The sequence below is a fragment of the Paramormyrops kingsleyae genome, chromosome 23 (genome assembly GCF_048594095.1).
Source record: "Paramormyrops kingsleyae isolate MSU_618 chromosome 23, PKINGS_0.4, whole genome shotgun sequence".
In the NCBI taxonomy this organism is placed as follows: Eukaryota; Metazoa; Chordata; class Actinopteri; order Osteoglossiformes; family Mormyridae; genus Paramormyrops; species Paramormyrops kingsleyae.
Genome location: NC_132819.1, coordinates 2,720,665 through 2,842,560, shown reverse-complemented (window position 1 = coordinate 2,842,560; position 121,896 = coordinate 2,720,665). Strand labels below are relative to the sequence as shown.

Below are 121,896 nucleotides of genomic sequence, written 5' to 3'. Positions count from 1 at the left end.
GGATATCGAAACCCTGGTCAAGGATTGCACTGCCTGTCTTCTCAGTGGGAAGACCCGGACTCCAGCCTCGCCCCCGCCCATGCAGCCCCTGGACTGGCCGTCTAGACCCTGGGAGCACCTCCAACTCGACATCTGCGGCGAGCTGCATGGGGTACCACACCACCAGCGGTTTCTTGTCGTGGTCTACGACCTCCACTCTAAGTGGCCGGAGGTGACACCTGTGGGCTCTGTCACAGCCAAGGTGTTAATTGATATTTTAGACTCCCTGTTCTCACGATGGGGGCTGCCTGCGAAAATCACTACCGATAATGGGCCTCAAATGGTCTCGCACGAATTGTCCTCCTACCTGGGGGGGAAAGGGATCCGCCATATCCGCACAGCTTTTTACAACCCAGCTGCCAATGGGGGGGTCGAACGACTGAACCAGTTTCTAAAGAATGGAATCAGGGCACACCTCGCTCAAGGGTGCACATTCAATACCAGCCTCCTCCAGACGCTGCTACACTATCGTGCCACTCCACACACCACCACCGGAGTCTCCCCAGCATCCCTGATGTTGGGACGGGAGCTTCAGCTACCTTTGGATAGGCTTCGCCCTGCCCTGGCTCATGCTCCAGCTCACCCAGTTCACGCCACAGTCACTGCGCGCCAGAGCCAGATGAAGGACCGGTTCGACCGAACACGACGAGCTAGGCCCCCTGCTGTTGCCGCTTATGACTGGGTCAGGGTCCGACGGCCTCACCGTGACAATAAACTACAGTCGTTCTGGTCAGATCCTGTCCAGGTCAGCCGACAGCTCGGTCCAGCCACGTTCAAGCTCATGGATGGCACGCGCTGGCACGCTAGCCGCCTGCACAAGGTACGGGCCCCCCCTGGGCCAGGGCTGTGTGCAGCCCAACCGGCCTCACGGGCTGACACCTCAGCCTCCCCAGCTCCTCGGCAGCTTGACACCCCGGTCCCTCCGGTCCAGTTGGGAAACAGGGAGCCAGACCTGGAGGCTAGCCCTGCATCTGTGCCCCGCCCAGTCCGTTCCCATCGCCGACCTGTACGCCTACATGACTTTGTGACTGAGTATCACACTTAGGCTTGTGTGTGGGGGGGGGGAAATGTTATGTCGGGCATTGCTACGACAATGCCGTGTTCAGATCCTTTTTTATGTTTTACGGAAGTGACGGAAAAGTTCGTGGTTTTTTGGAGATTAAACAGATTCACTCCGACAACCGTCTCGTCTAGTTTTGTCCGCTGCCAGAACATAACAAGATATACAAAAACTTGGGCAATACACTCATTTTTATGGTATTAATTCTTCCACCCAATGAAAGATGGAGGTGGTCCCAACGTTCAAGATCTTGTTTTAGATTGGATAAGGGAGGTGGATAATTGGCTCCGAACAAGTCTTTATGATCATGCGTAACCCAAATCCCAAGGTATTTAAATTTTTTAGGGCTAATTTTAAAGGGAGTTGCGTTTAAAGACGACAGACTGATTCCATCACCAACAGGCATTAGTTTACTTTTCTGAACATTAACTTTATAGCCAGATATTTTGCCAAACTCTTTAAGTAAAGTCACTAACGTAGGTAAGTTTGTCAGAGGTTGTGACAAGTATAATAACATGTCGTCTGCATAAAGCGAAACCTTATGTTCCAATCCTGCCCTTTGAATACCCTGGATATCAGCTCTTTGTCTCAAAGTTAAAGCAAGTGGTTCCATTGCGATTGCAAATAGAAGTGGAGACAGAGGACATCCTTGCCTCGTGCCGCGTTGAAGCTCAAAATAAGCAGATATGTTGTTATTAGTACGCACAGCGGCTAATGGAGACGTGTATCAAAGTTTTATCCATGAAACAAGCCTACGACCAAATCCAAACCTTTCCAGAGTATTAAAAAGATAACCCCATTCCACACGGTCAAATGCCTTTTCCGCATCCAACGAGAGAACTACCTCCGGTGTGCCAGATGGAGAGGGGCCATAAAGAATATTCAAAAGTCGTCTGATGTTAAAAAAACAATAACGATTCTTAATAAACCCCGTTTGGTCAGGTGAAATGATGGAGGGCAACACCCCCTCTAAACGTCGCGCAAGGACCTTAGCAAGCACTTTGGCGTCGGTATTAAGAAGGGAGATCGGACGGAATGAGCTACACTCTAGAGGATTCTTGTCTTTTTTAAGGATTAATGAGATAACTGCCTGACGCATGGTTGGTGGTAGGGATTTTACTGAAAGTGACTCTTCAAAAACTGATAACAGCAAAGGAGAAAGCTGCGCTGAAAATTAAAAAAAAAAATCTGTTGGGAAACCATCCGGTCCCGGTGATTTGCCAGTCTGCATAGATCAAATTGCTGAGGCTATCTCCTCCACCGTGAGATTTTCTTCCAAATCAGCAACCGTCACTGGATCTATAGAAGGGATATGTATATTATTGAAAAAGTCCTCCAGGGAAAGAGGATCGACACATGAATCGGAGGTATATAGTGACTGATAATAATTTTGGAAACGTATTAATTTTAAGGTTATCAGTATTTTTTAAGCCTTGCTCATTGTTAATTACAGGGTTGGACTGACTGGCAGTCCTTTGTCTTAGCTGATGAGCAAGTGTTCGCCCAGCCTTGTCCCCATGCTCATAGGACACATGTCTTAATTTAGAAATAAGATATTCAGCCTGCTTTGTTGACAGGAGATCAAACTCAGTCTGCAAAAATATACGCTTTTTCATTATGTCTGCAGAGGGTCTATAACTATATAATCTATCTAGCTCCAGTATCTCATCAGCCAGTTCTTTAAGGCGTGCAGCATCACTTTTATTCTTCCTTGCGCAATATGAAATTATCTGGCCTCGTAAATATGCCTTAAGTGACTCCCATATAGTCGAAGAGGACATCCCTGGTGTCTGGTTAATCTCAAGGAATAATGTAATCTCAGAGGAAATGAATTTAGTAAAAGCTTCCTCTGACAGAAGCAAGGAGTTTAACCTCCAGGGACGGTAGCTGGATTGTGTATTGGGGATACGCATTTTCATAATTAGGGGACCATGGTCAGATATAACTATAGCTCCATAATGACATTTAGTAATAAAAGAAAGAAGTCTCTTGTCAAGGAAAAAAGCATCTATACGGGAAAAGGTCTTATGAACAGAGGAAAAGAAGGAATATTCTCTGGAAGTAGGGTTACGAAACCGCCAAACGTCAGCTATACAGTACCATATGATTTGAGAAAAAGTTTAATTGAACGTGCTGATTTAGAAAGGGGAGCTTTTTTGGACAGGCTACGATCTAAAACGGGGGAGAGTACACAGTTTGTGTCGCCACCAAGAATAACGTGGTGTGATGATATATCTGGTAACCGAGAGAAAATATTTGAAAAGAATGCAGGGTTATCCCAGTTTGGAGCATAAATATTAGCTAGGATAACTGGGAGGGAATAAAGCTGACCCACCACAATAACATATCGCCCCAAGGAATCAGTCTCTACACTAGTCATAGTGAATGGCGTATTTTTTTTGATGAGTATGGCCACACCTCTAGCTTTTGAATGGAAATTGGAATGATATATCTGTTCCGCCCAAATCCCTCTGAGCCGGAAATGATCCGTTGTACGTAAGTGAGTCTCCTGGAGGAATGCGATGTCCGCATCAAGTTGTTTTAAATGCGCAAATACCTTTCTACGTTTCACTGGATGGTTAAGTGACTTAACATTCCAGCTCACAAAATTAACTGAACAGCCATCCAGCCCTTTAGAAGTTCGGATAGCTGTCATCTGAAGGGGAAATATTTACATATATGAAATCCATAAAAGCAACCTGAAAGTGAGTGAAAATTGATATGGACATCTGACAGAATAAGTCTGGTAGAAAAAACCCCCTGGATAGAACCCCTCCCCCCTCCCCCCCTATCACCTACAAGAACATGGTGAACAAAATACCCTGCAAAAACAAATCCACACATTAAGTGTTTGTGTTGGGAGCTCTACAGAGCCAACAGCTCACGCTCCCGCCGAACCCACCATACTAAAGTTACTCAAATAGTGCATTATGATATGTCGTAAAATATGCGGAATAAAATAGTAATAACAGTAAGAATAATAATGGTAATAACAATAAGAAAAACAGTTAAAGTAAGCCCATTGACACCGGCAAAGGCAATAAGATTAGACGCTTCTCTTAAACTGCAACTAAGCAGCACAAGCTCACAATTAAGGAAGAGCCATAATATTAATTAAAAGATATAATAAAATAATAATAGCAACAACAATAATACTAAAATAAAAAAAATAAATAAAATAATAAAAAAAAGAAAAAAGGGACAGGAAAGGAAACCTTAACGGTATATCAGTGATGTTTTCATCAGCAGCGAGACTATTAAGTAAATATTGTCATATCCGTATTATACGTGGAAAGTCTCCAGCTCATGACTGAATAGTACCTTGTACGCCCTCTGGGAGGAGCCAAGAACAACGCGAACAGAAGGGCACTGCTCCACTGAGGCGTGGTCTAGGCTGGAAAACGGTGTAGACGGATAGAAGTTAGGTGTTTTCATAGATTTCAAGCCTCTGTGGGGATAATGGTCTTCCTGATATACCTCATAGCTTCTTCTGCATCTGTGAACACCTTTTCTCTCCCGTCGTGTGAAACACGTAAACGGGCTGGGTATAGGATGCCATACCGGACGCCCTGACGATTACGCAGTAATTTCCGAGCCTCGGTAAACGCAGCCCTGGCCTTGGCAACACTCGCAGTATAATCTGGAAAGATGGCGACTGATTCTCCGTTAAACCTTAGCGGAATCCGAGCGCGTGCACGGCTCAACACCTCGATACAGTCATGGTGATAGTGAAGTTTAGCCAGGATGACACGCGGTTTTCCATCCGATCTTCTTGGAGCCTGAATTCTATGCGAGTGGTCCACAAGCACATCCTTCTCAAGTTGTAATGTTTCTTTCAGCAGCCTCGAAACAAACACAGTAGAGATTGATCCCTCTGTCTCAGCTACCCCCACTATCCTGATATTACACCTTCTCATCCTTCCCTCCATGTCCTCACATTTTCCTCTTAGCTCAGCTACCTCCGTTTTCAAACAAGTGACCACAGATTTTAAGGTTGTCACCTCGTCTGACCACGTTGATAGGCCGCCTTCCACCTCCTGTATCACGGTCTTCATTTGCTCTATTTCAGAGTGAAACACCGCTGCATTATTTATAATTTCCCTTTTAACGGATTGTATCTCGTTTTTAAGGGCGCTGAAATCATCGGCAAGCGCATTCTTTAGTTCAGCCTTAATTACTGCCGAGATATCTTCTTTTAATGAGCGAAGAATCTCGGATTTCAAGGCCTCAGCATCCATTTTCTCCGGACTGTTCAGAGGGGGTGGCGTTGCTCGGGACCGGGTAACGGTGGTGCACGAAGACGAGGCGACGTTGGGCCTAGTGCTGGATGATGCGTCGCAATAATATTTGCGTAGTTTTTCCGCCATCGACCCGCATGTTAATTTTCCCCTTATTTCAAAATAAAAAACATGTAACACTCTATATAGTGTTTCCGTAAAATAAAAATAAAAAAAATAAATAAATAAATAACCCAGTTGGGGTTAAGCGGTTATGGTGATGGATGGAACTGCTCCTCACTGCTGTGGTGAAATACGTGATGCTGCAGCATAGTCTGCAAGTGGTCCCAAATGGCACTGCCTGTCATTCATAGACTTCAGGTGGCTCTTCTCTTTGCATATGAAGCCAAAGGAAGCACAGGAGAGGCTTATTCACTGACAGTAAAAGCATCTGGTGAAACATGGCTGTGACATCACCACTACTGCCAACGCAGTGTTCTCTGAACTGCAAAAGGACTCCTAGTAGGGAAGGACCCAGCTTAGGACCAGGCAACAGGAGGGAAATCCTTTCTCCAAAGTAATGCAGCTGCATACCTCAGTATAGTGACTGTACATGTTTTTAACCCCTATGTGACTACCGATGTTATCTGGGTCTTCCTGGGATGTTTCTGCTTCCTGGGCACTGGGAGATCAGGGATGAGTTAGACGTTTGGACTGGTAGACCCCAGTTCCAGGCCCATCTCCGTCCAGACCCCCCCAGTCTATTTTAATCTCAACGTGAATAGAGGATATCTTTTTTGTTCCTTCTGCTGGCAGTCTGGAAACACTCTGGAGGGATGCACCAACTTGTGGTGCTGGAACTGCCTGGAGCTGGGGCATATGGCCAGGGACTTTAAGGGACCCCACCGCTGTGCTCACTGCAATGGCGAGGACCATCTAATGCCCCCAGAACCTTCCAATAAAGGCTTTTCTACTAAGTACTAAATAAATTTCAGTAAGTGTGTTCAATACTTATTCCCTGTGTCATTTCAGTTTATTGCACATACACCAGGGTTGTTGCCATTCCGGAATGCATTGATCAATTCTAGTCCAAATCAGGAAATGGAACTGGAGCTGGGATTGGAAAAAAAAATTACAGGGAACAGAATTGGAGTTGAATTTGAATTTCAGAGAGATTTAAGTTCCAACTCCAGTTCCATTTCCTCATTTGGACTGGAATTGATCAATGCATTCCGGAATGGCCCCAACCCTGACATACACTATATTGCCAAAAGTATTGGGACACCCCAATATTGGCAACTATCTGCAGAGTAAATAGCTACAGACTTCCAGACTTCATGTGGTTTTCAGATTAACTCAAGAACAGTACATAGAGAACTTCACACGGACGACTTGACTGTGTGTCTGCCAGGGGGGTCACCAACCGGGATCCCAAGGAGTTCTGCCGTGTGGTGGGTGAGGCAACGTGCTACATCAGCGCATGCTCCCCAACCTGACCTGACCTGTCCTCTGCTTTGTTTTTTGTGTGTGTTTTATTTGACTTTTCCTGTTTCAAACTAATTGCATGCACTAATTTTACAGAGCACTGTATTTTGGTTGATCACGTATAGCACCTTTTAAACTTTGCTACCATAGTGAACAGTTTTTGTACAGACTGAAATTTTCTACATTAACATTTACTAAAAAACACACTCAATATTCTTTAACAAATTTAGTTCACCATTTGAGTACCTTTATTAGCAAGGAAATATATCGTTGATTCATCAAGCAGTTGTAACAGCAGAGAAAATTCGAGGCATCCTTTCTACAAGGGACATTAATCACTGCTCTGTTTCATGGGATCTTGTGCATTTAAAGCTAAAGGATAGCCTAGAATTTGACTTTGCCATCACCACACAACCAGGTAATAGGATGTCAGACATGCACTGTTACATTCTTTTTCCATGTTATTAAGGAAACTTGTTTTATTTGACATATTTTCATTCACTCTGTTCACTCAACTTTCCAGTGCTTAACAAAAATAAAAAATCTAGTTTATGAAATAAAAGGAAAAGAGGTAAAACCTGTGGTGTGCAAACAGTTTTGATTGGTAGTGTATTTATTAGCAACATTTGTGTGTATTTGTGTGGTTTACATTGTGTGATTGACCAGGTTATTCCTGAAGTTGCTGATTTTACATGTTTTAGACATGTAGGTGTGCCACTGTTTTAGCACATACCTTGTGTAGAGGAAGGTCTGCAGACATGTTCCTCTTTTAAAAGTTTTACTTTTAAATGGCTTGCATGTAACTTCTAATGGCCATAATTATTTTAAATGGTTGCCCATTTCTTAGTTTTATGAATTCTCTGACATTTTATTGTGGTGATTTTATGGATTATTGTGTGTTTAACCCTGAGAGGAGAACAAAGGCCAGCGGTGGAAAGATTGTGTCTAAAAAGACAGGCAAAATGGTCCAAAAGAAGGCACAGGCAATAAACCCACATGTTTCCATTCTGATAAAAAACCTCACTGATTTTGAGTGGCACTTCCTTAGTTGGTTACTTTTATTTTATATGCTATGGTATACAGTTATGTTACTTTTATGTTATATGCTATGGTATACAGTTATGTTACTTTTATATTATGTTTTGAATTTGTGTTACCTTTACCTCTATGTTAGGTTATGTTACCTTTATGTTTGTTATGCCTATTCTGTAAGTACTTAGAGAGCAATGATACTACACACACTTACATCTGCAAAGAAGCGAAAAAGTCCACACACGCTGCCCATTTACTTTCGTTTTAACTGTACAGCATGTGTAATGTGCGCCCTGGTAACATACAGTAATTATTGCATAGACCGACTTACGACCACATCAATTACGACCGGACTGTCGGAACTAATTGTTGTTGAAGTGACCTGTACTGGGATAGCAAACCTGATTCTGAGAAATGTTTTTCTGCCCTCTAATTGTTTCATTTCTCTCTCTCCTCTCTCTTTCTCTTTCACTCTTTCTCATGTAGTGAGCAGTTGGCCAGGGCAGATGAATATCAATCACCAGGACATTGTTTGTGTTTTACAACAGGTTTTTGCAATAATTTCATTTTAATGCAGCTCAGAATTATTTTAACTTTATACTGAAATTGTTTGTTTCTATTTCTTTTTACTTTCAGTTAAAGAGACTTTTTGTTTCTTTTATGCATTTGCTGACTTTTAATAAATGTTCTGTTCCATAAAAATGTCATTTGCATGATTGTCTTTTGTGTTAGGTGTTTTAGTGGTTATGCGTTTTTAGGACAGCAAAGGTGATCGTATTTACATCTCAATTCTGGATCTTAAACTTCATAGACTCATTGTTATTTAAAACGTATGCTGCAATTAGTTGGTAAAAATGTTAATACTATTTTTTTGCCTGTTTAAAAACAGTTATCAGTGTGTACACTATTCTGGAAAGTCTACTACAGGATTAAATAGTACCATTCATTCTACTGTTAAGTACTGTAAAAAAAAAATCACAGTAATTAACTGTTAGAAAAATACAGCAATAATACTGTAAAAATACAGTAAACTACTGGCGACTACAGCTGCCAGTACTTTACTGTAATTTTACAGGGATTTTTTTTTACAGTGTAGATTACTAATTAGAGGACTGATTGGCTGAAGAGTCCTCACACCTGAATTTGAACATCTGACCTAAAGGTAGACCCAAAAACCTGCATACACGCTGGCCCTTTGCAGATAATGCCATGCCTTTCTCATGACCAGAGTTTGCTGTCTGTATACAAATTCCAAGATAGTGGCATCGGTGTTTTCGCGTTTGTTTGTGTAGTTTTTTGTGTTTGTGGAAGTGTTTTTACATTTGTTGGGATACTTGAAATTGATAAATTTAAATTCCGGGACCCAGAACTGTGTCAGCAACAGTAATCAGCAACATATTATAACAACAAATGAGCAGGTTTGACTACAACAATATCATGAGATCGGCTGGTCTGTTATACCTGTTCGTTTATGTGCTGAGCTCTCCTGACGTGGATGGTCTGGGATCTGGTGAAAAATCGGACGCATTTTTCCGGACTGTTTTTCCAAGGACTGTTCTCCCAAGTTCTGGCACTATGCTGCTTCCCAATGCTGATGGCATTATGTCGGTCCACTTGGCTTCATTGGATTCTCCTGGCTGTTCTACCGAGGCTTTGCATGGGCAACTGCTCCGTTGGACAGAGATACGGTCCGTTTTCGCCTCTGGGCGTGAGTGGGGGGGCTGCACTACCCGTTCGACAAAGTCAGCAGGCCTATGGATTATTTTACTCCTGTTCCTATCAGGTAATATGCATCCCAACCCAGGACCGGAGCTGGTTGAGCTTACGAACCCTGACGTCTTAAAAAACAGCGGTGGCTTGCGTTTTGTTCATGTCAATGTACGCAACCTGGTGTGGAAGTAAAATTGGACATTAATAGGCCCGGAAGGGGAGGCATATTGGGTCTGTTATGTCTTAGGCCTTAGGCCAGAAGAGATTGTTTGAATACTGTGTGACGTCGCTTTGTGATAGCTGCCTGCAGGTGGCTCCGCAGAAGCTCGGACCTTGGAGGGGCAGACACTGGAGCAAAGGGGGGGAGAAACCACTTGCAGTAAGAGACTCGAAGCCGCCCCAACTGGTGCACAAAGAGTTATAGCTTATTAAAGTAGTTGTAGTAGTCAATATAATATGTTACGCAATTGATTGCATCATGTTAATCATACTTATGTTAATCATACTAATCATATGTTAACCATGTATTTTCAGTGATTCAGAGACAATACGTCAATGTGTTAATCATTAATCAAACATTAACAGTGATTCAATGTCATATAATTAATATCTATATACATATCTCATGTAGAGTCTAGAAGCCGAGGCTGTCTCCAGTAAGTTGCGTACAATGGGTGGATTTTACCTTACTACCAAAGTGAACCAATGGAGCAGGAGAATTGTGTTTGTTATACATTTCAGCTTAGTTTGTTGATGTTTCATAACCAATCAGGATTTAGTAGTCCTAGAAGCTATGGTTTATCTACTGGTTGCTTTGTGTGCCAGGGGTGACTTGGTACCAAGTGCCAGAGTGTGATGGGAGCGCTTTGCTGAACTTGCTGGAATAAAAGAGATTTTGTTTACTCAGCAAACTAAGAGGTCCAGACTTTTATTCTAAGTCCTTGATTTATAATTTTTCTACGACACTGGTTAACAAAATTGACGCTATTCGTTTGTGGGCGAAACTGACAGAAAGTGATGTAATTGTTCTGTCTGAGACGCGGCTTAAACCATCAATTATGAATAACATGATTCATATCCATGGATATAATCTTTTTAGGTCTGATCGTGTGAATAAAGGAGGGGGAGTAGCTATATATACCAAAGTATCTTTGGACTGTTGTTGCGTTGAAATAATAACAAAGCCGAAGTTTTTTTTAGCTGTGCGCCATTAAATTAAACCTCCCCAATGGTTCAGACCTCACTGTGGTAGGATGTTACCGTCCACCTTCGGCTGTAGCTGGAGCAACTGCTGTACTGTCTGATTTTCTGCAGAAATTGCCCAACGAGTATATTGTTCTAGGAGACCTGAACTGGGAATGGCTATCAACTTCGGCGTTAAGAGACTTATGCGATGCGTTACACCTAACGCAACTAATACAGTTACCTACACGCCTTAAACTGAAGAGAATGGATAAATCTACATTAATAGATGTCATTCTTACTAATGCGCCGCATAAGTATTCTGCTGTTGGAGTTTTTTGTAACAATGTCAGTGATCATTCTGTGGTTGCCTGTGTTAGAAATTGTAAATTGATTAAAACCAAGCCACGGTTTATTTTTAAACGAAATTATAAACGTTTTATTGAACAGGCTTTTCTTCATGAAATCTACCAAAGTGATTTAAACAGAGTATCTTGTATGGATGATGTTGAGTTGGCCTGGAATTATTTAAAAAATACTTTTCTATCTATAATTGACAAACATGCACCTCTTCGAAGATACAGAGTGAGGGGTAGGGATAACTCATGGTTTAATGACACTATTGCATCTGCCATTAGAGATCGAAATGAATCTTGGATCAAAGCTAAACGATATAATAATGATAAATATTGGCTAAATTATAGGGTATTAAGAAACAAATGTACTAGACTAATAAAAAATACAAAAAGTGAGCACTACTTGAATTTGATAAATGAAACCTTAAACAACCCCAAAACATTTTGGAAACTACTTAAATCTTCCTCGGGTGATGTATCACCTTTCACCCTTCCTGAAGTTATAAAAACGAACCAAGGTGAAGTAAGGGGTAAACAAAATTTAGTAGATGCATTCAATAAGCACTTTATTAATGCAGGAATGACTGCCCAGTCTGTTCTTTCATCCATCTCTGTGGATAGTAAAACCCCCTGTCGCGATTCGGCGTGCAGCGAGCGGGGAAGCAGGCAAGCGGAGCCGTTCTCACGGGTAAACAGGGGTTTAATATCAAAGACACGAACACGCAGGAACATCCACGGACATTACAATGACAGATCTGGGGAAGACTGACTCAGACGAGGACTAAATACAAAAGACAAGCTAGACATAACAGGACTCAGGTGATCACAATCAGGGCTGAACACGAGGTAACGAGGTGGGTGTGGCACACATCAGGAGCGGACGGAGCGGATCATGACAGAACCCCCCCCCCAAAGGCGCGCACACCGGGCGCGCCCGAGAGGAGGCGACGGACGGGACGAGACCGGGGAACAGGACCTGGAAGACAAAAGCAAAAACATCAACGAGACACCGGAAACAGGACAGAGACACAGAACAGGAACAAGGACCAACAGAAAGACAGGACCTGACAAAGAACAGGAAACGCAGACAGGCAGACAGAGAAAGGAGACACAGAGGGGACAGAAAACGGAGGAACAACAGGACGAGGAGTGAACACAGGAGACACCGAGGGACGAGGAGCAAAGACAGGAGGGAAAAAGGGACCAGAAGGGAACGAAGGAGACACAGAGGGACGAGGAACAGAAACAGGCGGGACGGAGGGAAAGGGAGGAGGAACCAGGGGAGCCCGAAGGAACCCAGGCGGGCGACGGGCAGTGGCCGGAGGGGCCGCAGGCGAGAGGGAGGAGGGAGCAGGAGGGGACCACCCAGGGGCCAAGGGAACGGGACGAGGGAGTGACGGAGGGGACACGGAGGGAGCAGGAGGGAACACCAGTGAAGGCAGGCAGGAGGGGGAAGCCGCGGCAGGCGGAGGCGCAGCTGAAGGCGCCGTCCGACGCCAAGCCGGAGCAGGGGGGCCCGGAGGCGGCCGACACGGAGCCGGAGGCGGGACCGAGGAACCAGGGGGGGATCCGGAGGCGACCGCCGACCCCGAGCCGGAGGACCCGCAGGCAGCCACCGAGCCACAGCCAGGGGCCGTACGGGCGAGCCAGGGGGCAGGGCGGGCGGGACCCTGGCCCGACGCCTGTGTCCCCGTCTCTTACGGGAAACTGACAGGCGGGGTCCTGGGGGATGTCGGCCTCGCTGAGGCAAGGGTGAGGGAGTCATGAGGGAGGTTGGTGCTGGGCAGACAGAAGTCAGGGCCTCTAAAGAGGCAACAGGCGGGGCAGCCGGAGCCTCAGTCAGGACGGGTGAGCCAGGCTGGACGGGCAGAACGGGAGAGACAGGCAGATCCAGAGGGGGCGCTTCGGGCAGAGCGGCTTCCTCCGCTGCAGGCGGAGGCGAAGCCAGGCCCTCGGGCAGAGCTGCAGCGGGCACCCTCAGTTCCTGGCCAGTAGGGGGCGCCCCGGCGGGCGCCGCCATCACGCGGCCAGCAAGGGGCGCATCCGCGGCCACCTCGGGCAGTGCCGCAGGCAAAGTGGTGGCAGCTGCAGGAAGCGGTGCAGCTGGAGCTGCGGGCAGGACGGGAACAAGCGGGTCAGGAGCAGGCGGGTCCGGAGCAGGCTGGACCGACGAGCAGGGCTGGACGGGCAGAGCGGCGGCCTCAGGCGGGGCCGCGGGCAGAGCGGCGGCCTCAGGCAGGGCCGCGGGCAGGACAGGAACTGCGGCCTCAGGTGGGGCCGCGCGCAGGACAGGAACGGCGGCCTCAGGCGGGGCCGCGGGCCTGTGGCCAGCAGGGGGCGCCTCGGCGGGCACCTCAGGCAGAGCGGAGGCAGCTGCAGGCATACGGTCAGCAGGTACCTTGGGCGTGCGGCCAGCAGGGGGCACCTTGGTGGGCACCGCCTTCCCGTGGCCAGCAGGGGGTGCCGCAGTAGGCAGGGCAGGCGGGTCAGACAGAACAGGCGGGTCAGGCGGTGCCGCTGGCAAAGCGGCGGCAGCTGCAGCAAGCGGTGCCGCGGGTAGAGCGGAGGCAGCAGCAGCAGGCGGTGCCGCGGGCAGAGCGGCGGCAGCAGCAGCAGGCGGTGCCGCGGGCAGAGCGGCGGCAGCAGCAGCAGGCGGTGCTGCTGGCAGGTCCGGAGCAGGCAGGTCCGGAATAGGCGCCAGGATCGGCGCCGGGCGTGCAGGCGCTGCCCCTTTAAGGGCCTTGGGGATCCGGGGAATAGCATCCCAGACGGCCCTGATCCCCTCATATTCCAGGTAGCCACCCTGGAATATAGAGGCTGCTGGTGACGGCAGCTGCGCAGCTGCAGTGATCCCCGCTGATTTCTGTGTCGGGAGGGGCTCGTCCCGATAATCAGCAGGGAGAGAGGCAAATCGGAGAGAGCAAGCCCCCAGGGAAACGGTCGGGGTCTCCTCTAGTCCTCTCCCCTTGCGCCTCTTCTTTTTCTTCCGGCTTTGGTGGGGTGGTTGCGACGGGGTTGCCAGAGAGAGGGCGAGCGGCTGGAGCCGCTTCTCCGTCACCCCGTCGACGAGCTGCCGGAGGTTTTCGCGCACTTCCGCCATGGTGTGCGCGTTCCCGGACGGCGACATCTCACTTAAGAGGGTCCCGCTCTGGCTGGCTAAGTCCCGCAGCTCGGGGTCCTCTTGGACCTCCGGCAGGTTCAGCCAGTAAAGTACCTCCTGGAGCAGATCGTGGTGTTGGTCCTCGATCCGCGGAGGCACGTTGTCGAGATCTGTCATTCTGTCGCGATTCGGCGTGCAGCGAGCGGCGAAGCAGGCAAGCGGAGCCATTCTCACGGGTAAACAGGGGTTTAATATCAAAGACACGAACACGCAGGAACATCCACGGACATTACAATGACAGATCTGGGGAAGACTGACTCAGACGAGGACTAAATACAAAAGACAAGCTAGACATAACAGGACTCAGGTGATCACAATCAGGGCTGAACACGAGGTAACGAGGTGGGCGTGGCACACATCAGGAGCGGACGGAGCGGATCATGACACCCCCACAGATTCTAATATAAGTTTGAATAAATTCAATTTTTCTCATATACCTGCATCTGAAGTACAAAAGGCACTATTAAACCTAAAATGTAAAAAGTCTGCTGGTCCAGATCAGAATGAGCCATATTTTCTTAAAATTGCTGCAAAATTGATAGCTGGACCTGTCTCTTCCATTTTTAATATTAGTTTAAGCAGTGGCTACATCAGGGCCGCTGCTGGCCAAATGGGTGCCCTAAGCAGAAATTTACCTTTGTGCCCCCTCCCCCAAATATTACGGAAGTAAAAATAAAATAATAAAAAAAACACCTACTATAGGGGCCAAAATACAACTTTATTCAAATAAAAGTATATACATAAATAAATTGTATCATTTATAAATTACAATTGTAGCTCTACAGCAAAAAATACAAACTAAAATTACACTTTGAATAAAACATTTATAATAAATAAAATAAACAATAATAAACTGAAATAAAATCAACACTGTCATCTGCTGGAGCTTTCCAAAGTTCAAAATTTACAAAGGCACACTTCTGCTTTTTCTTGAGGCAAAGTCGTAAATGAGCTCTTCATATGATAAAGCCTTTGCTAATTCAGAGTTGATGCTGACAATTGCCAGACCACTCATGCGCTCTTGTGCCATAGATGAGCGCAAGTACGTTTTTGTCACGATCTGCTCCGAACGATCCTCATGTGTGCCACGCCCCCTCATTACCTCATGTTACTTCCTGATTGTTCCCACCTATGTCTAGTTAATTCCAACCTGTCCTGTGTATTTAGTCCGAGTCTCAGTCAGTCTTCCCCAGATCAGTCATTGTGGTGTCATGTTCGATGTTTGTTGCCAGTCTGCCCCAGAATAAACTCCCTTTGTCCGTATCCCCGGCTCCACTCGACTTCCTGCTCGTCCGCCTACTGCGCAACGTCACAGTTTTGATGAGCTTCATTTTAGAAAAACTTTGCTCAGCAGAGGCAACAGTTACAGGGAGCGTCACTGCTATGCGCAGAGCAATCCAGAGATTTGGGTACAACTTGTATATTTTTGTTTATTTGTATATGTACCTGTATATTATTAATATTAATTTATTATTATAATATATAAAAACGATTTTTTTGAGCAGCTGGGATGGTGCCCCCCTGGGAGTTGGTGCCCTACGCAGACGTATAGGGAGCGGCAGTACTGGGCTACATTCCCAAGTCATGGAAATCTGCACTTGTCTTCCCACTATTAAAAAGTGGTGACCCTTCAGCCCTGGACAATTATCGTTCTATATCCAGATTATCTGTTATGGCTAATACTGTAAATGAGCAACTAAAACATTTTTTAACAAATAATAGTGTTTTAAGTCCCATGCAGTCTGGTTTCAGACAAGGGCATAGTACAATTACGGCTGTAACCTCTGTTACAACTGATATTATTATTGCATTAGATAATAAAAAGTCTTGTGCTGCATTGTTTATTGATTTATCTAAAGTGTTTGACACCGTTGACCATCATCTTCTTCTGCAAAGATTGAAAAGCATAGGTTTCAGCCGTACTGTATTTGTCACGTTGGAGCCGGTAGGTGAGCCAGAAAGCAGGCGAGTAGATGGCAGTAGGGACAAACGGGGTTTATTCACGGGTCAGGAGGCACATGAGGCAAACGATCACGAGACATTACATAATGAATGATCTGGGAGACAGTGGGAGACGCGGACTAATATACACCGGACAAAGCAAAAGGAACAGGCAACAGGTGAGTACAATCAGGAGTTAACACGAGGTAACGAGGTGGGCGTGGCACACACGAGGATCGTACGGAGCTGGGCGTGACAGTATTAAATTGGTTTTCTAATTATTTCTAATTTTCTATTAGTGGTAGAACTCAGTGTGTGGCTGTAGACAACTTTATCTCTCCCTTATTAGAAGTAATAATGGGTGTCCCGCAGGGATCAGTTTTGGGCCCCATTTTATTTTCTATTTATATAAATAATTTAGGTTTGGATTTAAGTCCATCAAAAGTTCATTTTTATGCTGACGATACAATACTGTACACCTCTGCATCATCTTTGCTAGAGGCAGTGAGTTACCTACAGTCTGCTTTCAATCAGGTACAAAAATCCCTTGTAGGATTAAACGCCCACCTCACTACCTCCTGTTTTTGCCCTGATTGTTCTCACCTGTGGCTCATTCTCCGTGGCATGTCTTGTGTATTTAGTCTTCGCCAGACTCACCATTGATGCTGTCTATCGTGCTTCCCCGGTCCCGTTACCCCAATAAATCCCCTTCGTTCCTGAAGTCCTGGCTCCGATCGTCTGCTTACCTGCACCACTCGCCCACGATCGCGACAAGAAATGGTATCCTCCTACAAATATCTAGGTATTTGGTTGGATGATAAATTATCCTTTGGGGTTCATATCGAGAGCCTTTTAAAAAAACTTTTTTAAACCCAAATTACGTTTTTATTTCAGACTGAGGAAGTGCTTTCCATACTTAGCAAGAAAGAGATTGGTAGAGAGCACATTTTTATCAGTATTAGACTATGGTGACATAATTTATATGCACTCCTCTTACTCTTTACTGAAAAAGTTAAATGTTTTATATCATTCAGCATTGCGTTTCATTACAGGTGCAACTGCTAGGACTCACCCCTGCATCCTGTATGAAATGGTACAATGGATTTCTCTTTCCCTTAGAAGGAAATCTCATTTATTGATCTTTATTGTAAAAGGATTAATGGGTAAATTACCGCAATACATTTCAAATCTGCTTACGTATCATACTAGTGTCTATAGTACAAGGTCATCAAATAAGATATTATTAGTCACTCCTTCAATAAGGACAGAACTTGGTAAAACATCTTTCTCCTATTATGCACCACATGTCTGGAACGAACTTCAAAATATCTTAAATTTAGAGTCACTTCCATCTCTCAATGTTTTTAAAAACCTTTTAAAATCAACCCTTACAGATGTGTCAATGTTTTTAATTTGGTGCCTTTATGTTTATTTTTCTGTTTCACTAAGTGTGATGTTATTCATTTTTAGTAGTGATGGCAAAACAAAGCTTTCCAAAGCACTGAAGCTTCCTTTTCAAGTGTGTCGAAAAATGGTTCAGTACTCGAAGCCTTCCGAAATGGTGACCATTAGTGACACCAAGTGGTCAAATAAGGAAATGACACTTAATTTTGAGTGAGTGCAGTGAATCTGAATATTTATAAATTGGCAAAAATTCAAACGGTCTGTAGTGCGTTATGAACATTAATGACCTGGTGAAATTGAATGTGACTTCTTGTGGACTGGGAAACCATTGACTTAACTGGGAAGGGGTGCTTCTGTAACGGAAGAGGGGCCATTAGTCTAAAGATTTTTATTCAGGAACAGTATTTGTTCAACATTGCGGGGGGCTAAGTTGGTTACGTTTTTTATTCACCACTTCTCCTGCTTTGGAGAATATGGAACGGAGGACGCTGTAGTGCATAAAAACTGTACTGCAAGTTCGTATAAGTGTGGATACACAGCCTGCTACATATCCCAGAACCTCAAAGGGTCTTCAGTACGTGGTATATTGGGGTCACTGAGGTTCGCGTCTTATTTTCACTTTTCTGAAGCAGTCACGTGGTTGAGCCCAGAACGAAGCTTCGGATCACCATGGTCACGTGTTTAGGGTAGAACGGAAGAAGCATCGAAGCTCTGCTTCAGAACGCACTGTATCGTTTTTTTTGACACATGCCTCGGAGCTTCGGTGTCAAGCTTAACATCACTAATTTTTAGCCTGTGTTTTTGTTATGATTTTTGTGAGGCTTTTTAAAAAATTTTTTTTATTGTATGTGGTTGTATGTTCATTGTCTTAGTATTTTTGAGAGACTTGTGTTTTGTAGTTATATGTTTCATTGCCTTTAGTGAATTTGGTAGTATGTATATTGTGTGCTTGTAACTAGCCGCCATTCTTGGCCAGGACTCCCTGGAAGAAGAGTTATTGTAACTCAATGGGACCTTCCTAGTTAAATAAAGGTTAAATAAAATAAAATAAGATTAGTGTCACGCCCAGCTCCGTACGATCCTCGTGTGTACCACGCCCACCTCGTTACCTCATGTTAATCCCTGATTGTCATCACCTGTTTCTTGTTCCTTTTGACTTGTCCTGTGTATTTAGTCCGCGTCTGAGTTAGTCTTCCCAGATCTGTCATTGTATTGTCATGTCTGCTGTTTGATGTCTGCCCGTATCCCGTAATAAATCCCATTTTGTGCGTATTACCGGCCACAACCCTGCCTGGAAGCTATAAGGAGGTTTCGCCTCCTGCAGGAACTGTACTGGCGGGTGATTGGGGAACCCGCTGTGAGAGACTCCCCAGAGGCAGCTCCGCTCCGGGAGCAACTCCGGAGGGAGTTTGCCACCGTCACCCCTGACTCCCCGCTCCAGCAGCTAGCCCAGGTGGAGGAGACCCTGAGGCAGCTGCTCTGTTTGCAGCCTGCTGCCGCCGCTCTGCCCGCCGCTCTGCCCACGGCCCCGCCTGAGGCCGCCGCACTGCCCGCGGCCCCGCCTGAGGCCGCCGCACTGCCCGCGGCCCCGCCTGAGGCCGCCGCTCTGACCGCGGCCCCGCCTGAGGCCGCCGCTCTGCCCGTCCAGCCCGGCTCACCCGTCCCTCCGGCTGCACCACCTGCCAGCTCGCCCGTCCTGTCTGTCTCTCCGGCTGCACCGCCTGCGGCCATGCCTGCGGCTCCGGCTGCACCGCCTGCGCGCCCGCGGCGCCGGCTGCACTGCCTGCGGCCACGCTCGCTGCCTCACGGGAGGCCCTGACTCCAGTCCCCCCAGCTCAGGTCCTAGTCCCTGAGGAGGTCCCGGACAGCCTGACTGCCGCTCCCACCTCCATAGAGGAGGAGCTCGAATGGGACCCCTCAGGGAACTTCCTTATGACTTATCCTCCCTCGCCTCAACGAGGGCGACCCCAACTAGGACCCCACCTATCTGTGTCCCACAAGGGGAGGGGACATAGACGTCGGGCCGGGGTCCCGCCCGCCCTGCCCCCTGGCTCACCCTCGCTCGCTTTGGCTGGGGCTCGGGGCGCGCCTGCGGTTCCTCCTGCTCCGGGCTGGCAGTCGCCTGCAGGTCCCCCTTTGCGGCCTCATCCCCCGTCCTCCTGCTCCCTCCTCCCAGTCGCCTGCGGTCCCTCCGGCCGCTGCCCTCCCCTGTCTGCTCCTTGTCCCTTCGTCCCTCCTCTTCCTGCTCCTCCTGTTGTGCCTCCGTTCACTCCTGGCCCTTTTGTTCCGCCTTTCTCCCCTTCTCTTGTGTCTCCTTTCCTGGTCTGTCTGTCGGCGTTTCCCGTTCTTTGTCGGGTCTTGTCTTACTTCCTGTCCCTGTGTCTGTTCTCTGTGTCCGTTTTGTCCCAGTTGCCTCGTTGATGGTCTCCTTTTTTGTCTTCCAGGTCCTGTTCCCCGGTCTCGTCTCGTCCGTCGCCTCCCCTGGGGCGCGTGCCTTTGCGGGGGGGGGGATCTGTCACGCCCAGCTCCTTACGATCCTTGTGTGTGCCACGCCCACCTCATTACCTCATGTTAATCCCTGATTGTCATCAACTGTTTCCTGTTCCTTTTGACTTGTCCTGTGTATTTAGTCCGCGTCTGAGTTAGTCTTCCCAGATCTGTCATTGTATTGTCATGTCTGCTGTTCGATGTCTGCCCGTATCCCGTAATAAACCCCGTTTAGCCGGCTGAGAGGTGCTGTACGATCTGTCTTAAGTCGTCTTTTTGTACCATGTGACATGGTGACGCGACAACGTTTTGCAGCGCCGGACAAAAAAAATGTAACCATATCATGAAAAACGAGGTTTAAAATTTTCTACATGAAGTGCAGGGAGACTATCAATTAATGGGTATGATTTAGTGTTGTTTTGTGCTATAGTATAGGCTGAAACCTGCAGTTATCATTAAAAACAAAATGCGGTAATCGTAAGACAAACTTTAATTTGTGTACGCCAATGAATATTAACAGGAATATTAAATCTGTATTTGCATAATTTCAAACTTATGCTGGACTTTTATTTTTAATTGATTGCTTTTTTTTTCCCCCACAGTGGTGAAATTGCACCATTTGTATTTTGTAATTGCATTTGTTGTTTCGCTCAGAAACAAGGGCGTTGTATTTCAAATAAAGTTTAGGAACCACTGGATTAAGAGAATGATTTAATAGGGCAAATCCTTGTTTTATGTAACAACAATTACAAAGAAGTTCGATACTTAATGAAATTTGCCATATAAGGTCAGGACACCCTTGCAGTGAAGGCATTGCCATTTTAAAAGATGAGCAGTGAATTTCATCCTTTTTCCATTTACTTTCCTTGAACAGAACAATAAATTTGTTGAATAATCAATACCAATATAGCCTAAGTGAACAATGTATTTTATTATGCATTATTATGCTTGAATGGATAATCAGACTCTGTGGAAAAAAAAGTGAAAACTGATGTGCAGAGCGGTGTGCCTTCAGCGCAGTCTGTTGGTGAATTCTGCTGATGACCTACATGCCAATGCTCCCGTGTTAATCACTGTGACTGACTGTCTCTGTCCTACAGCAGTGCTGTAACTCAGAGCAGACAAATGAGGCGGCAGGCAGAGCACCGTGGCCATTCCGACTTCCTTCACTGGATATACCATGAACATGTATCATGGCTTGCTGGGTGAACGAGGGGTGAATGCTCCGGAAGCCTCTAACATGGTCTTCCTGCGGGCTGTCTCCTTGGCAACATTATGGTTAAGACGCCGCAGACGTTCCTGGAATTAAACGTAAGAACATAAGAAATTTACAAATGAGAGGAGGTCATTCGGCCCATCAAGCTCGTTTGGGGAGAACTTAACTAATAGCTCAGAGTTGTTAAAATCTTATCTAGCTCTGATTTAAAGGAACCCAGGGTTTTATCTTGCGCTACACTAGTAGGAAGACTATTCCATATTCTAACTACACGCTGTGTAAAGAAGTGCTTCCTCAAATTCGTTTTAAAAAGTTCTCCCACTAATTTCCACTTATGGCCACGAGTTCTAGTATTTAAACTTATATTGAAATAGCCACTTGGCTGAACAGCATCCAGACCTGTTAGAATCTTATATACCTGGATCATGTTCCCCCTTAGTCTCCTTTGCTCAAGGCTAAACAGATTTAGCTCAGCTAACCTCTCCTCATAAGACATTCCTCTAAGACCAGGAATCATTCTCGTAGCCCTCCGTTGCACCTTTTCTAAGGCAGCAATGTCCTTCTTAAGGTATGGTGACCAAACCTGCACACAATATTCTAGGTGGGGTCTTACCAAGGAATTATATAAATGTAACATCACCTCCCTTGATTTAAACTCCACACACCTAGAGATATAACCCAACATTCTATTGGCCTTTTTTATTGCTTCCCCACACTGGCGAGAGTGGGACATGGAAGCATCAACATACACACCGAGATCTTTCTTGTAATCAGATACCTTTATTTCAGTGGAACCCATAAAATATCTGTACTTTATATTTCTGCTCCCTGCATGGATTACCTTACATTTATCTGTGTTAAATTTCATCTGCCAAGTATCAGCCCAGTTGCTAAAAGAAGATCACATCGTAGGCCTTTTTGTGATCAATTTGGTAGGAATTGGGTAGGAAAGAGAGAGAAACTATCTGTACAAGGCAGCCATTCTTCTGGGATTTTGGGAAGACCATCCAGTTCACACTGACGGTTTGTTAAGCAGAGCCCGTTGGCTTCACAGTATGATGAACTGATGTTCTGGGCAGTGCAGTGTTCAGTATATGGACATCAGACACAGAGGTCAAAGGATTAACTACTCAGGAGAGTCAGTATTGCTGTGCCCCAAATTTCTTATAAAAATGTATATGACATAACACAATAATAATACCAGATTGCTTTTGCAAATAAAATAGATTCCCCTTTTCACTGGTTATGGGGCACTCTCAAGATTAATGACAATGTGACATTAGATTTACATGTATGAAGGTCATACACTTCTACTTGCCACAGCTAGTTACAAACTTTGATCATAGTTAGCAAATGGCAACCAAAGCACACTATAAGACAAACATCAGCATAAACAATACAATATTAGAATTGCTTAGATTGAAATTAACAACATTTTAGCAACATTTTAACATGATCTGTGTAAGCACAATTTCCAAACTTAGTATCATATCCAGAAACAGGTCCAGAGTACTTACCTGAGCATTCTGTAGTATGTTATTCACCAGAACCACCCTGCGTCGAGCGTTTAGCAGTTTCTTCACATACGGGTCCAGGTCCAGCGCCACCTTCTGGTGCTCATTAATTCTGCAGAGTTCTGAGAAATAGGGAGATTAGATTGGGAGTAAAAACACCGGTGAGAAAGAATATGCCATCTATAATCAAATCAAGTAATTGGATTTTAACATGTGAACTACACATATAACAAGAGCTTTTACATCTGAGATGTTAAAGTGCCTTCACAGGTGGATATTCTGAGCTGGACAGTGGTTATTTATGCATATTTGCAAAAACAAAGGAAGCCACTTAAATGAGGGATTTGTAGTTATGTTTTGACATCATTACAACTACTATAGAAATTCAGATAAACATTCTTTATATTTTTAAGAAGGCATCATAATACTCATTTAGGCTCAGTTTATGTTTAAATGTTAAAATGCGTCTTGGGTGATCGTATCATAAGTGGACCGCTAACGCATAGAGACACATCGCGGTTTACACCTGCGTTTACTATGCACCTCCAAGGTGTCCAGCGGACTACTTGGGTTCAGATCCTATTACTGCCTACGTTACTTTTCTCTCGTTGCTGCCTCTAGAAATGAAATGGCCCCATGCTCAGTTATTACACAAGTCTCTGTTGCCTGACAAGCCGCAGGCTCGCTAAGAAAACAAAAATGTCTCAAGAAAGAAAATACATGTACAGCTATTCCAATTACTGAGATTGGCTGTACAAAGTCATATGCGACTTGCTCAGGAGTGCAGGTCATTATTTAGAGCATTGGCAACTGTCACCAAACCAACCACCACGTCCTGCATTGATGATATATTTTCCTGTGGCATCATTGTTGGGGACACATTAGCATTTACACTACAAAAGATATGTGGTGAAATGCGTCCTAGACCCCCACGGCAAGTGGTACGAATGATTGGATTACAGTGCATCTTGGTGGTCATTTACACTTGCATTTAGTGCTGTCCTCTTGTGATCCGATCGCCCAAGATGCATTTTAATACCAAATGTAAACAGGGCCTTCGATTACCATATTTGTATAATCTTTTTTTATTCAACGAAATGACTAATATGATGTAATTAACTAAAGAGTTAAGTGAAGCAAAACTCATCTAAGGAATAGCACAGCCTGGGCCATTAACTGACTAGTGACTGGCTGTGTTGACAGAAGCCGCACCAGTGGCCAGGTTGTCGATGTGTTCCCGCAGCTCCACTTGGCTCTCTCTGAAATGAAAAGAAGGGGACAACATATAAGAAAGATCATCTAGGACAGGGGTGTCAAACTCCAGTCCTGGAGGGCTGGAGCCCTGCACATTTTTGGGTTTCCCCTAATTTAACACTCCTGATTCAAGTCCTTGTACCTCCTCGCGCTAATTATCACACAGCTCTTGAGCTGAATCATTTGTGGTAGAACAGGGAAAGAACTAAGCTACACAGCACTCCAGCCCTCCAGAACTGGATTTTGACAGCCTTTATCTATGACATGGTCTTACCTATCAATCAATAAGACCTCCATACACATCCAGATTGGACAAAAGTGTTTGCCAGATGAATAAATGGAAATGACATTGAATATGATATTGTTGTCAAAGTAGTGCTGGGCGATATCATATTGATATTGCATCGCGCATGTGCAATAATCACCAGGGCTTCAGATGACAGGCGCAACATTTGCCATGCGCCAGCTTTTCGATGCTATACGGACATTTAATTACGCCCACAATTTAAGCAGTTTAGTAGTATGGCTAAAATATTAATCATTATTGAGGCTTTGTATGACGTCCAAAAGTTATTATTAGTATAAATACTGCATATCCTTATGTTTAATAAATGTGTCAGACTTTGAACTGCAAAAAGTACCACCACACTGCCGACGTCTTTTTACGTTGTTTATCCACAAGATCTCCTCTTTTAAAAGATGTCGTGGCTGCTCTTCTTCACCTTGACTTCAGTGCATATTGCACTGAGGTATACCAAAACGTAGTATACCAAAACAGTATTACGTGGTATGCTCCGCTAATCGAATTTAAGAAACATAAAGTTTATACAGATTACTAACTTTTCTGTATCAAAAAACGCATCTCATTAATATTTAAGCCATACTAATAATCCTCTTACCAAATTATGGGCGTAAATTAATGTCCGTATAGCACCGAAAAGCTGGCGTCCGGCCAAATGCTTCGTCTGTCATCTGAAGCCCTGGTGATTATTGCGCTTGCGCGATATAATATCGCCCAGCCCTAAATCCAAAGTGACATATAAGTGAGGATCGGAGAGCAGGGTCAGACAGCACCCCTGGATAAACTGAAGTTAAATGCCTTGTTCAAAGGCCCAATGGCGACATCACTCTACAAACCACAGAATTTGAACCAGCAACCTTCTATTACAGGCACAAAGTGAATAACCACACACTGCCCCGTTTCTTATTCAGAGCAACTTACATCAATACTTTCAGCAATAGACTAGCATGTCTTTAATAACAAAAAGCCTGACAAATACCTATAATCATAAATAAGCTCAAACACAGCACTACGGATAGATCTTGAGGACTACAGAGGAACCAACCCAATTCTAAAAGGTCTTTCAAACTGAGCTGGCTTGTGGCTGACCCTAAATAACCCACAGTCACGTGAGTCTGTCTGGAGGCTTCCAATAGGCGTGGCTGAATTGACAGCCCATCATCATCTAACGAAAGACTTCATAATAATATACTCAAAATCGATCATATTATTTCCCCACACTTAATATTTAGTGATCCACAAAACGAGGTGTCGTTCTTACTGTGGTATTTCGCAATTCACTACCAGAGGCATACAAGTTCTTCTGTCATGACGATGCAAAACCACATTAATACAGCAACCCAACCAGGAGCTCACATTATTATCAAGAATGCACACTACAAAACATTACAGCTGCAGTTCCCCAGGGACGAATCACGAAGTCAAGGGGTTCAGGTTTAGATAATCTTCATTCAGTTTGGCGAATGAAGCTGGTTAATGTAGATGTCGCTAATGCATTAAAGCCGACCTGGTGGGGCGGAGCAGAGGAGTCACAACACCGAGGACGCGGAACTACAGCCTTAGCCTCAACCTGCCCAGCATTCAACCTGCTGGTTGCAGTTGAAACTCACCTCACCGAGTGCACGTGCAGGTCGAGCTGCTGCACGGCAGGTTTCAAGAGCTCGAACAATCCCTCGCCAATAGCATCCTTCTCCGACGGTGTCTCCACTACCGATACGGCCAGCGCCGCCATGCTGCTCGCGAGTCGTCCTCCTGAGATGCTAGACACGTGGTACGTGACGTCACCCACAGGCCTGGGCGGCTCCATTTTCCTCCTTTTCTTACCTCCGCCATTTCAATTCGGCACTCGAAGACTACATAGGTCAGGTGAAAGCGCAACTTATTTAACGAAACAACGGGCCACAACCACCCAGTTAAAAAAATCTGTATTTTTAAAAAAGCTTGAAGAACGAAAAAGAGGGGAGGCTGTCTTGCTAGTTGATTTAGGTGAGTAGTCTGGACGCCGTGCTTCTCAGCACAAAGCGGCGAGCTGCTAGCTAATGAGGAAGCCATATCCATAAAGCTAAATACAGTATCACATTATACAGCGGCTTGTGCCATTTACCGTTAAGCATCGTCAGTATTTGGTTATCTTGGGGACTAACTACTTCCTCACTGGCTAAATATAAATGGCACATTTTATAGTGTAGTGTGCTCATTAAGATGAATGAATTGCACGTTAACTGAAACGGGTATTTGAGCTCCAGAGTTTAAAGTAATGGCGTATGCACAACTGTTGCACCATTGTTTGTGATTTTCTTGTCAGATTAACGTCTCCTCAGTCAGTTACGTTTGTGAGTTTGTTTTATGCGCGAATAATCTTTCCTTCGCTTGTCTTCTGCCCCCACCCTTCTCCTCTTGGGTTTGTTCGTATCAGGAGTGGCCCGGCACAGCGACGATGAGTAACCCATCCTCTCAAAAAGTCGTGCTGAAAAGCACCACCAAGGTGTCCCTGAACGAGCGGTGAGAGGCGCCCCACACTGACCGAATAGCGAAGGAGGGGACGTACAGTGACGTAGCGCGAGAACCGGAAGCGGAAATGGCGCAAGGGGAGCTGATCACACACCGGGATATTGACTGCCCCACATGTAGAAAGGGGCAGAGGTGCTGGTTCAGAGGAACCAAGAAAGAGTGCTCACGCTATAGTGGGTAAAAGAGGAAGGAAAAATATATTATAATCCCCCTTTGTGAGCCTTTTAACAATTGGGCTTAAGGAGAGTGTTGCTGATATGTGGTATGGTGACAGTTTTTACCTAAGCCTGCCTCTGCTCTGTCCATGTTGTTCAGAGCACAGAAAACGCTTGGGGGATTAGGGGGCAAAAATGCTACCCATTTTCCACCTGAGTACATTAAAAAGCTGCCTCTCCAGCCCTCTATATTCTCTCTCTCTAGTCACATAAACAGTGTGAACATGATGTCATTCTCTTTCTTCCCACTATCATGTCCTGTTTGTGTTTCTCAACATAAAACCCGGGTGCCCAGTCCAAGCCCAGACGTGAGCCAATCCAGCCCACCGTCTCGCTGCTCAGGCCTCCTTGTTCTGTCACAGTCTCTGCGCGCCCTGTCCTGTTCCTCCAATTTCTGTGCAGCATGTCACGGTCTGGGCTGTAAGAGGCTGGCTGCCCGGGCGTACCCACTGCCCCTAGCCTCTGATGCCCCCATATACATTTGGGAAGAGATGCCCAAGCCTGTGGGGAGGCTCGAGGCTTGTAAGAGGCATTTGTTCAGACTCTTGTGGAGCATTATATGTTGTCTTTGCATTTTGCTTGTCTTTCTGGTTTTGTTTCATTTTATGGTGTACATCTTTCTTCTGTTCTCTTCTCCCCCTGCCCCTCTTCCTAACACCAAACTGTCTTTTTGTCTCTTAAAATGCTGAGCATGGCCACCAAGATCTGGTGGCACTTTGAGAGAGAAAAAACCCATCAAAAAAGTGGGCATTCGCATTTTTCTGGGTGGCTGTAGATACGGCCATGGTGTGTTAAATTATTTGCTTTGGAACCTCCTGTCCCCCTTTCCCTCCCTCCCTCCCTCTCTGCACTGCCCCTACCCCATCTTTGTTCCCCAAGCTTCACTAACATGCTGAAGAACAAGCAGCCCACCCCGGTGAGTGTCCGGGCCACCATGCAGCAGCAGCACATGGCCAGCGCCCGCAACCGCCGTCTGGCTCAACAGATGGAGAATCGGCCTTCTGTACAGGCGGCACTGCAGCAGAAGCAGGTGAGGAGTCTGCAGAGTTTGGGTAGAACAGGCAAGAAAGTGTTTGTTCCTGTCCTGCCACAATCCTAATGGGTAAGATGCTGCCTCTCATGAACCCAAATATTCTTAGTGGTGTTACAGCAGCTTTGAACAGTAAAAGTGGTATTTATATTACTGTCTGAGGGAGATGCTAATCTATAGTTCACCACAAACATTCAAAGCAGTGCAGTATATTGGGTGATACTCAAGCAATTTCAATACTTCAAATAAGCAATTTGAAGGTCATTGCAACAGTTTGATTGTCCAGCAGTTCCTAAGGCCACATTTCTTGTAAACGGACAGTTTTTATGTCCCTCTTTCCTCTCAGGCTCTTCAGCACTAGCCTGCTCCCTTTTAGGTGTGATTATTGATCCATTTGAACGAATTTGTTGTAATCCTGCTTGGTGTTGGTCATCCCCGCTGTAGGAGACTCGTGTCCCCAAGGTGCTCCACCGAGCACCACAGCAGATCCTTGCTCCCTGGGCCCATTAAACTGTATAAGTCCTCCACATCTGCACTGAGGGCACTATGGTCTTTCTGCTTTCTGGACACTTTTGGATTCTGATTTTAATAATGCTTGTTAATGGTTCATTCTTTTGCATTTGTTATTCTGCATTGTTGCACATTTGTATGGTACCCTGTTTATACCTAGGGTTGCAAAGGGCTGGAAAATTTCTGGAAATTTTCCTGAAACTTTCCGTTCCATGGGAAGTTAAGCTGGGGAATTTTGGAAATATTCCTCATTAGAAACTTTCCATGGGAATTAACGGGAAAGTATGGGAATTAACAAGAATATTCCTAGAATTTTGCAACCCTATTTATACCTTTTACACACACACTCTCTACATACCTCGGCTTTAATATTTTTTTCCCCATTATACTTGCATTGCATTCCTTAATTTGTATGGTATTTTAAGATCTTGTTTGGTTTTGCACAGTGAGAGCTATGCCTTGGTACAGTCGTTTCCCTCGGGATGAATAAAGTTTTATCTTTCCTTTTAATGAACCTCTGGCCTACCGGAGCACTGTACCAGAGCCATGATCTCATGAATGCACACTACCGCTTCATCTCGCAGAGCCTGAAACAGCGGCTGGGGAAAAGCAACATCCAGGCCCGGCTGGGAAGGCCCATAGGACCCTTGATGAGGGGTGGACCTGGTGCCAGGGGTTTCTCCATGGGGGGTCTGCGGGGAGTACCTCGAGGAGCCCTTAGGGGCCGCGGTGGCCGTGGGGGTGCCATGAGGGGGGCTCTGTCCCTCAGAGGTGAGTTTGGGCTCTAAGAAGTGAAATATGAGGCATCTGCACTAGAGTTGGATATAATATTTTGACTGATATCAGCTTTGGTACCCCGATATTGAGACTAAATCCATTAGCATGAAACATTGTCATTAAAAACCATATTGGCTGCAGATTATATAATATTGTTCGCTGCTAGATGCCTTATCGTTCGCTGTGCAGAATATTGAAGGGGACCCCTGTTAATTGTGCATCCCCTTCTTACTAATGGTGATAACTTTAGAACCATTCTCCGTATGTAAACTATTCAGCATTATATTGGTGCTGCTTCAGTGTGTGCCTGAAAATACTGTGTGCATGGACTGATACCAGTATCATGGACTGATACCGGTATGTACTGAAAAATTTGATATAGCAATGTATTGTGACATACAAAGCGCATCATATAGGCTTAATCCATATAGCAGCGATGGGCAGAAAGACAGTCCCTCCAGAACTTATCACAGAAATTATGGCAAAATCAAGCAAGCTTTGCAGTATTTGCAAGAGCTTGCAGTCTTTCAAATTTACCACAGCTTTTCTGCAAGAAATGGCCAAATTAACAGACAACTTGCATTTGGATGATGAAACCTCCTGTAATGCCATAGCAGTGTGCATTTGTGTTTTTAGCTAGGCTCCGCTACAGGGAAGATGAGCACAGCAAGCACATTTCATTTACCAAAAAGTTGAAACATCATACACAGCACAAATGAACATAGTGTACATAACTCAATCATTGGGCACTTTGGAAATAAAACAATACATTTTTCTGTCAACATATTTGACTGCGCCAGAGATTGGAATAACCCTCAGCCTCATTCCATGGATGTTAACCAGCCATTAATGATGCAGACAGAGCTGTGCCTCTGGGAAAAATAAACTTACCAGACGAGAAGGCCAGACATGTCATGGTTCACGCAAAATAACACATGAACCTGTACCGTAAACAACCTAATAGATCACTGGTGATTTTAATTTGCTGCTGATGTTGAATTGAGAGCTTATTGAACTCCTTGGACTCTTGAAAATACAGTACCTGCATGCATACATTCACCTACACAGCTTTCTCTCTTCTTTATCCTCTTTACTCTACTCGCTCTCTTCTCTCCTTGCTCTCCACTCTTCACCAAGACAGCAAATTTTGACAGCAAATTTTTATTTAGTTTTAGTCCTAGTCTTTTGACTAAAATGTAATTTAGTTTATCATTGTCATCTAAATTATTTTACTTTTAGTCTAATTTTAGTTGACTAAATATCATAAGATTAGTCGACTAAAACTACAGTTGATTTAATCAACTAAAATTAAAAGTGCGAAGTGTAATGTTTAAAGTTTCCCTTCGATTTCTGAAAGTCATTATGTTCACCAAGATGAAATGAAACCAATGTTAAGGAATGGTCTTAAGGTCTGACTGTGCAGTACACAAAGACACAGATTTCACTCTTATTTGAAACACATATGTTTATTTATAACTGGGTACTGTAAAATCAGTAGTGTCATTAGTGCAAAAATAAAATCACTTCAAAGAAAAAGTACATAGGCCATAATGCCATCAGGCCTGCTCTCTCTGAATATTAAAAGTATTACAATAATAATTTGTCGATGTAGTTTATTGGTGATTTCATGTTAGAGTATGGAATAGTCTTCCTGCTAGTGTAGCGGAAGCTAAAACCATGGGTTTAAATCAGAGCTAGATAAGATTTTAACAACTCTGAGCTATTAGTTAAGTTCTCCCCAAACGAGCTTGATGGGCCGAATGGCCTCCTCTCGTTTGTAAATTTCTTATGTTCTTATGTAGTTGAAGTTTCCGCTTTTTAATAACTGTATAAAGTAATGTAATGTGTTATATAAATCAACTCGGGTGAAACAAAAAATGTACTTTATGAATTTCAAGAATCTGGCATAACACGCTTTCAGACTCATGCAGGAAATCTTAAGGTAAATCTATATTATGCCATTATAGACCTAAAATTAGCTACGCCAAAAATGTATTTACACGGTTAAATACAAAAGAAGACTATTTACAACGTAAGAACTGTTACATATGTGTGCAGACATCTAGAATTAAAAATCTCACTCCAGCCAGCTGGCCGAAGTTGGCAACCCCGCGTTTGATTTGAAATGAAAAGTAAAATGCACTGTTTTCGCCTGAAACGGCTTGTCATTTCGTTTGCGTTTTTACTCCAACAAATATAAAACGAATATGAGAAAAACACGTCACGTTTTATATCTTTTAAAAATAATGACTGCCCATATCCTACTCTAATAGCGATTAAAGTTCGTATGTATTTATATTAAAACGAGACTTTAATTTTATTACTGATGTTGGATTATCGAAACCAATACTTAAATCCATGAACACTAAAATATGACAAACACCACTGCATTAGAGTTTTATGTCTTAAGCACTTTATTTAAACTTGCACAGTTTTCACATTTTATTTTTTCATATTTTGAAATGCAGCCCTACTTTTATTTAGCAAATGAGAACATACATACTGGCAGTCATACATATATGTTCAGTTCTATGTTACTTGACAAATATCAAAATTGTGCTGAATTTGATTTGACAGTTATGTATTGATTACATTCAATGTTACAACTAATGCGCTACTTAAATATATATCACACTAAATAGTTAGACATAAAGACTGTTGGGTAGAACAGGCAAGAAAGTGTTTGTTCCTGTCCTTCTTGAATTTTTGCTTCAAGAAATTTTCTCTAACTGGACCTCTTTAAATTTTAGTTGAATGCCCCTGCCGTATGCAAACTACATTACTTCTGATTGGATCTTATCTCTGGCAAACATTTTCGTCTCATTTTTTTTCGTTGACGAAAGTGTCAATACACTTAGTCATAGTCTTAGGTCTTGCAAAATAATTTTTATTTAGTTATCGTCTCGTTTTAGTCTAAAAATAAAGGTCGTTGACGATAGCTATGACAAATTTTTCGTCAACAAAATGAACACTGCTCTTCACACACTCCCCAGTACAGTACTGTATGTAGATACAATATTACAGCTCATAATACAGCAATGATAAGAGTATTTCAGATGTTTTAGTGCATTTGAAAGCATTTAAGTGTTTTTATGACAAACATTTGACTGACGCTAAATGAGAACCGTAGGTACTTGTTCCAGATACATGTTGTATCCTAAGGTTACTGGCAATAACCTGCCCCTATGGTAAACTGAACAAGACTAATCTGTACCTAGGAATTGTCCCCCGCACCCTGCGAACCAATGACTTAACACTGCATTTTATATCAATGACCCAGATAACTGGTTTTTCACAGGAAATGGTGAATATTGGCAGGACACGACACTAATGAGTCTGTTGCTAGCTGTCATTCACCAGTCCTTCCCCTTCTGCAGGTATGGGCCAACTACGTGGACGAGGTGGCCCTAATCGCTTGGGCCTTCGTCGGGGCATGCGCCAGAGAGGGGGCCTGGGTGTCCGCGGAGGGCCTCTGACTGGGACCGGACGAGGAGGCCAGGGCTTGAGGGGTGAGTAATTATTCCCCCCTCAATTTCCTGAGAGCCCCTGAACCAGGCGTGTGCCGCCTACTTGTGAGTGACTGCTGTTGTGATTAGTAGTCTCTTCCTCCCCTTAGGCAGAGGAGGACTCGGTCTCCGAGGCCGTGGTGGCTTTGGAGGCAGGGGACGTGGCCGGGGACGCGGCAGAGGAATGGGCCGGCCACCCGTCACTCGAGAGCAGCTTGACAATCAGCTGGATGCTTATATGTCAAAGACCAAAGGTCACCTGGATGCCGAGCTGGATGCCTACATGGCTCAAGCGGATCCCGACAGCATGGAATAGACTGTGCTGTTAGTTACATATGCAGCTACCCCGCCAGGACACTGGAAGCGATGAGCCCATGGCTGGTATCACTACATACCCTGCTCTACTGACAGACCCACGAGTCCACCCTTTTCGTGTATGCGAAACTTTGACAGCACAGCACACATTTGCCCTGTGCATATACCAATAACCAGTTTGTGTGGCTGCTTAGCATCCACACATCACTGCGTTCCCACATTCACTCAGTACAGTCAACCCTCAAATCACTGTAGGACAGGCCTGGATGTTACACAGCTATACAATTTGTTGACCTGATATGTATTTTTGCAAAAATCCTACATTTATGGCCTTCGTTTTGCCTTGTACATGGGGTGGAGAAATTTGATAAGCAATAGCCTTGTAAAAATTAAACTGCCAGGAAGGTTAAATGTTACATGCAGTCGTCCAAAGAGAAGGGTTTGACTGAGCTTCTTGGAGCAGGGCTTTTGTCCTGTATTTGATGTGCTTAGTTGCACTAAATCTAGTGCTCATTGGCTAACATTTTAAATGACTTGACCATAGTTTTTAGATTTTGACAGATTTATAGCCCAGTACTATACTTATGGTTTTGCAACCAATGTACAAGTCATCTACCCCTGACTTAACCATCTTTCAGTGACTGGTGAATATATACATATAAAAAGAATTTTGCTGTTACTGTTTTCCTCCAAAAAATTGTTTGCTTTGAAGTGTTTGTTTTAACATTGTATGGTTGTTCAAGACAAGTCAGCCCCTGGTATCTGGTGTTTAAAGTGCTTTTTGAGTCTCTCTCCCTCATTTGAGGTTCTTTATTTCAGAGGTACTGGAAGTACTAATCGTGGTGGGGTCTCTTGAGTGCACCAAAGTTGATGCCTTTTGCAGTCTCAACAGTTCGATTTGTATTGTGAAATTTATTTTGGAATGTTACCAATAAGGTTTTTTTTTTTAAACATCACTTGTACAATCTGGGTAGTGTAAAAGCTCAATGGATGTTTGTGTAAATATGGCTTGATATAAAGTGTTTATTTGAACTGAAACAGGTGCGAAAAACTCTTCTGTATTTACAATGATTATCAACCACCTTTAAAAGGAGACAATGTGAGCACAGCTTATCCTGGGGCTGCACATTATTAGAAAAAATGTCACATTGTGATATTTGAAATTTTGGTGATAAATATTCAGATATTTTTAAAACAAGAATTGAATGTATCCAAAATGGACTATAGCCAAACAGAACTTATCATCTGCAGACCTGTGAAATCCAGGATACTTTAGTTAAGATTTTCCCATGTTCAAACAGAGCAATATTCCCTTTCCTTGGCATGGGGTTCAGTTACCTTTGCAACATTGAAATCATGGCATTGTCACAAACTTTTTATTTAGAAAAAGTGTTAACACTGGCATGAGCGGGTAACAACACAAATTTACAGTACAAAGTAATACCACCAACATAGCCCCCACCATTACCACCAGAATGATCATTATTATAAAGGGGACAACAGGGCTTGTCACAGATGTCTCATAACATTTGACCATGCCTCAGTAATTTCACTCTTTGCTCCCTGTAGTTTTGCACATTATCTATGGGAGTCTTAATTGGACTTAATTATTTGTAACCGACAGAAGACAATCCACAAATATGTACCATGATCCACAAATATTTAACTATCTATAAATATTTTTTTTTGTGTTGTGTAAAAATGTATACAAATGTAACATATTTTGCACATTTGTGGATCGCGTTACATTCGTAATGCAGAATTTGCAGAGTTCTGATTCAGGTGAAGGAAAGTCAGGGACCATCAAGCTATTTACAGGATTATCTTACAGGTTTCCTCCCTGGAGTTATGCCATATAATATATGCGAAAGTGTGGAGGCGAGCTTTGGTACTCAGTATGTTACAGAATGATCCACTCAGCAAGGGCTGTCAGTCATATTCCTGTTTAAGTGCAGTGCCGATGTGCAGGGAGTGTCTTATGAGCTGGTTGTGGAGTCACTCTGCTCAGTTTCTGAAAAGCAAAGGTGCTGTCACTGCACTGGGCTACCAACTTAGATGGAAAAATATGTCATATCAAAACTAAAACAACCAGTAATTTATTACAGCTATGGTTGTATGTATTTTTCAGCTGATAAAAACACCATAATCATATCTGCTATAATTAGTATTGCGCCTCATTTTCCTGTTTTAAACAAAAACCACATGGAAGATGTCAGGTTCATCGAGGTCTTTAGCTACAGATGAGTCACTCACTCTGGGCTGCAGTGTATCTTATAGGATCAGAGGTTTGACATGGATCCGGTGAACCTGAAATGCAATTATACCAAGTGTTTGGTATAAAGGACATTTAAAATGGCTTTATCCAGCTACATGTTTAAACACTTCAATCAGATCCTCCTGACCTCACCATAAATAACAGGTTTTTGGACTCATTCATGGCCAGAGTTCTGTAGGATTTATATCTCTCCCACTGCCGCATCATCAGGGACGCCAGCCAACCAGCTTACACCTTCTTTACACTCCTACCCTCTGGAAAAAGGTACCTGTGCATCACCACCTGCACCCCCCACCTTAGGATTTCTGAGAAATGATGTATTCCCCAAATACATGTTCAAATAAAACTTAAAAAAAACTTTTAGAACTTCCGGACAAACCCAGGGTATTCTTTTTAAAAACTTCACACAGTATCTGTTATTGCCTTTGAGGATAACTAGTGTCTGTTAGTGTATGATCAGAAAAACACTAAATGAGATCATTCACTACAATTAATTTACATCAATACACTAAACAAGTAAAAAAACCAGCACAGATAAATCCCAGATTTAACCAAAACCCACTCACTGGTCTGTCTTCTCCAACAGAGGAAGACGGCTACAACCAGGACAATCACAGCAAGGACAGTCACAACCAGGACAGTGATGAGGATAACATCTGGATGATCTTCTGGTTCTGCTGACACACATCAGAGTCACATGTTATATGAAAACAGCTGTATCTCCATGGTAACATGCCTGTATTTCTTCTACCAAACACTTTTGGCAAGTCATAGACCAGAAGATGTGGAAGTTGCTCTTTTAAACAGACATACCCAATCCAAAGTCTTCCTTTCTGTCCAGGTGTGTGACAGTACAGGTGTACTGGTGCTTCTCCCTCAACTGCTGCTCACTGACACTGAGGCTCTTCCTCATCTGGAATGTTCCGTCTCCATTAGGCAGCACCTCCCCTCCTGCCAGATTCTGCTCTGGGACAGGCTGGCCGTCTCTCAGCAGGGTCATGTTGATGTGCCGGGGAAAGAAGCCAGTGGCCAAGCAGCACACCTGTGCTCCCCCAGTGCCTGGGTCTCTCTTCTGGGTCACCCTGACCCTGGGTCGCTCTGTGGAGTACATGAGCATTTCCATTGTACCGGTGATACTTAATAACTGTCCACTTTGCAGTGAAAGCATTAAGATACATAACTAAAACAGTATTCTGCAAAATTATGGAGAATTTCAGCAACTTTGTGTGAAACACATCAATAGCATACACTTTCAGTAACTGCTTGTCCAATTAGGTTATCTAGAGCCAATTGTAAAAATAAAATAAAACATAAAAAGTGAAATGTAGGTCACTCTCTCTCTGCCAATTTTCAGCTGGATGAAGTGTCATTATTACAGAGTGAGGATATCACAAAGCCATACACAGAGCTACCAGAATGAAGTCTGCAAATAAAGATGTGAGGAGACAGGTCTGCCCCATGAAGCACCCCCTAATGCTCTCATCATCCAGACACATCAGAATAAACACTTTGTTTTGGCATCTGACAGTTATTAAAAAGATATCTGTGGTCTGTACCTCTTCTCATTAACACATTCTTGTCCTGTTGGAGGTATTGCCTTAACACCTTAAGACAAAGAGGCTGGTATACATTTATGAAAATCATTGTGTTTTGTTGCATTTGTTTTTCATTCCAGATCAACTCTGGCACAAGTGGTTTGTATTTTTGCCCAAGGATGTCATAGGTCCTCGTCTCCTCGCCCTCATAAGCATCTTGGAGGAAGTACCGGCTCAGGATGTCACCTTCTAATTCACATACAGCAAATTTCTGATAAACACGAATCCCTGTGACATACGAAACATCAAAAAAAGAACAATTTACTAGTTAGTTGTTACACAGTTGGCAGCTGTCACAAAATCTGATTGAAGAGCATGTAATGCAAATGCCATTTATAGATTTAATGTTCAAATTTGAGTAATTTTTTGTGCATTTAGTGATAAGAAATACATGTGCTAGAGACACTTTTTATAGATTCATCTTTTTCCTTTCTGCAGATGTATTTCACTGTTGCAGATAAAATATGTGATTTAAACAGAGAGCGGTTACTTTACATAGAAAGCCCAGATCAGAGGCAAGAAACTCCAGTTTTCTGGAGCTAGGAAGTCCACTAGTTTCCTCTCCTGAATGAATCTGAACCATAGTTGTCAAGTCTCCCGTTTTGGCCGGGAAACTACTGTATTTTACCCCTCTTTCCCACCGTCCTCCCGTATTAGTATTTCCCCGTAAATCTCCCGTATTATAATATCATTTAAAAAAATTCCTCTGTCTCTCCAAACTGAACTGTCAGTAGCCTCGCGAGAACTGCCACCTGCAGTAGTCTGCAGGTCATTTACAACATTAACCAGGTCATAAATGCGGAGGTTAAAATGGCAATGTTGTGTGCCAAAAACAACGTTACTTTCACCTTCTGTGACGACTTCAACAAGGATACAAAGTCTGCAACAAATCTGTATAATAAGTCATTAGTGAATGCCAGAGAGCCACATGAGTGAACATGAGAAATTAAAAGAAAATGTGTAATGAAAATAAAATGTATATGACAAGTGGTTATTTTAGATTTCTTGTACACCTGTCTTAAAATGTAAGGGATACTGGAGCTTGGTGGGGGTGGTGGGGTGGTGGGGTGGCTCACGGTGGGTGCCGGAAAATTTCCCTTATTTTCAAAACCAAAACTTGACAGGTATGATCCGAACAATAAAAATAAATTGGACATTAACAGATGTTGCTCAGTGGGTAGCACATTGACTTCACACCTTTGCAGACTGTGCGTTTGTGTAGGTTTTTTCCAATGTGTCTGTACTGCCCATTGTGTGTCCTGCAATGGACTGTCATCCTATCTAGGCTCCCCTGACACCCTGAAGTTTCTGAGATAAGCTCCAGGCTTATCACAACACTGTATTGGATGTAATCATATGGAAAATGGTGTCATGTCATGCATCTCTCAAATTATTACAAATGTATCGGTTAGTGTGATGCAGTGTGTCAGTTGTGATCTGTGTAATCTGATAAAACACTTTCTTTCCATTGCACTGCAACCCAGAATGTCATGATGGCTCAGTGGAGAGAACTGTCACTTCACACCTCCAAATCTGTGGGTTTGAATCCTACTGTCTCTGTGAGTGTCTGGGGGTTGCATGTTCTCCTTGTGTTTTGTGGGCTAACTGACAGTGCCAGTGTATGTATGGGCCCTGTGATAGACTGCCTTCCCATCCAGGATGTGCCCCAGTGATATGCACTGTGCCTGGCCTCCCCATGATTCTGGCCAGGATGAGTAGTTTGAAGAGGAATAAAGGGAACAAAAACAGTGGACATACCGTTAGTATGATTAAAGTGCTTCATCATAAGATCAGTAGCAATTTTCATACTTCTGTGTGTCTCTTCCACCACAAAATATTTCCCCTCAGTATCCTCAACAGAGATGTTTGGCCTCCAGTATCTCTGTGAGACAATCTTTTTAACATTGCTGTCGTAGTACTCAACTGGGACATTGTTGATTGTCAATACCAGTGTAAACTCAGGGAATGGTGTCTCTCCATAGATGAATGTCGCCAAGAGTGACAGTGAATGGGATTCTGTACAAATAACAAGGAAAGACTGTTTACTGATATTGGCCAGTACTATGGAATATTAATTAGCACTATATGACTTTGAGAGAACATAATCATTATGATATTATCAAAAAGCATGCCAAATACTCATGATGTAATCCTTACAATGTAATCATCACAATGTAATCAACTGAGTATGTAACTGCACTTTGTTAGTCTCAAACTATCTGTTAGCTATTTTATGTTAGCCCATGTTGAATAAATATCCACCTTAATTATCACTGCAGCTTATCACAATGTGGAAGGACAAATGCATTATCAACCCTGTAGCCAAGCAATGTGTAACAAGCGGAAGCCTCCAAGATTTGCTACTGAAGGGAAGGGATTCACCTGAGTTCAACAAAAGCTCAGGGCTAAGTATTTAAAAAAAACTGAGTAGAGATGGTCATGCCACAATTCAGCCGAGGGACCAAACAGTAAAAGAAATGATTGACAAACTTATCATCTAGGGGTGTGAATCAAGGGAGAAAACAACGATGGTGAATGGTTGAAAAATGATGATGTTTAAGTGACGACATATTGTTAAACGATAACAAAAACTAAAAATAGTGTAAAACAGTATTGGACACACTTGCAAGTGTCCAGCCTTGGTTGTAAACTTATTGTTGCAATAAAGACTGAATCTGGATTTACACAAGCGGCTTCTGACTCCTGAGTTGGTGGGGAAGGAAAAACCACAACAGTACAAATTCCCACAATTGGCCAAGCACTACATTACATAAACAAGCTTTGGTCACTCACCTATTTAAGTAATACTGTACATTAAATCTCTATAACCCTCTGTGTGATTGCCATGGTCTCTGAGTGTGGTGTATCTCTTATGATATATATTTTGTATTCCCCACTAACAGCATGTCTGCTCAGTGTACTAGGGATGTGCAGAGCCCAATATCTGTATTTGTGTCTGTATTTGTTAAGGCAGCAAAATTATTTGCATTTGTATTTTTATTCAAATTAAGTTGGAAATACGTGTGACAATAGAATTTCTGATTTTATTACAATTTTAGGATATTAAAGTGTTAATATAAGTGTCCTTCAATAAACTATTGTAGGGTCTATGAAAATCATAAACCAATATTACAGTTAAGTGTTCATGATTATTATAATAAACATATATATCATATAAACATCATTGAAAATAAAGTAATTTTAAACATAACATTCAGTTCCCAATCCACACTCAAATCAAAGAAATACCTAAGTGAATATTGTGATCCCCATCACCCCCTGCTCTAATTGGAGGGCACTGAACAGACACAATATAAGCAAACAAAACAGCCATTACAGATAAAAACTGTTCTCTCTCAAGTACTCTATGGTAAAAACAAAACCTTAATTAGCCTCCGACTGATAGATCTGGCGGAACACAAGCTTTATTCTATACTAGTCGTGTTACGTTCTGTCCAATAGGATGTTAGGTAATTTGGAGGCTATGCAAACATCATATACAATGTATAAATACCTATGTAGTATACCACATCTACTCTGTACCTGTACTCCCTTAAAAAGCTAAGATACTTTATACTTGAGAGAGAATACACATTAAATTAATAACTAAAATAATGATTAAAATTACAGTAAAATAAATGTGTAAAATACATGTTTATTATCATTATCAAGTATTATCAAGATAGTCTATGTATTGTAACACTATATTGCTGGCAGAGCATGCAGCCGTTTTAACCATATGGGACCTCAGACGTATATGTGTTCAAACATGCGGAAGGACATTAAGCGACACAAAAATGTATATCGTTTTCAATACTATTATTAACTGAAAGACACAGCCTTGTTACTGAAGTGGAATATTATGTAATTTAAAAATTGTCTATAAAATACAGCCTAAACAAAAAGTTCATTATTTTCCCACTTTTGCGTAGCAGTGTACTAAATTTTGCCTACATTTTGATCATAAGAACATAAGAAATTTACAAACGAGAGGAGGCCATTCGGCCCATTAAGCTCGTTTGGGGAGAACTTAACTAATAGCTCAGAGTTGTTAAAATCTTATCTAGCTCTGATTTAAACTAAATCTAGGAAACAGAGAATTAACTCATTGATGGACTTTGGCTTTGACCATGATCAAGTTTACACCTTTCTTTTTTAGGCATGCTAACTCCTTTTTTCTATATATATAACGTTAGCATTCCAGGGGGGATGGCAGCTAGTTGACCTTGGACCCCCAGAGGTTTCCTCCATTCTGTATGTCTATCTGTCTGTGTTTCTTTCTTTCTTTCTTTTTCTTTCTTTCTTTCTTTCTTTCTTTCTTGTCTTACAGCGCCTTGGGGTGACTGTTGTGAAAGGTGCTATATCACAACACAATAATTTACACTGTTCTCCAGGTTACATTCCAACCAAAACAAGTTCCTTGTCCTGTCATGGCGCGGCATGCTGCGTGTGGGAAAACAAGGTGATGATCCTCTTGCCGCTCAGAGACTAATGAGGGTTTATTGAAATAAAGAACACTAGGGAAATGCACAAAGGAACAGGACCATGATGGGTCAGAATACAAAAAGGGAAAATTACTGAACAACAAACAAACAAACAAACAAAGAAAGGCAGGGTCGGACAGGCACCAACCCTCACATGTTCATGCTGACTCTGAATATCATGATTATACAGTAAATAAGGAAGTGTTCCTTAACAAAAAGCTACTACATGCATGAAGTGTGGCTCCTGTGTGATGTTTTAATGTCAAACAGCCCCAGAGCTGAGTCCTACCTGAAAAGGTGCGGTGAGGAGAGCTCAGGACCAGCAACGCCACAGCAGGGAAAACCATGAAGCCTGATGTTTCTTTCAGGGGGAACCTCATTTTCAACATGTTTCTGAGCTTCAGTTATCATCACAATTCCAGAAAATTAGGAAAACTAATTGGAAAGTTGATACTGAAATGCAGTGAAAAAAAGAAAACAAACATGAAACATGGTATTGTTTCCTTGTTTGAGGTAGTTCACGGTGCATACTTTAGTGCCCACATATTTTGGACTCTACAACACTTCAGAGCAAAGCTCTTTCAGGACTCTAGAGGTGACTTCCATGGTATTGTTTCCTTGTTTGAGGTAGTTCACGGTGCATAATTTAGTGCCCACATATTCTGGACTCTACAACACATTCACTTTCAGGACCAGGGGCATTTCTAGGATTTTCATTTAAGGGGGGCTCAGCCCCCATAGATGTTTAACACATATTTGGCTTGTTCAGAATCAGTACTCAAATGATTTGTGCATTTCTAGTACAAACCTTTTTCTATGTTCAAAAAAATCAGAAAAATGTAACCACAAAACAGCATATAACTTTAAACTTACATTGATTAGCAATTTAAACAATGGAATAAACTATGTGGGTGCTGTTATTAACTTTCAAAAGTAAAATAAAAATAAAAAAAAGTGCTCATGGGGATAATAGTGCAATTTTGGCTGTTTTGGGCCTGTGTCCTTTTCACCCAAGTCAAACTGATCTAAAGATGCAGCTGCTGTCTGTGCTTTATTGGAGTACATTTCTTTTTCTGCATATATGTCCTTCTCTCTCTCCTGACTTATGTCTTCCTCTTCTTCAAGCTCTCTCTGTCCCTGTACTGTGACAATCATGTAAAAATATATATGGTAACTTCATTTGTATTTTTTACCTGACCAGACACTGTATCCAAACCAACTCTGTTCACATTCTCACCTGGATCATGATCTTGCCCTTTCTCTACTGTGCCTTCTTCAATCTGCACTGCCTCAATTTCACTCTTTTTTGCATCAACCTTTCTGAGAAACCAAAGCATGAATTCTACATCATGTGACTGTGAACGACAATTAATAATTTGTTGTTTAGTGCCAATAATGTCAAATATTTATGTTTATTCTTTGACAACACTGCTGCTTTTGGTGCAATGACTTCAATCAATGTTGGGAACACAGTATTAATGTGCATACGAGAGGCTGCCCATGTTCTATTCTTATACTGACTGCTGCTCATTTGGTGACCTACTCCCATGTGACTTGAAAAACCTTCGTATATCCATCTACAGTTAAATATAAATATTAAAACTCTGATCATCATGTTATCTAGTTTCATTTAGTGTTTTAGCTTCATAAGACAGTAGGTTCTACATTCAACCCCTTAAAATTTTATATCTACTAGGCTATTTATTCTAATTCATTAATATAGACAAACATTGTTTTAATGTAATTAAACAAAACATCTTTTTTTATATAATTCTTTTTTTGTTTCTATTCATTAAAATGGTAACTTTTTCTAAATCAAAGTAACAAAAAAACCCTACTCTAAGGCTAATAAATGTTTTTCACGATCTGGGACATTATTTAATACAATACAATATTTATTACAAAAAAAGCAGGATTTTTCTATCTCTGTAAATCACACTGCTATGCAGTTAAAACGAGTGCATTGAATGCTGTCTGTCACTGTTTTTAATCATTTATGTGCATAACTCTATGGCAGTTAATGCCATGCACTGTGTAATGTTTTATATAGACAGTTAGGTTTTCCAATTAAAACAGCAACAGCATCATTGTTTTATAAAGTAGACTATAGGTTAATAGGGTATGTAATAAGGGCTTCATTTTCGCTAGAGGAAACAGCTGGTGTGATGACGTAACACAGCGAAAATTTTGACATTTTTGTAAACTGTATTTATGAAAAAGGACTGCACTGATTAACAATTTATCGAAAAACACACACCTTGGCTTAATCCTCGCTCTGTGATGCCGCAGTCTGTGATGCTTCAGTTGAAGACCGCGCTGAAAGACGGGGCGGAGCCGAAGTCTGCCGCCGTTTAAATATGAAATTTAAAGGGGACGTGGGCGATCACCAATTTGTGTAAAGTTTATGGAGAATTTTTAGGGGGGCTGAGTACAAATGTTAGGGGGGCTAAAGCCCCCCTAAAAATGGCCTAGCGACGCCCATGTTCAGGGACAGGTGACTTTCATGCGGGTTCACTGGCCTGAAGCCTCAATTTAACAAAATGCACTTAACTTACCATAAAACCCTCCCAAATCTACATCTTAATTACACAACCAATTAACTTTGAATTATCAAAACTGGTTGATACTTTATTCAGGGACAACATATACACACCACTGCCTAACGGAGTTTTTGCTTGTCTTTTTATAGTTTGCATCTTTAACTCAACGAATATTCTGGGTTTTTTTTTTTTGCAAAGAAAATGAAAGCACTAGTATTACTGTAAAGGGGAAAGTCCATCCTTACAATCACAGTGAAATACTGCACCATTAACTTTAGACCAGGTTTTTTTGGGGGGCCCTTATTATTATTATTGCTGTTGTTTATTATTATTATTATTGTTTATTATTATTAGTGAAAAGAACTATACATCTTTTTACAGGATACGTGTATATCGTATTATAAACATGAGCCATGTACGTGTTTAGGTCTCAAATACATATTTCATTGCCTATCTTCACAATCACGTCAGTTTCTAGATCATGTTGCGAATGGTGACACAGATGAAAATATAGCTTAATGCCGAAGCCGACAGCTTAAGATCGGTCTTCAAGCTTCATTTCCTCGTGTCACTACCTCCCCCGACCTGGTTGTCTATGCACCGTCATTCTCGCGTTCAGATGTAACCCACCTTGAAACCGGTGCTGATTCGGGGCCGGCGGGCTTTCTTCGCTTTCCTTGCCATGGGGACTTCGGTTCCCAGTGCGCGGATCACCGTTGATAACTCGCAAGTCGCAGGTGCAACTGCAGGTAGGCTATGTCGTAAAGCAGACATTCTGGTTTCGCCTGCATTGTTGAGCGGGAAGGGGAGGCTCTGCTTTATAACAGAGCAGCAAGACAACATCTTGTAAACTTATAAGCTTTTGTAATTCATATGGTGTTTTGGTTTGTGTTTTTTCTCCTAAAATATGCTGTTTTAAGTGGGTTTGATAATTTTCAATTATTTCCTATACATGTCACCAGTGTATTTGTTTTTATTTTAATTTGATATTTTTCTAGTGTGCCTTTTATTCAATGTGACAATTCATGTTAAAATTGTACTTAAATGTTCTTGAAGGTATTATCGCCACAGCTCTGAGGCTCTGCAGTGGCTATTTTATTAATCAATCGCTGTGCTGACAAGATTTCGCGGACTTCTCGGTTCTCCGAAACTGTTCGGATTGGTTTTCACAGCAATCGATCCGTAATATTAAACTAAAAAAAATGATTAGACTTGTTAGTGTTACTCAAATCAATTTTGTTGATATGATGTAAATTAATTTTTTATGCATTATTCTTTGAATGGAAATTGACCACGTCTGTATAAATGTGCACATCCTACGTTTGCAACGCAATTTCAATGGCAATAGAGCCACAAACAAGATTGTAAAAAAGGAATTTCTCATGATGTGAACTGCAGACTTTATAGTATGGAGGGAAATCCCGGACATTTTTCAAAAGGAATTGCAAATTGCATTTGCAATTGCTTTTTCCATATGTGGACGCATAAAGTGTGACACAATTCAAATGCAATTGCAAATTTTGCATTACCGTTTGCTTTTTCGCTTTCGCGAACGAACACTGCCACATTTCAAATGAAAAAGCAAAGTCCATTTGCAATTGCATTTTAGTCCTATGGTGATTCTTATTAGTGTATAACTGTAAAAGAATCTTGTAGGATGGCTTTCACTGGGATAGGCTAGTATGAGCAGGTTTTGAGACATTTTTCTTGCAGGTAGGAACAAGCTGGGAGGGAAGGAAATCAGTCCTGTTTTTCCTTTCTAAAGAACTGTGGCCTGTACTACGAAGCGGGGTTACTGGCTTATCGGGGTAACTTGTCGGATTTAAGGTAGTCTGGGCAAAATGTAAGTGAACGAATATGAAGTCCATTTAAACGTGGTACCTTAAATCCGACAAGTTACCCCGATAAGCCAGTAACCCCACTTCGTAGTACAGGCCACCGGTAACCAAAATAACATCAACAAATTCAGTCCTATAAGTTGAATTCAATTGAAAGGTATAGGTTAATAGCAACCAAAAATATGTATTACAATTAAGCAGATTGAACATGGGTGCTATTGAATTAAAATTAATAACATTCTAGTAAAATTAGTTTATATGACATAAAATTTCTGAGCTGGAAGTACCTAAATTTTTAAGTTAAACAAACTATTTATATCTTTCTTTAGATAAATTAATTTCATGCACCCACTTGCCTAAAATTAATTAAATCTAAGTAACCTTTTTTTCAGTATGCTTGGAGCGGGTTTATTCGAAGCAAACATGATTAGATCACAGATCCTCTCAGGAAACCCATCCAAACAAAGCCAGTGCCATTTTTATGAGAACAACTGATAGCAATTGGTGCAATCATAATAAGAAGAGCACGTTTTTTTTTTGCTTTTTTTTTAAATAGAACTTCATTGCATAATATTACAGTACAAATACAAACAATTTAATACCAAGGACACATACACTATATTGCCAAAAGTATTGGGACACCCCTCCAAATCATTGAATGTTCCAATCACTTCCATAGCCACAGGTGTATAAAATCAAGCACCTAGGCATGCAGACCGCTTCTACAAACATTTGAGAAAGAATGGGTAGCTCTATGGAGCTCAGTGAATTCAAGCATGGTACCGTGATTGGATGCCAAATGTGCAATAAGTCCATTCGTGAAAATTCCTCGCTACTAAATATGCCACAGTCGATTGTTAGTGCTATTATAACAAAGTGGCTGCAACTGGGAACAACAGCAACTCAGCCACGAAGTGGTAGGCCACGTAAAATCTCAGTATATGATTTTATTTGATCCAAATCATTTCAGTTACACATTTTAGCTTACTTGTTAAACACATGGAGCTGTTTACAAGTCTATGCAGAGTATTATGGGATTTGCAAATGAACACCTACAAAATATGCAATTATCATTATTTATGCCGACGATACAATTCTTTACTCTATAGGTCCTTCCCCTGCTATAGTCGTCCAACAACTTCAATTTAGTTTTAGTAGATTGCAACAGACTCTTTCCAATTTGCATCTCCAAATAAATACTTCCAAAACTAAAGTCATGTGGTTTGGAAAAAAAGGTCATGTTCCATCAAATTCTCCAAGCATTTGCTCCCTTAATGGGACACCTTTGGATCAGATTACCGAATATGAATACCTGGGAATTTGGCTAGACAATACTCTGTCTTTTTCAAAACACATAGATGACTTGAAGTCTAAGATCAAATCAAAACTTGGGTTTCTTTATAGAATGCGCTCTAAGTTTATGTCATCTGCAAAAAAAACACTGGTACAAATGACTATCTCCCCATTTTTGATTATGGTGATGTTATTTATAGATCAGCATCTAAAGGCCTGCTTCAAAAGCTTGATGTTCTCTACCACTCTGCTATCCGGTTCATAACTAATGCTCCCTTCAAAACTCATCACTGTACTTTGTATTCTTCTCTCAATTGGTTATCATTGTATACCCATCGTAAAATCCACTGGCTTATGGTCATTTACAAAACTCTCCTTAGTTTGTCCCCCCCTTACTTACAAGAATTGTTACACCCTACTTCTACTGGGTATAATACTTGTTCTGCTAATCTGATTTTGTTGACAGTCCCTAAGGCTACTACTGCTTTCGGTCTATCGTCTTTTCGGAATGCTGCTGCTAGAGACTGGAATGATCTGCAGAAAACTCTAAAACTGAACACTTTCATTCCAAAGCCTGCTTTTCAATCCCGGATTTCAGCTCACTTTAATGACGTGTGCTGTTGCTACTTAGATTAGGTTAACTGTGCTTATTCATTGCTGCTCCATTGTTTATTTCACGTTTTATGCTACGTTTCGTAATTGTGTAACTCAGTTACTGTTTCTTTTTAATTTTTGTAATTTCGTTTACTGGGCACTTGCTCCGTTGCTGGGCACTTACGAGCTTTCCGAGACAGAGCGCGCGCGCCGCTTGTTCGTGCTGCCCGGGCTGGGTGATTCACGGCCCTCGGAGCTGATGGATCACATGCTAGCTCTCCTAGGTGACCATCAGCCCTGCTTTATTTTTAGGGAGCTTTTCCTGCAACAGCTGCCAGAAGTGCGGGGGTGTTAGCTAACCTCCCGCTTAAAGACTGGGCAATAAAAAAAATAAAAAATAAAAAGACTGTAGGGAGCTTGCTAGGGAGGCTGACAAAGTGCACACCGCCTGGCTGGCAGCTTGCTCAGCCGTGTGTGTTCGGAGCTCGAATAGCTCCCCGCTGCTTGCCGATGCTACTGTTTCTGCCACGCAGCAGAGTGGTATACCAGGCCTCTGCTTCTACCGTGCACGGTTTGGTGACAAAGCAAAAAAGTGCACCCCCCCTTGCCGTTTTAATGGGACGGAAAACGCATCGGCTGCGGCTTGTTAGCGGCAGCGAGCGTCGGCCGTTTTGGCAGCCTGCTCTTCATCACGGATGGTGTCTGGCCGCTGTTTCCTCTGTGACACGGGCGCGCAGGTCAGTGTTTTGCCTGTGTCGGTGGCGGATACGTGCTCCGGGACAAAGGGCCAGACGTTGGAGGCCGCTAATGGCAGCAGTATTCTGACTTATGGCACTCGTGTCGAGGCATCTGTTTTGGTGGCCAGCGATTCCGGTGGCGTTTTGTGGTGGCGAAGGTGTCCACCCCCCTGTTGGGTGTCGATTTTTTTATGTGCTAACAACCTGCTGGTGGACATAAAACACCAGCGCCTGGTTGATGCCAGGACTTTCCATTCGGTGCTGTGCTCATCCATGCCTGAGCCCGACGCCTCGATGCGGGTAAATTGGCCATCACTAGGGCAGAGTTTGCTGCATTGGAGAGCCTCGGTATTGTTTGCCATTCCGGCAGTGCCTGGGCCTCCCCTCTGCATATGGTACCCAAGCGAGGTGGGGGTTGGTGCCCGTGTGGCGATTACCGCCAGCTTAATGACGCCACAACCCCGGATCGCTACCTGATCCCACACATCCAGGAATTTTCTTCCTGGTTGGTGGGGGCATCCATTTTTTCAAAGGTTGACTGGTGCATGGTCCCAGTACATCCAGGGGACATTGCAAAGACTGTGGTCATCACCCCGTTTGGGCTTTTCGAGTTTCTTTGGATGCCTTTGGGCTTAAAAACGCTGCCCAGTCTTTCCAGCGGCTCATGGTCAGTGTCCTGAAGGACCTTCCGTTCCTGTTTGTGTATCTGGATGACATTTTGGTAGCCAGTAACTCCAGGGCTGACCACATAGCTCACCTTTGGACCCTTTTTGAGCATCTGAGCAGTCATGGGTTAATTATCAACCCACAAAAGTGCCAGTTTGGTTTGTCCTCCATTGATTTCCTCAGCCACCGCATCACGGGCGATGGGGCAGTTCCTCTGCCTGCCAAAATGGAGGCCATCTCTGCGTTTCCGCAGCCTGCTACAGCCAGGGCCCTGCAGGAGTTCCTGTGCATGGTTACTTTCTACCATCGCTTTATCCCATGGGCCGCCCAGCTGATGTGGCCACTGTATGAGACTCTCAGGGGTAGGATGGTCAAGCAGGTTCTTGAGTGGACAGCTGAGCAGACCCAGGCTTTTGTAGCTACCAATTCTGCTCTGGCAAACGTGACCATGCTGGCCCACCCATTGTCTGGTGCTCCGGTCGCGCTCACCACTGACGCCTCGGACTACGCTGTGGGGGCCATGCATGAGCAGTTCGTGGATGGTGCCTGGCAGCCGCTGGCCTTTTTCAGCCGACAGGCCGCATGAGCGGAAGTACAGCACCTTTGACCATGAACTTCTTGACCTGTACTTGGCTGTGCGTCACTTCTGGTTCCTCATAGAGATCACCACTGACATCCGGCATGTGGCAGGGAAGCATAACCAAGTTGTGGACTGTCTCTCCCGCTCAGTGGCAGGTGCTGTGCACTTGGGAGTGGATTATGCTCTATTGGCAGCGGATCAGCGGGTCGATCCGGAGGTGCAGGCTTATAGGACCGCAGTGACCAGTCTGCAGCTGGCTGATGTTCCCTTCCTTGACTGTGGCACCACCCTCCTGTGTGATATCTCAAACAGTCTGGCTAGGCCTATTGTGCCGGCCGGTTGGCATTGTCACATCTTCGAGGTGGTGCACGGGCTTTCACACCCAGGCAGACGAGCGTCTCAGTGTCTGATGGCCGCCAAGTTTGTCTGACATGGGCTGCGGAAGGATGTCCATAGTTGGGCTGCCTCCTGTGTTCCATGTCAGCGTGCTAAGGTGCACCAACATACTAAGGCACCGCTGGCGCCTTTTGTGGTGCCTGAGCGCCGTTTTGACCACGTTCATGTGGACCTGGTCGGGCCTCTTCCCCATTCCTTGGGTTTTACTCACTTGCTAACGGTGGTGGACAGGTCTACTCGGAGGCCAGAGGCCATACCTTTGTCATTCACTACCACGGCAGACGTGGCCAGGGCTTTCATCGGTGGTTGGGTGTCCCGTTTAGGGGTTCCATCTGATGTGTCTTCGGACCGTGGAGCCCAGTTCACCTCTGAGCTCTGGGCTGCAGTGCCCAGGTTTTGGGGGTTTCCCTCCATCGTACCACAGCCTACCATCCGCAGGCCAACGGGCTGTGTGAGCGTTTTCACCGCCAAGCAAGTTCTTCAGTGAACTGCTGAGCAGACCCAGGCTTTTGTAGCTACCAAGTCTGCTCTGGCAAATGCGACCATGCTGGCCCACCCATTGTCTGGTGCTCCGGTCGCGCTCACCACTGACGCCTCGGACTACGCTGTGGGGGCCGTGGATGGTGTCTGGCAGCTGTAATGAGAAAAGGCAAAACATCTCCTCTGCCTTAAAACAAATGTCCCCACAATTACTATTGCCAACATTATGTAGGAATTATTAGCTCAGGTAAATTTTTATATCTCCACCAATATGTTTTGAAATTTATTAAAGTTTAATTAATTAGTATTTAATGACGATTATTGCCTAATTGTTATGCTGAATGGTTGGTTCCTCCATACTCAGTTGCGGTATCCCCGTGAGTCTGTTAATGTGAGACTTACGTGGGATTCACTAATTACCAGTATCGCTTAGTAACCTGGCTTAGAAGTCTCGTCCAGCAAGCTGCATCACCGGGTAATGTAAACGATCGGTAGCGAAGCTCCCCTCACGGCCGTTGAGAGAGAGTCTCGCGATATTTCAGGTGAGTTTGAGGTTTCAGAGCATAGTAGCCAGAACGCAGAGGCAGGGACTATTGTGAGCACTCAATGAACGGAAGCTGAAGTTGTGTAAAAGACTTGCATTTATTCTCACATTACTAACATAAGACAGACATTACACTTAACACAAACAACAAAACCGAAATAACGGAATAGGAGCGGACAGAATGTAATTATGGAAATGCAATGACCGGATTTAAATGAGTAACCTTAAAAGGCAAATACTGTTCTGCAAAGCAAGCACAGTTTGTGGAAACACGACCCTAAAGTCATTTAGCAGGTTAACAGAACCGCTTAGGTTGTTAGAATGAAAGGAAATTGGTTTACTTGGTTGCAGTGTGGGGGGGGAGTACTTGGTTGCAGAGTCTGATGAGCTGGTGGGATGATGGCACTCAGGAAGGCGCGGCGTTTGGAGTGGTTGTTGGAGTGGAGTCCTTTTGATTCCCTTTTCTTGTGAAGCTTTGTCTTGGTTGCAGTTCTCTGTTGGGTGGCAGGCCTTCACCGGCAGGCTTCAGGAGGGCTTCTTGCGGACTTCTCTTCTCCTGGGCTGATGTTCTCCACCTCTCTCTTCGAGCTGATGTGCTTTCTGCTCCTCCCGAGGCTTTGTTCTGAGCTGCCAGGTTTTATGGTCTAAAGTTCATGAATAGGGATGACCAGGAATTCGACCCCTGAACCAATGGCTGACCATCCATTTGGCGGGCTTTCGGAGGGGTGTCTGTGGCAGTCCTTTTGGGATTTATGACCAGACTGATTCCCCTTTACTGATGATTTTCATTAAGCTGGTATAACTTTTGATCCATACATTTTCATGGTAACCACTAACCAGATTTGGAATCAGGAGTGATTTTCCATCAGTTTGACAGCAAACATGCCATACTGTACCAGCCTAGTGGTTCAGACCTCATACCATCTGTATCAATTAATGACAATTACAATTACTTATATTATGTATGTTACTGACTCTCATCTGTATACGATACAGGTGTTTTGGGTTGTACCTCAACAGATGTTACACTTTGTACAGACATTACATCATATATTCACATTAAAAACAGCGCATCTTATCCTTAGATAGGCGTGGCCGTTAGTTTGTGGTAATACCAATTTAAATTGCACATCTGGGAACAAAGAGCTTGCTAACGGACCACAAAGATCAGATGAAGGCCAGAGAGGAATATGAAAGGGGGGGGGGGAGTTGTTAAACAAAGAAAGAAGAATCTCAGAAAGTTAGGACAGACTGAGATACCTGGTTACACTATTTAATTTTCAAATTTCTTCTGGTATAACCATTAGAACATATATGTAGTGGTAGCTACACATATTTATTTATTCAAATTTATAAAAGTATTTAAGTGTGAGGGGTAAAATAGGTGATACTCCGTGAACATGGTTATAAGGGTGACACACAAAACACTAAAATTGTTTAAGGACACATACAAACATAACCTGTATATTGAGACTAGCAATCATAAGCAAAGAAATATACAGGGTATACAAAAGCCGACTTAGAAGAAACTTTCTTTAGGGTGTTGGACTGTTGGGTGAGTGGTATGTAAGGCAGGATGTATGGAGAGGGGGTTGCGTGCCAAGTCGAGGGACCCCTGTCCTTGAGGTCCACTCTGCTGTCTGTAGGTCCCTAAATCTTTGGGCCATAAAAGTTGAAATGCTGGCCTCCCTTGTTATCTGTGTGTGTGTGTTTAAGTGTGTGGGGTCACCAACCCCCCTTTGGTGCTTAGGCCAGCGAGTACCTATCGTACCAGGGTAGACCTTGTCTCAGGCCACCTGGAGTTTAAGCTCTGTCATATGTGCATGTGTGATCCTACATTAGATACAGCCACAATTGCCAAAGTAAAGTGACTAAGTAAACATTACTACTGCAGATAAAATAACTGCACAACAAGGACACTCAGATAAACAATGCCCACGTCCACCTTTTTTTTTTTTTCCCCTTTAACTTCAACATACAAAACACAAACCAAATATGAACCTAAGACTAGTAGTAGAATATCCCATAATGACACCCATGGAGATTATTCTGCCCCAAGAATTTGGGTGCGGTTTACTATAAAGTTAAGTCCATGCGTTTGGGAGGCTGACACTCCCTGTCTGGGTATCGGCGCCCACTGGGGAGGTCAGCCATACCATCACTAGGGTGTGACAGTACAACCGCTGGGGACAGAGGTGCAGGCCCTACTACTTCTGGTGGAGAGTCAGGAATAGGCACCTCAGGAATAGAGGCAGCCTCCAGGGGTGAGCTTAGGCCAGTGGTGCAATCTCCTGCTGAATCTCCAGCACACGCACCCAGAAACAACGCAGGTTTTCTTGCCACCACAGACTGCAGAAGCTGGTCAACATGCCATATGCGGCCTTCAATAGTCTGGACAGTATGAAACAGGGCCTGTCTGTGCCACAACAGTCCCCTGAACCCATTGTGGTCCCGTACTATAATTCCTCGCCAACACGTGGTCGCCAGGAGAGAAGGTTCTGTCCTTGTCTTGTCGCCCCCTTTGCTGAATTTGCTTTTCCTGCTGACGTTGAACAGTGTCCTTCACCACTGCTGGTTTCAGTAGGTCGAAATTGGTCCTCAGATCCTTTTTGAACATCAGGTAACTGGTGAGACCCTTGTGGTGGCATGGGGAGTATTACGGTAGGTTAACAAAAATTGGTGCAAGCGCTGATGAAATGTTCCATTACCCCGAGAGGCCTTCAGCGCATGTTTTAGGGTTTGAACAAACTTTTCAGCCAACCCATTAGTGGCTGTAGAAAAGCGGACACTAGCTGGGGACCATTGTCAGACACCAAATGTGGGGGCGAACCAAAGCAGCTGAACATTTTTCCTATTTTTTAAAATGGTTTTGGCATTAGGGGTGGACTTCATGATTGCCACTTCGGTCAATTTACTGTGGGCATCTATCACTGCTAGTAGCATACGCCCTTCTACTGGTCCCGCAAAATCTATGTAAACTTGCTGCCAATGATCTTCTGGAAACTCCCAGGGATGCAGGGGAACTAACTGTGGGGCGTTCCAAACCTTCTGGCATGCGTGGCAGGTCTTGGCCACGTTCTCAATCTCCCGATCTACTCCTGGCCACCAGAAGTAGCTCCTTGCTAATTCTTTCATGTGAACAATTCCGCTGTGACTTGTATGGGCTTGTTGCAAAACAGTCTTGTGTAATTCGTGAACCACCTTTAAGAGCTTTACACAAAAATTCCTATGTACCCATACTGTCTCTGCATGTACAATTCGCAAATAAATCTCTTGAATCTTGAACTTTATTAAGGTTGTACTTGGCCCGGAGACATTTTCATCTGCTGATTTTTTTTATTCAGGTTAATATTTACATTTACATTTACTGCATTTGGCACGACTTGTAATACGTGCTTAGAAGTCGCATCAGTGAATACATTCTGATACTGGTTCAATACAACCTGGCTAAGAATACTATCACTCTAAAACACTCTGTTTTAATTTACCGGTCTAATAAGCTTAAGGTATTGTCATTGTCTCTCTTCTTTTATTATTATTATTATTATTATTATTATTATTTATTTATTTTTTTTTCATCTTTTTTTTGTCCCTTGTTTTTCCCCTGTTGATTGCTGTTGTCACTTTGGGATGTTGCTTTGGGACCTGCACTGTTTTAGTTCACTTAAGTCTCCTTCCACGTTTTTTCACTTCTTTTTCTCTGCATCACATTTCTGTTACCTTTCTATTTTCTCCAAAGTTGCCATTTGTTCAATGCACAGTATAAATAATGACACAAAGCATACTCAGCGCCAACACAAGCATACAGCACAGATATATACATGTCCATTTCAGACACATACAAATAAGACAGATCAGGTCATACATGTTGCATGCACGCAGACACACACTCACACACACATGCACACCTTTAGCAAACATCAAACATCTTAACAGTTAATATAAATATGTCCACACTGAGATTTGGCACATGGAATGTAGATATTAAAGGAATTCAAACAGAAAAAATAGACCATAAGATAAGCCTTTATGCAGATGACGTATTACTATTCTTTGGAACTCACCAACCGCTCTTCTTAAGATAATATCACTTATAGATAAGTTTTCATCTATATCAGACTACTCCGTCAACTGGAGCAAATCAACAGTTTTGCCTTTGAATTGTAATTTCCAAAACACAACTGCTACTCCTTTACAGTCAAGTAACCTTAGATACTTAGGCATAAATTTTTCCACCAGGCTCTCAGACTTGGTACAGATGATTCACATTCGAGTATTAAAAAAGGTAGAAGATGATCTCATGCGATGGTAGTCTCTACATATATCACTCATGGGTAGAATTGCCACCATTAAAATGATGGTCCTGCCTAAAATCAATTACTTGTTCTCACTGATCCCTAATAAACCCTCTATTGCTTGGTTTAAATCACTAGATTCAAGCATCTCGTCATTTTTATAGAAGAACAAACCATCGTGAATAAGCTTAAAAACCCTACAAAAAGCTAAAGATAATGGTGGTCTAGAACTACCAAATTTCTATCACTACTTCTTAGCCAACAGATTGCAGTATGTATCAAAATCGATTAAATGAAGCCCAGTAGACAGTCCATGGCTGGACTTAGAACAAGCAATCTGTGGAGAAGTAAAAATTTCTGATCTACCCTTTATAAGTCCTAACATTAAGCGTTATAACTGGTGGTCTCACTCGTCTTGCGCTGCTGCCACCCCTCAATTTTACTCACACCATATACATTGAGGGTCTTGATGGGGGGGGGGGGTGATATGGAGGAGAGCTGTTCACAAGCAGCGCTCCTCCACGCTTCCCCTTCAATTTTAAATTCATTTTAGTTTCTCAACAGTCATACTCACCCCCTACACCACATACAGTCACATTCATCATCACACGCATCCAACACTCTACCTCACACAGAGGTGCAGGGGGAGGAGAGTGGATGGGTCTTCCTACACCCCTGCTCCCTGGCAGAGTTGTGGGGCGGGGGGGGGGGGCGCTTGGGTGGTCACTCGGCTGGCGCTGCCCTGGGGTCACTGCTGGCGCTGGGAGTCGCGTCCATTCTCCCGCATGTCGGAGGGCAGTCCAGAGTGGATGGGCTTACGTCTTTTTGTCTCTGTATGCGGGTGTCTATGTATGTTATGGGGATGTGTGTATGGTCTATGTGCATGGCTGAGAGGTGTATCTGCGGGGTGTCTGTGTGGCTGGTGGGGGCCTGGGTCCGGGGCTTGCTGCTCCGTCCTAGGCGCGGTTGGCCTCCTGGGCATGGTTGCTGGCCCCTTTCCTTGGGGTGGTGGCTCGGGCCTCTCCAGCGTGGGCGGGGCTCTCTACCGGGGGCTGGTCGGCCCCCGGCCACCTGGGGTCGGCTGCTTGTTGCCTCTGGTTCTCTGGGGCTCATGCACTTTTGGCTGCGGGGGCTGTGTCTGGGATCTCCCTCCTCCCCCAGGTGGAGTGGGGGTGTGGCTGTCATTGAGTTGTGGGGCCCCGGCTTTTCCGTGCTCTTCGGGGGCTGCGGACGTCATGGGTCTCCTGGGCCTGTCTCTGCTGACCTCTGGCTCTTGTGGGGTGTGGTTGTGGCCTCCCACCCTCGCTATTTAGTACGTTCCATGTTGAAAACGCACGCACACAACACACGCACACAACACACGCACACAACGCACGCACACAAGCCTGCACATCTCGCCTACACAATTGAGCACACATGTACATACACTTGCACGCACCCCTCCAAGCACACACAACAATTTTGTATGTTTGTATAGCTGTGTTACTTTCTTCATTCTTTATTTTTGTTTGTGTTTATGTATTTCTACATTTCTGCACTTCTTTCAGATGCTGGTGATCTTTTGCCTTTTTTTCTTCCCTCTCCTTTACAGATGCAGAAATTGGAGATTGTGTTTTGTGATTCTACTTTACTCATACCGTTCTCTCACTTACTCCTTCTTTTTTTGTTCTTTTCTTTTATTTCTTTTTCTTCCCCCTCCTAATCTGTCCCTCCTCTTTGTCCAGCTCAGCCACTGCAATATTTTACATGTGCTAAACATGAAATAAATAAATAAAATAAAAAGAAATCGATCAACATGAGGGGCCCATACAGAGTTTATAGAGCCCCTCATGGTAAAGCTAACATGTTTGGCACAGCAGTGCATTCAGACCATGATTCGGCTTGCTAAAGCTGCTGGACAGGACAAAAGGAAAATAAATAAATAAATAAATAAATCACTCTGTTTGCACATAACCATTTTTTAATAATATTTTTATTATAATAATGAGTATAATCCTGGAAGTGCTTATCCAAATACTTCCAAAAGATGTAGGTTTTTAGTCATCGTTTGAAGGCACCCAGTGACTCAACTGGTCGGACATCTAGGGGAAGTTCATTCCACTACATAGGTGCCAAAGCAGAGAAGAATCTAGGTGCATGTCTTCCTTGTGCCTTGAGAGAGCGTGGTGCAGTGTGGGGTCAGATAAGTTCTTTTAGGTAGGAGGGTGCTGCTCTATTTTTGACTTTGTAGGCGAGCATCAGTGTTATGAATCTGATGTGAGCAGCTACAGGAAGCCAGTGGAGGGAGTGTAACAATGGAGTGGTGTGGGAGAACCTGCGAAGGTTGAAAATGAATCGGGCAGCTGCATTCTGGATCAGTTGCAGAGGATGAATGGTGCTCAGAGGCAGCCTCAAATTTAATTTTTATCTCTTCAAAAAAATCACCGAGGTCTGGACCTCGGTGACCTCATATCTGGCTACGCCCTGATTGGAAGTGCTGACCAGACGAAGACGAATCCACTCAAGATGAACTCACACAGACGTGCAGGCACAGGACAGCACATACATCCAGATGGAAACTGTATCCCAAGGTGATCGAGTTGTAATCCAGTTGAGTGTGAGAGGCATACAAACAAACAGACAGATGATTGCGATCTTCCTGGCGTATTTCACATTATTTTTAAAGGGCCCACTTTAAGGTGCTTGTTGCATATTGTGCTGCCAGATCTGGGATGGGCAGGGACTTTTGTTTTGAAATGAAAAGTGATGTTTATTTTGAAGAGGAAATGGATAGAGTTCTCCCAAAAGCCACTGGGAGACAAAGGGTGAGAGGGCCTTGGTTCCTGGAATTGTTGAAAGCAGGGACTGGGACAAACTTAACTTACTGACCACCTGCGGCAAAGCTACTGGTGGGCAAATGTTTTCTGTTTAGATTTTTCCATGTTTGTTGGCACTGTTTGTATTGTATGTTTGTTGGCAGAAATGACAATATTGTTTAGCTAAGCTGTTGTAGCTTATTTTTTGTTAGTTTTTCATGGTATGCAGTATGCTTGTATGTGTCACGTCACGGTACGAAGGCGAGCAGGGAAGCAGGGAAAAGGAATCAGGAAGTAAAAATAATGGGGTTTTAATCGGGGAAACAGGACCGGGGGAAGCACACAGACGAACGTCAATAACAAATCTGGCGTACACTCACGGAGACACAGAATAAATGCACAAGACTAGGCAAACGGAAGAGGCGACAGGTGAGAACAATCAGAGATTGACACGAGGTAATGAGGGGGCGTGGCACACACTAGGATCGGACGGAGCTGGGTGTGACAGTATGTTTGTAGATCATGCAATATCTATGAATGTTTAGTCTTGATGTGTGCTCATGTTTAATGCTTCGCCTGCAGTGTTGTGTTGTTGAAGATTGGTTCATGTTTAGAAAACTCGTAGAGAACAATTACTGTATTTTGTGTTTTCTTTCCTGTTATGTTTGAAGGTTTTCAACATAACTAATTAACTCATCTATTGAATGAATGTGATCTCCTAGCTATATAAATAAAAGATTTAAGGGGTTAAGGAAAACCGTTTGAGTTGAGCCTTGTAACCCTGAAGTTAGCCAATGCCTTTTTCAAGTTTGGGCAGAAGTTAAGTTAATACTCTAAATAACTTGACACATATCGATTCAGATATGTTTTGTAATATTTTGAGACTTTTGGCCAAGACAAAGGCAAGACATATACATAATGGGCTCAAGACTGAGATGAGGCTGAGATCAGGTCGAGCAGTCTTGAGACTAAGACTGGATCTTGAGAATTATGCATCTGTTGTTGTTATTATTATTATTATTTAGTATTTGAAATAACAGAAATGAATTGCCCGTCCATTTTGCCAAGCAGTGCCACATCGAAGTTATATGGTCAGATGATGAAAGAGAAAATGTAACCTAGACCTAGATGTAGTAATTTGTTGGAATACTGTATATCTGTATTTTACACATGGGTCAGATCTGTTCTGCGATACTTGGACCATGTTGGTTTATTAATATCTGAGCCACTTATGGCTTATGTCCATTTTGTCAGTGCCAGCAGAAAGACATCAGTGCTACATGTTTGCCGAAACAGGCACATGTTTGCCGATCCCGCTATCACAACTCAGAGAAGTAATGTGGTTTTTTAAGTGTGCAGGTGACTAATGTGAGGTATAAGTAATGCAACACTTACTTGTATATCCATGCACATAGGACTGGACGATATGGCAAAAATTTATATCACGATATATTTCTTAATTTTGGTCGATACGATATAATTCCGATATCGATATGGACAATATTAAAAAGCCTCAGGAAAAAACTGCCGAGGACACGCACAATGGTTGTCTGCAAACTGAATTTGCAAAGTCTATAATACCTCCAGGCTCCTCCTATTAAAATTATATAATTTTTTTTTTAAATAAAAACAGTACAAAAAAAAAAGGTTCACTTTTTATTTGTATTTAGCCTTTACAAACAAGAAATGTGAAATAAACTATCAAATAAATAAAACTCTCAGACTCAGCTTATTAACAATAATATATTTCCATTTAAACTAGAACAGGCTGATTATTCATATACAGTCGAACCCGGTTATGTCGCCGGCCTAGGGGGTTGCCAAAAAGCGTTGAGATAACCGATGATCGAGATAACCGAAAACCAATATGGCAGCAATATATTAGCATGTGCTTGAAATGTATTTATGTGCGTTAATAACTGAGAATGTACATGCACGAGTTTTTGGCATTGCCGCGATTTGTTTGACGCGATCGGCATGCTATAAATATGTACATACATCGGGGCCGGTTCTAGACATGCATATATGAGGGGGCAGACAGAAATGTGAAGGGGGCACATGGTGGCGACAAAGGCGGGAAAGGGGTGGGGTGGTGCTCTGGATAACTGTTTTTGTCATGTAATTGGATTGCACTTTGTCAGGCCTCTGCCCTAAGACCTGTCCAACTTGGGTGTCCCACCTGAAGGCTAAGCTTCTGCTGGTGTAGCTCTTAGGGTCACTGAGGCACGCAAAGCCCCTGACCACAGTAAGGTGGCAATCCCTCAGGGGGAAAACTGAAAAGTAAAACAAAAAATAAAATAAAATATTCCTCATCAGATTAAAAACAAGACATTTACCTTAATTGGATGGCCTATATCAAACATATTTGAACCCAACAAAACACTTTTCACTATTGCCAATATTACCAAAACTAAAAAGGGTAGGCTAAGTTATGAAAAAGAAAAAATCAATTCACCGAGTCTTGAAATATAAAACTGAAAAATAGGATCGGTCAGGGTTCATTTCACTACATGTTGTACTTGTTATAACTATGTATGTGACGAATAAAGAATCTTGAAATCACAACGAACAAGTCGCTCAATGAGAATGAATGACGTAACCGAGCTGCTTCTAGCGCCAAGGTGGTTCAAATGGTACGATCCACACTAGGGGTGTCTAAAATCGTTTTATATAAAATTTTCCTACAAGGTGAGGTTATCTTTCTTTAAAAAAAAAAAAAAAACAAAAACAACAAGAAAAATGTTAATACCCCCCCACAAACTGCTATTTTTGTCTATTTGGGGGGGGGTCTTGATCGGGGGGTACTGGGGGGTACAGTACCCCCCGATCAAGACCCCCCCAAATAGACAAAAATAATTCGAACCATGATCTCACTAGTCACTATGATTTTGACGAGAGAGATTGCTGTTTCCTCTAAACCTTCCGCAATCACGCAGCTCATTTCGCTTTGCCCTGCCTACTGAGAAACTGGCTCATTTGCATACTAACAGTGATTGGATGTTTAGCTGGGGGGAGGGTGAGTGGGGGATCTGCCGAGTGCTGCGTTAGCCCGCGCACAAACAGAACGCGGAGGGAAAGAGCGAAAAAGAAGTGAAACTTATCATCTCGTTTGTGCCTTTTTCAGTGGATTTTTCAGCTACTGTAGTAAATCTTGTCCATATTCAGTTTGTGGGTAATTATTATTTTCTTCCTCAACTTCTAAAAGTTTGATTTAAGGGGGCAGGACGTTTGCTTAAGGGGGCGTTGCCCCAGCGTAGAGCCGGCCCCGACATACATGTTGGCTAACAAAAGGCATACCACCAACTAACAGCAGAGATTTACCAGTATACAATAAAAACCACCGTCGTTTCTTGATACAAACCTTTAATTATATTCTCCAACATTGAAAACACAAAGATCGCTCACAAAATCACAAAAAACCTGCGGGGTGTACTGTAGTTCGTTTTTACAAAAAGCTAACCAGTGTCAAAATTAAATTCAGGAGTCATTTCGCTCTGACACAGCTCTGAAAAGTATCATACACGTGGTTACTATGGTTTCTTTACAAAGTCTAAAATGCTTTGTTTCTTTTGCTTTTAACAGTCTGCTTGAAAACAAATGCTTCAATATTATTTATGCTGTCTAAAAAAGTTTTACCTGGATCACGTTTCACAGCTGCGTTGTTCAGCAAATTACCATGCGAATGCGATTTGAATACGCGCTGTTTAGCACTTGTGATACATTTTTAAAAGCCGGTGAATATATATAATATTCAAATGTATATCGAAATATCGGAAATGTGTTTAAAAATCGTATCACCGTTATCGAAAAAAATTCTATCGCGATATATATTGATATCGAATTATTGTCCAGCCTTACATGCACACTCTCATAAGTAACAGAAGGGAAGATTTTCACTGCCAATAAGCAAGTTAATGTACTAAATGAACTAAACTATACACACAGCCTCCCAAGTGGCAACTGTCTGCCTCCTCACTCTGCCGTCTTCCTGGTGTACGTCTTACCGATGCATGTTAAATGCCCTCATATGTGTCAATGTCAGTTGGATATTCCTCTGCAAGTATATCCTAAATTTCATTTGTTACAATATGTGAACTGTAATATTGACTTGTACAACGTTGTCTGGAAGCTCCTATAATAAACATCTTATAACTGCTTTAAGATAACATTTGTAAATGTAAAAATTGAACATTTGTGTGAACCTTCAACTGAGCTGACAATGCCAGAAATGGAAGTAGAAGCTACAAGAGACAAAATGAATATAAATATGATCCATTCATACATTTCGCAAATCCAGCTAAGACAGCGAATGTGACTCGGGCCCCAATATGCCGACTAAAAGTGGAACAAAGGCAAAAAAATCTAGAACTTAGCAAAGTTCAAAATAATAATAAATTATAAAATTATATAAATTATAAATAATCCAGGTTTTGACAACCAAAATAAGTGAAATCCATGATAGTGTAAATGATCTAAAAAAAAAAAAGGTAAGTATGAGTATCAAGGGCCTGGAAAAGTCAGTTTATCACTGCTTTTTAGATAAAGGGCGTAACTTTGGCTGGAACATTGGGGGGGTCGAGGTCTCCACCCATTACAGGGGAAACATGATTATTGGGGGGTTATATTGGCTGGATCTGATTATTGGGGGGGTCATGACCCCCCTAACCCCCCTGGAAATTACGCCCATGTTTTAGAGGTTACTGATTTAAAGAAGGAACATAAGAAAATTACAAATGAGAGGAGGCCATTTAGCCCCCAAAGCTCATTTGGGGAGAACTTAACTAATAGCTCAGAGTTCTTAAAATCTTATCTGTCTCTTATTTAAAGGAACCAAGGGTTTAAGCTTGCACTACACTAACAGGAAGATTATTCCATACTCCATCTACAAGCTGTGTAAAGTAGTGCTTTCTCAAATCCATGTTTAAATGTTCTACTGCTAATTTCCACCTATGGCCACGAATTCTAGTATTTAAACTAATATTGAAGTAGCCATTTGGCTGAACAGCATCCAGACCTGTTAGAATCTTGTATACCTGGATCATGTCCCCCCTTAGTCTCCTTTGCTCGAAGCTGCACAGATTCAGCTCAGCTAACCTCTCCTCATAAGACATTCCTCTAAGACCAGTGGCCTGTACTACAAAGCGGGGTTACTGGCTTATCGGGGTAACTTGTTGGATTTAAGGTAGTCTGGGCAAAATGTAAGTGAGCGAATATGAAGTCCATTTAAACTGTGGTACCTTAAATCTGACAAGTTACCCCGATAAGCCAGTAACCCCGCTTCGTAGTACAGGCCACAGGAATCATTCTTGTAGCCCTACATTGCACCCTTTCCAAAGCAGCAATGTCCTTTTTAAGGTATGGTGACCAAATCTGCACACAATATTCTAGGTGGGGTCGCACTAAGGAATTGTATAATCTTAGCATCACCTCCCTTGACTTAAACTCCACACACCTAGAGATGTAACTCAACATCCTATTAGCATTTTTAATTGCTTCCTACATTGGCAAGAGTGGGATATGGAAGCTTCAACATACACACCGAGGTCTTTCTCATAATCAGCTACCTTTATTTTAGTGGAACCCATAAAATATCTGTACTGATATTTCTGCTCCCTGCATGGATTACCTTAAATTTATCTACATTAAATTCCACCTGCCAGGTATCAGGCCAGTCGATAATCAAATCAAGATCCCATTGTACTCTCTGTGCTGGTAGTTCAGTGTCTGCTACACCACCCACCTTGGTGTTGTTTGAAAGTTTACTGTATGTATTTGTGTCAATATCATTAATGTAAATTAGGAATAATAGTGGTCCTAAAATTGAACCCTGTGGTACCCCACTGTGACATTGTGCCTCTAATAACTACCCGCTGCTTCCTGTCTATTGGCGGTCCGATCCTCGGCTGCAGAAGCTAGCTCTTGGGACATGGAATGTCACCTCTCTGATGGGGAAGGAGCCTGAGCTGGTGCGCGAGGTTGAGAAATTCCGGCTAGACATAGTCGGGCTCACCTCGACGCACGGCTTGGGCTCTAGAACCATTCTCTTTGAAGGTGGTTGGATCCTATTCCACTCTGGAGTTGCCTGCGGGGAGAGGCACCGAGCGGGGGTGGGCATACTTATTGCCCCCTGGCTGGGCGCCTGCACATTGGGGTTTACCGCGGTGGACAAGAGGGTAGCCTCCCTTCGCCTTCGGGTGGGGGGACGGGTTCTGACTGTTGTTTGCGCATATGCGCCTAGCGGCAGTTCAGAGTACCCACCCTTTTTAGAGTCTCTGGAAGGGGTGTTGGAGAGCATTCCTTCTGGGGACTCTCTTGTTCTGCTGGGGGACTTCAATGCTCACGTGGGCAATGACAGTGAGACCTGGAGTGGCGTGATTGGGAGGAACGGCCCCCCCGATCTGAACCCGAGTGGTGTTCTGTTGTTGGACTTCTGTGCTCGCCACGGATTGTCCATAATGAACACCATGTTCAGGCATAAGGGTGTTCATATGTGCACTTGGCACCAGGACACCCTAGGCCGCAGTTCGATGATCGACTTTGTAGTCGTGTCGTCGGACTTGCGGCCGCATGTCTTGGACACTCGGGTGAAGAGAGGGGCGGAGCTGTCAACTGATCACTACCTGGTGGTGGGTTGGCTCCGCTGGTGGGGGAGGAAGCCGGCCAGGCCTGGCAGGCCCAAGCGTATAGTGAGGGTCTGCTGGGAACGTCTGGCTGAATCCCCTGTCAGGAGGAGTTTCAACTCCTACCTCCGGCAGAACTTTTCCCATGTCCCGGGGGAGGCGGGGGACATTGAGTCCGAATGGGCCATGTTCCGCGCCTCCATTGTGGAGGCGGCTGACCGGAGCTGTGGCCGTAAGGTAGTAGGTGCCTGTCGCGGCGGCAATCCGCGAACCCACTGGTGGACACCAGTGGTGAGAGATGCCGTCAAGCTGAAGAAGGAGTCCTATCGGGCCTATTTAGCCTGTGGGACTCCAGAGGCAGCTGACGGGTACCGGCAGGCCAAGCGGGATGCGGCTTCGGCGGTCGCTGAGGCAAAAACTCGGGTTTGGGAGGAGTTTGGCGAGGCCATGGAAAACGACTTCCGGACGGCTTCGAGGCGATTCTGGTTCACCATCCGGCGGCTCCGGGTGGGAAAGCGGTGCAACATCAACACTGTTTATGGTGGGGATGGGGTGCTGTTGACCTCAACCCGGGACGTTTTGGGTCGGTGGAGGGAGTACTTCGAAGACCTCCTCAATCCCCCCAACACGCCTTCCGATGTGGAAGCAGAGTATGGGGACTTGGGTGTGGACTCCCCTATCTCGGGGGCGGAGGTCGCTGAGGTGGTTAAAAAGCTCCTCAGTGGTCGAGCCCCAGGGGTGGATGAGATCCGCCCAGAGTTCCTGAAGGCTCTGGATGCTGTGGGGCTGTCTTGGTTAACTCTCTGGGGTCGAGTATGTCGTCGGCGACATCGCGTACTTTTCGCGTCTATTTCAGTTTATATCTCGCTGAAATCTTAATGTAGAATCATGAAAAAAACGCTGGATAAATCCGTAATCTGTCTCTTTTCAAAACGTCCATTGTCGGAAGTATTAAAGTTTTTTTAATTAGGTTAAATCGGCAAAAAAGTAAACCTTGTCATCTTACTTTGTTTTACCTGCATCGGGGGCGTGTATACCGCTCTCACCTGAAGATCGCTATTCACATTCTAAATAGCCGCATTAGTGCGTATTCAAATCGCATTCGCATGGTAATTTGATTAACAGCGCAACGGTGAAACGCGATCCAGATACATCCCCTTCAGCGGCATAAAAGGGGGTTGGGGACGTGGCCAGGTGACAATGGCTCATTCATACACATGAAAGTTGCTACATATTCAATGAAAGGAGCCAGAAATAGTTACATGAGTTAGGTTTTTCTTATTTATTTATTTATTTATCCAAATGAATGTTGCAACTACACCATTTAGTCATCTTCATGTAGCCAAGACTTTGGTGATCAGATATCTGAGATCAAAACAAACTGCCAGCATTGCTTACTATGTACTTTTATAATGTTTCTGCAAATGTTCCAAACTGCATTTTGCAATGTCTATATTTTGATGTCAAATTTCAAACTTAACAAAAATCTGACATATTTACAATATATATTAAAATAAAGATGAGTGTGATGGCAAAACAAATATATAAGAAATAATTTATTTGTCATGAATTAAGTTTATGATATTTGAAGAAATGTGTGATCATGCCCCAGTCAGTGAAAGTGTGTTTCCTACCCCTAGGCTCCAGAGGGTTAAGGGCTGTTCGGTCCCTGTATGACCGGTGCCAGAGTCTGGTCCGCATGAGCGGCAATAAGTCGGACTTGTTTCCGGTGAGGGTTGGACTCCGTCAGGGCTGTCCTTTGTCACCGATTCTGTTCATAACTTTTATGGACAGAATTTCTAGGCGCAGCCAGGGCGTTGAGGGTGTCCAGTTTGGTGACCTCAGGATTAGGTCTCTGCTTTTTGCAGATGATGTGGTCCTGTTGGCTTCATCGGACCGTGACTTTCGGCTCTCGCTGGGACAGTTCGCAGCCGAGTGTGAAGCGGCTGGGATGAGAATCAGAACCTCCAAATCCGAGACCATGGTCCTCAGCCGGAAAAGGGTAGAATGCTCTCTCCGGGTCGGGGATGGGATCCTTCCGCAAGTGGAGGAGTTTAAGTATCTCGGGGTCTTGTTCACGAGTGGGGGGACAATGGAGCGGGAGGTCGACAGGCGGATCGGATAAATCTTGGCAAGCTTAATAGTCTCCTGATAATCTTCCAAATCCACGACGGATTAATCGCCTCCGCCCCCGGAGTTTTTCCCCGCTAAACGTAAGTATATAACTATGGCTCCTGTCGTTTGCTCCGAGTGCAGTATGTTTAGTTATTCTTCTCCCATCATTAGCGGTACGTTTGTCTGCGATAAGTGTAAGCTAGTTGCCAGGCTGACGGAGAAGATCGCAGACTTAGAGGGACGCATCCGGACGTTACGGGAGATTCAGGAGAGTGAGAGTTTTATTGACGCAGTGTTAGCGGCTCCGGATATGTCCGCTATAGTGAGCCAGTCTCCCCCCGCTCCGGCAGCAGGGCCTTCGCAGCAAGGCGAGTGGGTGACGACCCGGCGGCATAGCCGTAAGTCCAAACAGGACTCACACCGGCACCATTCACCCATTCGCGTTTCCAACAGGTTCTCCCCACTCAGTGAAACACCCACTGAGCCGCCTGTTGAAAGCGCTCTGGTAATCGGCGATTCTATGCTAAGAAACGTGAGAGTAGCGACTCCAGCGGCCGTAGTTAATTGTCTCCCTGGTGCCAGAGCGACCGACATCTTATCAAACTTAAAAGTGCTGGCTAAGAGTAAACGTAAGTATTCGCATATTGTTATCCACGTCGGCACAAATGATGTCCGATTGAGGCAATCGGAGATCACTAAAGCAAATTTCATAGCGGTGTGCAGCCTTGCGAGGAAGATGTCCGCGTCAGTAACATGCTCTGGCCCTATCCCTGCTAGACGTGGCGACGAAATGTACAGCAGATTATCACGCTGCATCGCTGGCTGTCGGAATGGTGCCTGATAAATGGTGTGGGTTATATAGACCATTGGCGGACATTCTGGGGTAGGCCTTGGCTTTTGTAGAGGGACGGTATTCACCCCACGTGGGCTGGTGCCGATCTCCTGTCAAAAAGCATAGCTCACAGTCTTAGGGCAGATTGCTGACTAACCAGCAGAGGTGTAAAGAGTACCTGAAAACCATACTTGAGTAAGAGTACAGATACCTTACTGTATAAATTACTCCATTACAAGTTACAAGTCACCAATTCCAATAAGACTTGAGTAAAAGTCGTAAAGTATCCAATTTTAAAAGAACTTAAGTATTTTACTCGTACTGAATGTAGGCTCAAAGAACACCAAGAAATGTGGAAAACAAGGAACTATTTATTTATGAGGCTTTATTTCCTAATATAGACATTAAATTGAACACCTCAATGTTTCAAAATGGCAGAAGAAGAAAATAGAACAAAAAGTCAGTCTCAGTCAAACTCAAATGTTCAAAAAAAAGGTAAAACAATAAAAAAAACTAATAAAAAAACAAATTCAGAGCTGACTATAATGGTGTTTTAAGGGCAATTCTTAAGGGCAATTCTTAAGGGCATTTCAAGCAAAAATGGAGCACTCATAGTAATAAAATAATGACTTGAATTACACCATGATAATTATCAATATCGTTTGATATGATCATGATAAAAATATTTTTGCTATATCGCACAGCCTTAATGGATGCTACCACAGTGGCTTTGCTAACTAGCTAATAACTAGTAACCCATAGGAAGCAAGCTGAACAGTCGTTTGAGCAGACAGTAATATCTGATGACGCACAAAGTCTTTAAGTGTCAAGTCTTGTTAACTACATGGAAGCTATATTATCAGCAAGAAGGTCTTTACCTAGTTACCATAGTTTTGGTAGTGAGTCGGCTAGATAGTCAGCTAACTGATGGAAACGTTTAACCAGCAGCAAAACAACCACAAACAACCATGTGGGTCCCACAGTAAAATCTTTGTGCAGTAATTGACAGTCAATAGTGTGTCTAGCAGAAACATTAACAAACAAAATAATAAATAATAGATAGCACTGTTATTACACTGGGACACTAAAGATTTTTAACTTAATGACATAACAGGTACTACAACGATTCCGTTCTGCGAGTTCGCTTTGGCTTCCGCTTTAAGACGTGTTGGACAAGGGCGTGGCTTTCGCGGTACGAATGGGCCGGGTTGGATGTGGGCGGGTTTGGATGTCCAACCCCGCCCTCCTGCAGGCTGCAGCCAGACATACTTGAAGAAATTAGCCGTGGTAGATAAAGATCCTGATTTGTCGCACGCAATCACAATGTAGCGAGTAACGGTAAGCGTCCGTTCAAATGTAGTGGAGTAAAGAGTACATATATTCAGTCACAAATGTAGTGGAGTAGAGAGTAAAAGTTGCTTATATTTTTGATACTCAGTACAAGTACAAAGTAGCCAAAAAAATACTTAAGTACAGTAACGAAGTCCATTTACTCAAGTACTTTACACCACTGCTAACCAGAGCCAAGCCAAGGCGGCAGGCAAAACGGCTTAACCGACCGCCTGCTAGTCGCTTAGAGTCGTCACCCAGGCTTCATATTATTGAGACTGTGTCTGTTCCCCGTGGTTTTAATCGTGGGGGGTCATTCCATCGTAGTTCGTGTCTTGCAAACCTTAGAGAAATTAGACCTATTTCAACTCTGGATAGTAGGTGTAATGCAAACCTAAAACTTGGACTCCTGAACATTAGATCGCTGGCTCCTAAGACATTGCTCGTAAATGAAATCATTACTGATTCTAATCTTAGTGCCCTATGTCTTACTGAGACTTGGCTAAAACCGAATGAGTTCTTGGCACTAAATGAATCCACTCCAGTTGAGTATAGCTATAAGCATACTCCTCGACCCGATCGCAAAGGTGGAGGAGTTGCTGCAATATTTAAGACCGACCTAGGAGTGCGTGAAAATACTGGTTATAGCTTTAGTACGTTTGAATTTATTATTCTAAATCTTGCAAGCACATCTAAGTGTAGTTCTACACCTCCAATCACCATTGCCATTGTGTATAGACCGCCAGGCCCCTATAGCAATTTCCTTAAGGATTTTGCAGATTTCTTAACAAGCTTGGTGGTTACTACCGACAAGGCCTTGATTGTTGGTGATTTTAATATTCATATGGAAAATGAAAGTGATCCAGTAACAAAAGCATTTACTGCCATTCTTGACTCTGTCAGTGTACATCAGAATGTAACTGGGCCAACTCATGCCTGTAACCACACCCTAGACCTGATTCTTAGTCATGGTGTCCTGGTAGAACACATATCAATTATCCCTCAGAATCCTCTACTTTCAGATCATTACCTTTTAACATTTCAAATACAACATAACTCCCCTAAGGCCCCAGACCAGAGGTACGATACTAGACGTTCCCTAACCTCATTATCCGCTGCAACTTTTCTGGAACAGCTCCCACAGTCCTTTAACCTAACCTCTGAAGTGTCATGTGTAAATGAACTTGAACAGGTAACCGTGAACATGGTAGAATCATTTCGTACCACTCTTGATCATGTAGCACCACTCAAGAAAATAAAACATAGAGATAAGAAACCTGCCCCCTGGTACTCTAACCGTACACGTGAACTTAAACAAGCTTCACGAAAGCTAGAACGCAAATGGCGGTCAACAAAATTAGAAGTTTTTAGATTTGCCTGGAAAGAGAGCCTGTCTAAGTATAGACATGCACTAATGACTGCTAGGTCTATGTATCTCTCTAAACTAATAGAAAATAACAAAACCAATCCTAAATTCCTATTTGAAACTGTATCTAGGTTAACAAAGAATCGTTCAATGTTAAACTCACAAGTCCCAGAAGCTCTTGGTAGTGATGCCTTTATTGCGTTTTTTAATAATAAAATAACCACGATTAGACATACCATCACGAGCACGCCCACGGTTGCACACAACCACCAATCCTCTGCTAGTGCTAGTGTTATTAGTACTAATGATAACATCTTTGAATGTTTCACTCCTGTAGTGCAGACAGAACTCCTTCAGTTAATTTCCTCTTGCAAACCCACTACTAGCCTTGTTGACCCAATACCCACCAATCTACTTAAGGAAATTGCACCACTGATTAGCAATACATTGTTAAACTTGTTAAACTCATCTCTTAGTCTTGGATATGTTCCTAAATCTTTTAAAATGGCTGTTATTAGACCTATCTTAAAGAAACCAAATCTTGAACCTAGTGACTTAGGAAACTATAGACCCATCTCAAATCTTCCCTTCATTTCTAAAATTCTTGAGAAAGTTGTTGCTCACCAGTTGTCCTCCTTTCTTCAAGATAATAATGCTAACGAGCTATATCAGTCTGGTTTCAGACCCAATCATAGCACAGAAACGGCCTTAGTCAAAGTGATAAACGACTTGCTTATGGCTTCCGACCGTGGCTGTATATCGCTATTATTCTTACTGGATCTAACTGCAGCATTCGATACTGTAGACCATAATATTCTTTTGGACCGGTTGGAAACATTGATTGGCATTAAAGGGACAGCACTACTGTGGTTTCGTTCGTATTTAACTGATCGTTACCAGTTTGTCCATGTAAACAATGAGTCATCCATAGCCACTAAAGTAAGATATGGTGTCCCGCAGGGATCAGTGCTGGGCCCCCTACTGTTCAATCTATATATGCTACCGCTTGGTAACATAATTAGAAATTACAGTGTTAATTTTCATTGTTATGCTGATGATACACAATTGTATATATCTGTTAAACCTAGTGACGCATCCCAGCTCTCTTCTTTAGCCGACTGTCTGCTAGACATCCGTTGTTGGATGGCAAGGAATTTCCTCATGTTAAATACTGAAAAAACTGAGGTTCTTTTAATCAGTCCTAAGGAGGCCCGCAATAAGTTTGTAAACCCCAACCCTAGCGGCCTCCCAACTCAATTTAAAAGTGGTCAGAAATCTTGGTGTCCTGGTAGACTCCGACCTCTGCTTCAGTGCCCACATAAATAGCATTACCAGTACGGCATTTTATCATCTACGGAACATAGCCAAGCTTCGGAAGTTGCTGTCCTTTCAAGATGCAGAAAAACTAATACATGCCTTTATAACTTCTAGATTGGACTACTGCAATGCCCTCCTTTCGGGTTGTCCATCTGGATCCCTACATAAACTTCAGTTAGTACAAAATGCAGCTGCCAGAGTTCTAACAAAAACTAAAAAATTTGATCACATTAGCCCTGTCCTGTCTTCCCTGCACTGGCTGCCGGTAAAGTTTAGGATTGACTACAAATTATTACTATTGACTTAAAAAACTCTGAATGGCCTTGCACCACAATATCTCAATGATCTTCTGGTCCCTTACAACCCTTCTCGCCTGCTTCGTTCACAAGGAGCAGGATATCTATTAGTTCCTAAAGTAGACAGGGCTACGGCAGGCTGCAGAGCATTCTCTCACATCCGGCGGATGTGCGGGATTCAGGCACACTCTCGCTTTTCAAGTCTAGATTAAAAACGCACTTGTATAGCTTAGCGTATAGGAAACCTAGTTCTGGTTCCAGCTAGTCCCTCACTCCCAGTCAGACTAACAGTATGAGGTGATGAGCTGGGTGGGGATCGGTGTCATTGGCTTTGGATAAACTGAGGCGTCAGTGCTGTCACTCTAGCTTTACACTAGAGTGCTGATGTTCAGGGAGTCCCCATGCCTGTGTTCCCGCCTGTCTCTCCCTCTTTCTCATGCTGCTATACTCAGATCTGCCGGAGCCTAGACGAATATTGCACTCGCTCATTTTGCTTGCACTGCCTCTGGTTTCCTCAACTCTGGCTAATACACAATTATTCTTACTTCCTCCCTCACCCCTTCTGGGGTGTGCTCCATGGAGCACAATGTCGTTGAAGAGTTTATGCCTCTGCGGCCTGCAAGACAACTACCTCCACCTCCGGCAACTACCCTCCAACCTGCCTGCCCTTGGCTCAACACGATGCCTCGCCATCCATCCTGCGGCTGTGTGTCTATTAATCCTGCCATCGTGCATCAAGCACCACGTGCCTGCACCGGTCGGCCGCTGCATTGAGACATATATTTCAACCCCTGTATTAGCTTAGTCATTTCATCTTGTCTGTATTAGCTTAGTCATTTCATCTTGTTTGTTTGACTCATCTGCCGGCCCCTGGAGGATGGGCTCCCCCTTTGGGTCTGGTTCCTCCCAAGGTTTCTTCCTCTTAGGGAGTTTTTCTTTGCCACCGTTGCCTTTGGCTTACTCAATGGGGGGTCCTTACGAGGCAGAAATGTAAAGCGCATTGAGACAATGTAATGTTGTGATAATGCGCTATATAAATAAAATTGAATTGAATTTAATTGAATGCGGGCGCTGCATCGGTCTGTCATGGTGAAGAAGGAGCTGAGCCAAAAGGCGAAGCTCTTGATTTACCAGTCGATCTACGTTCCTACCCTCAGCTATGGTCACAAGCTATGGGTAGTGACCGAAAGAACGAGATCGCGAGTGCAAGCGGCCGAAATGAGTTTCCTCCGCAGGGTGGCTGGGCTCTCCCTTAGAGATAGGGTGAGGAGCTCGGTCATTCGGGAGGGACTCAGAGTAGAGCCGCTGCTCCTCCGCATTGAGAGGAGTCAGATGAGGTGGCTCGGGCATCTGATTAGGATGCCTCCTGGACGCCTCCCTGGTGAGGTATTCCGGGCATGTCCCACTGGGAGGAGGCCCCGGGGAAGACCCAGGACACGCTGGAGGGACTATGTCTCTCGGCTGGCCTGGGAACGCCTCGGGATTCCCCCAGAGGAGCTGGATGAAGTGGCCGGGGAGAGGGAAGTCTGGGTTTCCCTGCTGAGACTGCTGCCCCCGCGACCCGACCTCGGATAAGCGGGAGAAAATGGATGGATGGATGGATGCTTCCTGTCTGTTAACCAGTTTTCGATCCAAGCTGCCACAGTTCCTAAAGTCCCTGCAGCTTTGAGCTTTAGCAAGAGCCATTTGTGGGGGACAACATCAAAGGCCTTCTGGAAATCTAAGTAGATCACATTGTAGGCCTTTTTGTGATCAATTTCACTTGTTGCTTCCTCAAAGAACTCAAATAGAGATCCGGGTGGATTTGGTGTGTGGACGTGGCATGATGCAGGCAGATAGGAAGGTGGACGACCCACTTGCGGTTCACCAGACAAAATGGGGTTTATTTACACAGAAAGACAATAGAAATAACTACAAAAACAAAAACAGACCATGAGGGGTCAAAACTGAAAAGGGATAACTAAGGCTGAACAACAAAAGGATTAGGGTTACCAGGAGCAGGTTGACAGGTAGGTAAAGAACTAAACACAAACTACATATATCATCTTCTAGTAACATACAGACTTTACTGACATCCAACAATCACAATGAACCACTGGGGAACTGAACAGAAGCAGGGATTTATAAATACAGAGGGGTAGCACAAGGGAGCAGCGTGTGGCTCAGTGGACTAAGCCGTGTGCCTGTAATCACAAGCTCGCCGGTTCAAGGAGAAGGGTCCAGCTGCAGACGCCTGTAGAGTGGAGCTCCACCGGAAATACATCATCTCCACAGGAAATACGTGATTTTAAGGGGCGTAAAGTGGAGCTCCACAGGAAACACGTGACCAAACTGTGTGTTACAGCGGAATCTCAGTTGTAAAATTCTCAAAAAGTATGTTTTTTTGTTCATTTATACGCTAGAGAAATTATATATATATATATATATATATATATATATATATATATATATATATATATATATATACACATATATATATATATATCTGGTCTGATCTAGTTGGTCATATTGGTCATAAGATGAGCAGTTATAAACATACCATACATACGCAATTGCTATTATGTTACTTTCCATACACATTACTAATATATATATTGGTCTTTCCTTAACTGTTATAAACATATACTATATACGATTGCTGGAACAGCGCAAATGCGTACGTATTTTATGTGCATTTGCGCTGATATGACAAGAAATTATTGTGCATTTTAACCTGTATATGCTAATTCGTACTTCATTTGCGGTATATAGGTTGAAATGCACGGTATTTTCTTGTCATATCAGCGCAAATGCACATAAAATACGTACGCATTTACACTGTCACAGCAATCGATTGCCGCACGTACTGTATCGCTTTTAAAGGTGAATGCGTACTTGCGTACCAGTTATATGCAGCCCTGTATGTGTTGTATAAATGATGATCAACATGTAACAATTATATTCAATCAACTGCTAAATTTATTTAGACAGCAACAACAAACAGAATGAAAAAAAATAAAAAATCAATCAAGACACTTAGGTGCCAGTAATTTAATCTTTCTCATAACAGACAGCATTAACCCGGAGGCCCCGCTGGTCAACACAGGCATGTAAAAATAATTCCATGTCACGTGTTTCCTGTGGAGCTCCACTTTACGTCCCTTAAAATCACGTATTTCCTGTGGAGGTGACGTATTTCCGGTGGAGCTCCACTCTACAGGCGTCTGCAGCTGGACACTCTTGGGTTCAAGCCCAGCACGTCTGCGGGTCCTTGAGCAAGACCCTCAATCCCCAGCTCCCTGGGCGCCGCTACGGGTGGCTGCCCTTCACGGACAGCTTGCTCTACAAAGAGCAAGTTGAGGGAGGCGTAAAAACAATTTCCCCACGGGGATCAATAAAGTATCAATTATTATTATTATTGGTAACAAAACTAGCAAAGGGCAGGTGAGATTAATCAACAAGGGTTGGGAAAGCAGATCACAGGTGAAACCAATAATTAACTCAAGGACTGGGAGGGGAAAACTAAGACAATGACAGAAACAAGGAAACAGAATCCACACGAGGGGAATAACAGACAGGTAGAAACACAAGCATGGGCACAAAGAATGAAACCAAATACAAATCACAGGAACTAGAAAAACTCATACAAATTCAAAGATGGATTCAAACATACAACAGAGGAGTTAACAGCCAACAAGGAACAGGGGAAAACACAAAGACTGACAACATGAGGGACGGGATAACCAGCAACGCCTGCTGGCCAAACAGGGAAGGGACACAGAATGGAACAACAGGAGCCAACCCTGACTCCTAAATCCATGTTGGCTATCCCTCAGAATGTTATTTGAATCCAGGTAATCTACCATTTTCACTTGGATTATAGCTTCCATTACTTTTCCAGTTATGCAAGTTAAATTGATTGGCCTATAGTTTACAGGATTATTTCTATCCCCTTTCCTGAATATGGGCTTTATATTAGCATGCTTCCAATCAGAAGGTACCACACCAGCAGATAAGGATTTCTGAAATAGTGAAGTTAAAGGTTAGCTAATAATACCCCTCAAATCTTTTAAAACTATAGGTAAAATGCCATCAGGGCCCTGCAATTTATTTATTTTGTGCTGCATTTGTACTAAATGGTGGTAGGTTACTTGTGTCCTCTACTGTGAACACCCGTTTAAAATAATCATTAAACTCATTTACTATATCAGTTTCATTTTCAAGTACAAGTCCCCTACTATCCTGCAAATGAGTGATTTCAGCTTTTAGAGCTCTTTTGGAGTTAAAATATTGTAAGAAACTTTTAATGTCAGCCTTAGTCCCCAATGCAATCTTCCTTTCTACATTCCTCTTAGCAAGTCTAATGTTATTTTTTAACTCAATCTGTAGACTTAGAAACTCCTGCTTTACAGTGGTACCTCAGTACTCGAACTCATTAGAACTCCAATTTCTTAAAAGTCGAACCAACCAGTTCGAAAAAAAAAGACCTAAAACTCGATCTGAATCTCAGAACCTGAACCATGAATGCCGACCGGGGTAATGAGTCACGCGGCATGTCTCTCCGCGGAAACAAAGGGTAACGCTTCAGTCTCAGCCTCGCATTCGCTGTGATAGCATCGTGCATGTTTACACTAGCTGAATACATATATTTAGACAGTAAAAATACATTTAGACAATGATAGACAGTAACAGCAATTATTGTATAATAAAATACATTTAAAAATAAAGATTTCTTAATTATTTTAATATCATTAATAATAAACCATTAATACATTTAATTACAATAATATAGACAAAGGCGCAGACGTCAGGGTATCGGGGAATACGGGATTTAATTACAGGTAAGGCAGGCAAAACGCAGACGGACAATACAATGACCGGACTGGGGAAACAAACTGAAATGCGGACTAAATACACAGGATTAATGACAACAAGCAGAAACAGCTGATCACATGGGGATTACACACAAGGTTAATGAGGGGGCGTGGCACTCGGAAGGAGTGGACAAGCGGGGCAGGACACGTTTAAAAAAGAAAACACTTTACACATTGTTTGGATACATTTATTTTCTTACTTTACAAATTACTGTTTTGATAAATGTGCTTAAATGTCTTTAGTACAGTATATGCTCTTCTTGTTTTATCCTGTTCATTTTGTGTCAGTCTCATACCATTAAAGTTAGCCTTCCTAACATTGTTTGTTTTGACCTTTGCTCTTCAGACACTAAAATTAACCTGAAATTTAACCATGTTATGATCACTACTGTCCAGTGGTTCTAAAACCTCTAATTTTCCAATCCTACCTTGGTTATTACAGAAAACAAGATCAAGAAGGGCTTCTCCCCTGGTAGGGGTATTAACAAACTTAATTAAAAAACAATCTTGTACTAATTCCACCATCTCATGTTCATTTACAGGAGATCCAGAGAATATGTCCCACTGTATCCCAGGTATTTAACTATATATTCATTTATTTAAATCTCACTGATATTTGGTGTGAAAAATAAAAAGAGAGGTTACCTGGTGTCACGCCCCGCTCCGTCCGCTCCCGATGTGTGCCACGCCCACCTCATTACCTCCTGTTTCGCCCTGATTGTTCTCACCTGTCGCCTGTTCCGTTTACCTAGTCTCTTGTATTTAGTCCACGTCTTGAGTAGTTTTCCCCAGATCTGTCATCGTCAAAGTCCCATGTGTGAGTTTTCGCTGCTTCGTACCCCAATAAACCCCGTTTTGTCCGTCCACCTGGCTGCTCTCGCCTCTGCTTCCCTGCTCGCCGACTCGCACGCTGACACCTGGAGCTATTCAAATCTTTCTCAGCAATCCAGAATTGTTTTCTGGCTCATCTCTATTGACATCAGCTACGTTAAAGAGATGTCTATTGATCCAATAGCACTAACAGACCACAAAGCTATTTCAATTAAAGTTCATATTAATTAATGAAATGTGAAGACTGGGAAGGCTAAATATTGGAAATTAAACAGATCATTGATAAAAGACAAACAAAAAAACATCATTAAGAAGTATTGGAGACGAGCTAATCAGTTGGCAATACTGGACAGTGCTGGGTATTAATGAAATTTGAAATTAGGAATTTGGCTTTTCTCTTTGGAAAATACAAGACAAAAAAAGGAAAAGGAATTATTTAAAAAATCCTTGAACTCTCATCTTCAGTAAGTAGCATTATTATTAATGATACTATTAATGAGAACCCCCAAGGAGATTTTTGATTACCTTGTTCAATTTTATCAAAATTTGTATACATCTATCACATCCCTGCCCTGTTAAAATAACCCTATTTTTAAAGAATGTTTCAGTTAATGTTAACAAAATTGATAATCATTTCTGTTCTGTATGCTGTCCTGGGTATGACGTTAATCTGCAACCGGCCCTGCAAGTGGTCGTCCAACTTACAGGGAAAATTTTGGGGGTTGCTGGTAGGATTGGCACTCCAGCCACCGTGAAACAACTCCCAATTGCTCGGAATTAACAGGTACGATACCCATCTGCTCTCCACAGGAGTATCTCTGCTGTAGCCGCCAACAGGAAGGCACACATCATGAAGGGACGGGGGAAAGCCTTCGGGAGCCTCATCTCTGGAAAAGTTAAATCTGTCGGAGAGCTAATAGGGTCAGGCCTGTTGGGGATCGGGGCTGGTGTGGTGCTGAGGTGTTGTCTGCTGCATGGCAGCACTTGGGTCCCATTTTGAGGCAGCTCATCCAGGTAGGTGAGTGGACAGTCTTGTCTCTCCGGTAAGACGACCATCTTTCTCTGCTGTCAGGGGAGTTTTGTGAACTCCACATTTCAGTGGCAGCACTCTCTGAGGTACGCAGATTGGAGAGTGGCCAGATCTTTGTAGGTGCGTATACCTACTTTTGTTCTGGTCGGTCTGATGGCTGGCATACTCAGGGAGTAGCTGTTGCTGTAGCAGATCGGCTTCTCCCGAAGGTGTTTGATGTTTCAACAAGCATATTATGAGACTCAGGCACTCCTTGGGTGTCTTGTCTGTTGTCTCAGTGTATGCTCCGACCACGGTGAATAATGTTTCATTGAGGGAGACATTTTACTCGCAACTTTTCTCGGTGGTTGATGGGTGCCGACAAGGTGACACTCCTCTGGTCATGGGTGACTACAGGGGGATAACACTGCTTTCAGTGCCAGGTAAGGTCCTTGCTAGGGTCATCCTTAACAGGATCTGTAATAACTTGCTTGACTGTCAGTGACCGGAGCAGACTGGTTTTATGCCTAAGAAGTCTACCACCAACTGTATCCTGGCACTGAGGGTTCTGATCAATCTCAAACGCGAATACCGGCAGAGGTTATTTGCAGCTTTGACGATTTTTGTAAAGCGTTTGACTTAGTTTATCGAGTTGCCCTGTGGGACATCCTGAGACTTCGTGGGATCCCCCAAAGTTGCTGGACGTCATGGCTGGCCTGTACACTGGTACTGTGAATGCTGTGCAGAGTGGAGGGAGAACCTCCTTGTTCTTCCCAATTGATTCTGGGGTTTGCCAGGGGTGTGCTCCTGCTCCTAATCTGTTCAATGCTTGTAAGGACTGGGTGTTGGGCAGGGTCATGGGGTCCAGTCGCTGGGGGGCATCCGTTAGTGAAGAAAGATTTACTGATCTTGACTTTGCTGAAAATGCTGTGATCTTTGTGGAGTCAATGGAGGCTTTGATTGGGGCTGTCAAGAGACTGAGTGAGAAATCTGGTGTTCCGAGCACCAGTCTAGGGTTGGGCAGGGTTCCCCCAATTCTAGCAGAATAAATTTCCATGACTTTTCCAAAACTTTTCCAGTACCATAAGAAAATTTTCCAAAACTCACAAGTTTGTAAAACTAAAGTAGATAGAACAGTATTTGTATAAGGTCGTTAACTATCGACTTCCGCTCGTATATTTCCGCTGAAGCGGGAAACAAAAATGAACAAGGCTAGTTTCCAAAACTTTTCCAAAACTTTTTCTTTCGATCCAAGAATTCCAAAACTTATCCAGGGCCTGGAAAAATTATTTAAAAATTCCAAAACTTTTCCAGGTTTTCCATGACCGTGGGTACCCTGTTTGGGGCGTAACAGAATGAAAAGGAAAGGGGAAGTGGAGTAAGGGAAAGACAGGGTGTGATGGACACGGGAACACAAGTGGACAAAGGGGTATTTTTTTGTATTTTTCTGTTTTTTATTGACACGCCACGGACACTGAACAAATACACCAGGTGCAAAAGGACTCAGAAGTGACTAAGGCCAAAACAATCAACAAAACCCAACTTCCGAACACAACCAACAGCTAAACTTACCCAAGAGAAAAGAAAACAAAACCAAACGACAAATTCTACACCTAACTCCCTATCCAAACAACAGCATACAACACACGTTCATAAAACAAAACCGGCAGTCACTCCCTACACACCTGAAACACACACACACAGTCGTATGCAAAAATTTGGGCACCCCTTGATAAATAACATATTTTGGTCATTTTTTAATTGAAAAGATGTCCACAGTCTCTGTAGGAAATGGAAAAAATGCACAATATTTTCACCAAACATTGATGTATAGTTACTTTTTATGTCATAAATTGAACAAAGATAAAAAATAAAAACATTATTATGGCACTCTGTAAAAGTTTGGGCACCCTAAGAGTTCCAAAGTCTCAGATTCGTTTTACAAGGTTTCAGACCTTAATCAGCTCGTTAGATCTGATGCATGGCAACAGCTGTCATTAGTAAATGTCAGCTGGTGCCAATTTCAAAGCTTTACAAATACTTTGATTCTTCAAACCTTGTGCACACACCTGTGGACACTCAACAACCATGGGTTCCTCTAAGCAGCTATGTAAGACTCTGAAAATGAAAGTTATTGATGCCCACAATGGAGGAGAATGCTATAAGATAGCAAAGCGTTGTCAGCTTGCAGTTTCCACAGTGAGAAATGTAATTAAGAGATGGCAGTTCAGGGGAACTGTGGAGGTCAAGATGAGATCTGGAAGACTAAGACAACTCTCGTAGAGAACTACTCGTATGTTGGTCAGAAAGACAAATCAAAACCCCCATTTGACTGCAAAAAAACCTGCAGGAACATTTAGCAGACTCAGGAGTGGTGGTGCACCGTTCCACAAGACCTTCATGGAAGAGTCAGCAGAAGAAAACCTTACCTGCATCCCCATCATAAAATCCAACGTCAGAAGTATGCAACAGAACATCTACAGAAGCCTGATACGTTTTGGAAACATGTGCTGTGGACTGATTAAGTTAAAATAGAACTCTTTGGCCACAATCAGCAAAGGCATGCTTGGAGAAAAAAAGGAGCAGCATTTCATGAAAAGAACATCTTGCCAACTATTAAGCATGGGGGTGGATCTATCATGCTTTGGGGTTGTGTTGCAGCCAGTGGCACAGGAAACATTGCACGGGTGGAGAGAAGAATGGATTCCACTAAATAACAACAAATTCTGGAAGCAAACATCACACCATCTGTAAAAAAAACAAATAGCAAAATCAGCCAAAGCGAAGGTACAGATAAGGGCAAAGCGAAAATCAGAAAACCAATAAACCAACAAATCATACACAGTAATACCAATCGGAGAAAAGCAAACCAACAACAATAACCAATGAGCGGAGCTGTCCGATGTCTCTTGCTGGCGGCTTTTCAATTCTAGGAGACGAAAGTGATGAACGGCGCATATGACAAGTTGTGAGCGGGGTCTGGACATGGAGGCAGAGTGAATGACAAATGGAGGGATTGAACAGAGCTGAAACCAAAACATAAACTGCCAGCATGTAACACTGGGATTGTGGGTGTGCAGGATAAAGATCAAGATCCAGGCATTTAATGACTTCTTAGGCACAGCCATCAGAAGTGTATCTGTCTGCAGGAAGAATGTTGACCTTTTCAAGAGATTTGCTTATCTCTGCAGCGACATTCTCTAGTGACTCTTCCTATGAAGTCAGCATGTTCCCAGAGGGGGGAGGACATGTTTTCTATGGTAGATTACCTAGATGCAAATAACATTATAAAGGATAGCCAACATGGATTTAGGAGAGGTAGATCCTGCTTAACGAATCTGCTTGAGTTCTTTGAGGAAGCTACAAGTGAAATTGATCACAAAAAGGCCTATGATGTGATTTACTTAGATTTCCAGAAAGCCTTTGATGTTGTCCCCCACAAACGGCTCTTGTTAAAGCTTAAAGCTGCAGGAATTTTAGGAACTGTGGCAGCTTGGATCAAAAACTGGCTAACTGATAGGAAGCAGCGAGTAGTTATTAGAGGCACTATGTCACAGTGGGCCTCCGTTTATAGTGGGGTACCGCAGGGTTCAATTTTAGGACCACTATTGTTCCTAATTTACATTAATGATATTGACACGAATACATACAGTAAACTGGTTAAATTTGCAGACGACACTAAGGTGGGCGGGGTAGCAGATACTAATCTAGCTGCAGAGAGGCTTCAACGGGATCTGGATTTAATTAGCGAATGGGCTGATACTTGGCAGATGAAATTTAACACAGATAAATGTAAGGTAATCCATGCAGGGAGCAGAAATATACAGTACAGATATTTTATGGGTTCCACTGAAATAAAGGTAGCTGATTACGAGAAAGATCTCGGTATGTATGTTGATGCTTCCATGTCCCACTCTCGCCAATGTGGGGAAGCAATAAAAAAGGCGAACAGAATGTTGTGTTATATCTCTAGATGTGTGGAGTTTAAGTCAAGGGAGGTGATGTTACACTTATATAATTCCTTGGTAAGACCCCACCTAGAATACTGTGTGCAGGTTTGGTCACCATACCTCAAGAAGGACATTGCTGCCTTAGAAAAGGTGCAACGAAGAGCTACGAGAATGATTCCTGGTCTTAGAGGAATGTCTTACGAGGAGAGGTTAGCGGAACTGAATCTGTTCAGCCTTGAGCAAAGGAGACTAAGGGGGGATATGATTCAGGTCTATAAGATTCTAACGGGTCTGGATGCTGTTCAGCCAAATGACTATTTCAATATTAGTCTAAATACTGTACTAGAACTCGTGGCCATAAGTGGAAATTAGCGGGAGAACATTTTAAAACAAATTTGAGGAAGCACTTCTTTACACAGCGTGTAGTCAGAGTATGGAATAGTCTTCCTGCTATTGTAGTGGAAGCTAAAACCATGGGTTCCTTTAAATCAGAGCTAGATAAGATTTTAACAACTCTGAGCTATTAGCTAAGTTCTCCCCAAACGAGCTTGATGGGCCGAATGGCCTCCTCTCGTTTGTAAATTTCTTATGTTCTTATGTTCTATAGGCCACCAGTTAATTTTTCAGTAGCTTTGTTTACACCTTTGTATGCATCTCCTGTTATCTGTGGCTGAGACAATCAAATGAAGTTATTGGAAAATGATTTGGAACAGTATGCCACCTTCTGAAATGGGACTAGATCATATTCCAATAACTTCATTTGGCTGTCTCAGATAACTGGAGAGGCATACAAAGTTGTAATGCATTTCCAGTTCAAACTACCTGTTGAACCAAAAAGCTACAGGAAAATTAACTGGTACAGGAAACAAGTCCTCCACCCTCTGGAAACATGGTTAACAGTTATACACTAACTATTAAGCTACAAACAGTTTACATTTACATTAAATGACATGCTCTCTCATGGACAGTCAAAATACCATTGAAACTGAACCAAGAGTGCTGTACATAGCAGCAAGCTAATGCAAAACAAAAAAATCTGTGCCGTTATGACATGCTAACTTCTGTAACCACAGCAGCTTTGGAAATTTAAGACAATAACGCTAAACTAGCTAACACTATACGTACAAATGGACATTTACTATTACAATTTACTAGGCTGACCAAACTTACCTTCAGTTTACAGGAAAACGATGGGTGAACTCACTATAGGGATTTAGGTAGTGAACTTGGCTGGAAGGCTGAAAAGCTGTGCGGTTGAATTGCACCAAAATGTCTGGCTTGTTGCCTCAGTCAATCAGAGTGGTGTTGAATGTTTGAATCTTTTGGTTGGTCCTTGACCTTCTGCTGTGGCCATCATTGCCTCTCTTAAACACCGACTGGGAATGGCTGTCATGGTATCACTTTTAAGGGTGGATATTGGCTATCATGAAATTATTTTCGGAACTCTAATTTCCCACAAATTGCGTTTCCTAATAAATAATCAGAGATATGGATAAAAGCATATATGCATAAATAAGTTGATTAATTGAAATAAATAAACCAGTTAAAGAAAAACAGGAACAAAAAATCCCCATACTGAATAAATCAATATGCTAAAACATAATAAATCATGTTTGTTTATAAATAATATGTATTCACATGTATTATGTTGATAACAACAATGTTGATATTTGTAAATAAAACTATATTTCCTGCACCTGTCATAGATGTCCACATGTCGTCCAAAAAAATTATGTTCAAATGTTGAATGTCATATTGACATACATGTTGGGTCATGGATGGATGTTCAAATTGTGGACCTAGTTTGGACGTTGTATAGATGTCCAGAATTGGTCATGGACTGATGGACCCAATATAGACATGATCTGCACGTCTATCCGACGTCCAGTGTTTAGTGGGTCTTAATGGTACTTTTAAAATTAATTGGATGATTAAATTCTTAAAGAACACAGATAACATATGGAACACTTTTCCTTGGTATTTATTCAGTAAAGTGGTATCTAATTCCAGCGGAAGTGTAATTACTCTCTGGACAGACTTCCTGTGAAACTGTCTAGTTTTCACAGGCATGGCTGGCATGGACTTTGGCCTATAAATATATTTTGCCTGCATAGATACTTCATATAGACCAATACAGACATTCAATTCAAGAATAAAAGTATACTTCTTCAGACTAGATATGAAAAAATAATTTTAGTTAAACAGAAATGGTACATTATTTTCTTATATTGATTTTCTGAATCCCTGTTGCTCCCAAGGAATATGCCATTGTGTTGGATGCCATTCCAAAAAGTGTCTTGCAGGTACTGAAACAGTCAGCTGTGGATGTAACCCAAAAGACAGATTGGAATAGGATTTTCATTGGAAATATAGATATCCTTCACAATGAAATTAATAACTAGCTAACATCATTGTTGAACACAGTGTTCCCCCAGCGATCTCATTTTGGTCATGTTAGTTTTATTCGTAATCGAAGTTCTGGCGGTTTCTATGTAAAGGTGCTAACTGTTGCAAATTCACAGTAATACCTTATACTTTATAAGTTAAAAGCGTATAGCTATCATGCAGGGCTTATTAGTTTCTATTTTCACAATGAGCATAATATGTATTATACAGTTTTCTTTTTGTTTAAGTATATACGTGAATTTTATTTCCATGCGGTAAGCAGGCCTCTGCGGCTCTTCAGAGGCACGGTGGGTGCTGTTGCGGGAGCGGGAGAAACTGCAGTTGACTGCGCGTGTGTGCAGTCCCCATTCTGCTTTTATGGTGCAGGTAGAATAAAATAAAGTAACGAATCAATCCCTCTACGCCTGGTTCCTGGTTCCTAACATTCATGCAATTGAAAATGTGACACATCCATACCATAAACCTCTTTATACTCACTCAAAAATTCATGCAGCCCAGTAAAACCACTGCTTTAAAATACACATCCAAAATTAATTATTTTTTAAACAATACAATTCTTAACACACTGAAATTCATACATTTAATCAGAACCCGTAATAAATACAAATTCTTAAAAACATTTCCAAAACACTACAACTTGTAAAACTATTAAACCAGTTACGCTTAAAATTCATGCAAGTTCAAATTTGACATTCATACCATAACCCTCTTCAAACTGACTGAGAAATCCATGCAGTCTGGTAAAACCACTGTTTTAAAAGATAATTTTGTACCTTGGAGAGACATATTTCTCATCATGGAATGAAATATCTAAAGGTTTACAATACTCTATGTCACCTGGAACCTTGGCCATATTAAATACTTCAGTTGTCTCAACTTTGTAAGAAAAGAGATGCTCATCAAAATATTTCACTTTTAAAAGTCTCAGAAACATTAAGGAATAACCTCTTTCATGTTGAGGAAATATGTGTATGACTTCTCCAAATAAAGGTTCTCCGTTTTTGTCCATGTTTAATGGAAGGATACACCCTTTTCTATATGTAGTGCCAAACAAGATAACAGAGTTGGTCACATGAACTGAACTGTTTATAGACAAAGTTGTCAAAAAATGGTCAGATTTCAGTTGATCTAGCAACTTCTCACCCTTGAACAAAGAACCAATAATTATAGCAAATGAATTGGGTACAGTCATTTCACAGGTCTGCTCTGAGTTTAGTTTCCACTGGTACATTTGTTGAATCTGATATTTATGAGCCAAAGATTTTGAGATGTTTTTGAAGTTACATACCGTGTGTGCCTGCTGCTTCAAAGGGTGGTGCTTGGCCTCAAATCTCATGCACCACAATTTGGAAAGTGGGCCAAATAAAGTCATCATACTTGGGTAATGCACCATAAAGTGATGCTTGGAAATTAGATTTCTGTTAGGGTATATATTCTGGAATAGTGTATGATGATCAATAACAAGTTGCTTAAGAAAAACTGCAAGTGCCTTTGTTACAACAGGGGCAAAAATTATATCACAAATTTTTCTTAAGAGAAGGAATAATTGCCAGTGTGGACTGTCTGAATCAACTAAATCCCCCAACAAAAAAGGCAGCACACGTAGTAAACACCACATTTGTGATGCAGTTTGCTTAACTGCCTTTTCTGATGTCTTCAGATTAAGAATAACAGAAGGTTTATTCTTATCGTCCCCATAACCATATCCATATCCAGCTATTCTTTCATTTAGATGTTCTAATGAAAGAAGGTTCTCCTCGTATATGAAATGTTGAAGCATTAGTCTGACCTCAAATGGTGCAACCCCTTCTAACACATCATGCATTATATCCACACATATATTCTCAGTGACATGAAAATACTTAAGATGGTTTAAGCATGAGTTTTGCTTAACACCCGTTGCACTTGGAACATTGATTTTTACGTGATGCATGTAATTCTCTCTGGTTCGTCTCTCAATCTGATTTTCCTCAAAAATATATTGTGAACTTGCTTTGTCTATCAAACAAAACTGACAAAACTTGTTGGCAGAAAAACTCTCAACATATCCGCAAAGTGAGTGACAAGCAAGGTTATCTGCTGTTAACAGGCATACAGTTCCATAAATTATGTGACTTTCCTTATTCATTTCAACCTGAACACCGCTACACTCAAGTTTCTTAATGTCTATTATTAATGGTTCCTTAATTCTCTTGAAACCATATGTGTCTCTGTCAACAGAATTAAACAGAAGACACAAATGAAGGTTAGAAAGTAATGAGTTAAACTCTGGTGACAGATTTCTAATTGCAAAATAAACTCCCCCATTTTGTGAATTTTTGTGTTCGATCCTAGAGGGTTTGTTGTTTCGAAATCATCGTAGTAGAGTTGAAGCTGTAATGCATCAGGGTACTTCTGATAAAGAGGGTGTCTAGCATAGTGAGAGCCATCGCAATAATCCTGCAGTTTACCAGGTCTCACAGAGGACTGCATGTAAATACTCTGCATTTTGTCACAACTAAACAGAAACTATCCATCCATCCATCCATTTTCTCCCGCTTATCCGAGGTCGGGTCGCGGGGGCAGCAGTCTCAGCAGGGAATCCCAGACTTCCCTCTCCCTGGCCACTTCATCCAGCTCCTCTGGGGGAATCCCGAGGCGTTCCCAGGCCAGCCGAGAGACATAGTCCCTCCAGCGTGTCCTGGGTCTTCCCCGGGGCCTCCTCCCAGTGGGACATGCCCGGAATACCTCACCAGGGAGGCGTCCAGGAGGCATCCTAATCAGATGCCCGAGCCACCTCATCTGACTCCTCTCAATGTGGAGGAGCAGCGGCTCTACTCTGAGTCTCTCCCGAATGACCGAGCTCCTCACCCTATCTCTAAGGGAGAGCCCAGCCACCCTGCGGAGGAAACTCATTTCGGCCGCTTGCACTCGCGATCTCGTTCTTTCGGTCACTACCCATAGCTCGTGACCATAGGTGAGGGTAGGAACGTAGATCGACTGGTAAATCGAGAGCTTCGCCTTTTGGCTCAGCTCCTTCTTCACCATGACAGACCGATGCAGCGCCCGCATCACTGCGGACGCCGCACCGATCCGCCTGTCGACCTCTCGCTCCATCATCCCCCCACTCGTGAACAAGACCCCGAGATACTTAAACTCCTCCACTTGCGGAAGGGTCCCATCCCCGACCCGGAGAGAGCATTCTACCCTTTTCCGACTGAGGACCATGGTCTCGGATTTGGAGGTGCTGATTCTCATCCCAGCCGCTTCACACTCGGCTGCGAACTGTCCCAGCGAGAGCCGAAGGTCACGGTCTGATGAAGCCAACAGGACCACATCATCTGCAAAAAGCAGAGACCTAATCCTGAGGTCACCAAACCGGACACCCTCAACGCCCTGGCTGCGCCTAGAAATTCTGTCCATAAAAGTTATGAACAGAATCGGTGACAACAGAAACTAGATGGTGTTAATTATTGAGATATATTGAAAAGTGTCTGCTACCAACACCTGTCTTATTTCTCCACTTTTTCTAAAAGTATCAGCTCTATGGCCAAGAATGTGGGCTTCTCAAATAAAATGTTTTCAGAAAAGTACTTTGTTAATTTAAATGGAGTATCAATTTCGTCAAACATATTTCTGGTGTTGTCAAAATCTTTCATTAGACCTTGAACTTCACTATTATCCAGGGGAACTGCTAAGTTGCTCAACAATGCATTAGTTTTTTCTTGTAAATTGTCTAATGCTTTATCCAGAACTTCTTTTGTACATGTTATACTTCTTTGTACATCTGTAAAAGTTACATTAGCAGAAGCATACATACGAGCAGCAAAACTGGCAGCACAATCCATTAAGCTCAAATTCTTGGGAGATTTTTGAGATGTTTCTGTTGTTTGATCCTCATCTCCCAAGATAAATTCTTCAATATGACTAGACAAATGAAGGCCTACATACTGTGCTGATTCTTTTGATGAACATGGTTTAGTTACAGTGTGAGCTCTACTAAGGTGTTTTGAACATGAATTTAAACTGTGGTAAGTCCTGGGACAACCATCTTGACTACAGGTAATATTTAGATTTTGAAAGTGCATGGACTTCACACAAATGCCATATCAACTTTCTAATTTCCAAAGAAACCTTTTGGGAACACTGGGGACATGTATACATGCTTTTACTAATTTAGGCCAGAGATTGTATTTTGGCAATTAACTCCATAACTTTGGATCGCCTACTAGAGTTCGCAGACAAAGGCAGATCATAAACATACTCAAAAAAAGAAAAAACTGATGCTAGTTGACAGGGATACTTAAGGTTGCACATCCAGTAAAATTTGAACAGTTTGTCCACAGCACAAGACAGGTTTTCAATATCTAGTGGAACAACAACACAGTCATTCTTTGCCTCAATTACATACTGAGCTCCTTGTCTTAGTGGTCCAATGCAAACTAGCTGCGGCTGAACTGATTTCAGTTTTCAGTGGATCCACTCCTCAGAGTTGCTAGGTTGGTAGTAGTCTAAAAGAATAACACAGAATGAAATAATGTTACTTCTCTATCAGAGGTAGCAATATTGTACATATATCACAAAAAAACATGTTTTGCCTACAAAACCCTAGCATACCTCAATGTATAGGATTGGTGGTCCCATGTTAAATGCAAAAAAAGGAAGTCTTTTCACTATTGTTAAACATTTTTCACAAAGGAGAACAGAACCATAACATACCGGCACAAACTCCACCAAGTAAGAGACAGCCAAATTCACAGAGCATCTACCTCCTGCCGCATTTCTCCCAGATGCCGTTGGTGGTAGAAGATGAGTTAGGATCTTCAACATTGTGTAGCAAAGCTCATCTTGGAGAAAAAATATAAATTCAGCAAATTATAAAATGACAGAAATGATTTTAAAACCAGAAATTAGCATTCAAGACTAAATTACAAACGATCTAGTTATAACTTGCCTATATTTTGGTATTTGTATAAATTTGTGTTTCAAAATCCTGTTCTGAGTACATTTACAGCATTTGGAAGACGCTCATATCCAGAGCAACTTATACAAAATCATTGTAGATATACTTTTGATCATTACTTGTGCTTCCTCAGAATTGAACAAATGACCTTGGTGTTTCTAGCGCCATGCTCTATCAACCAAGCAACAGAAACACACCACCGTCATGCATAATAATCTTACTGGTCCAAAAATAAAAAATGTCAAAAGTATTGTGTATTATTTGGTTACACTCTAAAAAATGATCTGCTGGCTTAACATAAAAAAATTAAGGTAACAATTTGCATGGATCTTTTTAAGTTATTTCAGCTTAGCCACTATTGCGTAAATGCCACAAGAGTTCTCTAGTTAGGCAAACTCTATTACTTACGTACAAACAACATGATTTGCTTTGTTCTCTACAAGCTTAATTAAGTTGAACCAACTTAATTTTAATTGTTTAAAAATTACTCCATTTAGTTATTAAACCTTATTTTTTTACTTTTATTCTACTCAGAAATATCCATGCAAATTGTTACCTTAATTTTTTTGAGTACTAATAACTTACAATAACTTATAACTTACAATTATACAATAAATTACACATTGAAATTCCAGTTTTATGATCAAACTGTTTATTAGAACACCAGTCCACCATTCCAGACATTGACATTTCAATAGCAGACAAAATTGTTGCCTCGATAAAATAAATGACATAAAACACCCCTGTAAAACTGTCTCAAAAAGACTGAACATTTTGACAGTCATGCTCTGATTCAAGTTTGTTTGTGTTAAAGTGATAGTTCAGGTTTTTTTAAGTATGAAGTACATTGTGAGTGTATTAAACACAGTGGACAGCAGTCAGCACATTCCTGCCACCGACACGCACGATAGGCTCAGTTTGTTTGTGTGATTTTGGTAAATCTGAACTAACCCGAACTACAGTAACACCAAAGTCACAAAATAACACAATTACACTTACAGTACTGATCAAGGCAGCAGGAGACCAGCAACTCCTGTGTGCTGTCAGGTAAAATTGCTGTTTTTGTCCATGGATGCTGGTGCGCCAGAGCGATTGAAACAACAAGCAGTAGAACTTCACTTTCCTCACAGAAAAGGCTGTCTGATAGCAAAATAAAGCAGTAAAATATTCTTGATATAATGTACATTTAAACTGACATCAGTTTTATTAGGATGTAAAGCTCATTTTGCGTGCCGGTGGCCCCGTCTGCTTCTCATACAGCCTCACTTCAAAAGACCCGAGCTATCCTTTTAAAGTGCATTATTTTGAACTAGGTGTACTTAATGCTTAACTCTCAACTTTACACCTACTGCCTACTGTACAGTATGTAACACAACACATTGCAAACAACAGTGGAACATTTCCTGTTTAATTTGAGGATAGCCTCACTCTTCACATTTTTTAGTACAACAGTTTACTTTTTAGTGACATTACCTTAGGACTGGATTTCAGATCATTCAGCTCGAGGAATATCTTTTGAAACACTTCAAAAGTGTTTTTCAGTTCTTTTGGGTAGCTGAGGTTGAGTGCATATATCAGCCCCATTAGCAAGGCACAGGCTCTGGGTACATCCAGGTCTGCTAGGACTTCTGTTCCTTCAAGTATGATCCTTGCGCTGGCTGGATCAGACGTTATGGCACCTCTGGTTACAATCTTCATCACTTCATTGGTAATATCCCCGCCACCATCCTGGTAGGTCAGAATCAATATAAATGTTTTAAGTAATCATACTTATACATGAGAGTAACACAAAATAGGGCTGCAACTAACACTTTTCTCGATTATCTGATTAGTTGTTTGGTCCAGAAAATGTCAGAAAATGGTGAAAAATGTCAATGTTTTTCAGAGCCCAATATGATGACCTCAAATGTCAAACATATTCAGTTTGCTGTCATAGAGGAGTAAAGAAACCAGAAACCAGAAACCATTCACATTTATGAAGCTGAAACCAGAGAATTTGGACTTCTTTTTCTTAAATAATTACTCAAACCGATTAATCAATTATCAAAATAGTTGCCGATTAATTTAGAAATCAATTAATAATAGATTAGATCGTAGCTCTAACACAAAGTATAGTCATGTCTGATTTACCTGCTCTTTGAAGAGATCCTCCTCCTTTTCCCTGAGATACACCACTAAGCCACGGATAGCGACCTCTCGCCTTCTCTCCACAGAATCGTCCTGTGAATAAGAAAAAGAATGTCGAACTGCTCTTCGAGGAGGATGGGTTTTTGATAATTACATCAAAAAAAAAAAAAAAAAAAAAAAAAAGGACTGACTTTATATGGCCTGAACTGTACCAATTATAGATTTCCAGTGATAATCAAAATAATGAATTGATCATTTCAAAGACAGCCATTTCTCTGAAATGATCAATTCATGAACTTGAAAAATCCAGGTAACAAATAGAAAAACTGCAAAATCTTGCAAATTACTCTGCCTATCATGATCCACATCACCTATAATTTGTTTTATTATTCAGTATTTATAGTTTTAATTGATATTTGTGCCTCAAGCTCTAAACAATAATTTGACATAGTTGAGTTGTAAACAGCTACCTTTTAAGACTCAATATCACCTATTGGAAAAAAAAAGTGGATTATCCTATTTGAAATAAACTACATTTCATTCATTCATACCTCTAGCAGCATGTTCTGGATGCGCTGAATGCGCATTTTTGCAGCCCCTCCTCTTGAGGACAGCAAGGACGTTATTTTCTGAGAGTACTGGTCCAGCTTTGCCATGAATGTTGTCTCCAGGTTAACAGTGGTGATCCTTCTGAATTCTTGGTTTATCTGTATAAAAAAAAAGGCACAAATAGGCACAACATGTTAATGTATACAATTTACTTTAAAAGAATATACTGCAAATTATCTTATGGAAAAATATTTACCTGAACTGCATCAAAAAGAGCAGGCCATCTTTCTTTCAGGTCATTGATTTTTGGTGCTTGATTGACAACTTCCTGCCTGCGAATGGAGAATGTCTTCGCCATTTTTTCACTGATGATCTGACAGTTGTCCCTCTTCCTCACTTCACTGAGGAGCTCCACTCTTTCATATTCCAAACTTTCTTCCGTTTCTCCTTGTGGGTGAGGAGGTAAATAGTTCACTTCTGACTTTTTTGGCTTTTTGACATTCTTTGCAGGTGCTTTCTCAAGTAGTCGCTTCTTTCTGAGAGAGTTCACATCAAGTTCAGGGCATCCGAGCCCTCTCAACTTGGTTCTATAGTTGGCCATTTTATATTTTAGTCTCTGTTGCCATCCATAGCATCCATTATATGACCCCGGTTCTTTAAGGCAAGGATGCTTCTGAATCAGCGCCTCAGCAACATCCACAAACTGTGCACTTGTTGGGTAGGCAACATACTGAAAGACGCTTTCAGCCAGTCTCTCAAGGATGTCTTGAAGGATTGAGGTAAAGTTGAGTGGAATTCCATCCTTCTTGAAAGCTTCATTTCCTGAGGCAAGCAAAAGCTCTGTGTCATAGGCAAAGCGAGGTACAGGAAATTCAGCCGGCCACCGCTGTGATCGCTGAATCCCATGTTCAGGTGATGATAGAATCAGTGTATCCTGGGATCCGGATGAGCAACTGCTTTGGGGAGGACGGACAGCGGTCACTGAAGTACTGACTGAGGTTGCTGAGCTATAGATGGAGGTTTCTGATTCACTTTCAAAGGAAGTGTTCACTTCAGTTAAGTTCAGAGTAAATGTGGGAGGTTCAACAATGTTAACCACTTTTATTGTGTCCTTGTCCTTGATGTCACTTGTTGAGGTAAGACTGAAATATTCCTCTCCAAAATCAGCATCCTTGTAATGCAAAGTAAAGTTCCCTTGAAGCCCAAATGTCTCTCTTACAATGGACTCAAGTTCACCCACAGTCCCAGGGAGGCCATGAGGTAAGTCAAGTTTGCGAATGTCATGGTCCTGAAGAATGATCCTAAGTTTGGTTTGATGAGACATTGGAGCATCTAAGAGAAACCACACGCTTCAGTTTGATTTATAGAATACATCCAGTGTCAACCTTAAGACATTAAGTATCAGAGGAAAATATTACCTTTGATAAGCTAAGGACTTTTCATCACCTTTGAGATATTAGCTTGCATGCAGAAAGGAACTGTGGTAGTGATTACGTCTCTAATCATTAGCTTTCACATTACACTGTGACATTTTATATATGCTTTTTGTCAAAATTGACTACTGCGAAACTGAGCGCCCATTTATATACCTGCTTTTAGTTTGACTAAATGTTTGAAACATTTATTTCTATGGAAAATAACAGGAGTCTTTTTTCATCTTCTTAATATTTTCCATTTTTCCATTGAAGCATAATGTAATAAAAGCAAAACTACAAAGGTCACAAAATTACAGTAGCTGAAAGTAATGTCACATGTCACATAAAAGCTACAACCATAACATTTTCAGTTATATGCCAGTCATATTTACAACTACTACTCAGATTTACTTTTTTGTAACTGCATACTAGTGGGAGTCAAGAGATTCATCTCTTTTTGCACTCTGATGGTAGATATAACTTTCTCACTTGAACTGTAAAAAACAAAAAAACAAAACACTTATACAAGGTAAACATATTAGCTAGCAAATCAAATCTTTTGCACATCAGATGGTGCAAGGCCAGGTGAAAATGATTCACTTAAGTGTGAGATACATACGTTAATGTAAACAGCCTTTTTGTTTTCTTCATGAAATCATGACCTCACATATAAAGAGTATTTTTGGTTATGCATTTTATCCCAGAACTGCCTGGTGGGTAAAGTCAAACAAATGAGAAACTGTGAATGACCACTACACATGGACATAAATGTAACGCTTCTGGGTAACAATACGCTTCCCTGCAACAGTGTATGCTGCCATTGGGAAGATGTCAGACAACTCACTCGGCTCAATCACCTTAACACTTCTTGTGTTTTCGAGTTCATAGCTTCTAAGATGTTCAATATACCATGCATTTAAACATTTCACAATAAAGCAAACCTTTCCGTTGACAACAGCTATCTGAATCAACTCCACAAAATCTGGAAGGCAACCTGTTGAGCCATGTGCCAAGATCATTCCAGTGGAGTAACTGGTGCCACTGCAACACACTGTATTTGCCATCTGGACAAACGACTCACTGGGGAATTTTACTTGCAGTGCTTTTTTTATGTCTTCCCTCAGCACAGTCAAATCCACTATTGACAGTTTTGTTGCCTGCAGAGATGGTGGAACAACTGCACCACCATGTAGATGGTGTGCAACCATGAACTGATGCTTCACTGCAAGAGACAACAGAATGTTTCGGAAGCTGTGGGTATGCCTGACCACACGCTTGAAAAAGCTGTGTTTAGCTTCAAAGCGCATAGTCCAAAGAGATACAAGTGGACCAAAAGCCTTTATTAGCTGTGGGTAGTGCTCTAGAAAATGATGCTTTGGAATAAGTCTTTCCTGAGGGAAAGTCTCCAGGAATCTGTGTCGATGCTCAGAAATCTTGCTTTCAAGGAAACAAATAGTTAAGTCTGTATGCACAGGAGAAAGGACAAGTTCAACTATGTCCTTCAGGTTCAGGAGGACCAGCCACGTTGGTTCACACTCTGGTATTCTTTCTCCAACTATCAGGGGAAGGAGGCGAAGCAAAGCCCAATTCTCATGGGCATTTCCACCGACAGTCTTTCTTTTAGCAAAAGCCAATGGAACTGCTTGTGGTGAATCAGATTTATCTGCCCATCTGTATGGGAACTCTTTGATCAATTTATTTAGTTCATCAAGTGTGAAATATTTTTTTTTGATTAAGGCATTTAAGCACAGTGCTAACTCGAAAGGTACAATACCCTCAAAGAGGTCGTGGAGCAAATCAGGTGGGTAGCCAGATAAAACATCAAAATGTTTTAGTCTTTCAGTCAGTGGGCACTGTCTCTTTACTCCATAACAATGATTATGTCCCTGTGCTGTCTGAACATGAGCCTTGTGCTCTTGTATTGTCCTAGGGTTAAATGCTCCAGTTCTAACTTCACTTACTTGGAATTGGGATCTTTCTCCAAGACAGAACCTGCAGACGTGTGTACTTGAGAAGCTCTCCACAAATCCTCCGATAGAGTGGGCGCCAAGGTTATCTGCAACAACACAATACACAGTACCTTTGACTCGAATGCCTAATGAAGGAATGTAAAGTCCTTCTTCTTCAAGGCTGGCAAGATCTTTTAGCATTGGCTCAAACACAGCACTATAGCCAAACTTTTTGATATCATCAGCCTTGCAGAGAATGGCAAGGTATATCGATGTTAGTGATGATCTGAGCAATGGTGGCACATTTGCTAAAACCCAATACACAGCAGTAATTTTGTGCTTTTTTCTTGAAGTGCCAAGTGGATTACACACTTCAAAATCATCCACATACAGAATAAGAGCAATAGCTGGATTGTTTTCTGACAGCAATGTATTGTTTTTAAAATGTGTGCCATCCTGAAATGATTTGTATTGACTTTCGGAACTGCTGTCTGCTTCATTACTAGATGAGAGCAAATCCTGGATCTCTTTTTTCTTAAAAACCTCATGCAAAGACTTCAAAATAGGTACATATTGAAAACTTCTCTGCTCCCTGGCACTGAGCATATATTCTATGGGTTCCACCACTGAAAAATGCTCCTTGAAATATTCTCTTTTGTAGGAGGTGGAAAGAGGACCATTATGCCCTAGGGCTAATGTAATTGGGTTGCACTCACATAGGTCTGTTACCATCTCTGAGATGATAAAATCATCAACTTCACAATTATGCTTCTTTAAGCATGACTGTAAAATCTCTTTTAAAATAGGACCTGAAGCTGATGAGGAGATAAAGTGTAGCTCTTCAACTAACTCATCAATACACCGTTGTGGTACATTGAATATGCTTTCCAACTTAAGCAGCACGTGGGCTACATGTTTTTCTATTAAATTCGGCAATTCTCTTATTTCATTACCTTCAGGGTCTTCACTCACTGCACCTTCAGTATCGTCTTCATCCACAGGATCATCCCCTGCATTTAGAGGATTGACATGCCTCTGCAAAAGCCAAGGCTTGAAGTCATCCAGTGTATGAGGAGTGTGTTTCCGGCTCCTATGAGAGGCAAATGTTCCATGAATGTTTGTTTTGAAAGGACAATTTTCAAAAACACAAGACACAGTTTCCTGTTTCTTTAAATGACGACCAATATGCTCAAAGTATTCTCTTTCTGTGGAGATAGTGTTTAAAGAGCAACATGGACATTTAAATGAGAGTACAGTGGACAGTGTCACTGACTCACGGGTCGAGTGAGTTCTTGACAGATGGGTTCGCAGGCTGCCCCATGTTTTAAATGAGCAATAACACTCCCAATAAAGACAAGGGAGAAATTCTCCACCATGACCATGTCTTAATCTATAATGCTTTAAGAGATCTGTCTTTCTTGGTGTTTCAAATTTGCAAATTTTACAGATCCACTTCATTTTAAAAACAAACAGTTTAAATTACTTTAACTTGGGTGATTCAGAAGGCTGTAGTACAAACAACTTGTGCTACATCAGCATTACAGTAAATTTTAATTCATTAATTAATTAAAATTACTGCCCGTCTGGCACCAACAACATGCCACGCTCAAAATTGCTTAAATCACCTTTCTTTCCCATTCTGACCTTCAGTTTGGAGTGCAGGAGATTGTCTTGACCAGGACCACACCCTTAAATGCATTGAAGCAACTGCCATGTGATTGGTTGATTAGATCATTGCATTAATGAGAAATTGAACAGGTGTTCCTAATAATCCTTTAGGTGAGTGTATATATTAGGGTTGGGTCGATAGACGATGCCATCGTCCATCGCCGATGGCCGATAGACATCACGATGCTGAGCCGGCATCGCGATCCTCTGCCCCGCCCCCGCCGCAGCAGCAACCAGCTCGCGAAAAACACACACTTAATCACACAATATAGCCTTAATTGCGCTCTTCTCTACCGTATTAAAAGATTCATTTAATTTCCACCACTCCGCCTGGGTGCTTAACTTTTTTTGGCTCCTGCCAAAAAACCATTTCTTTTGCTAGGTAGCGGGTCACAGCGTCAGTACACTGCTTCCATCTTTCGCTTTCACGCTTTACTTAGTAATTTTAGCGAAAGCCTCAGATACTGTTGGTTGGTTCCTGCAAGGTTCAGTTGTGCGTGATGACACTGGCAATGAGTTGTATTCCGCGGGATGGTGAACACGCAAATGGTAATGTAAATTTGTCGTCTGCGCATCTTTTGCGCGGATAACTTGACCGCAAATCCTACACACCACTTCAGACGTATATCGTGGCTGTCCTCTTTCATTTGGTCTAAAGCCAAAGTATTGCCAGATAGGTGAATTTGCACCTTTATTACCAACCAAGTTTGTCGACGCCATTATAACGACAGTACGACACAGATCACTGTGCCTATTCATGCCAGAGTCCCGCAGAAAAAGTGATTGACAGGTGGTAATTTGTGTGTAACTTAACTTTATTTATTTATGGTTTGTTTATGGGTAAAACAAAGACCATGCGGGTCAGGTAGTGGAAACGGTAGGTTACAATTAATTAATTCGTTATGAATTAATTATTTAACAATAACCATCCCTCCCCCCCCCCCCTCCAACCCGCTGCCTACGACGACGATGCCATCGTCCATCACGATGTTTCACATTAGACATCGTACGATGCCAAATTGGTCGACATCGCCCAACCCTAATATATATATATATATATATATATATGTGTGTGTGTGTGTGTGTGTGTGTGTAAAGGAAATTAAGTCTAAAATAAGTAGGGCAGTGGTACTACAGATGCAGGACTAAGAAACACACGTCACATTTGTTTAGATTAAATAATATAAAATCCAAATTCCTATATATACACAGACACACACATGCCATCACATTGATTTTTGGCCTCATTTAAGAGATGTCTGATGTCATGTGTCTTCTCAAAGGAGGCAATTTCTTTAAGTTTCAGAATAATGGTCCCTTCCCATCACCTGATGAACAAGTCTTCTTTCCCATCAGTAATTTTGGAAAACTCAGAATCAACCTTGAGTAAAAACAATCAATAACCAAATGAATACATTAATACACAAACTCTGTGTAAACATTTGCCTAAAGTTAACTGCCAATGACAATTCATTGCAAAATTGAATTCTTGATTTCTTGAAATGTCTTGAATATTAAATGGCCTTATCTTTAAGGAAACATTTACTTTGATATTGAACCACTATTGAGCTTGCTTACCTATAGATTAAACAAAGACTTACCATTGTCCTAGATAAATAAAACATGCAGAGAGGCGTAACATGGAATTTAAAAAAATCGCTTGGGCCTTCGTCGGGGCATGCGCCAGAGAGGGGGCCTGGGTGTCCGCGGAGGGCCTCTGACTGGGACCGGACGAGGAGGCCAGGGCTTGAGGGGTGAGTCATTATTCCCCCCTCAATTTCCTGAGAGCCCCTGAACCAGGCGTGTGCCGCCTACTTGTGAGACTGCTGTTGTGATTAGCAGTCTCTTCCTCCCCTTAGGCAGAGGAGGACTCGGTCTCTGAGGCCGTGGTGGCTTTGGAGGCAGGGGACGTGGCCGGGGACGCGGCAGAGGAATGGGCCGGCCACCCGTCACTTGGGAGCAGCTGGACAATCAGCTGGACGCTTATATGTCAAAGACCAAAGGTCACCTGGATGCCGAGCTGGATGCCTACATGGCTCAAGCGGATCCCGACAGCAAGGAATAGACTGTGCCATTAGTTACATATGCAGCTACCCCGCCAGGACACTGGAAGCGATGAGCCCGTGGCTGGTATCACTACATACCCTGCTCTACTGACAGACCCACGAGTCGCCCTTTTTGCGGATGCAAAACCTTGACAGCACAGTACACATTTGCCCTGTGCATATACCAATAACCGGTATGTGTGGCTGCTTAGCATCCACACATCACTGCGTTCCCACATTCACTCAGTACAGTCAACCATCAAATCACTGTAGGACAGGCCTGGATGTCACACAGCTATACAATTTGTTGACCTGATATGTATTTTTGCAGAAATCCTACATTTATGGCCTTCGTTTTGCCTTGTACATGGGGTGGAGAAATTTGATAAGCAACAGCCTTGTAAAAATTAAACTACCAGGAAGGTTAAATGTTACATGCAGGTGTCCAAAGAGAAGGGTTTGACTGAGCTTCTTGGAGCAGGGCTTTTGTCCTGTATTTGATGTGCTTAGTTGCACTAAATCTAGTGCTCATTGGCTAACATTTTAAATGACTTAACCATAGTTTTTAGATTTTGACAGATTTATAACCCAGTACTATACTTATGGTTTTGCAACCAATATACAAATCATCTACCCCTGACTTAACTATCTTTCAGTGACTGGTGAATATATACATATAAAAAATAATTTTGCTGTTACTGTTTTCCTCCAAAAAATCGTTTGCTTTGAAGTGTTTGTTTTAACATTGTATGGTTGTTCAAGACAAGTCAGCCCCTGGTATCTAGTGTTTAAAGTGCTTTTTGAGTCTCTCTCTCATTTGAGGTTCTTCATTTCAGAGGGTAATGCTAATCATTGTGGTGGGGTCTCTTGAGTGCACCAAAGCTGATGCCTTTTGCAGTCTCAACAGTTTGATTTGTATTGTGAAATTTATTTTGGAATGTTACCAATAAGGTTTTTTTTAAACATCACTTGTACAATCTGGGTAGTGTAAAAGCTCAATGGATGTTTGTGTAAATATGGCTTGATATAAAGTGTTTATTTGAACTGAAACGGGAGCGAAAAACTTCTCTATTTACAATGCTGATCAACCACCCTTAAAAAGAGACGATGTGAGCACAGCTTATCCTGGGGCTGCACATTATTAAAAAAAATATCACGTTGTGATATTTGAAATTTTGGTGATAAATATTGTGATATTTTTAAAACAAGAATTGAATGTATCCATAATGAACTATAGCCAAACAGAACTTATCATCTGCAGACCAGTGAAATCCAGGATACTTTAGTTAGGATTTTCTCATGTTCAAACAGCAATATTCCCTTTCCTTGGCATGGGGTTCAGTTACCTTTGCAACATTGAAATCATGGCACTGTTAAGTTGTTCACATAAGAACTTTTTATTTAGAAAAAGTGTTAACACTGGCATGAGCGGGTAACAACACAAATTTACAGTACAAATTACAGTACAACATAACCCCCACCATTACCAGCAGAATGATCATTATTATAAAGGGGACAACAGGGCTTGTCACAGATGTCTCAACATATGACCATGCCTCAGTAGTTTCCCTTTTTGCTCCCTGTAGTTTTGCACATTATCTATGGAAGTCTTAATTGGATTTAATTATTTATAACCGACAAGACAATCCACAAATACGTACCGTGATCCACAAATATTTAACCATAAATGTTTTTTTTTTTGTGTTGTGTAAAAATGTATACAAATGTAACATGTTTTGCACATTTGTGGAATGCAGAATTCACAGAGTTCTGATTCAGGGGAAGGAAAGTCAGGGACCATCAAGCTGTTTACAGGATTATCTTACAGGTTTCCTCCCTGGAGTTATGCCATATAATATATGTGAAAGTGTGGAGGCGAGCTTTGGCACTCTGTATGTTACAGAATGATACGCATCCACTCAGCAAAGGCTGTCAGTCATATTCCTGTTTAAGTGCAGTGCTTACGAGGCCTGGACCACACAGGCTGATGCTTCATTAGGATACTAACAGAATGAAGCTCCTCTTCATAGAATTTCCAGGGTTCTCTGCTCATTTTCTGAAAAGCAGTTCTGTCACTGCACTGGGTTACCAACTTAGATGGAAAAATATGTCATATCAAAACTAAAACAACCACTAATTTATTACAGCTATGATTGTATGTATTTTTCAGGTGATAAAAACACCATAATCATATCTGCTATAATTAGTATTGCACCTCATTTTCCTGTTTTAAACAAAAACCAGATGGAAGATGTCAGGTTCATCGAGGTCTTTAGCTACAGATGAGTCACTCACTCTGGGCTGCAGTGTATCTTACAGGAGCAGGGGGTTGACATGGATCCGATGGACCTGGAATGCAATTATACCAAGCGTTTGGTATAAAGGACATTTAAACACATCAATCAGATCCTCCTGACCTCATCATAAATAACAGGTTTTTGGACTCATTCATTGCCAGAGTTCTGCAGGATTTACACCTCTCCCACCACCACATCATCAGGGACACCAGCCAACCAGCTTACACCCTCTTTACACTCCTACCCTCTGGAAAAAGCTACCTGTGCATCACCACCTGCACCAGATTCTGTATTCCCCAAATACATGTTCAAATAAAACTTTAAAAAACTTTTAGAACTTCTGGACAAACCCAGGGTATTGTATAAGAAGAGTTAGATAGTATCTGTTATTGCCTTTGAGGATAACTAGTGCCTGTTATTGTCTGATCAGAGAAACACTAAGTGAGGTCATTCACTATACAATTAATTTACATCAATACACTAAACAAGTAAAAAAACCGGCACAGATAAATCCCAGATTTAACCAAAACCCACTCATTTGTCTTCTCCAACAGAGGACGATGGCTACAACCAGGACAATCACAGCAAGGACAGTCACTAGGACAGGGATGATGATAACATCTGGATGATCTTCCGGTTCTGCTGACACACATCAGAGTCACATGTTATATGCAAACAGCCGTATCTCCATGGTAACAAGCCTGTGTTTCTTCTACCAAACACTCTTGGCAAGTCATAGACCAGAAGATGTGGAAGCTGCTCTTTTAAACAGACATACCCAATCCAAAGTCTTCCTTTCTGTCCATGTGTGTGACAGTACAGGTATACTGGTGCTTCTCCCTCAACTGCTGCTCACTGACACTGAGGCTCTTTCTCATCTGGAATGTTCCATCTCCATTGGGCAGCACCTCCCCGCCTGTCAGGTCCTGCTCTGGGACGGGCTGGCCGTCTCTCAGCAGGGTCATGTTGATGTGCCGGGGAAAGAAGCCAGTGGCCAAGCAGCACACCTGTGCTTCCCCAGTGCCTGGGTCTCCCTTCTGGTTCACCCTGACCCTGGGTCGCTCTGCAGAGAATTTTAAAATGAAAAAAATGTAAAAAGTGAAATCTCCTTCCTCTTCTGCCAGTTTTCAGCTGGATGAAGTGTCATTATTACAGAGTGAGGATACATACACAGAGCTACCAGCAAAATTAAGTCTGCAAATAAAGATGTGAGGGGACAGGTCTGCCCCAGGAAGCACCCCCTAATGCTCTCATCATCCAGACACATCAGAATAAACACTTTGTTTTGGCGTCTGACAGGTATTAAAAAGACCTCTGTGCTATGTACCTCTTCTCATTAACACATTCTTGTCCTGTTGGAGGTATTGCCTTAACACCTTAAGACAAAGAGGTTGGTATACGTTTATGTAAATCAGTTGTACTGCCTCCGTTTTTATCTTGCTCCAGATCAACTCTGGCACATGCGGGTTATATCTTTGCTCCAGGATGTCATAGGTCCTCGTCTCCTTGCCCTCATAAGCATCTCTGAGGAAGAACCAGTTGAGGCTGTCACCTTCCAAGGTACATGTTGCCAGTCTCTGATAAAAATGAATCCCTGTGACAGATCAAGAAAAAAGGACATTTTCCCAGTTAGTCTTTCAGCAACTGGCAGCTGTTACAAAGATAGAGCTGAATGATTTAATGCAAATTCAATTTACAGATTTGATGTTTAGATTTGAGTGATTTTGTGATCATTTAGTTAAAAGAAATACATGTGCTACAGAAAATTTATTTAGAAATCCATTTTTTTCCTTTGCATAAAAATATTTCACCAATTAACATAAAATATGTAATTTAAGTAGAGAGCAGCCACTTCATATATAAAGTCTAGACCAGAGGAACAAGGACTAGAAAGTACTCTGGCTGAATGAATCTGAACAATGAAAAACAAACTGAACATTATCATGGGTCAGTCTGTGAGCAGCACAGTGTCTTTATGCTTCTGGCGACAGAAACATAAAGTCTATGTGCTCCCAAGTCTATGTGCATGCAAGGCTTTTTAGGTAATTCTCCTACAGTCCAAAAAACATGTTTCAGTAAACTGGTATGTCTGTACTGCCCATTGTGTGTCCTGCAATGGACTGTCATCCCATCTAAGCTTCCCTCACAGCCTGAGGTTTCTGAGATAAGCTCCAGAATCATCACAACACTGTATGGGATATAATAGTATAGCAAATGGTGTGATTTGATATCAAGCATCTGTTTGAGTAACACAAATATATCAATTAGAGCAGTGGTGGGCAATCTTATCCGCAAAGGGCCAGTGTGTATGCAGGTTTTTGGGATAACCTGTAAGTCAGCTGTTCAAACTCAGGTGTGTGTCAGTCTTCAGCCAATCAGCCCTCTAATTAGTAATCTAATTAGGGAGTTGCAGCGAAAACCCGCATACACACCGGCCCTTTGCGGATAAGATTGGCCACCCCTGGGTTAGAGTGGTACAAGTCAGTTTCATTTGTTCTTATAAAACATTTTCTTGCTTTTTGGTTCTAAAGAAACTCTGGTGGCTCATTGGGTAGAACTATCACTTCACCCCTCCAGCTCTGTGGATTTGAGTCCTACTGTCTCTGAAAGTGTTTAGGGGTTGCATGTTCTCCATGTGTTTTGTGGGCTGAGAGCTCTGGTTTCCTTCCTCAATTCAAAGACATGCATGTAGGCTAACTGGCATCTCAAAATTTCCCATAGAGTGCCAGTGTATGTATGGGCCCTGTGATGCACTGGCTTCCCATCTAGGATGCACCCCAGTGATTTGCACTCTGCCTGGCCTCCCCATGATCCTGGCCAGGATAAGTAGTTGGAAGAAGGGAATGAAAAGTGGACATACCGTTAGTATGATTAAAGTGCTTCATCAAACGATGACTATCAATTTTCATACTTCTGTGTGTCTCTTCCATCACAAAATATTTACTCTCAGTATCCTCAACAAAGTCGTTTGGCCTCCAGTGTCTCCGTGAGACAAGCTCTTTGATATTGCTGTCATAGTACTCAACTGGGACATTGTTGACTGTCAGTACCAGTGTAAGCTCTGGAAATGGTGTCTCTCCATAGATGAATGTCGCCAAGAGTGACAGTGAATGGAATGCTGTACATATAAAAAGGAAAGACTGTTTATTGATAATGGCCAGTACAAATTCCTACAACTGGCCAAGCATTACTTTCCATCAACAATCTCTGGTCACTTACCTGTTTAAGTAATACTGTGTAGAGCAGGGGTCTCCAACTCCGGTCCTGGAGAGCTACCGTCCAGTAGGTTTTCTATCCTACCTGGCTTCTGATGAGCCACACCTGTTCTCAGGTAAATACCAGGAACAAGTGTGGCTCATCAGAAGCCAAGTGGGACAGAAAACCTACTGGATAGTAGCTCTCCAGGACCGGAGTTGGAGACCCCTGGTGTAGAGCATACATGCAGTACATTCAATCTCCATAAACCCCTGTGTGTTTCCCATGTTCTCTGAATGTGTTGTATCTCATTGAAAGCATAATGTTTTGAATTCCCCACAAATAGCATGTTGCAATGTATAATATGTTATCTTCAATCTACCACCAATTCATTGAGGGACTTTGGCTTTGACCATAACTACAGTTTACACCATGCTTTTAGCAAGGAGGCCCATTCTTTCTTTTTCTATAATGTTAGCATGCCTGGGGGGTTGTGTAGCCGACTGACCCTCAGGGGTTTCCTCCCCCCTACGTGGGAGTTATTGGTTACTCTCTCTGTTGTCTGGCTTTCTTTGTTTCATTATTTCATTCTTTGTTTTCCCTTTTTCCTGTTTTTGAATTATTCTGTACACTGACGGATTTAGGTATGTGTGACATAAGCAGCCACCCAGAGCAGCATCTTGCTGGGGGAGGCACGGGGAGTCTGCACAAAAAAAATCAGTTCTGACATTTGTGTGATAGGCTTTCTATCACTTATTTGCGCTGTGATATCATGTCACCTTGAGGGTCAATTAACCTTGCTGGAGTGAGTTCCCTGATTCCAGTTTGTGAACTAGGCACCTCGGTCCCTCAGGTCACCCCACTGGAAGCCCAAGGTAGGGGGAGCGGGAAAATCTATTAAATAGTGCACTGTACAGTACTAATGCAATTAGCAAAATCAGTTTAAAATTTATCCTTAGTTATTTATATCGTTCCAAATTTCCTGAAAAAAATTACAGTGCTGAGTGTTTTTACAAGCTAGAATCACCACTGATTCTGTATAAATAATGTAGTAATGTATTACAACACAGCCATGTAAACCACCTTAGGATGCCTCTGTTATGAAAGGCTCTATATAAAAATAAACTGAATTCTTCCCTTGGTGGCATCCAAACCAAACCAAGTTCCCTGTATAATCTGAGTGTGTGGTGAAATACTGAATACTGAGTCTGAATTGTCATTACACAGTAAATACGTCTGAGGTGCTCTTTAAAGAATGTCTTCTATATGAATGATGTATGCAGAGCTCCTGTGTGATGTTCTGATGTCAAACAGCTCCAGAACTGAGTCCTACCTGAAGAGGTATGGTGAGGAGAGCCCAGGATCAGCAACGCCACAGCAGGGAAAACCATGAAGGTTTGAGGTTGAAGTATCATCACAATTCCAGAAAATTAGGAAACCACCTAAATATGAAATCAATATTCAAAAACAAAAGCTGCAAGAGGAAAAAACACTTAGCAATGAAAAATTATATTGTTTTCTTATTTGAAGTAGCTTTTGGTATATACTGAAATGTTCACATTTTCTGTGCTCTATACCACTTCAGAGTAGAGCGCTTTCAGGATCCTAGAGTGAATCAAGCCAGTTAATCAACTTGGATTGGACGTCATGGTTATGTCACTGCAGTTGTGTGCACATTGTGGTGGAAGCAAAACAGAGGAAACAAGAGGACGAAAATGGGAGATAAGGAATAAGGGAATAAGGAAAAAATGTCTCTCCTGGACATGTCTTTCCACATGATGTAAATGACATAAATATGTATATATACATGATAGATATGTACATATAGATGATGTAAAGAACAGATCTTGATAATAGTCATATATGCAGTTCATATAAGGCATACTGCATGAGCCCTGCACCACCCCAGTATTGTCATTTCCAGTGATTACATCACAAAATGCTTTTGATAATACACTCTGTGTGGCATTAATATAGCACCAACAGAGCCAGAATTCAATGGGGGTGCATTTCCCGCTAGGTACCCTGCTTGCATGACGATCTCTCAAGATATTTCTCTCAGATGATCATATCATTATTTTTTTGATGACTTTAGGTCTGCTGTGTGTATTATCTGAGCAAGTTTCACAAATTCAATTTCAGTGCAGCTAGATTTGAAAGAGGTGCATACCCTTATGCGTAAGGATACACCCCAACCCCCCTGCATGTTCCTGTCTGTTTATCTTCTCCTAAAATACTTTTCATAAATCCACACAATAGACCAACATCAATAAACAGTGAAAATTCTATAAGGTACTAATAACAGTTAGTGAGCCAGTTTCTTAAATATTATACAAGTAAGCTGCCGTAAAATGTACCCCCTGCGTGCTGCATTAATATCGCATTTATGAATTTCAGTAATTATTATGTAGTTCATTAAATGCGTTGGTTGCTAACAGCATTTCGTGATAGAATCAAAGGAGAGAATGGAAATGGATTTCCTGCCAGGTAAACCGTCATAAAGACAAACATATTTTTTGTTTAGGTATTTCAGATCACTGTACCAGAACATTCTCTTCATTGTGGAGAAAAATAAATTACTAAATGTGTGTAAGAATTATATAATTTTCTTTGGTTAATAAAGCCAAGGACTTCCTTGTTCATAAACTAGTAAACTAATGACAAATAAATAACCTATTTTCTATGGGGTGCCGTTTGTAAAGGTACTAAACATATTTCTACTTGCCACTTTTTCAACATTTAGTGCAATTTTCTGACATTTAGCTAGAAGTCAATGGTGTTGTGGATCATCAGATTTTTTTGCTGTGTAGATTATTTTCAAAATTGTTCATCATATGCAAAAATAAATGGTATGTCTATATATAAATATTAAATGTAAATGCTAAATATAAATGTTAAAAGTTAAATGTAAATATAAAAGTTAAATGTAAATATAAATGTTAAATGTAAATGTTAAACGTAAATGTTAAATGTAAATATAAATGTTAAATATAAATGTTAAATGTAAACGTTAAAAATAGACTCTAAATGTTGAGAACATATGCTAATTCGCCACGCCCATCTGCATAGAAATGGGCGGTAACGACAGAAGCACGCTAAGTGGTTGCAGGTTAGGGCTGATGGAGGACAACATGACGAATTCCGCTCACTTAGAGGGCATAGAACGTGCAGTTTTGGCAGGTGTTCACGCTGCATTACATGGTATTGCTACACAGGTCGGGAGCAACATCATTTACACCTTCCACTGTGACATCGGGAAGTTATGAATGAATTTTGGGGCGGGAGGGGGATCAGTAGTATCGTATAAATTCGCCTTTAATTTTTCCCACCATGCTTTATTTGGTGGCGGCAGTTCGTAAGATGCTGCTGCTGAACGTTTTGTTCGGAAATGGCGAGAAATCGCTAGCAAAATGGCAGGTCCAATCACAGGAACTATGAGGACCATAATCCATTGCAGTTATCAGACGCTGCTACACGTTGCTCGTTCGCATATGTTGACGCGTGAATGTGCAATGTTTCATGTAATGTGTTTAGTGATTTTCATCTGACAAACAGAAAACTGAAGTAAGCAGCAATGATAATAGAATGAAGGGGAAACATTAATACAAGTCTTCATGTGCAAATGGATGAATGGATAGTGAAAGTATGTTGTCTAGCCTACAAGAAGCTACCATACTCCCAAATAAACAAAAATCAATATGTATACCTATATGTATTCATTCCATTTTACAAAAATACTCTGCAGACTGACGTTGCTAGCTATCTGTTAGCTGTGACTAAAGTTAGAACGTACTGATCTCAGTGATGTAGTGGCATTAATGCTGGATGTGCATGAGGATACTGACGGTATTGAAGCCTCAAATGAAAGGGCCTCTTAAATATCCATCCATACATCCATCCATTTTCTCCCGCTTATCCGAGGTTGAGTCGCAAGGGCAGCAGTCTTAGCAGGGAAACCCAAACTTCGCTCTCCCCAAGCAACTTCATCCAGCTCCTCTGGGGGAATCCCGAGGCGTTCCCAGGCCAGCCGAGAGCCATAGTCCCTCCAGTGTGTCCTGGGTCTTCCCCGGGGCCTCCTCCCAGTGGGACATGCCTGGAACACCTCACCAGGGGGGCGTCCAGGAAGCATCCTAATCAGATGCCCGAGCCACCCACGTATTCCTTCCACCGACCCAAAACATCCCGAGTTGAGGTCAGCAGCACTCCATCCCCACCATAAACAGTGTTGATGTTGCACTGCTTTCCCGCCCAGAGCCGCCGGATGGTGGACCAGAATCGCCTCAAAGTCGTTTTCCATAGCCTCACCAAACTCCTACCATACCCGAGTTTTTGCCTCCACGACCGTCGAAGCCGCACCCCGCTTAGCCTGCCGGTACCTGACAGCTGCCTCTGGAGTCCCACAGGCTAAAAAGGCCTGATAGGACTCCTTCTTCAGCTTTACGGCATCCCTCACCACTGGTGTCCATCAGCGGGTTCGGGGATTGCCGCCGCGACAGGCACCGACCACCTTACGGCCACAGCTCCGGTCAGCCTCCTCCACAATGGAGGTGCGGAACATGGCCCATTCGGACTCAATGTCCCCCGCCTCCCCCGGGACATGGGAGAAGTTCTGCCAGAGGTAGGAGTTGAAACTCCTCCTGACAGGGGATTCCACCAGACGTTCCCAGCAGACCCTCACTATACGCTTGGGCCTGCCAGGCCTGGCCAGCTTCCTCCCCCACCAGCAGAGACAACCCACCACCAGGTAGTGATCAGTTGACAGCTCCGCCCCTCTCTTCACCCGAGTGTCCAAGACATGCAGCCGCAAGTCCAATGACACGACTACAAAGTCGATCATCGAACTGCGGCCTAGGGTATCCTGGTGCCAAGTGCACATATGAACACCCTTATGCCTGAACATGGTGTTCATTATGGACAATCCATGTCATGCACAGAAGTCCAACAACAAAACACCGCTCGGGTTCAGATCGGGGGGGCCGTTCCTCCCAATCACGCCATTCCAGGTCTCACTGTCATTGCCCACGTGGGCATTAAAGCCCCCCAGTAGAACAAAAGAGTCCCCAGGAGGAGCGCTCTCCAACACCCCTTCCAAGGACTCTAAAAAGGGTGGGTATTCTGAACTGCCGGTTGGTGCATAAGAGCAAACAGCCGTCCCCCCACCCGAAGGCGAAGGGAGGCTACCCTCTAATCCACTGCGGTAAACCCCAATGTACAGGCACCCAGCCAGGGGGCAATAAGTATGCCCACCCCTGCTCAGAGCCTCTGCCCATGAGCAACTCCAGAGTGGAAGAGGGTCCAACCCCCTTTGAGGAGACTGGTTCCAGAGCCCAGGCTATGCGTCGAGGTGAGCCCGACTATGTCTAGCCGGAACTTCACAACCTCGCGCACAAGCTCAGGCTCCTTCCCCACCAGAGAGGTGACATTCCATGTCCCAAGAGCTAGCTTCTGCAGCCGAGGATCGGACCGCCAAGGTCCCCACCTTCGGCCACTGCCCAGTTCACAATGCACCCGACCCCTATGGCCCCTCCTACGGGTGGTGAGCCCATTGGAAGGGAGACCCATGTGCCTCGTTCGAGCTGTGCCCGACCAGGCCCCATAGGTATAGGCCTGGCCACCAGGTGCTCACCATCGAGCCCCACCCCAAGGCCTGGTTCCAGGGGGGGGGCCCCGGTGACCCGCGTCCGGGTAAGGGAAACCGTGGTTCCATTATTTTGTGCATCATTAGGGGTCTTATGAGCCACATGTAGAGTCTACATTTAACATTTACGTTTAACATTTATATTTACATTTAACATTTATATTTACATTTAACATTTACATTTAAGATTTATAATTAACATTTATATTTACATTTACCATATAGGCTACATTTAACATTTATATTTACATTTAACTTTTATATTTACATTTAACTTTTATATTTACATTTAACTTTTAACATTTATATTTAGCATTTACAATTAATATTTATATATAGACATACCATTTATATTTACATATGATGAACAATTTTGAAAATAATCTACACAGCAAAAAAATCTGATGATCCACAACACCATTGACTTCTAGCTAAATGTCAGAAAATTGCACTAAATGTTGAAAAAGTGGCAAGTAGAAATATGTTTAGTACTCCATAATTTTCTTGTTCACGGCAGGGGTGCAGAATTCGGCACACCGGATTGTCGTAGACATTTTGTACCCCCAGCTCTGCAAACGTTATCGTGGGGAACCCCCCTCGTCTCTGCAAATGTAATCATGAGGCGGGGGGCTGAGCCCCCCCTAAGAGTCAAGTCGTAGAATCGCCCCTATAGCAAATACTATTTTCGTAACGAAAGTGAAAGCACTTGTATTAAAGGACACAGACTGTATTATAAATATGAACCTAACATGTGTCTAGCTCTCAAATATATATCTAATCTAGGTCTATTTTAACAATCTCGTCATTTACTTGCCAGATTGTGAATGGCGAAACAGATGAAAGTACAGCTTAAATCGACAGATGAAGTTGGAACACCGTCTTCTATTTAGCTGCACTTCCTTGTTTCACTTTATCCCCCGACCAGATTGTCCATGCATTCGTTCTCGACATTGTGTGCAGATGTAACCCACCTGGAAGCCGGTGCTATTTCCTTGATTATCGTAAGTCGTAATTCAACATCATTTAAACGGTATACGCGGGTGAGGGTAAAATGCGGACAGTTTACAAACAGCGGATTCCGTGTTTATAAACAGACGTGTCGCAAAAGACGCACGCCGCGTAGACAGATCACGTGGCATAGAAAGATACCCATACGACGTTACCTAATCACGGGGTGCGTTCGAGGTGTGTCTGCAGCTGACGTGACGTGGAGCGCGATCTGCCGTCGGCTGCAGGGGTGGAGTATACGCTGGACGTAAACAAATGAGTGTTCGAGGAGCTCAGCAAGGCGCAGCAGCTGCGCGTTCAGCCAGTGCAATTTTGTCATCCATATTACAGAGTACAATACGATTGTCCGAAATCCTTATTGTTGTTAATGTTTAACAATTATTTTATTGTTGGTTTTTTTGAAAAAAAAAAATTGAAAATGTTCTATATATCATTTGTTGAGCGTTCTCTAGTTGCGTATAATTTGCATTTGGACGTCCAGCTATCATGAACGTCACAGTTTGTGGGTGCCTGTTCTGGATGAGTGAAATATATTGTAATAAATCAATAAATAAAAATGTTTCTTTCACCAAAAAAGTGTATTCTTAAGTATTTTTGTAGATCTCATATCGAAACACTATCGAACTATATCTTCGTGTTGTCTGGTTTATTTTCTCATATAAGTAAGGCTACTGTACACCTTGCAAACACTCATGTGAAATATCTACACAATTATAGAAACGTTACATTGGTTGGCACTGTACAAGTCATTATATCAGAATTAATACAAGAAAGAAAAAGAAAATTGCAAAGCAGATCTGTTACATTTAAACATGGAAGTAGCATGTAGAAATAAGTCCCCCAGGCTTGGCATATAGTAGTGGAAAAGGCTAAATTTGTATTTTACGAAAACATTTAAAAGTGTTTGGGGCAGGATTTGTAATTATCCATTTTGTCCTATACACTGTAACAATAGGGAAGCTGCCCTGCATAATCTAAAAGTCCACAGAAGTGGCATGTAGAAATGAGGCCCCAGAACATGTGATATATTGCCAGGAAGGTCGGAATTTGTACTTTACAAAAATTTAAGATTGAAGATTCAAAAGGTTTATTCGTCATGTACACAGTTGTACACACACAACATGTAGTGGAATGTAACCCTGGTCACTGAGCAGCTGTGCATGATAAGAGAGTAACAAAATATAGCAAAATATAAGAAAAATAATAAGATAAAAAATATATGAAATGTTCAGCTGTACATAATCTATACATAAGTGATAGGTAAGAGGTATTTTGCTGTGCAATGTGCAAGAGGCCTGAGGTATGTGCCAATGATTTGGACAGTGTGAAGCAGCACCTAGTGGCATTGAGTATTGTCCTGATTTAGGAACATTATGACCTGGGGGAAAAAGCTCCTCTTTAACCTTTCCGTTCTGGGATGCATTTCCCAAGACCATAGTGGAGCAACACTGTTGTAAAGTTGCGTAGTTCGAACTACAGTTCTTGAGCTGTAGTTAGAAGCTTAGTCCCAGGTAAATACATCAGCGATGGTGGAAAATGCAGTCTAATAAGGGTATAGTCACCGTGCAAGTAAGAAATTTAATAATCTTTCATAACTAATAAGGAATAATTTAGCTCTATGATCACATATAATGTGAAGTTGTCTGAAAATGTAGTTTGAAACGTAATTGTTGTGTGGGTCTCTGGTCATAAGTACGGTAACTGTCGGTAGTGAGCAATAGGGACACCTTGCTGGGTGATGCGGGAAGAATCCTCTGTGTGACCCATCTGTACGTTGACATCGAACTTCAACTCACCAGTGGCACCTGCACTCTCATCTAGCACATATTGTATGTTCTAGTCACTCTTTGGCTTCTTCTCATGTTTAGAAACATGTGTGAACAGTTTTGAGTCATTGTGTTTAAATGATGACTACTGTATGGTGGCTGTGCTGAACTTCTGCAGCCTGTGTTTTCTATTTTGCATCAAAGTTCACCACAGTGCAAAATGTGTTTTGATGAATGGGAATGTGTTTAGAGGGGCGCCGGTGGTGGCGGGGGCTGGCCCTGGGATGGGTGGTTGGCCTCTTCGGTGCGGGCTTGGGTGGGGGGGTCTGGGGCTCTGGTGCCCGGGGCCTGGCCGTTTCCTCGGTGGGTGCCTTCCTGCGCGGGGGTGGCCTGTGCTCCCTCCGGGGCACTGCCGGGGGGGGTGGGTCGTTCCATGTTTGGGGGGCCAGCCTGCGCTATTTGGGGGGTGGCATGTCTCGAGCCCGGGCTGGTCTGCCACTTTTTTGTCGTCGAATGAGTGGGTGACTGAGTGCGGGCTGCCCTTCGGGGTGGGGGGGGAGGGGGGCTAGTTCTTGGCGTCGGCACTGCTCCGGGGCGTTGTCGCCGGGGGCCCCGGGACCGCTCCATCCCATGCCGCGGTGGGGGGCTGGGGTGCCTAATGAGCCAGCTGGTTAGCTGGCTCTCTTCTGCCAGGGGGTAATAAGCTCCCACCTGGTATCATGAATCCCAGCCCCTCTCCCCCCTCACTCACATAACATGCCACGCACACATGTAGGATCTCGGGGTGGGAATGTGCCGCGCACGCAGTGAGGGGGCCATCCACATGGCCTTACTCGCTGTGCTGCGCGGCCCTCTGCCTCCCCTTGTTTTAATTGTACTTTAGTCATCACATATCGGTATACACACAGGGCCTTGGGGGGTGGGAGCACTTCTCAGAGGCTGGTGCGTGGGGCCGCTGAGGTGGTCTCACTCACCTCTTCACTGCTGCCCGCCCCTCAATTTTACTTACACCATATACATTGAGGGTTTTGGCGGGGGGGGGGGGGGGTGATGGGGAGGAGAGCTGTTTGCAAGCAGCGCTCCTCCTCGCTTCCCCCGTCAATTTTAAATCCATCTTAAGTTTCTCAACAGTCATACGTATGTGTAAAAGTCATTTGAAGACTGAATTGTGTTACAGTGAAAAAAACCCACAACAGCACAATAAAAGGCAAGTGACTCAGGCAAAGTCAGTCAGAAGGGTGTGTGAACAGGCTTGGCAAACTGGGTGATAAGTATAATGATGAATGCCTGCTCACCAGTAAGTTCATGCTTATTTCCTTACAGTATGTCTTGAGGAGGCCTGCCAATGGTGTGGACAGTTTCAAAATAAAGATGGTGACTGGGTGAGGAAAATTACTGTAGTCATTTCATAGATATGCATTGAGCAATCGCAAGTTGACCTCACCTCAGCTACTGCGTGAGTGGTCAGACAGCTGCCATGTCAGTGTCACCTCATCAACAGTTTTGTCGCCGGTGCCCGCAGTTTGGTCTGCGGGGTTGCAAGGCACGCAACAAGCCACTGATGACTGATGTCCAAAGGTGCAACAGGGTTGACTGGACACGGAAGAACTCACGCTGGACATGTGAAACGGTGGGAAAAGGTGCTTTTCAGCGATGAAAGCACTTTCTGCCTGTTTGGTAGCCAGGCAGACACCTATGTGAGGAGGTTTCCTGGAGAGGAGTTCAAGCCTGAGTGCCTCAACCTCACTGTGAAGCATCCTTTGAAGGTCATGGTCTGGGGCTGCATGGCTGCCAGTGGCGTCGGACGTCTCCACATCATTGACGGCATGGTCAGTGGGACCAAGTACATCACAGTACTGCAAAAGTGTATGGTGCCATCAGTGCAGCAACTGTTTACAAGCTGGTTCCTGTCCCAAGATGACAATGCACCGTGCCATTGCTCCAAACAGGTGATCAACTGGAAGCGTCAGAACAACATCAATCAATTGAGTGGCTTGCCCAATCTCCCGATCTGAATCTCATTGAGAACTTGTGGCACAAGGTGGCTTTGGAGATATCCAAGAGACATCCAAAATCAAAACATGAGTTGATTGAGTCACTCATTGCAGCCTGGAACCATGTTATCACCCATGATCACCTCATCAAACTGGTTCACTCAATGCCGACACGGTGCAGGCAGGTGATCAAGAACAAAGTGTGGCCCACCAGATTCTGAGCCATCACTGAGACACAAAAAGTCCTTTTTCAAGGCCACCTACACGAACATGAAGAAAGCTTGACGCATGTCTGTTCTACTATATATGAAGTATACTCATTTATTTTGCACCTTTGGCCAGAGAAATACATTACGCATATTACTCAATAAGACAATTGACATGGGAGCTTTAACAAACAAACTCAGAAAAGTAAATCCAAGCTAGAATAAAAACTTGATTTCTATTACTGTGTCCCCTGTAACACTGTTTTCAAATAAATATATTGGCTCAACGAAGGAGTTAAAAGTAAAAGGTCAAAAGTTGGAAAAAATGCTAAATTAACAAGTGGTTGCAGACTTTTGCATACTACTGTAGTGTGGCTGCGTTTTTATAAAGAAGACTCCTCTTCACAAGCTGTGCAATACCATTTAACATTTGTTATGTGTTTGAATTGGCTCTTGGTCATGCCAGTACAGACACGGTGTTGCCACCTCTGGCATCCATCACAGAGTATCTACAGTGGGATTAACAACATACAGTATAGGACAAGTAGCCATATTTTCCCATCTATGAAATGACTACAGTAATTTTCCTCACCCAGTCACCATCTTTATTTTGAAACTGTCCACACCATTGGCAGGCCTCCTCAAGAGATACTGTAAGGAAATAAGCATGAACTTACTGGTGAGCAGGCATTCATCATTATACTTATCACCCAGTTCGCCAAGCATGTTCACACACCCTTCTGACTGACTTTGCCTGAGTCACTTGCCCTTTATTGTGCTGTTGTGGGTTTTTTTCACTGTAACACAATTCAGTCTTCAAATGACTTTTACACATACCGTGCGATGTTATCTGTCATTGCAACCACACATCCATTCCTCTCACACTGTTTTTTGCATTATCGCAAATTAGTTCTACCCCTGACTTTTCCGGCTCAGATTCTGTGAAAACATAGCTAAAAGGCCCTTCTGTCAAAAGGGGCTGACAGACATTCGCTATAGTCATGTTAATATAATATAATATAATATAATATAATACAAAATTCTTTAAAACCTGTTAAGTCTAAAACTGTAAGAGTAGGTGTACTTGTTTACAAAACAAAAAACAAAAGTTCTCTTACATAACTTTTGTAGTATTTGAAGGATTTTATACCCCATTTTAAGCACAACTGTACAATTGATTAACCCTGCATGCCCATAACAGCATTTTACCCCTAACTGTGCAGTATCTGTATAAACTGGACACATCTGGTTTGACTGCCCCAAAGAGCTTTGGTAAGTTAAAGTTTACCTTGCCTTATGTTTCTGTTACAGTTTTTCTGAATTGCTAAAAGACTAAACCTCATTCTTGGAACAAAACTTCCAATTGCCAAAACTCATTTATTGAATCAATCACTCTTTTGGTAAAACTTTAAACACAATTTGCAGATTTGAGCAAAACTCTAAACACATTCCCATTCATCAAAGCACATTTTGCACTGTGGTGAACTTTGATGCAAAATAGAAAACACAGGCTGCAGAAGTTCAGCACAGCCACCATACAGTAGTCATCATTTAAACACAATGACTCAAAACTGTTCACACATGTTTCTAAACATGAGAAGAAGCCAAAGAGTGACTAGAACATACAATATGTGCTAGATGAGAGTGCAAGTGCCACTGGTGAGTTGAAGTTTGATGTCAACGTACAGATGGGTCACACAGAACCGCGGTTAAGTTAGCCTCATATTCGATATTCAGTTTTCTAGCTGTACAGTTTTTTCCAATTGCTAAAGCACAATTTTGACAACAAGGCTCATTTTTGCAAATCATTTAGCACAATTCACAAAACACCTCACCCAAAGAGCAAAACACCTCACATATCCTGCAAAATGAAGCTCTCCAGTCAAAACTATATAAACACTTATGAAAACCAAACTTTTGCCCCAAATAGTAAACATTTCTTTCCCATGCCTAAATTTTTCCTCCAACCAACCAAACACCACTATGTAAAATCCAAAACACTTTTATCTCTTTAGGGACTGTCAGAACTGCAAATGCTGAGAATTGGACACAGAGACATATGTGCAGAAATAAATTCGGTTCCAACAAATCATTTATTTAGCTACAATTTGCAACAGAAAAACCAACAAAATCCATATTACTGTACAATTCAACAAATTCTAAACCTTTGAAAACAGAATGAGAAACGTGCAAGTGAAAAAACAAATGAAAAACGAAACAAGATTTATGCAGCGTCATGTCTTCTCAGTGGATCTGGCCACAGCACCTCATCCACTTCACATGCGACATCTTCCCTTGCTAGACAGCGAGGAAAGAAGCGTCGGGAGTGTCTTATCCATCCCTGGATGGCTCCTACGTCAACTTCCTCACATGCCTCCTCCATTGCTTGTAGAAGCCCCTCACGCACATGGGGTTGATGATCATAGACCTTCCAACGCCATGCTGAAAAGAACTCTTCTATTGGGTTCAGAAATGGAGAATAAGGGGGAAGGTAAAGCACTATAAAATGTGGGTTGTTGGCAAACCAATTTTGCACCATGGCTGCACGATGAAAAGCCACATTGTCCCACACTACAACATATCTGTGCCGTTGCCCTTCATCATCTGTGTGGTTTGCCTGTTCTACGATGTCTCTCAATCTGTCCAGAAATGTCAGGATCAACCCTGTGTTGTATGGACCAAGAATGGCATGGTGGTGTAGAACTCCATGTCCTGTGATAGCAGCACACATTGTGATGTTTCCCCCACGTACGCCAGGAACATTCACAATAGCTCTGTGACCTATTATGTTTCTTCCCCTTCTTCTGGTTCTCGTAAGGTTGAAGCCAGCCTCATCAATAAAAATGAACTCATGTGGGATCACATTTGAATCCATTTCCAGCACTGTCTGAAAACAAAAAAAAAGATTACATAAGCAATGGTTTAGGTTTATGTTTAGTACTGGAGAAATGCAACATTATATGTAGTGTCCTGTAGTCTAATAGTTACCTGCACGTAATTGTGCCTCAGTTCTTTGACTCTTTCGGAGTTCCTCTCAAAAGGCACCCGGTATATCTGTTTCATTCGTACCTGGTGTCGCTGGAGAACACGAGCGAGGGTAGACAAGGCAACTTGCCTAATGTTGCCAAAAACAGTGTCGTCTCTCACAATGTGGCTTTGAATTTCCCTAAGTCTTATGGCATTATTTGCCAAAACCATGTTTATGATCTCTAGCTCCTGTGCCTCTGTGAACATCCGACCTCTTCCACCACGTCCTACTTGTCTCTCAGTCCTTAGAGAAGACAACAATGTATATATTGGTATGCAGCCTCTCTTGCTTATAATGAAGATTATGCAGTAGTATTGTACAAGTAAAGAACACATACACATATACTGTAAATATAGAATGCAGTATTAGCCTACTCTATATACAATATACATACTGTAGATACTTTGAATTGCTGTATATATACAGAGTAGGTGTTACAGAACATACCTGTTCTCAAGTCGAAATGTACGGATGACAGAAGCAACAGTAAATCGACTCAGGTTGGGTTGGACTCTCTGTCCAGCCTCTCTCATTGTCAATCCATGATTTATAACATGGTCGACTAATGTTGCCCGAATTTCATTGGAGAGTGCTTGTCTTCTTTGTCTTTGTCCTCTTTCACCTCTCTGTGCACCCCTACCCCTACCCCTACCCCTACCCCTACCCCTACCCCTACCTCTACCTCTACCTCCACCTCTTACGTGTCCTCTACCTCTAACGTCTCTTCCTCTCCCTCCGGCTTCCATTGTTCTTTAATGTTGGTAAATCTGTGGAGTTTTATAGTTCTCACATTCTGATTGCTGAGTTAACTAATAAGCAGTCAGGTGTTTGACCAGGTGACATTTGTTTTAGCCTAATGGGCACATGGGTGTGGCTTTCTGATTGGGTGTGTTTGGAAATGGCTAAAAGTGTCTTGGTGTGAGATTCCTGTGTTTTCTGTAGGAAAGTGTGTGTACTCTAATGCAAAAGAAGTCAAGTTAATTGCTTATTGTGTTCAAAGGTGTGATTTGTGTTTTGAATATAGCAAATGTGAGGAGAGATTTTGCTCTCTGAGTGTCAGTTTCTGCAGTTGAGCTTTACATTAGATTTTAGTGTGTTAGCAATTGGAAAAAACTGTAATAACTTTTCACGGAAGTAAGGTGGGACGTTATTAATCACAGAATCGTGTTGTCCAGTACGCAGGCTACGATGCACACCGATGATTTTTGCGCTTCAAACCATTTCGTGATTTGTGCAAAATCGTGTTAATAGCTAATAAAATAGGTGCTGTCAGCTGTAATGACATGGTGCTTTAGCATTTTGGGCTCATGGCGACTGATGCACACCCCTTTGTTTCCCAGATTGCTTTACGTACGATTTTTAATTAATTTTTGAATGTTCGAATGTATCCGTGTAATGCGAAATGGGACAATGCATGAATGGGTTAATAACTTTAAAACTAGACAAGACAGGCACTTCTAGTGAATTGTGCTTTGATCAGTGGACTACAGGGAACAATGCACACCCCTTGGATTTTCAGAATAACTTTCTCTCTAACAGTTATTAATTAATACATTGTATGCATATTACATGGAATAGGGGCTATGCACTAAAGGGTTAATAGGTCTGGAACAAAATGAGACAGCCACATTCTATGAAGTGTGCATGGATCAGTGGAACCTGGGGGACAATGCACACCCCTTAGATTTTCAGAATACCTTTCTTTCTAACAGCTATTAATTGATACATTGTATCCATGTTACATGGTATAGGGGCAATGCACTAAAGGGTTAATAGCTCTAGAACCAAATGGGACAGCCACATCCTATGAAGTGTGCATGGATCAGGGGGACCTGGGGGACAATTCACACCCTTTAAATTTTCAGAATAACTTTCACTCTAACAGCTATTAATTACAGTTTTTTACAATCGCTATGACAGTTTTTTCAAAACATTTAACAAGTTTCCTAAACTCTTAACGCACCATCACACCTAAAACACACAATTGGCAAAACGGTTAATTTCATGCTCAAAATCACACATTGTAAACTAAACCCCAAAACTAATTTTCAAAATACAATAATAAACTATCACAGTACACTATGTCTAGCAAAACACTGCAAACATGTTTTAAAATCAAATAATTATTCAAAACAGTAACACATGTTCTCTTCCAACAGGAACATTTAGTCAATCATAACACATTGACAAAAAAACACTATCATCAGCTGAAATTACAGAAACTGCATTATTTTATGTGTCAGGTCTGCCCTTATATTTGAAGCCTTTCTACATTTTTGTTTTGTTGGGTTTAGTAAATGCATGCATTTTGTTTCTTTTGCTGCAGAAATTCAATACAAAAAAGTGAATGACCATCTCAGAGTAGCTTTATAAAATGTACAGTTTATGTAAAAAAAAAATACAGACAGAACTGCTGCAGTACAGACTTTATTTGCAAAAGGACATTACTGCAAGATATACAAACAGAAAAAGCACCGGAATTATAATATAAAAAAACAAAGTAATCTTCTATTCTGCCCGGTCTTCTGCATTTGGCCACATGTTCTCATCCACATCACACCTGATATCTTCTCTGGCAAGGCATCGTGGGAAGAATCTTTTGGCATGCCTTATCCACCCCTGGCAGTGTTCAGCTGTGATGTCTTGGCATGCAGCATCCATTGCATCCAGGAGGGACATTTGGTCATGTGGACGATGGTCAAAAACCTTCCATCTCCAGGCTGAGAAAAACTCCTCAATGGGGTTGAGGAAAGGGGAGTAAGGGGTAAGGAAATGGGACATCATCCTTGGATGGGCGTCAAACCAGGCTGT

At 42.5% G+C, this 121,896-nt stretch overlaps 4 protein-coding genes and 1 long non-coding RNA gene across 9 annotated transcripts; 1 reads left to right on the top strand and 4 right to left on the bottom strand.

Moving 5' to 3' along the window:
• Nucleotides 1-20,771: 20,771 nt before the first annotated feature.
• On the bottom strand, nt 20,772-26,165 carry snapin (SNAP associated protein). The gene is made up of 4 exons (XM_023809896.2): nt 25,969-26,165; nt 24,016-24,062; nt 22,807-22,925; nt 20,772-21,372 (listed from the first exon to the last, which is right to left on the bottom strand). Exons 1-4 carry the CDS (start codon nt 26,163-26,165, stop codon nt 21,265-21,267), a joined length of 471 nt encoding a protein of 156 aa, XP_023665664.1. The 3' UTR covers nt 20,772-21,264.
• Nucleotides 26,166-26,203: 38 nt separating this feature from the next.
• Nucleotides 26,204-34,260, top strand: LOC111842852 (chromatin target of PRMT1 protein-like). The gene is made up of 6 exons (XM_023809895.2): nt 26,204-26,344; nt 26,775-26,860; nt 27,964-28,114; nt 29,209-29,395; nt 32,779-32,910; nt 33,018-34,260. The coding sequence occupies exons 2-6, from the start codon at nt 26,796-26,798 to the stop codon at nt 33,221-33,223; spliced, it is 741 nt and encodes a 246-aa protein (XP_023665663.1). The 5' UTR covers nt 26,204-26,344; nt 26,775-26,795; the 3' UTR covers nt 33,224-34,260.
• A 322-nt stretch (nt 34,261-34,582) lies between these two features.
• Nucleotides 34,583-45,117, bottom strand: LOC111842854 (major histocompatibility complex class I-related gene protein-like). 4 transcript variants are annotated; one of them, XM_072706080.1, is made up of 9 exons: nt 44,747-45,117; nt 42,814-42,896; nt 41,866-42,029; nt 38,851-39,108; nt 37,054-37,320; nt 36,311-36,595; nt 36,064-36,174; nt 35,476-35,529; nt 34,583-35,233 (listed from the first exon to the last, which is right to left on the bottom strand). In XM_072706080.1, the coding sequence occupies exons 3-9, from the start codon at nt 41,963-41,965 to the stop codon at nt 35,199-35,201; spliced, it is 1,110 nt and encodes a 369-aa protein (XP_072562181.1). In that variant the 5' UTR covers nt 41,966-42,029; nt 42,814-42,896; nt 44,747-45,117; the 3' UTR covers nt 34,583-35,198. The 4 variants fall into 4 exon arrangements, with proteins under 4 accessions (XP_072562181.1, XP_072562182.1, XP_072562179.1 ...); XM_072706081.1 differs by lacking the exon at nt 44,747-45,117 and adding an exon at nt 43,834-43,974; XM_072706078.1 differs by lacking the exon at nt 42,814-42,896 and having other exon boundaries at nt 44,747-45,115.
• Nucleotides 45,118-91,711: 46,594 nt separating this feature from the next.
• Nucleotides 91,712-93,469, bottom strand: LOC111832844 (uncharacterized). Its single transcript, XR_011985024.1, has 4 exons — nt 93,133-93,469; nt 92,879-93,034; nt 92,331-92,420; nt 91,712-91,928 (listed from the first exon to the last, which is right to left on the bottom strand). It is a non-coding gene; the product is annotated as an uncharacterized lncRNA (long non-coding RNA).
• A 535-nt stretch (nt 93,470-94,004) lies between these two features.
• Nucleotides 94,005-112,224, bottom strand: LOC140582009 (major histocompatibility complex class I-related gene protein-like). 2 transcript variants are annotated; one of them, XM_072706076.1, is made up of 10 exons: nt 112,055-112,224; nt 106,779-106,919; nt 105,111-105,368; nt 103,578-103,844; nt 103,029-103,313; nt 102,785-102,889; nt 102,249-102,302; nt 97,194-97,330; nt 96,253-96,347; nt 94,005-94,208 (listed from the first exon to the last, which is right to left on the bottom strand). In XM_072706076.1, the coding sequence occupies exons 2-8, from the start codon at nt 106,858-106,860 to the stop codon at nt 97,257-97,259; spliced, it is 1,125 nt and encodes a 374-aa protein (XP_072562177.1). In that variant the 5' UTR covers nt 106,861-106,919; nt 112,055-112,224; the 3' UTR covers nt 94,005-94,208; nt 96,253-96,347; nt 97,194-97,256. The 2 variants fall into 2 exon arrangements, with proteins under 2 accessions (XP_072562177.1, XP_072562178.1); XM_072706077.1 differs by lacking the exons at nt 94,005-94,208; nt 96,253-96,347; nt 97,194-97,330 and having other exon boundaries at nt 101,327-102,302; nt 102,785-102,892.
• Between the last annotated feature and the right edge of the window lie 9,672 nt (nt 112,225-121,896).

What these genes read in the sequence shown, in the direction of transcription:
- LOC140582009 (XM_072706076.1), bottom strand. Translation starts at nt 106,860, where the DNA reads ATGATACTTCAACCTCAAACCTTCATGGTTTTCCCTGCTGTGGCGTTG. An exon ending in GAATGTGTTAATGAGAAGAG is followed by an intron (nt 103,314 to 103,577) that starts GTACATAGCACA and finishes AATTCTCTGCAG; the next exon opens with AGCGACCCAGGGTCAGGGTG. An exon ending in AAGATACACTGCAGCCCAGA is followed by an intron (nt 97,331 to 102,248) that starts GTGAGTGACTCA and finishes TGCCTCTCATAG; the next exon opens with GAGCCGGAAACACACTCCTC.
- snapin (XM_023809896.2), bottom strand. Translation starts at nt 26,165, where the DNA reads ATGGAGCCGCCCAGGCCTGTGGGTGACGTCACGTACCACGTGTCTAGC. An exon ending in CTGCACGTGCACTCGGTGAG is followed by an intron (nt 24,063 to 25,968) that starts GTGAGTTTCAAC and finishes TTTTCATTTCAG; the next exon opens with AGAGAGCCAAGTGGAGCTGC. An exon ending in ACATACTACAGAATGCTCAG is followed by an intron (nt 21,373 to 22,806) that starts GTAAGTACTCTG and finishes GTTTAATTCCAG; the next exon opens with GAACGTCTGCGGCGTCTTAA.
- LOC111842854 (XM_072706080.1), bottom strand. Translation starts at nt 41,965, where the DNA reads ATGTTGAAAATGAGGTTCCCCCTGAAAGAAACATCAGGCTTCATGGTT. An exon ending in TCCTCACCGCACCTTTTCAG is followed by an intron (nt 39,109 to 41,865) that starts GTAGGACTCAGC and finishes TTATTTGTACAG; the next exon opens with AATCCCATTCACTGTCACTC. An exon ending in GCACTTTAATCATACTAACG is followed by an intron (nt 37,321 to 38,850) that starts GTATGTCCACTG and finishes CGTATGTCACAG; the next exon opens with GGATTCGTGTTTATCAGAAA.
- LOC111842852 (XM_023809895.2), top strand. Translation starts at nt 26,796, where the DNA reads ATGAGTAACCCATCCTCTCAAAAAGTCGTGCTGAAAAGCACCACCAAG. An exon ending in AAGGTGTCCCTGAACGAGCG is followed by an intron (nt 26,861 to 27,963) that starts GTGAGAGGCGCC and finishes TTGTTCCCCAAG; the next exon opens with CTTCACTAACATGCTGAAGA. An exon ending in GGGGGCTCTGTCCCTCAGAG is followed by an intron (nt 29,396 to 32,778) that starts GTGAGTTTGGGC and finishes CCCCTTCTGCAG; the next exon opens with GTATGGGCCAACTACGTGGA.